The sequence below is a fragment of the Cebus imitator genome, unplaced genomic scaffold (genome assembly GCF_001604975.1).
Source record: "Cebus imitator isolate Cc_AM_T3 unplaced genomic scaffold, Cebus_imitator-1.0 Scaffold467, whole genome shotgun sequence".
NCBI classification, from domain to species: domain Eukaryota; kingdom Metazoa; phylum Chordata; class Mammalia; order Primates; family Cebidae; genus Cebus; species Cebus imitator.
The window spans coordinates 119,567-242,474 of record NW_016107782.1 but is presented as its reverse complement, the minus strand read 5'-3'; the positions used below and the strand labels follow the sequence as shown (position 1 = coordinate 242,474).

The 122,908-nt window shown below is 39.6% G+C and overlaps 3 protein-coding genes across 16 annotated transcripts in view; all 3 read right to left on the bottom strand.

Annotated features, from left to right (window-relative positions):
* The window catches only part of IL26 (interleukin 26), a 23,643-nt gene extending 18,571 nt beyond the window's left edge, over nt 1-5,072 (bottom strand). For both annotated transcript variants that reach the window (XM_037732712.1, XM_017512268.2), the window contains exons 1-3: nt 4,902-5,072; nt 4,760-4,816; nt 4,463-4,597 (exon numbers count right to left, since the gene is read on the bottom strand). In XM_037732712.1, the coding sequence (XP_037588640.1) occupies nt 4,463-4,597; nt 4,760-4,816; nt 4,902-5,072 (363 nt within the window). The remainder of the gene's footprint in view (nt 1-4,462; nt 4,598-4,759; nt 4,817-4,901) is intronic.
* A 23,275-nt stretch (nt 5,073-28,347) lies between these two features.
* IL22 (interleukin 22) lies at nt 28,348-32,872 on the bottom strand. The gene is made up of 6 exons (XM_037732713.1): nt 32,856-32,872; nt 32,537-32,768; nt 32,041-32,106; nt 31,771-31,914; nt 30,772-30,837; nt 28,348-28,978 (listed from the first exon to the last, which is right to left on the bottom strand). Exons 2-6 carry the CDS (start codon nt 32,720-32,722, stop codon nt 28,901-28,903), a joined length of 540 nt encoding a protein of 179 aa, XP_037588641.1. The 5' UTR covers nt 32,723-32,768; nt 32,856-32,872; the 3' UTR covers nt 28,348-28,900.
* Nucleotides 32,873-70,632: 37,760 nt separating this feature from the next.
* Nucleotides 70,633-114,743, bottom strand: MDM1 (Mdm1 nuclear protein). Of its 13 annotated transcripts, none has more exons than XM_037732714.1 (16): nt 111,017-114,743; nt 107,848-109,012; nt 106,503-106,617; nt 102,075-102,442; nt 100,864-100,998; nt 98,188-98,355; nt 96,650-96,768; nt 96,473-96,572; nt 91,748-91,777; nt 91,239-91,414; nt 90,089-90,415; nt 89,083-89,195; nt 88,879-88,988; nt 77,911-78,163; nt 72,710-72,769; nt 70,633-71,441 (listed from the first exon to the last, which is right to left on the bottom strand). In XM_037732714.1, exons 2-16 carry the CDS (start codon nt 107,851-107,853, stop codon nt 71,329-71,331), a joined length of 2,193 nt encoding a protein of 730 aa, XP_037588642.1. In that variant the 5' UTR covers nt 107,854-109,012; nt 111,017-114,743; the 3' UTR covers nt 70,633-71,328. The 13 variants fall into 13 exon arrangements, 12 of the variants coding, with proteins under 12 accessions (XP_037588642.1, XP_037588645.1, XP_037588647.1 ...); XM_037732717.1 differs by lacking the exons at nt 107,848-109,012; nt 111,017-114,743 and adding exons at nt 100,600-100,675; nt 107,611-107,765 and having other exon boundaries at nt 96,650-96,753; XM_037732719.1 differs by lacking the exon at nt 100,864-100,998 and having other exon boundaries at nt 96,650-96,753; nt 108,893-109,012; nt 111,017-114,735.
* Between the last annotated feature and the right edge of the window lie 8,165 nt (nt 114,744-122,908).

Below are 122,908 nucleotides of genomic sequence, written 5' to 3'. Positions count from 1 at the left end.
TTTTGAGACAGAGTCTCGCTCTGTCACCCAGGTTGGAGTGCAGTGGCACAATCTTGACTGACTGCAACCTCTGCCTCCTGGGTTCAAGAGGTTTTCCTGCCTCAGCCTACCAAGTAGCTGGGACTACAGGCATGCGCCACCACGCCCGGCTAATTTTTGTATTTTTTTGTTGAGATGGTTTTTCACCTTGTTGGTCAGGCTGGTCTCAAACTCCTGACCTCAGATGATCCACCTCTCTCGGCCTTCCAAAGTGCTGGGGTTACAGGTGTGAGCCACCGCACATGGCCAAATTCTTATATATTCTCCCCCGCATACAAATATGTTAATGTTAAATGTAGTCATAAGAATTCTGTATGTTCAAAAACACTCTGACCTTATGATTTTTATATCCTCAGGTCTCCCCTCTCTCTGCTACTCACTTTATTTATTTTCAGAAGTAGGAATTAGGAACAGAGACAAACACAACAGTCCTCAACACGAAAGCTTCTTTCTTATGAAGACAAAACAAAGCTAGTCAACTAAAACTAAATAAATAAAAGAAAAAAATAATCCAACAACTTGGTTATTGACAAATTCATCATTTGGCAATTGTTCTGGAGCAGGCACATGGACTGTTTTTTAAGTATATTAAAGGAAAGGAGGATGGGGGTGGGAGGAAAAAGAAAGGAATAAAGAAAGGAAACCACGTGGTCTCAGCCATTTAATAAATACCCATCAAGTGCAAATCCATGCCCTCAAAATGTGGTAATTACTTATTCCATTGCCTTTATCAAATTACTTATTCCATTGCCTTTACCATATCAAATGGTATGGTAATTACTTATTCCATTGCCTTTATCAAATAGTAATGAGTGACACAATGTTGCCTATAAACAGGAATAAAAAAGAATAAATGGAAGAGAGGTGTATAGGACTGTTACTCACCATGGGCATTTTACTTTTACATCTGAATTTTGAACTATCTAAAACCTAAAAATGTTCAATAGTGGGCTGATGATATGAACGTCAAAAGAGTAATATTATCTGTAGCCAGAAATCATAAAGCTCCATGTAAGGCAACTGCAAGTGAAATAGCTGGCAACATGTAATCCAGTATCTAATTCTGGGTTATACTAGAATTCATCTTTAAGTTTTTCTTTCTGGTGATACAAAACAACACCCACCAAAGATAACTCAGATATAATCCAGGTTATATTCCAAGGTAATGAGATTTGGTAATATACTACATAAGTATTTCATCATTGGAATTGCAATATTTCCCCAACCCAAATGTTCCTATTAAACCCACCAGGGAAGGCTACTGTAAATTTTAAAGGAAGAATTGAGTACTTTTCTATTGGTATGTGAAAATTTTCACCTAATTCAGCACATAATCAACAAATCCAACCAGAGTCACAACCTATTTGGTAAAATATCACTATCTGAAAAAAAAGTTACCATCACAAATTAAAATGTCTTTGCAACTTTAGCAGAGTAAGCATCTTTTAACAACTCTGGTATCCATTAAATTGTCAACAGAAATAAAACATGTACACAGATAGGAGCACTTAAAAATCCCATTCACAAACTAACAATTTATAAAGAGCTGTAGTAATCCTTACTATTACCTTTAATGTATTAAGATACAAAATAAATAATTACTGGATTCTTCAAATGATTTAATGCAATCAATATCATATGTTTTGCTTTTTTAAAATTATTTCCAAGTTTTGGGGGGAAATTTCAGAAGAACACACACCAATGTTTTATTGTTGGCATAATTTCAAATATTAAGTGCACACATTAAGCAAGTAGGCTGTGTGCCAAAATTCTGTGTGTAAATCAGCTGTTCAGAACACAGACAGCATTAACTCCGGAGCAGCACTACCAATGCAGCAATCATTGTTCAATCAACCCCTCAAAATCCTACTTGGCATATAGCATCATACAACCTAAGCATTATCCCAGAGTACCACCTCCTGGAAACAGAGAGTGGGCTATTTCCTCCTGTCTCGGGATTGTGGAAGCAGCCTTGGACCAGTTTTGAAATATTGTCAAGGTTCTGCAGAAAACTTGCTAACGCTTGGAGCCTGCACAACTGAAGGCCCCCTCTCACAGTCCCTCTTTTCAAGAAGGGACTTGACCACTCCTGCTCTGAATCCCCAGAGCTTTGTTTTACTTATTTTTCCCACAACAACCTTAGTAGTATGGACAGCACGGGAAATATATCAAATATAATTAGTTTCTATAGGTTGGCCATTTATACATTAATTACATTTAGTGTCCATTTTTAATTTAAAATATATATATAAATTAATGTTTACTTCATGTTTTATAACTTTTGTCTGCTAAACCCTCTCCCAACCACTAATTCAGAACTTTATATAGTAGATGCTCAGTTAATTTGTATTAAACAGATAGATACCAGCTTCTGTTGCTAGAAATATATAATTATGTTTGGCTGACAGATTAGACACCAGGCCAGTTACCTTTTCCCCTAAACCAATGTCTGCAGAGTCTTTCTAACGCTCGGGCCAATCCCGTTGCTTTATATTTTACAGGGGAGCTTGCTTTACCCCAGGGCATAAACTTCACAGCTCGTGAAATAAATGAACTTATGCTGACACTGATAGGCTGGCGGTGGGAGGAGGGAAGAAGGAAAGCGTGCAGTTCTGGGTTGCACGAGGAGATTAATCAGATGATGTGTTTGTATTGGGCCACAGGAGGGAGCCAGACACTTTGGTAAGCAGCAGCAACCAACCGGAGCAGCACCACACTGTCCCACCCACTTTGGGGGCCCTTTAGGAAAAAGCTTCCCCAGAAACAAACCACGAAAAACCAGAGTTCCTAGACATATCTAGGTTTCCTAAGCTTTTCATCTAGACTATTGCCCGTTTTAGGTTATAACTGTTGCTATGTGTTCTCTAGCTATTTGGGCTAACAAAACCAAATTAGTGGTAAAAACCTGACATGGATTTGGGGGTTCTGGGTAACCAGACACGCTGTACTGTATCAGGCAAGGATTTAACAATGCAACTTATATTTATGAGACTATTTATAGCTGCATATGTACTGTCTTCATAAGGTAATCTTATAAGTTAAGTATAGAACAAAATTTCAGGCAAGGGAACTGGCCCAGAGAATTCTCCCTGTGTTTTGAAAAGAGGTATCAGTTTGTAATTTTTTATCATTGTTGTGAATTTAATAAAATATGAGAGTTTATGAAAAACCATGCAATCCAAACCTAAATAAGTATATGACAAACACAAGCTAACCAAAGAAATACAGAACTTAAATTTGTTGGCTTTGGTTTTTTGTTTGTTTATTTGTTTTGCTTTGCTTTGCTTTGCCTTTAACCTAACTGATCAGCTGACACTCATAAAATTCCTCAGGTACCCTGGGGCTGAATTTTGGGTTACTGAGTACTTTAGTTGACCATAAGAAAAAACACATCCTAACTCTTAAAAACTAAACATCTGTCTCTAATGGCCCAGTGTTTAAGTCTCAGTGACCATGATGCCCAGGACAGAGAGCTCCTTTCCAACTGGCTTCGCAAGGATTGCAATAAGGCTCCCCACCCCACCTTTATACCACCTGCAAGCTACAACTGCAGGAGGCTAGAGAAAGCACACTTGGACCCCAACCAAGTGCACAGAAAAGCTTCAACACTCCCTATAGAGGCAACTCAACATTGCACAGATTCCTGCTCGGTGTTTTTTGTTTTGTTTTGTTTGTTTTCTGCATTGGTCATTAATACTGTGAAAGTTTTCATAGAAATGTGATCACCTTTACCTTCTTAATTAATTCTCCATTGTTTGCTATGACAGTGACCATACTGGGGCATCAAATAATTCAGGTACCAAAGAAGGCATATCTATCCCTTTTTAAGTGTTAACTGAGATTATGCCTTTAAAAGGGCACAACTGTTTTTTTAAAGGTAAGTAAATAAGAAAAAGGACATCAGAAAGTTCTCATTATTATGGAACAAAAGGAAAGAGAGAGAAAGAAAGAAAAAGAAAGAAAGGAAAAGAAAAGAGGAAGGAGGGAGAGAGAGATGGGGGGAGAGAGGAAGGAAGGAAGGAAAGGAGGAAGGAAAGAAGGAAGGAAAGGAGAGAAAGATACTAGAATAGTGTTCCGCACAAAGTTGGCACTCAGGAAATATTAAATGGATGAATGAATTACTCGAGAATCACATAATGAGAGAATGATTTTAAAGTACTTATTTGAAAACCATTTCATGTTACTTTAGCTCTCTTCAGTGTGCTTTATGAGCCATTCTTTAAGAAATAATAAATAACAGCATTCTGAGTGATGCACAGTTATTTGATGCTATTTCCCTGGCGATGACCTCTCCATTTGAACTACAAGCCAACAGTTGCAAAGCTCCTTTTACTCACCCTTTGGTGTGTAGATAGCTTCTTACATGCTGACTTCTAAATAGGTTTCTAGGATCAAATGAACGCTATTTCTTGTGTATACTTACACAATGGCTCAATTTCTGCCTAAGGCTATGAAAGTCTTCCACAAAGTGTATTTTCTTGCAATCTTGCAACTGGAGTTGACCAAAAACATCTTCCATGAAGAAGGACAGAAGCTGTTCTTGAAATTGGCAGTTTTTCTACAAATAAGATACAAGAAATTGCATATGGTAAATTATGAATCTTTTTTTAATGTCCCCCTGATCATTACTTAGTTACTCTCTGAAAAAAGCTAAAATGCAGCGGGAAATAAACATCAAATAAGTGGAAATGTTAAAAAAGAAAAAGACTTTCTGGCTTACCATAAATTGCTTTTTTGTGTTCTTTTTTAATAATCGTATATTTTTAATGCGGTCTTCCTACAATAAAACAAAAAGAAATAAGTTGTATCCAAGACTGTAAATGTCCTTGAGGTCATCATTTTAAGTAGAGCCTAATACTTACTGGAATCGTTGCTTTGAGCCATGCTGCTTTGATATAGAGAGCGTCAACAGCTTGGGACAGTGTCCCCCTTGGGTAACAACTTTTGCTGAAGGAAGATTGCCTGTGCTTGGCAATGGCAAGAGACAGAGTGACTAACAGCAGCCCACACCTCAAAATGCAATTCACCAGCATTTCCCTTCACTCCACTAAGCGTGTGTCACTCACAGCAGCCCAAGCGATACTAGTGCTGGTTAGATGAGAGGATAACCTACTTAACATAGCCCTCAAAGCCACCAGTCCAATGAGGTGCTGTGAAAGATAATTTACAGTTTGTATAGAGGAAGATCACTTTGGTTGTTCTATTTTTTTTTATTATTCTTTAGAGCTTGCTTCATAATCAAAAAACGCTGATCATACCAACAACTGACATGATTTAAAAGCTCAGGCTTACTGGTAAGACTGGGTTCTCATTTCCAAAAAAAATCAGAACTTCAGTTGCCTGTCACAGCGGCTTGCATTATTTTAAAAGCCACGTCAAGCCAATAAAACAGTATAATTTCCAGGGGGCTGTGTCATAATTTTTTAACCCCATGTGAAAAATCTCCTTTTCTAACCAGAATCCCAGAAAAATTTAACAAGGAGGTGGAAATGGGCAGCCCCAGGAACCCTGCTCATGACTCAGATGGGTTTTGTGTTTATCCCTTGCCGCACCCTTCACCCAGCCCGTCCTCTTCCATTATTCCACGGCTAGGAGCGAGAACGTTTCCAGTGCAGAAACAGTAACCCCTCTTAATATACTCCAGATTTGTTTGGAACTGGGCCTAGGACTAAGGTTCACAATGTCGTGAGTTATCTGTCTTTTCTGTCCAAATTTACCACTCAGACTTTCCTTGTAACCTTCAAATGCCAGAAGAGTGCAAATTTCTTGAAGAAAGAGACCAAATATTTTTACCTTTGAATCCAGCATCTACCACGACACCTCATCTAAAGAAGAAGTGCATCCATTATTAATTGAGTAAATACTTTTGTCACATTGTGAGATGCTACCATAACTGCTTTGTTTTTAAAATTTCTTCCATTCACATACTTTTATTAAAGACCTGCCTATACAAAAACCAGTGCTGGGTATGGGGGAGCCACCACGGTGGATTCTCCACGGACTCCCGTCTTCAGTTCTGTCCCAGTTCTTCCTAGGCAGTAAGTATGGCTCATTTTGGGCAGCAGCCCCAACATAAGGGGAGGGCAGCCCAGAGTCATATTCCAAGAAGCAGAGGTAGGTCATCAAAGCCTAGAATGAATAGAGTTAATGTGGTACCAGAGATAAGTCAACGCTAGAAATCCAGTTTTGAGTTAAGAGAGTCTTCGAAACTAGTTAGTCAATAGCAAGTATCAGAACCCAAGACTAGATTCCAAATCAAAGCAAGCAGGGCTTTCAAAAAAAGGAAGAAGAAAATGGGGAAATAAGAAAAATGCTTGGACTGTTTTCTGCTGTTTCAAAAACTGAATGGATCTCTTGGAAGAACCCAAGCCCCATTTCCCCAAGAGCAAGATTGCCGGTAGAGACACGCCCTGTCAATTGAGAGGAGAACTATTCACAAAAAAACTGTAACCGAAGTCAGCTGATTGGGAGTGCCAAGTGAAGTTCACCGGAATTTTATGAAATTCAGGAAAAGAAAGAAGCAGTTTCAGTTGGGAGTGGCTGAAAGGGTGTTTGAACAAGGACATGAAATACACAAAGGGATTTTTTTTTTTTTTTAAGCAGAGGAATGCCTAGTATTCAGAGTTCCTTTGGAAAGAAACGGTGTGAACATGGAGGGATCAAAAGCTCAAATGCCCTTAGAGGGCACAGGATTAATACAAACACGCTGGGTGGATAAATACAGGACAATTGTGGCTAAATATGCGTATATTGTCACCAATCCTAAAATCTGCCTAATTACATAGCCTATTAACACACTCTGTGGGTGCAGTAAAAGGATGACACAAAATACTTCCCAGAGCCATATACTACCTTGAGCAGCCAATTTGAGATCCCTGGTGTGTACCAACAAAACCTGTGGCTAATATTGATAACTCGAGTGGCTAATATTGATAAATTAAGTTGATATGGGTTCTGGCTGACTTTTAACTTCTAGTAGTTGCATTTCCATAAGTATCTTATATCCTTCAAATCATCATTACAAAAGGAAAATCCACATATATTCCTAGAATCCCTCTGCTTTGGTTTACAGCCAACTCAAGGAAACTGTGGCCATTTCTTTATGAATGATCGTATCACCCATTGGATCATAGTCCTCCTCCATTTTAGTCAGCAAACCTGCCTCATTAGGGTCCTTGGATAAGCAGGAAAATCTGACCTCAAAGGATAGACAGTGCCTACTAAAAAGGATGTTCAAAACATGGGTCCTGAAGAGAGTTCCAAAGAGGAGTCCCTAAAGTGTCCTAAATAACAGAAGAGCCATTAGAATAAATGCATAATATTCTAAAAGCCCCAATTTAAAAGATAGTTTCTGCTTCACTGAATATATATTTATCACTTTCATGAATATCTTATACAGAAGGTATAAAACTTGCTATTAATTACAAAGAGGTTGGGTTTTGAAATTGATTCACTGTGATTCTGTATGGCCTTGAAAAAGTTATTAGTCCTCTCTAAGCTTCCATTTTTGTCTTCATTAAAATGGAGCAGTTACAATACTTCAGAGGGTTGTCATGAGCAATAGAGTATATTACAATACAGTAATATAAATAGAATGTCTAGCACAATGACAGTCGTAGAGGCACTCTGGAAGTGGTGGCTACTGATTTATTATTTATGGAATAATAAATAATAAATGCATGTGTAATACTCTGAATAATGTCAAAGTTCATCATGAACCTTCAGGAGCTTTCAGAAATGGTTGAAGAAAGTGAGAAAAGTGAAGGAAATGCAACGATCTGACAATAGGTCCAAAAAATACACAGGCACGAGAAATTTAATTAATCCCACACATCCAGAGGGTGAACTTGGACCATTAAGTGGATATTTTAGGGAGGCCATTCTTATGTGATGTACAGGAGAACATTCAAACAACTGATCTGCCCCAAAACATAATTGACTGCCCCGATTTCCAAATGCCAGCATGGTGGTCATTTTCCTTAAAATTTAAGCCTTCTCCCACCCAAAAGAATGAATGCCAGCTGCTCTCTCTGATGGCCCAGCATAGCACCTGAACAAAATCAGCTCACCAACTCCTGTGAAGAATCACAGCTCACTTCAAGTCTTCAGTGACACTGCTTTTTATCTGCTTTCCTTCTATGGGGAGAAAACAACTAATTGAATTCCTAAATTACTAACTTACTTAATTGACACTGAAACACATTTTTTTTTTACATTTTAATGTCTCTTAAATGACAGTGTGCATTTTAATCCACAGTCATCCCCGCCTGTGCAGTCTGAACTTGATCACGACCACTAATGATGACATCACTTCACTTGAACTATGTGCCTGGTTGTTACAACAGGTGTTTAATTGCTACTTAAAATATCTTCAGAAAGATTATGATTCTGAATTAAAACAAATGTTAATATGTTCATAGAAAGACACAGAATAGCAGTGGGGCACAAATTTGATATTAGAAAAGTAAATATTTGTTTTTGGAGAAATGACCAAAATTACATATTTACTTGAAAAGCGAATATCAAGTGTTAAATCTTAAGAAAGAATTGCATTGTAGTTTAATCAGTAGCACTTTTTCCTTTATAGTGGTAAACAAAGTAGTGGTGCAATTTCCAATGTACAACATCTTACATTGGTTGAAATACGTTATTTAATGATCTTGGTGATTGGCATAATTTCTTAGGATCCTAAATTCTAAAATCAATGCAGCTGTGCATAAGAAGTACATGGATCTCTTTTTCTATAATCATACTTCAAAAACTGAAATTAAATATATTCTTTCCAGAACAGAGCCAGAGGATAGATAAGAAACAGTTATAGATAGAGAGATAAATATGTTTGATGTAATGATACTGTGCTTTTGTCTCTCCAGAAAAGATAGGCCCCACTACATTGGACAATGGTAAACCTGGTAATCAACAGGACGATAAACCTGTTTACCATTGTGATGAGAAGAGGTTAGAGAAGGAATGCGGAGTGTTGTAAATGGACTGGAGAGGAAGGAAAGGAGACATGGAAGCTGGATTAGTGGAGGAGTATGAAGGGGAGAAGCACATGAACATTTCCTGAGAGCCTTGGTCTGTGTGGCCCTCGGCTAGGTGACTTGTACTCCGCAGGTTTGCACCTGTCATCAACACAACCATTCATCAAATACGTATTGAGTATTCATTACCTTCCAGGCTGTACTAGGGCCAAGGATGCATTAATAAACAAAACACACAAAATTCTTAATTTCATAAAACATTCTAGTGGAGGTAGGGGGAGGAAGAGGCAGACAATAAATAAACATAATATATGTACGTTATATGCCTTACAAGTACATTATGGACAGTCGGAAAATAATAGATGTTTTGAAAAAAATAGAGTAGAGTAAGGGCGGTGGAGGTGCTGAGATAGGAGACGATTGTAAGCAGGATGCTCATACAAGGCCTCAATGCAAAGGGAACATTCAAGCAACATCACAAATGGAGTAAGGGAGTGAGCAATGGAGTTACCTGTTTCAGCCAAAAGCAACTGTCACTGCAATAGGCTTAGGGAAACAGCATGCCCAGCAGGTTTGCTGTAGTTAGAAAGATTGTGTGGGCATTCTAGAGGATGGCGGGGGATGGGAGGATGTCAGGTCAGGGGAGAAATGGATGGAGATCATGCAGAGGCTTTTAGGCTATTGGTAGGACTTCAGCTTCTACTCTGTGTTATATGGAAATTTTGAGTAGAGGAGTTCTATCATTTGACTTACATTCTTTAAGAAGAAAATAGTACTCAAACATCTGTTAATGAATGGATGAATAAACCAGTTGTGGTATATATATATACAATGGAAGATTATTCAACTATTTTTTTAATGAAGTACTGAGACAGGCTACAACCTGGATAAATCTTGAACAGCATGCTAAGTGAAGAACACTAGCTTCAACGGGTCACACATTGTGTGATTCCACTTATATGAAATATCCAGAGTAACTGAGTACACAGAGACAGAAAACAGAAAGATGGTTGTCCATGTGGGAGGAGTGCAGAATGGAGAGTAACTGCTTAATGGGTATGGGGTTTTCTTTGAGGGCAATGAACATATTTCAAAACTAGATAGAGATGATGGCTGCACAACATTATGAACATACTAAATACCAATGAATTGCTCACCTTTAAATGGTTAATTTTATGTTATGTGAATTTCACCTCAACTGTTAAAAAAGGAGGAGGAGAGGAGGAAGGGAGGAAGGGAAGGAGGAAGGGGGGAAAGAAGGAAGGAAAGAGCAGGAAAGCAAGCAAGGAAAAAAGGAAAGAAAGAAAGAGAGAGAGAGAGAGAAAGAAAAAAAAAGAAAAAGAAAGAAAGAAAGAAAGAAAGAAAGAGAGAGAGAGAGAGAGGGAGGGAGGGAGGGAGGGAGGGAGGGAGGACGAAAGAAAGAAAGAGAGAGGGAGAGAGAGAGAGAGAGAAAGAAGGAAAGAGAGAGAGAGGAACCCCACCACAGATGCAGCAGTAGAGAAAGAAGCCACACCTGAGTCATATCTGTACCAAGTCTTCCCTGGCACTTCCCTTCTTCTATAATTCAGAATATTTTTTCAACTATGTTGTAAACATAAGCTTTTTAGCAGCTCTAGAAAAACATGCTTAAGATGCAGAGACTCATACTCCATCCAGCTTTTAAAACGTATTTAGATCCATTTAAATGCTGTTTTAAGAAGTGAAATCATGACCTAGTCACTTTTTTGTTGAACTGGAAATTAGTGGAATTAAGAGACACCTTGAATGTCATGAGTGACAACTTAATATTCCACAGGCAGTTGGGGGTGGTGATTTTTATTTCCTAAAATACAGGCATAACCAAAGATTTCCTGCTACATTTGAGAATGTTGTTAATTCTTAAAGCAACTGGCATTTCTTCATTTCAGAGGAAGAATCTAAGCTGCAGGGAGGTCTCATCACATGCCCAGTGGCACACAGCTCAAAAGTGGCAGAGGATTCCAATCCATGTTCGTGGAACTCCAAAGCCCACATGTTTCCCACTGTCTGTGCACCCTCCCACCACACTAGAGCTGTTCCCAAGGAATATCTGAGGCTGTGGTATACACTACAGAAAATAAGAGATGGGACAGTAACCTAAGAAAAAAGGAAGAATGGAAATAGGAAATACCTAATGAATAGTAAAACTTAAATATTTATGGTATTTTAAAGCTCTTGTGTAGAACAGAAAATCAAACACCGCATGTTCTCACTCATAGGGCGTTGTTGAACAATGAGAACACATGGACACAGGGAGGGGAGCACTACACACTAGGGTCTGTTGGGGGGAAATGGGGGAGGGACGGGGGTGGGGAGGTGGGGAGAGATAGCATGGGGAGAAATGCCAGATAATAGGTGATGGGGAGGAAGACAGCAAATCACACTGCCATGTGTGTACCTACGCAACAATCTTGCATGTTCTTCACATGTACTCCAAAACCTAAAATGCAATAAAAATAAAAAAATTTAAAAATTTTTTTAAAAAGCTCTTGTGTATATATTACAACAATATCTAATTTTATGTAGTACTTCCCAAAGCCACCTCTTTACTTGGTCTTCCCAATGCTGCCGTTAGAAGTAGAGGGGGTCTTGTTTTCTCCAGTTTACAAGTGGGAAAGCTAATACTGATGGAGGTTATGTGACCTGCCTGAAGGCACAAAGCCAGGAAGTAGAAAATCTGGGCTTTGACCTGTCTTTGAACAACAAACCCAGGGGCATTCCCATAGCACCATCTTGCCTATGGATTAAAAAAGAAACATTATGTATGCACCATTCCAAAATATTCTTATGGGCAGTGTGAGAATAAACCTACCTTTGAGGAACATTTTGTATGCTCCAATAACTGTTATACAATGTCAATATTCTTCATAGCTTTCTTGGTTTGGGGTTATTTTAGCATTTTCAGATTTGACAAACTGGCATTATACATATTGGCCACTCATTCTCTGGCAATAAAAAGTACATCATCTACGTAATCTGCAAAGAATATGGTACCCTAACTATATTTCAAAAATAAGTCAGAAGCAGGCTGCCCATCATCGCCCCCACCAAAGAAAATAGATTATCTGCTGTTCTCATCTTCACTCTTAGCCTAGCAAAAGAAAAAGGAGGAAAGAACGCACAGTGCACAAACTCTCTCAAGTTTTATCAAAGCACGTCAAAATAACCTTTCCCTCTCATTTTCTAAGTACGTCAACAAGAAGGTGCACAGTAATGACATCAAGAACTAAGGCAATGTTTAGAAGCCACAATTGTGAGAGCTCTAGAAATAGATGTATCTTTTCTGTCAAAACATATTAATTGTTGCTTCAGCTCATCGACCTGTGTCCCTGAGGCAGTGAACATGAGCATGTGATAGACTCTGCTCAGGCTGAGCAAAGAACTTGAGACTGAACTTGCAGGGCACTGGCAATGCGATTCCTCCCTTAAGGATCCCTCCAAGGCAGAGTAAAAGTCAATGTCCTTTCTGCGACCTAAGGACCTATACTATCTTGCCTATGCTTCTTACGCCCTCCCACCCCCACCCCCCAAACTCTGGTCCTACTCCTCCCCCTGGCTCACCTACTCCAGCAAAACACGCTCCTCACTGCTTCTCAAACCTATGGGGCAGGCCTGTGTTTCAGAGCCTTTGCACTTGGTGGCTCCCTCTGTCTAAAATGCTTTTCTGTATAGATAACTAGCTCTTTCGCCTCTTTCAAGTCCTTGCTGAAATATCCCCTTCCCAGCAAGGTTTTTCCCAGATGCCTGTTATAGGCCAAAGTAGGCATGGAGAGGGCATGTGTTATCCTCCATGCCCTCAAACTCATATGTCGCAGTTCTAACCCTAGGCATCTCAGAATGTGACTGTGACTAGATTTGAAGATAGGATCTTTAAAAAAGTGATAACGTTAAAAATGAGGTCACTAGGGTGTGCCCTAATGCAATATGATGGGAGTCCTTATAAGAAGAGGAGATGAGGGCACAGGTAGAGAGGGAAGACCAACTGAAGACACAAGGAGGGGCCATCTACGAGCCAAGGAGAGAGGGCTCAGAAGGACCCAACCCTGCCGGCACTGAGATATCTGACTTCTAGCCTCCAGAACCGTGAGAGGATAGGTTTCTATTGTTGAAGCCACCCAGTCTGTGGGACTTTGTGGTGACCGCCCTAGCAAATGAATACACTGCTCTAATGAGAATGCACCCCGCTCCCACTCCTTCTACCTCTTTTTTCCGTTTTGTTTTTTCCAAAGCCCCTATCACTAACATGATATATTTCACTTGTGCATTTTGTTTACTGTTTATCTCCCTTTGCTAAAATCTAAGCTCTATCAGAGCAATGATTTTTTTCTACTTGTTCATTGCTGTTACCTTAGTTCTAAGCAGCGACTGGTTCATGGTATGTGCCCAGTAAATACCATTGGGTTACTGGAAACACCTCCCGACCATCACCACAGAATGCCCTGTGGGACTAAACAGGCTGCTGGAGCTATGAGGAAGAGGAGGAGGAGGAAGAAGAAGAAATGTGGGGACATTTGGCGTGAAAATGATAAGTTCTGCTTTGGGAGAGTTTCTCTCGGCTTCTTCTCGATCCACTTCTGAGATTGGGCAGCCACAAGCAGCTCTTTATCTTCTAATTTTGCTTTAAACATCTACAGAGCCCACAATGGGCATCCCCTCCCCCGCCTTCATCATTGCTTCCTGTCTCTCCTCTGCATTTCAAACCAAAGCGGAGGGTAGGAGGGCAGATGAGCTGAGCATCTGGGTTGGATGGGAGCCTCTTGCACAGCCCTGCGTTGGCTGATGCCGATGACTTTTTTTTCTCGTTTTTTTCCTTTTTTTCTTTTTGCTCTGTATCTTTTCTCTCATAACTTCTACACACCATCTGTTCTCTTTACTGCAGTTAAATATGTCTGTGTTTCTTTGTATTGCCGGCCTACATGCTCTCTGAAGGTGGCAATCCACTAATAAGATTTTCAATTCTAGCAAATTATCAGTGCTCATGTCTTCCATGGGTTCTGCCCTGAATTTACTCTTTCAAAATGCAATATAAAAATTATGTGTTGGATCGCTACTACGTACCAGGAGATATGCTAAACAGTGAGGAAAACAGATAAAATTCTTACCATCATGGAGCTTAAATTCATAGAGGAAACTGGCTCAGCCCAGGTTCCCCAGAAAACAGCCTGAGGGTAAGTTTGTGTGCTGAAGCTCTATTAGGGAACAGTAAGAGTGACGGAAAAGAGACATGAGGTCAACCAGGATCGGGAGCAAGTTCAGGGCAATGAATGAGTGATCTAGCCAGTGTTTTATGAAAACAGACAGCCTCTTGGCCATGTAGGATATCACAAAGGCTAGAAACATGCCTTAGGTCAGACCAAGGGAAGGAGAGAGGGGAATGAAATTTAGATGCCAGGTTCCTCCCCTGCTCCAGGAGGAGTTAACTTCTCCAACCTCTGGATGGTACCGGTCTCTTTAACAGCCAAGGGGAAGGTACATTCCACAACCTGCTCCATGGCACTTTATCTGAGTCCAGAGTGGAAGAAAGAGCCAGAGATGATTACTGCAGTGGCAACAGTGGAGCCGGAGAGACCAAGAGAATCTGAGATGGTCTCCATGATGATACAGAGATTTACCATCTATTGTAATAAAAAAAAAAAAACTTATTGTTATCAAAAATGGCTAACAGCAATGTAGGTTCATCAATATAACAAACATATCACTCTGGTGGGAGATGTTGATCATGGGGGAGTACATGCATCCATGGGGCAGAGGGTATATATGGGAAATCTCTGTACCTTCTGTTCAGTTTTGTTGTGAACATAACACTGCTCTATTTTTAAAATGGCTAACAGATAAAATGCTATGATAGCCACGGTTTTATTTTGTTGTTCTACAATAACAACCGTGGTAGATAGGGAAATTTAATGCAATTTTTGTTAACTCTGGGTCACACCCAATGCTAAATACATCTGCCACTCATAACAGAGCTTATTATTTGCCCACAACACCAATGTCTTTTACTGTTTGGGTTTGAATGTGTCTAGTGCCAGAAGATGAACTGTGGATGAGCTAAGCCAGAAGTCAGCAAATGATGACCCCAAATCTGTCCTGAAGCTGGTTTTGTAAGGCTCACGAGCTAAGAAGAGTTTTCACACTTTTTAAGGGTTGAGAAGAAAGAGAAGGAGGAAGGAAGATAAGGCAGGAGGAGAAGGAGACGGAGGAGAAGGGGTAGGGGAAAAGAAGAGGAGGAGGAGGAGAAGGAGGAAGAAGAAGAAATATACAACAGAGACCACATATGTGGCCCATAAAGCCCAAAATATTTACTATTTTTCCCTTTACAAAAAAAAATTTGTCCATTCCTAATCTAAGTCAATGATTGTCATGAACACATGAGCCATATCTGACCAAGAAAAATATGAGGGGACTTCTGCCTAGGGCAAGTGATTTTGGAGGGAGGGCATATCGCATCTCTCTTGGCTCCCCACTTGGGGAGAGGGAGAGGAGCTTAGGGGCGGTGCACCTTGTTTTTCATTTCTGAACATCATTAAAATTCAATTTAAACAATTATTCTTCCAGCCAAGATGGAAGTGATTTAATTTCTTCATGAAGATAGGTGTTCTTCTTTTTATTTTAAGGACAAGGAATTTTACATTCAAAGGTTCTGGGGCAGTGAAGAGCAGATCACCTGCACTCTATACACAAGCCCCATTGGAACAAGCATGTGAAGATGAAAGCCTGGGGAGTTTGGCAAAACCATGGGAAGAAAACTCAAGATGATTCTACCATGACTTTAAATCACAGAGCTCCTAGCAGCCTTCACATGTCAGCAATTATCAACAAAAGCAATCCAGGTAGGCTGTGGTTGGGTCTCCTATGGTTTGAATGTTCCCTTTGAGGGAACACCTCTTGTCTGTGTGTCAGAAACAATTTAATTGCTGCATATTTAGTTTTTTGAATTGATTTTACTCGATACCATCAATGACACCAGCTTTCCCATCATTCTTGTGAGCACCTGGTGGTGGGAAGTGTTAGTATCAGCTGCCTGAACTCACCAAACAGAAAGTGAAAGCACAAAGCGTGGATGCTATTATCTTACCAGCCTGTACCAGGTTAGGGGCTGAGGCCCAGTAGGAGCCCAAATCCTGTTAGTCCACCAAGCTCCCTTTGCATAAGTCTCATCAAGAACTGAGTTTCCAGGGACCAGAAATAAAAAACTGTAGAGAATTAATGTTACCCAGCTGCTGGCTATTTCCCACTGCATTGCCCACACAAGCTGTGCTCCAGCCGCATGGACCCGCGGCCCTCGCCTGAGCACTCTGTACATTTTCATATCTCCAATTCTTGGCTCATCTGGGTCCTTGGGTCCAGAAATCCATTCAGCCCTTTGTGCATCCATCACAAGCATTTAAGGGCACCTCTAAAGCGTCAGGCATTTTCAGGCTGTGGGGGCATAAACGTAGGCAACAGTTTCTGTCATGAAAAACTGTCAAGATAGATAGACACATGACAAGGGATTAAACCACAGTGTGATAAATGCTAAGAGAGATGTAAATTATGCCTTGAGAGCCCTGAAGATGGAGCAATTAACTATGGCTAGATTGCAAGGGGAAGAAAAAAAGGGAAATTTTACAGAGTTGTCATTTGAACCCATTTAAATCCTTCTTGTCCTCCAAAAGATCAGCTCAAATGCAACCTTCAGTGCTTTCCCCAGTGATGATCGTCATTTCGTTGGTGCCTCACCAGCAGCACGCCAGGCCACTTGTGCCCTAGGCTGTTCCATGCTTATCTTCCTGTAGGCTCCTTAAGGGCAGCATCCAAATAAAATCTGACCTTGTGTTTTCAAAGCCCATCCCGTAGGATCTTGTATACCCTATGATCTAAGAAATCATTTAGGAACTAAATTGTATTGAAATTTCTAAGGATTTCATTGAGACAAGCAGCAATGTAAGAGTCCTAAAATTCCTGGGCAGTTACAGTGCTTAAAAATAGCATCTGCAGCAACAGCAAGCTGAAAATGTCACAGATGAAACAACAGCCCACAAAAGCACCTCACAGCTTGTGAATTTCAAAAAGAAACAGTGCCTACTGGCAAGGACACAGCTCGTCAATTTCTAGGTGCTATAGAGGTTAAGCTGCACACACATGGCTACCATAAGATACAAGATGCAGAGAATGAACCCAGATGGTTAAGTCCCACAGAAGCAATGAAGGGACTGTGACTAATAGAGGCATGTAGGGTCACCCTGACTATTTTTAGCAGCTGTAACAAAGAAAGAGGAGGAAGATGGGCCACACACAAGAGAATCAGCCAAAAGGCAAGGTTAAGAGGAGTCAGAATTATTCCAGTGAGAAAATCTGTCATCCCGTAGCTTGCATAGTAGCCCAAATTAAACAAAGATTCCTGTGAATGCCCCTGGATGCTGCAGAGAGGGAAGAGTGGCACAGAGAGGAGCAAGGGCACTCCTGGGACTGAGGAAGAGAAGGGAATTCTAGGTTCCTGTAGGTGATAGTGCACATTGGCCTCAGCACGTCTACTTCTTTGTGGAGAAAACTGTTGGAGAAACAGGAAAACAAAATATTAGAGTATTTAAATGTTAGACCATCAAAATGCTATTGTTTCTAAGTTTATTTTGTTACAGGGTCAAAAATTTACACACAGCTCAGACATACCCAAAATTGGTTTTATTTATTGTCCATAAATGATTTCACCTAAAATCCCAGACTCCGTCCTGCTGCTGGAGGGGTGGGGGTTGGGGGAAATGGAAAGGGGAAGAAGACTAAACAGATCAGAGTACCAGTAGAAAATGTATGCTACATTCAAACCGGGAAATGGATAAGAGTTTAATAACAGACTGACTTTTTTTTTTTTTTTTGAGACAGACTCTCCTTCTATCACCAGACTGGAGTGCAGTGGTCTGATCCCGGCTCACTGCAACTTCTGTTTTCCAGTTTCAAGCAATTCTCCTGCCTCAGCTCCTGAGTAGCTGGGACTACAGGCACGCACCACCATGCCCAGGTGATGTTTTGTATTTTTAGTAGAGACGGGGTTTCACCATGTTGGTCAGGATGGCCTCTATCTTTTGACCTCATGATCTGCCCACCTCGGCCTCCCAAAGTGCTGGGATTACAGGCGTGAGCCACTGCACCTGGCCCAGATTGATTTTTTTAAGGCATTGTGTTCTTGTGTTTGTGCTGCTATAACAAAATACCATGGATGAGGTAATTTATAAAGAACAAACATATATTTCTCACAGTTCTGGAGGCTGGGAAGTCCAAGATCAGGGTGCCAGCAGGTTTGGTGTCTGGTGAAGTCTGGCTCTCTCTGCTTCCAAGATGGCGCCTTGTTGTTCATTCTCCAGTGGAGACAAATGCTGTGTCCTCACAGGGTGGAGGATGGAATGGGAAAAAGAGTTCCTAAGCCTGTGTGGAGCTTCTTTTAAAAAGGCCTGAATCTCATGCATAAGGCAGGACCCCTCAGTCACCTCCTAAAGGCCCCACATCTTAATACTATTGCATTGAAGATAAAGTTTCAACATGATTCTTAGAGGGAACACAAACATTCAAACCACAACAGGTGCAGAAAGAGCTCAAGGAAACCAACAAGAAATAGTGCAATTCCCTGAGACTAACAATAGCTAGCTGGCTGTTGAGGCCAGGATTGAGAGCAGTTTTCAGAACTAAGAAAGATACCTATATGGAGAAGGGCTGTTTGCAAGAGCGGTGGCTTTTGGTAGAAGTACATAGCCAACCAGCATGGCAGCCTGGTGGGAGATCTCCAGGATTCTGACCTTATTCCCCTCCCACCCTTCAATCTCCTGCTAACTTCTCCCATTAGCCAAATGCAGTCAAAAGCCAGAAAGCATACGTGTATATGAAGCAATCCATATATGTCACCTCTTTGGGCACCAAGTAGAGTGGAAAAGTACAGAATAAGGATCTGGAGGGCCAGATGGATACCTTCCATCCCTTGTGTCTTCAGCATCCACTCTTGTTTTTATCCAGGTAAAAAATGTGTATTGGCGGCATAGAAAACACATAGAATCTCATCAGCTACCATATGTCATTGTGGTCATGTTCTCACCTGAAAAAAAATATTAACCACCACATGTACTCTTCAAATAAAAGGGAGAAGAGGAGAGGAGAAGACAAACAATGAACAGAAATCCTATCTGCTACACTTCCTGCTTTTATAGCAATTCACAAGACCCAAGTTAATAATTGTGGCTTCTTTTCTCCACCACCATTTTTCTTTTCCCTTACCTTCGGTGTGTACCCCAGTTGAATGGAGTCCTTTGCCTGGTAAAGTGACTTAAACTCTCATCCCCATAAAAACGGAATGCTTAATGATTCTGTCCCTTCTGAGTTGATACAATTTTCCATTGAAAACACTACTGAACAAGGGGCTATTACAAGAAAATCCAGTGAATTCCCTTGGTCCAGGTGGAAGATAAATTCACTGTGGCTGTGTTTGCCTCTGAGACAAGAGGACTTCAGTCTTCAACCCTTGGTGTTACTTCATTCTCCTCATCTAAGTGTCTTCACTCAAATCTTAAAAACTTCCTTACAAAATCACCTGTCTTTACTTCAACTCCTACATGGAGCACTTTCTGCTAGTGAATAATATAGTATAAATGAAGAACTAGAAGAAACGCTAAAGAATTACTTTCCCTGTTAGTGAATATGGTCCATACATAACTCCCATTTCCAGGCAACCCACGCTGAGTGTCACAGTTAAGAGTCACATGCCAGATTTCTCTGGCTCTGCTCCCTGCACTCCAATGCAATCATTGCGTCTTTTCTAGACTCTCATCCTGCCCTTGCTTCTATCCTTATCACTCCTAGATTTCCTCTGCATCATCAGCCAGAGTGATCTTTACAAAATGTGAGTCATACCAAGCCGTCCTCACACTTGAAACCCTCTGGTGGCTTCTCCTCAACCTTAGAACAAAATCCAAAGTCCTGCTCTAGCTTGCAAAGGCCCACATACCTGGTCCCAGTCAAATCTGGGGCTCATCTTCATCTTCGCCCTTCACCCAGGCTACTCCAGTCCCATTCTTCTTGCTACTTCTTGGACACCCCAAACTTGCCTCATCTCCAGGTGGTATCCCCAGATATTCACATGGCCCATGCCCTCACCTCATTCAGATATCTGCCCTCCAAGAGGCCTTCCCCTATCTCCTTAACTAAATTAACCTCCATTAAGTTCTGCCCACACGCTCTACTTTGCTTTGCTTCACAGCAGATATTCATGCTTGTTATTAAACTATATGTCCTCTGTTATATTTATATTAGAATGCAAGTTCCATGAGGACAAGGGCTCTGTATGTGTGATGTTTACCACCACATCCCATGGCATCAAGTTAACACCCAATAAGTCCCTACTGAAAATTAAATCAATGGCCAAAATAAATAAATAACTAATTTCATGTGTGCTTCAAAGAAAAATGAAGTGGGGCAATAGGAGGCTAGGGGAGAGTGTGGAGGGCAGTGAAGAGGTTGTGTTTGATAGGGTGGCCAGTGCAGAGCTTTCTGAAGCAGTAACATTTGAGCAGGACCTGAATGAAGGGAGAGAATGATCATGAAATGTTAGTGGGAAGATTGTTCTGGACTTAGGAAAACAGCCAGTGCAAAGGCTCCTAGGCAGGAGCCAGACTGGTGCATGTGAGGACCAGCCAGTAGGTTTTGTGACTGCAGCAGAGAGCTCAAGGGAAGGGGTGGTAGCAGATGAGATTGCAGACGTGGGGTGGTGATAAGAACTTTGGGTTTCATTCTCACTGTGAAGGGAAGCCCTTAGGGGAAGCCAGGATGTGCTAAATCTACTGTTTTTAATTTATATAAGTTTACTTTGGCTCGTGAGTTAAAAACAGACAGTAGGAGGAACTTTAAAAACTGCAATACTATTGCAATTCAGAGGAGGGATGATAATGGCTTCCGTGGGCTTTAGCCAGAATGAGAAATGAGCAGATTAAGCCATTGTTTTGGAATTAGAGCAAACAGGACTTCTGACACATTCAATGTGCAGGGTTAGGGAAGGAAAAACCAAGGTTGACTCTAGCTGCTTCTAAAATATATCTGAATATAAAGTCTCTTAGTTTTTTACCTTTCCATTTTAGGGGTAAATGTTCTTCCACTTATGGCTCAATTTCCAGAAGACTGGCCAAAAACAAGTGTGATATCAACTTTTGCTCTAGTCATTACACAGAGACTCATTTGGAAGAGGAAAGACTCCTTAACCTCAGCTAATCACGGAAAAAAAAAATTATAATTCTATCATTCCTGAAAGGCAACATTGGTGCGTCTCGGCATTGGGAACCTGCCACAGGTGAGCAACGACTATCTGAGGCCCGTGCTGCAGGTGGTAAAAGAACTTACCAAGACAGTAAAGAAAGGCGGATTATTAGAGAAACTATGAAAATACATTGCAAGAGTACAGTGGGCAAGTTAGTAAAAGAGGGGCTAACTGCCAGGAAACCAAGACTTGCTGGGGATTTTACAGAATGGAACGTGGGCTGAAGAGGGCTGCATCCAGAGCTGATAACGCCAAGGTTGCAGGGAATTAACTTGCGGGTGTCTGGTGATAAGTAGGGCATAAAAGGGCTGTATGTCCTGGACCATAAAGAAAAGCAGCCTTCTAGCTTATCTACTTTCTCTTTTTGCTTTCCCTCAGTCCCACCAGCCTAACTCCTTTTCCCTAATTAGGACTCCACATTTCCCCCCTAACAGAACAAGAATGTGTGATGTTTACCACCACATCCCATGGCATCAAGTTAACACCCAATAAGTGCATACTGAAAACTAAATCAATGGCCAAAGTAAATAAATAACTAATTTTATGTGTGCTAAGTACAACAAAGAAAAATGAAGTAGGGTGATGGGAGGGTAGGGGAGGGTGTGGAGGGTGGTGAAGAGGCTGTGATAGCATGGCACGTGCGTGAAGGTCTCATCTTCCAACTGCTTCCTGCTGACTGGAAGTGTCAACTTGGCCAGAGCCCTACCTAGGATGATTGGTCAATTAGGAGGTTCCATGGGTCTAAATCCCTGAGTTGGCACTTAAATTGGGCAGAGCTTCTGTGAGACTATGTGGGAACAGCATTTGCGGCCTAAAATTTTATTCTGCTGCATCCAAAGGGGAGACATGGACTTCTTTCACCAAATGATATCCCTCACTGCAGTAACATTTTGGTTTGAAATTGTTGTATTCTAGAAGACACAAAATAAGACATTGCATTAAAAATACATGGTGCAAATAAACAAACTAATATGAACATTATTATAGGTGGGAGAAGTTGGGCAACCCATGGCCAAACCCAGCTGGAGAAGTTTTGAAATAGTTATACCAAAAAAAAAAAAAAATCTTGAGAAACTCTTTTTTGAAGGCCCTCTGATATTTTGATATTCTTTTTTATCTTTTTCAAACTTTCTTCTACTTGACCTGAAGCATTGATGTAAAAGCAACAGGTTACATTTAACAGTGCACAAGTACCTCCTGCCTTGGTGGTAAGCATAGCTAAAGCATGTTGATTCTGCAGAACAACCCCGGGCAATGAAATTAAGGCCAGTTGCTGGGCCTGGATGGCTGTGACTTTAGGTTTCCAAGATTGCTGGACTAAGATGGTGAGTGTATTGGTCCATTTTCCTGCTTCTGATAAAGACATACCTGAGACTGGGTAATTTACAAAAGAAAGAGGTTTATTGGACTCACAGTTCCATGTGGCTGGGGAGGCCTCACAATCGTGGCAGAAGGTGAAAGACACACCTCACATGGCAGCACACAAGAGAAGAGAGCTTGTGCAGGGAAATTCCCCATTTTAAAACCATCAGATCTCATGAGACTTATTCTACTATCATGGGAACAGCCCCCATGATTCAATTACCTCTCTCCAGGTCCCTCCCACAACACATGGGAATTCAAGATGAGATTTGGGTGGGGACACAGCCAAACCATATCCGTGAGATTACAAATGCTGTGCTCAAGCATGGGTTTACCTGCAAACCAAGAGTCTACTGGCTATAGAATATTCTAGACCATTACTCTCCATGATGGTATTATCAGTGGTAAGGATGCCAAATGGTGGGTGGTTAAATTCCACTTTCGTTTTCTTTCTTCTGATGACCTTTAGAGGGATTCACTTAGGAAGAACACCAAATTTGGAACTCTGTCAGAGGTTGTGAAGTTCAAGGAGTTACATATATGCACTCCAGATAGTGCAGGTGCCCTTTCACTTAATAGGTAAGGCTAGAAACATGTTGGATACATATAAAAAGAGGAACCCAATTCCTTTTAATGAAACTCCCAAGGAGGGACTTTGTAACCAGGCATAGGTGTGATTAGTTTGGATTCCAGTATAATTTGCATAAATAGGGAGACTTTATGGTCCCCAGGGATTAAATGTGAATGGTAAGTGACTGAAAAAGTAGTTTTCCACACATAAGGGAGTAAAAGTTTGACTTGTTGTGTTCTGTAACTATGGGGCCTGACATAAGATTTCTAAACATTAATTGGTTAAGGGAAAAACGAGAAGACATATGAGTAGTGAGGTTAAGAAGTGGTCCAGTTGCAACCCCTATTCTTATATATTCCATCCCAGTTGCTAAACTATTTATAGGCATAAAGGAATCGTTATAACTTTTGCTGACATTAACTTTGTTGGTTTCCACCAGAGGCAAAACCTGTGGAGGTCCACAGTGAACTCGTCAGTCGTCATATGGCTCCCATTCCTGGTGTGTCACATTATAACTGAGGGTGTAATTACAATGGGCTTGTGTTAAAGCCCCTAGGAAAAAGCCAGGCCCTTCCAAGTCTCTGATGCAAAGGCTCACTTTACAGGCCTTTTCTGGTGCCTTCCCTGTTCACTTGGTTACAGTGGATGACTGCCATGAGAGACTGATTGGCCTAGGTCTCCCTCCTAAACCTGTGTTTTTGGTGTGCGTGTACATGGTGTAGTCAAATCCAGAGTATAGAGTATTGGGCTTGTGTGTTCGTCGTTTCTTTCTATAGGTAGAGGGACCGCTAGGGCTGTAATGTTATTCTCAGTGCCGCCTGTGTGGGCATATCCACCAGTTAGTGCAGTGTGTTATGTTAGCAACCTGAGATATTACTGGTTAGAGCAGGTGCCTGGTTGCAGCCATTGAGGAAATAGCCATGAGAGACACAATTAAAACAGAGCCATATTTAAGGAAATGACAATATATGGTAAACTTAGAAAAGAAGAAGGGCTGCAAAGAGTATGAGAAAAACAGTTAAACAAATACCTAGTATCTTAGCACATCAGTGTTGTGGCATAGGGGTAAATAACATTACTAGGACAAGTATAAAGAAATTTCAGTTCCGACGCCTGTAATCCCAGCACTTTTGAAAGCTGAGGTCGGCCAACACTTGAGGTCAGGAGTTCGAGACCAGCCTGGCCAACATGGTGAAACCCTATTTCTATTAAAAATACAAAAATTAGTGGGGCATGGTAGCGGGTGCCTGTAATCCCAGCTGCTCAGGAGGTGGGAGAATCACTTGAACCCGGGAGGTGGAGGTTGCAGTAAGCCCAGATTATACCACTGTACTCCGGGATGGGCAACAGAGCAAGACTTCATCTGAACGAATGAACGAAGGAAAGAGGAAAGGAGGAAAGGAGGGAAGGAAGGGAAGGGAAGGAAGGGAAGGGAAGGGAAGGGAGGGAGGGAGGGAGGGAGGGAGGGAGGGAGGGTGGAAGGAAGGAAGGAAGGAAGGAAAAAGAAAACAGCAATTTTGTACTATTTCCCTTATAAAAGCATTAATATTAAGAGCATGAAGCTGCTCAAGGGAGGCAGATGGATAATTACTGAGAGCTCACAGTAAAACTGAATAAAAAGAGCCGCTTTAAGAGTAACGTTTAAAAGAGGTGTTGGATTTATTTTCATTAGCTTTTAGGGAGGTTAAAATTCTAAGTTGCTTGGTTTAAGAAACCCTCTTTTACCTTTTTTTCTTTAAATGAATTTTCAATGTTTATATTCTACTTAGACCATACATAATGAGTCTTATCTCAGCACCAGCAGCTTAGAGACACAGACTTAAAGCAGGCAGAAAAAGGGGAAGACAGAGAGCTTTAGAAGACTCTACTTAACTCTACAGTACAGTTTGACCATTTGAGCTCTGAAGTTTTCTTGTAATTTGCCCATCAGTTTAAAATGTGCACAGAAACAGGCTATACTATGTAACCAGCTGGAGTTTTAAAGAGAATGATAAAATCAGGGGTAAGGACGTTAGAAACTGTCTTTCTCTTTTTTTTTTTCTTGAATTTTTTTTTATTGCATTTTAGGTTTTGGGGTACATGTGAAGAACATGCAAGATTGTTGCATAGGTACACACGTGGCAGTGTGATTTGCTGCCTTCCTCCCCATCACCTGTATCTGGCATTTCTCCCCATGCTATCTCTCCCCATCTCCCCATCCCCCACTGACCCTCCCCTATTTCCCCCCAACAGACCCCAGTGTGTAGTGCTTCCCTCCCTGTGTCCATGTGTTCTCATTGTTCAACACGCGCCTATGAGTGAGAACATGAGGTGTTTGATTTTCTGCTCTTGTGTCAGTTTGCTGAGAATGATGGTTTCCAGGTTCATCCATGTCCCTACGAGGCTGGACCCCTGGATTGAACAGAAAAAGAGAAAAAGAAAAGCAAAAAATGGAGGGGAAAAAGGTTGAGTTTTGCAGGAGGGCTTTGAGCCATCCAGCCACCGCACAGCCTAAGGCGCAGGCTGGCACCTCTGCCACTTTCATTTCTCTCCCATCAAGGAAAGTCGTAGCACCCCAGACCTACGTGGTGTGAGATGAGTTTCTCCCACCTCCACCAGTCACCAGTTAAGGTGACCTGTTTCCAGCCAGAGCAGAGAGCCCCTTCAGCTTAAGGCCATTAGGAGTTGGGATTTTGTTCCATGGGCTTTTCAGCTTTCAGGGCAACCCCGTTTCCAATGGCCGAGCTTGTAACAGAGGGGACAAGCCGTGTAGGGCTTTTTTCCATTTATTTCATTGCGGCAGTTTGCCTTTCAGTGGCCTGCTGTTCTGCCCCAGTGGTGGTTAGAGGAGAGTGCTTGGGGCAACTTGGAGGGGGCTGGGAGCTTATGAAGCAGCCAACAGTTAAGCCCGCCTCTTGTCTCTGTCTTTTTCTTTCTCCTTAGCTTTGTTTTCCTTATTCTGCTTTTGGTTATAAAGACTAAGGAGGCTAATTTGAGGATTTCCTGCATAAGAGACATGCTGTATTACACAAGAAAATTAGACACTTCTTTTTGAGAGTCTGAGGGTTAAATTTCTTCCAATGATTTAGAATGCAGCCTACAGGTGAGTCTGAAAGGATAGATGGGGTTGTCCCATGGTGGGACTGGAAAACACATCGCTCAGGGCCTCATGAACTATGTTTTTAGAGTCCGGAGCGCTCACCACCACACCACAGAACCTCACACTGCATTGTCTCTTGGGGCATCCAACCAAGATTAAAAGGGGTCCTCTTGCATCCACCAAGGGACTTGGGTGCACTTTCTAAAGGAGCATCCCCCCATTAGTAAAGACCTCTCAGCCACTCAGTGGGGCGGGCTTACGCTGGATGATTAGTCCCAGTACTCACTAACACTGGATGATCAGCAGATCAGCCTAGAAAACAGGTAAAGGAAGAACTCCACCTGGCGCCAGCCCAGGGGAGGGACAGGAAAAGGAAGACTCACCCTTCTGAGGCTGTCTGAGTTCACCTGATCCAGCAACATTGGAACAGAATGGCTGGCTGACTGCAAGGGGTAATTCAGAATGAGAAAGAGAGGGTCTGAGTCACCCAAAACGTGTGTAAATTCGCTCTGAATGAGCCTCTGCTATCAGTCATGTCACATTTAGGGATTAGGGACCTCTGACCAGGAAAGAGAGGAAAGCGCTGTCCTCCCTAATGGGAGAGGCAGCTAACCCTGTTCACCCTCCGACATTTAGGCAACACCAGAGAGCAGCCCTGGACAGTTACCATCAATTGCCAGAGAGATACTAGAAGCTGGCTGCTGAAAGACTAAAAGAGAAAATAAACTTAGGTGCCTCCCCTGAGCAGGCATAGCAGTCAGACGCTTCCACGGGGACACCTTTCGGCCCACCAGAGTGTAGCTCTGGCCAGAGACCTACAATTGTCTCCATGCTTAGATGCTATCCACTAAGGGTTCCAAGTTGGGAAAGAGAGAGAGGTGAGAGGACTCCCCATAAGGAGAGAGCTCCCCATATGGGCCACCAAAATGTCGTGGGTGAGTGACAAGCTTCTAAGGCTGGTGGCACAGGTGGTAAAAGAATTTACAAAGACAGCTGTAGGTAAAGAAAAGCAGATTTACTAGAGAAAGTATGAAAATATGTTGCAAGAGTGCAACGGCCAAGTTAGCAAAAGAGGGGCTGACTGCCAGGAAAAGACAAAGGCTTGCTGGGAATTTGTTCTATGTGCTCCCCTCTCATCACCAGGCTGGACCTAGTCATGCAGGAACTAGGCCAACAACTGGTAAGTGACCTGAAGAGTTGGTTCCTGATTGCTTGGAGAAGAAAATACCTTAGCAGCTGACGACTGATGTCTTCCAATCATTGACTTTGACCTTGTATGAAAAGACCTATACTATCTTGCAAAGCCCATCCCCCAGAACAGCTCTTCAATGCTGACATCCTTTGCCCATTCTTCTTGGTAGAACAAATCCAACCTTTATCTCTACCTCTTCTCTTTCTTCTCTGTAGCATTGTACGAATTTTGAAGATGAACAGCTTTCCCTCCTATGTGTGTTTCATAATACCTTGCCCATCTTCCACCTATGAGACTCCCCTATCAGTGATAAATTTACTAGTAGGAAAGACTCCCCAAACCATAGTTTTCCTATTCCTTTAGTGTCTTACTTTCAGGGAGACTGGAGAACGCACCTTTCAGTAGGCTTAAACTAGAACTAAAACAGTTCATCTATAGCAATAGAGGCTACGTGTATTTCTCCCCAGCAACATCACTCCTTTCTTTTATCTGTAAATGACTAATGATAAGTTCTTTTCAATTTCTTACCTTTTTTCCTTTCAGAGGTACATGCTGAGTTAACATAATAAATCAGTATAGGCACTATAGCAGAGAGCCGTGAAATCAGATAGACCTGGCTCAATAAGGGTCAACTACTTAGAGTTATAAAATGTTTCTTAACATGTCTCTAATGTAGCTTTCTCATCTGTAAAACTGGGATAATACTAATAGCTACCTCATTTGCTTAGAGTCAAGGATAAAGTTATGGAAATGATAACATGACGATGATGATGATGATGATCATGATCGCGATCATGATATTAAAGGAGAAACATCACAAAGCCACAAGACTTAGGATATCCAAGTGTTTATTGAGGTCAAATAAACATGTTATAGCTCTATAATTATTATCATAAATATCAATATTATCCTTAAACTCAAGTGACAATATCAAATAATGTTTCTATAGATAAATCCATATTAATAAAATGTATAAATAAAATGCATTCTTATAATAATAATAAATACATTTATAAATATAAAGTACTGATTATGATAACATTAAGTTATTTAGGAATTTTTTCCCCTAAGGGAATGGGAGTTAATCTTTTTTATGGAAAAAGACAATTGTTTAAAAAATAAATTATTTTCTGTGTATAGAACACCAGTTACAATAAAACGTTACCAATAAATATCTATGCTTAGAAAGTCTACCTTCTGATCTTATAAACAAAAGTGGCATTGGTTTCCTTTGTAAGTAAAGCAGGGGTTCATTTGGAATCCACCCATCATGATGAAGTTTGGCTTCCCATCTTCTTTTTGGTAAAAAAAGAAAAAATCACTTTGGGGGATCTAATTGTTATTTCTAGCAGGAAAGGGGGTTATTCATTTTTCAGCTTTGCTGTGGTCAAACGCAGGCGTTTCTCAGAGACATAAACAGCAAATCCAGTTCTCCAATTGCTTTGATCTCTCCACTCTCTCCAAGCTGTGAAAATAAGAATGCAAAAGTATTTGCACATTTATGCCATGCTTTCTAAAGTGAACAAATTAGAAATTGCATGATTAGGTTGCTGGAGACAGAAACCAAGTTTTAAGCACTTGTAAAAGAGTCACCGTTGACCTCTATAGAGTACATTTTTCTTCTTTCTCTTCCCTTTCACCTTTCCACATTTCTTTTGACATGAAGCCAAAAAGATATCCTTTTCTATCTCAACGACTCCAAGACTATAAAGAGTTTTAAAGTTATCTTGCCCTGCTGTCTGTCATGCATTTTATTACCAGCCTGCTCTCTGCTTTTACCCACAGTGAGAGGGCATTACTACTTCCCAAGACCGCCGTATTTCAGACAGTTCTGGCAGTTTCTCCTGTTGATCTTTCCCTGAACAACGTTCCTCTCCTGCCTGTGCTTTCTGAAGCTACCAGCAAAAAAGCATAATCACTCTTCCATGTGGCAACCCATTGCAAACATGAAATTGATTCTCTCAAAACGGATTAAAGGCCTTGAAATTCACACAGATCACCATGAGATTTTGCTCTCTCACGCTTCACAATTCTAAAGACAACAAAGCAAGCTGAAATCAGGAATTTTTAAAACAAGAAGTGCAAAGCATGTCTTATCTGTGACACACTAGCATTCAGCCCTCCACGTCTAGATAATAGTTCTATAACAAGAGAAATGAGCTTCACGATTTAAAACTACAAAGCTTTCAATTACCAAAGGAAGAAACAATCGTACTCATTAAATGAAGCTCAGGAAGACTTGCTTTTTTAAAAAAATCAAGATGGAAAAAGGGGGAATTAAGGTTAAGCTTGTTACTGAAAATTCCACCAACTGGAGCCTTCATGTTTCTGAGTATTTAGTTGTACCTGCAAAAGCATCACTTTCACTGCTCCTAATCGTCCCTCTGGTTTTGGGGTGAGTCACTGTTGTTAGTCTAAGCCTTCCATTGTTGTCCTTTTCTCCAAATAGGCCACATGATGGTATCATTCACTATAGAAATGTACACTTGCCTACAGTGGATAAATGCTCACTAGGGATTTGTTGAGGGAGTGAAGGAAGAAACTAGAGGAAGGTCTTGAAGGGAGAGAGGAAGAAAACAAGGCTTACCAGACTTCTGTTTAACTATAATAAATGTCTTACTAATATTTTCTCTCTATTTTAACATGTGTAAAATAGATCAGGGGTTGTCTGCTCTTGCTTTTAAACTAAAATCAATAGCTGTTGGATATTATAACAATTAAAAATAAGTATCAGTTACTCCAGAAATTCACCCTATATGCAAGTCCAGCTCTTGTTCTATGTTTATTCCTCCAAGTTTCAAAGCAACACATTAATGCCTTCAAATAAATTTACCCTTAGGCATTTTTCTCTTTTTAAACGAGTGCTTCTTCGGATTACATGAGTCAATAGGAATCTGAAATTTCCCTAAGAATTAATGATACTAAAACTAATCTGTATTGCTGCTGGGAAAGTGCCAGCTTGGGATTCAGGAGACCTGCATTCTAGCCCTGTCTCTGCCACCAGCCATCCCCAGAATGTGAGGTAATGTGACTGGATGATCTAAGATCCCAGCCAGTTCTAGAATTCTGCAATTTGCAAAATTTGGAAACTGACTTCTAGATATATAAACATATCTACATACACAGACACCAAAGCAATCACCTGGTGGTAGGAGAATCAAGTGAAAAGTCACAAAGTGAAGGGAAGAAAGAAAGGAAAGCAAAACAGCATTTGTCTCTTCTATTGCACGACTTAGCACTGACAGTTATCAGTCCTACCTTTTTCACTGTGTCCTTCAGATTTTGCACATTCCTCTGGATATGCAGGTCATCACCTTCAATATGCTGTAAAACAAAAAACAAGAATAACTCTCTTAATTGTGTTGTGCTGAAGCTTTATGAACATCAACACCCATGGAGGTATGTTACAATTCACCTGGAATTACAGCTCTTAGTAATTTTGCCCACAATGACCTAGATTTCACCAGTGACCTAGATTTCCCGAGCTCTTGAATTCCCTTGGACACAAGAATCCAGTCACTTCCCTTATAAGAGACCTCTCTTCACCTTTGGGAAATCCTACTGAGGTTTGCGTTTGTGAAAAGAGCGGGGTGGTTTATGCAAATTCTGTAAGGAATAAAACCTCAATCGTACCTCCACAAAATTGCATGCTCAGAACAAGAAATGTGCATAAAACATCTCATGTGAAAATTAAGCCCTCTTCAGTAAGTCCTAGGTCCTTTTACTGGGCCCACGCCACTCACACTTTTTTTCATAATTTCAAATGTTCAGAGGCATCAAGTTCACACGCCTCCAATTTTGTCACTTCCCATGACATAAGCAGGGCAACAGTCTGGAGACCCACCACCGACATTAAGACTTCCTATTTCCTACTTTCGCTTCTACTTCTCTCCATGCCATCCCCTCCCCTCAACAACTTGGACTCAATAGATCTATTTCCACATCTAAACGGTGTTTTTCCCAACCCTGCTCTCATCTTACACAACCTGAGTTGCCTTTTTTCTAGAGACAAACCAATGAGTCTTCTATACACTTAAGTTCCAGACCCCATTCACCACTATATACTCCATATGTGCCTCAATCAAAGCAAAAACAAACACTCTGTGATCCCAAATGACTCCTGATAATACTGCTGCCAAGGCACTTCTTCCTGCTAGCTTAGGGGTGGGGGAAGGAGAGAGAGTTGGGTTAAGGGGGTCTCCGTGGAAGAAGGTGGGAAGGAGGGGTAGGTGGACATAGGCTGACAGCTGAACTTACACATGTGCTTAGCCTGTTGCTGAGCCTGGCCAGGAAGGACACCACCTCCTGCATATAAGGCTGGAACCTATCAGACTGAGGGAGCAGCACTTCTTCAAGGGTAAAGTTCAGCACCTGCTTCATCAGATAGCAGCGCTCACTCATCTGCAGGTGGAAGGGAAACAACAGGGGTGATATTAGGGGATATCCAGGAAGACCTAAACCATCATCACCACCACTCCAAGTACCCATGGATGGCACACGGCCCTGTTCATCACAACTGTAACTTACACTGACTCCGCGGAACAGTTTCTCCCCAATGAGACGAACATCTGTGTTGTTATCAGCCAAGCTAGCCTGGAAGAGAAAAAAAGACTAAGTGCCCGGACACTGAGCAGATAGAAGAAAACTCTGTATGTAGACATGTGCCCCATCGCCTCTCCCCAGAGCAACCCCATAAAGACTAAAGACAGAATTCAGATGTGTGCACGAGTTTAGAACAATGCACAGAGGCATAAAGGAAAAAACTTAATCATCAGATGAGTTACTGAATGGCTGCTGTTTGGGAAGAATACATCATAAGTATCATAGAGGCCAAAAAGGAAGGAGTTTAGGTTAAAAAGTCAGATTCCCAAAGAGTCTCTGAAAAAGAAAAACAGAAAATTTTTCTACCTGCAGGGATAAGCAATGGGTTCCTAAAGCTCTTACAGGTGCTCTGAAGAAAAGCTTAAGAACTATCTGGGTTCCAAGTAGATAGAATGAGAAAGAGTGAGATTGAGATATGTACCTCCTTAGCCAGCATGAAGGTGCGGTTGGTGATATAGGGCTGCTGGAAGTTGGACTTGTCAAGCCTGCAGTGGGAGCTGATGGGTGCAGCTGTCCCTCCCTGCACCGAGAGGGCCAAGAGAAGGAGGTAGCTGGTGGCCAGAGACCCCATAAGGAAAGAGCTCACGGATTTCTGCAGGGCGGCCATTGCAGAAAACTCTAACTCGAGCAATTGGTGACTGGGGAAGGAGAACCTGGTAGAAGACAACGTGAAGGAACAAAATTAGTCAAAAGTGTCTCATCAAACTAACTAATTATACCAAGTTTGCTGAAACGCTTACCTGTTCTGAAGATTCTGCTTGTGATAGGGAAGGTAGAAGTTGCTGCTTTTATAGCCCCCAGGATACCTACATTTTTTTTTTATTTGAAAAATATGACATCAGCAATTATCTAATTTCCAGTACTGTCTTCTGAGAACAACCTAACCACCACAGGAGCCCACAAAACACCACCTCGTATCCTTCCCACCTTGAGATGCAAGTGTTTCCCTAAAACGTCACTATTAGAGCCCAGAGGGTATTTTACAGACCAATCCCAGAAATTTTCTAAAGCCTACATATTTTTCAAAGAAAACAATTGCTTTGTCTTAGTAGAGTTCAGATTTCATATAAATTTTTTTGATCTCCTATAGTTACTGAGTAAGCATTTTGGTCACGGACTCATTTTCCTACCAGCTTTATAGATTCTTATCTCATTGGAGGTGATCAGAACAAAGGGACCCATGTCCTATATCCTCTGCTTTAAAGTAAATGGTAATGACAGCTTACTGATCATTCCATTATTAAAATAATTTTATCTCATTTTTAAACATGCTGAATTCTAAACTAGACTTATGTTGCAAAAATAACAGTCTTGGCTAATATAATTATTGTTTTCTGCCCTTTCTGGGACTATTTTTAAGTGAGCATAACAATTAAGGTAGAAGTACATATATCTTTAAATTGTATTCATTGAATTATAATCAATTTGTTTGTAAATACTAATGCTGAACAATTTGATCACCATTTTTCTTAACATGTAAACTTTTTTAAAAATAAAAGAATACCATGGATATAGTAATTCATCTTAAAATTTTACCTAATTTTAAACTGCACACAAGTCTCAACATAATATTTCTAAATAATCTTATAACAATTATCAACACACATATGTGCATGGATGTCTGAAGAAGGGAATACAGGAATATAGAGGTTCCACATTACCTTTAAATTATTTAAAAATACACCTAAAACTAGATTGGAAAGCCTCCTGCAGAGCAAGAGAAGGAAGCAAATGCAGCTATCAAAAATCAAATAGCAAATACCTATTGCTGAGAGAAGGCATGTGAATTAGTGCAAATTCGTATGATCAGAATTTTCTCCTCACAGGTAGTTTAGATCAGGAATGTTGAGGAACTGCGAGAAGGGAGGTAAATAATTGTAATCTAGACCACTCTTTGAGGTGGAACAGACCTAAGCAAGGTGCCACAGTGAAGGGTCAGAACCACACGAGAACACTGAGCATTTGTGAAGGTGGCCAGAGGAGAAAGAAGCAAAGAGGAAGATTAGTGAGAGTCAATAACACCACATGATCACACCTGCATGTGGAATCTAAAACACCTGAACTCATAGAAACAACCAGTAGAATGGTGGTTGCCAGAGGCTGGGCAAGCAAGGGGCAGTAAGTTGGGGAGATGTTAGCCAAAGGGTACGACATTTCAGTTAAAGGAGAGGGGTATGTTGAAGAGCTCTGTTGTCCATCATGGTGACAATAGTTAAGAACAATATAGCGTATGCTTAAAAATCACCAAGAACATAGGTCGTAAATGTTCTCATTACAAAAAGAATTTCCAAGTATGTGAGATAATGCATATATGTTAATTTGCTCAATTTAGCCATTCCACAATGTATGCATATTTCAAAACATCTGTGAAGTCAACCTAAGTATCCACAAATGGGTGAATGGATAAAGAAAATGTGGTATATACACACAGTGGACTACTCTTCAGCCATAAAAAGAATGAAATCCTGTCATTAGCAATAACATGGATGAACCTGAAGGGTGTGTTAAGTGAAATAAATCAGATGCAGAAAAACAAATACTGCATGATCTCACTCGTGTGGAATCTAAAAAAACCAACAAAAAAGTTGAAAAGTTGATATAGAAGCAGAGAATATAACAGTGATTCCCAGGGATGGGGAGGTAAGTGGGGAAAGGAGGATGGGGAGAGGTTGGTCCACGAGTACAAAGATACAATTAGACAGGAGGAATAATTTCGGTGTTCTATTACACAGTAGAATGACTATGCTTAACAGGAAAATATTGTATTTTGCAAAATAGCTAGAAGAGGGGCTTTTGAAGATTGTCACCACAAAGTAATGATAAATGCATGAGGTGATGGATAGACTAACCACCCTGATTATATCATTATACAGCATACACATATATCGAAACATCAAATTATACTCCATAAATATGTACAATTACAATGTGTCAATTTAAACAATAAGTAATTTTTAAAACATCATACGTGTAACATAAATACTGCATATGCAATTTTTATTTGTCAAATAAAAATAAAATAAAATAATTTTTTTCTAAATTAAAAAAAAAAAACTAGGTGTGTTCCAAATGAGCCCAAGAAGAAATGATGAAACTCTTCCTTATTCAATTTCCTATTATATATGGCCATTTTTGCCCAGAGCTTTGTATAATTTTATTAGCACTAGATTTAAGCTATTCTATGGATTAAATAGGCTTTTGCTGGTTTGCCTGGGAGACTGACCAGCTTACATAATTTTGTTTCCATGAGAAAATAAGTTTTGACATGGTTAAATTACATGCTTTCAAGGGAAGAGTCTCTGTCTCTTTCAGCTTTGCAACTCCAACACTTAGAACAGTGCTACACACGTAGGAAGGACTCAATAAAAGCATATTCACTGCCTTTACAGTATTTCTAAAGTTGAGTTTTGACCCAGTCCTGCTCACCAGCTTATTGTTCCTGAATAGTAAATAAATCACTGTGAAACAGAAAGAGAATGCCAGAAAATAGCAAAGCCATCTTTAATAGCAGCAGTGTGTCTCTTATTCATTGTATGGCCCTAATGGGCCAAGCGTCAATAAGATAGTGTTACTGGAGCCTAGCTCTTAAGTTTCAGTGAGTTTAACAAAAACTCACTAAAGGGAAAATCTGCTCTAGTGTTGTATGTGGGTTTCTGAACAGTCATACTAGGAGAGTCTCAGAAATATTTGCTATTAGAAGAGATTGTGAGGCTGGGCACAGTGGCTCACGCCTGTAATCCCAGCACTTTGAGAGGCCAAGGCAGGCGGATCACCTGAGGTCAGGGGTTCAAGGCCAGTCTGGCCAACATGGTGAAACCCCGTCTCTCCTAAAAATACAAAAATTAGCCAGGCATGGTGGCACATACCTGTATTCCCAGCTACTTGGGAGGCTGAGGCAGAAGAATCGCTTGAACCCTAGAGGCAGAGGTTGCAGTGAGCTGAGATTGTGCCATTGCCTTTAGCCTAGGTAACAAGAGTGAAACTCGGTCTCAAAAAAAGAAAAAAAAAGGAAACATCAGAGACATATGTATGCTAAGTATTTTTTCAGATTATAATGGGGCTTTTCTGCAGCTGTTTCCTTGTGAATTTTCAACTCTCTCCCAAAGCCACGGCAGATGAAGAGCAACCCCAGTGCCCAATTTCCAGGTCCCAGACAGACCACACCCATGGTTGATTTGGGTTATGTAAAAATTTACCTGATCTAATGCCACGAGGGACTAAGCAGAATCCTCAGCCAGAAGTAGGCTTTGGCTGTCTCATTCACTGTACTGTGCCTAGCACCTAGAACAGTGCCTGGAATATAGCAGCAAAATGAATATTCATTGATCGCATATATAAATTATTTCCCAACTCATTGGCTGATGCTTGAAAATCCATGACTGAAAATGCATTCTTTAAGACACAAATCTCCCTAGAAGAAAGAAGACACAAGTAAAAAGCTTTGTACCCATCATGGTCTGCGGTCCAATGCACATGATCATTGTTCCATACAAGTTCGTGTGTGTGTGTGTGTGTGTGTGTGTGTGTGTGTGTGATCCTACCCTCATCATTCTCCTTCCCTCCCCTCTAAATGCCTACTGCCATCTCTACCCCTGCCATAGGTCATGGCTCTAATATTTCATGTATATTTCTGAATATGCATCCCTGTGCAACAAAAAGTGTTGTTTAGTGTGTGTAGGTATTTTTATTTTACAGAAATGGCTCTCTTTCTTACCTTTTTACTGAACATGGTGGTCTTACCATCTGTCCATGTTGCTATTTGTAGCCTCTGCTTGTAATGTGACATTCCAGAGTGTGTACCTACCGCATTTCACTTATTGATTATCCAATGGTGAACACCTGAACTACCTCCAATTGCCCATACCACAGACATTGCAGTTCTAAACACCCTCATCCACCCTCGTTTTTATGGTATCTTTTGAGGATATTTTAGAAATAACTTTTGAAGAAATAAATTTTGAAGAAATATGTCCACTAGGTCATAAGGATAAGTTTATTAGCATTTACTGAGTATTGCCATGTTGCTCTCCAGAAAGACAGTGTTAATCTACTCTCACATCAGCAAATAAAGCTTTCTCTGTTTCCTTAAATCCCCCTCCACACTTGGTGTTATCTAACTTTATTAACTTTAACTTGGCCAGGATTTGGAGGTTTGAAATGATATCTATCTCGTTACTGTTTTAACTTGTATTTTTCTTTATACACTTGTAGCCACTCGGTTTCCACGTTTTATACGTTGGTTACTTACATGAGTCGTTCATTTTTCTAGCAGGCTTTGCTCTTTATCTGTTGTTGATTTCTAAGAGTTCCCTGTATATTTTAAGCATTACTCCTTTTTTGATTGTAGCCATAACAAACTCTCCTCCCCATTATTATTATTATTATTATTGAGACAGAGTCTCACTGCTCTGAAACCCAGGCTGCAGCATAGTGGTGCAATCTTGGTTCACTATAACCTCCAACTCCTGGGTTCAAGCGACTCTCTGGCCTCAGCCTACCAAGTAGCTGGGATTATAGGCACTCACCACCATGCCCAGCTAATTTTTAGTAGAGACAGTGTTTTATCATATTGGCCAGGCTGGTCTCGAACTTCTGACATCAACTGATCCACCCACCTCGGCCTCCCAAAGTGCTGGATTACAGGCATGACCCACCATACCCGACCTCTTCCCAGTTTTTTATTTGTCTATTAACTTTGCTTATTTGGCCTTCGTTGAACAGCAAAACTTAATTTGGATGTTATCTAAGACATTATTTTTAATTATATGATTTGTACTTTTCAAGCTTGTTTGAAAAGCCTCTCTCCATCCTAAGGTCACAAAGACATTCTTATCTCGTATTCTGTTTATTCTATGGTTTAACCTTTCACAATCAGGGTCTTTAATGCATTTTTGTATGTAATGAAACGTAAGAAATCCAGTTCTATTCTTATCCAACATAGTGAGCCAGTTTTCCCAAAACAGTCCACTAAACAATGAGTCTTTTATCATATGTGAATTTCCCATATGTAGAGAGAGCACATAGTGGCAGGCGCCTGTAGTCCGGGCTACTCAGGAGGCTGAGGCAGGAGAATTGCTTGAGCCCAAGAAGTGGAGGTTGCAGTGAGCCAAGATGGCACCATTGCACTTCAGCCTGGGTGACAGAGAGTGAGACTCCATCTCTAAACAAACAAACAAACAAACAAAAAATAGCTATATCTGAGTCCTCTTTTTTGTTCCATTGGTTAATTTATTTTTCTCTTTTTGTTCTTAAGCCAGTTTCATATTATAATATTACCGAGGAGTGTCTTTATAACTGAACAGGAAATTTTACCCTCTTTGCTCTACTTTTTCAGGGCTGACTTAGCTATTCATGGACTTTTTATATATAAAGCTTATAATAAATTTTCCAAGTTCCTGAAAAGCTATAGCAGAAATTTTTACTAGGCTTTTATTTAATGTAAAGACCAGTTTAAGGAGAATTAACATTTTTATAATGTGAACCCATTATATCCAAGAGCAACAACCATGTCTCTACCAAAGACCTCCTTTATGCCCTTCTGATCGTCTTTCAAGGTTTTTCTCACTGAGTCTTGTGTGTGAGTTTTAATTCCTAGTTACTTTATGGGAGAAGTAAGATGTGAAGCTGTTATTAGTCACATTTACCTTGGTGTGAGTAAGTACCAAGTTGGCTTGGAGAAAGGGACTATTCAATTACTCATCTCCTGAGAACACGAAGAGCAAGTGATTCACAGCCAGCGAGGAGAAGAGGATAGAGGTACAGCAAAGAACAAAAGCTAACACTGGGGTTTTCAAACATAAGCTTCATTTACTTCTCACTTCTGCTCTAAGGTAACCCTGGTGGTACCCAGAATAACTTCCTACCAGGCCCACCCCCACCTGCCGCAACCTGCCCACAAAGACACTTGTGAACCATAGCCACCTTTCCCTTTTTCCTGGGGACGGAGTCTTCTCAGTCAGTATTGTATCTCACCTTAAAGAGAAGACTACTCGCAGGAATGTGTCTTAATGTAAATGAGCATGTTTTTCTCCCTACCAATGCTAAGTACTGAAATCAACTTAAAAGATAGAGGAAAGCAATGTTTATGCAAATTCCTCGCTACTCTAGTGCAAGCAGATTTGATACTGGCTTCCTAACACCTGCCCTCTACTGTCATAGATGTTTTGAAAGCCATAGGTACATCCCAGTCTCTCTTTTCATTTATTGTTTTGACAAGTAAATAGGAGAAAAGAGTCATAACCCACACTTGCTTCTTCCACCAGAGATTCAAAATACAATTAATTAACTAATATCAGTGAATATTTTTCCCAGTTCTTTAGTTTTAGAGTTATTAGCATTTTTCACAATCATTTTGCAGAGGTTGTATATTATTTTAAAACATAACTTTTGAAAATTCGTATTCAAAACTCTGTGCATCTTGGTGTTGTCTCACCAGATTCTCTCAGTCTTTCATGGGAACATTGTGAGTAAACTAAACATTTCCTACATCCTCACCACCCTGTGAAACTTTTAAAAATATTAATAATAAAACACAGTTCCGAAGCTTAGGTGATTTGGCTCTAAAATATCACAATATCAATACTGAGAAATGCCCCCTTTTTCTTTTCTTTGTCACTGTTCTAATTCAGTGACTGCATGTGTACTATAAATAGGGTAAATCGTCACAAATTTGGGTTAGTTGGACAAGATGTCCCTCTGAATTAGGGCAGATCTGAAATGTTGCCTGTTTCAAAAGAGGTGCAATTATGTTAATGCTTCCAAATTCTTACAACCAAATAAATGAAGATACTTTATCCTGTTTAACAAATATCTGTGTTGTAGTGTTGGACTATTTTACCAAATATGGATTCTTGGCTCCACATATCTTACTTAAAAAAAAATACAAAAATAATCAGCATTAATTATGTTGTAGTAACCTTAGGATTAATCTGAAATGGAGTTGGTTTTGAAAGAAAAGATTAAATGTATATAAATACTGATTAGAGAATTAGAATTTAAACTGTATCCATATTAGTTAATTAACATGCCTTTAGAGAAAGTAAAGTACTTAAATGAGTTGGCAGGGGCAAGAAATTAAATAGAAGAACCAAATGGAATATTTGACAGGCTGGGAAAGGAAAAAGTTACAACAAATAATATAGTCACAGCCAAGGGGAACCAGCTATTAAAAGGCACAGTCTGTGAATGCATGAGTATAAGAGGAAATATCTGAGCGAGACCTGCCTAGGAAATGGAGCAAAGACAAAACACTACATATAAGATGCGTAGCTTTGTGTTTTATTATTCATATTTTTAAAAGAATGAATCTGCTTTATTCATTCATTTTCTCATTCATTCATTCACTGTAACATCAACTCCATGAAAACAAAGACTTTGTATACCTGGAACAGTCCTTGGGACATCATAGACCTTTAGTAAGTTCCAGTTGGATGACTGAATGAATTATAAGCACAGATGACCAAATGATTGTTACAGTAACTATCTTTGACTATTCCATTGACTGCGCTCCTAACATTCCGTAGGTATGGAATATAGTAAATGTTCAGAAAACACCAGCTATTAACCACAAGGTGCTTCTCCATGGACAACATATGTAGCAACCCAGAGAAAGACATGGAAATAGTAATGAATGAACCACAAGTCAGGAAATAGAGATTCTGCAGCTTAACTAGATGTTTTACTTTGCGAGGGTCAAATCTGTTGAATGAATTAACGAGTCTTGTTCTTGACTTAAAATTTTAGCATGAGTCTCCCTTCTCCTTCATCCTGTATGGTCACACTGTCCTAAATCCTCTTGCTTCTTCCTTTGAAATAACTCTTTATTTAGGATCTTTTCCTCTTTCAATCAATAAATATCTACCAACACTTTCTGTTTCGGGAACAACTCACTACGAGTGAGTTATTGTCAAAAATAATCCCAGAAAGATATGTGTAATACATCTAATAAAGAACTCAAATCCAGAATTTATGAAGCTTTCTTGCAAATCAATAAGAAAAAGACAACTGAGGAGTAAAAAAAATGGACAAAAGATTGAACAGGCACTTTACAAAAGAGATTTAATAAACCCATGAAAGGAGTTTGACTTTATTAGGCATAGGGAAATGCAAAAGTAAAACCACACACCCACCAGAATGACTACAATGAAAAAGACAGACAATACCAATTGTAGGCAACCATTTAGTGCAAATAAATCTCTCATATGCTACTCTAAAGAGTATAAGTTGGAAAAACCATTTTAGAAAACTGTTCTGTATTATCTACTAACACTGAACAAATACATACCCTGTGATTCAACTACTCAGTTTCTAGCCACATACCCAACAGAAATGAGCTTGTTTGCCATGAGACATGTCTGAATATATGCACAACAGCATTCTTCATAACTGCTCACACTGAAGACTTTGGAATGGATGAAGTGCAATATAGTTACATATTGGAATACTATACAGCAATAGCAATACACATTATATTGCTACATGTAACTACAAAGGAAAAAACAAATGGAGTAAGAACTGTCTGCTGTGAGGGAAATTTAAGCCATATTCGAAGACCTCAGGCAGAATCACCAAACTGCTGTTGCCACTCACTGATCATATCTGCAGCTGCCCAAATGCTTCTCAATGACTTTCTCCTCTTCATTGATTCATGGGCCCAAGAGAAATAAAGCAGTGGCCCAAAGGCCCCATCCTGTTCCCAGGTGTGACTGCCCTTGTCCTACTCTGGTTGAAATAATAGGCAGGGGAACCCACTGAAGCAGAGGTCAAATACTCCTTCCCCTGTGGAAAGGGGTGGAGTGGAGATGAGAATGGGAGTGTGGAGTAGGTATAAGTGTGGGGCAGAGTGTAAGGTGTCTGTGGAGAGAGACAAAGAGAGTTGGTGGCTCGTAGATCTTTGCCGTCATAGAGATAGTGGAGGCACCTAATCCAGAGAACTGACAGTGAAAATAAAACACTAAGTGGGTTGGCCAAGATTTTTTGCTTTCAGCTAGTTATTTTGAAGACTTCTCGACATGGCCTGAGCAAAATCATGAATTGAGTAAGACCAAAAATGTTCTATTCCTCATCAGAAACTCAGACAACAAGGGAGGCCAGTAAGTAATGAGAACTGATTTCTTCGGCTTCAGTGCCTGCTCCTCCCACCTCCACACACGGCCAACAGAGAGGAACATGGAAAGGGGATTTGTGATCAATTTTACAAGGTAAGACTTTATCCAAAAAGGTCAAGGAAATGACCAGACCAGAGATGTTCTCACTTGGAGATTTTTGGCATGACCTCTTTCTCTCTCTCTCTCTCTCTCTCTCTCTCTCTCTCTCTCTCATAGCCCACCATTGGTCTCTTCTCCCAACTCCCAATCCTCCAGCTGCACTAGAATGTCTCTTTTCAGGTTTTCTGAGTTGACTAAAAATTATTCGTGCTGGCATCATCTTGGTCTCTGAATCTAGTTTGTTCTTATCACCACTTAAAAATTTTCAGGCTGTTCTCAGCCTCAGCCACTTATGAAAACATGCTACTGTTGAGCTTTCTGGAACTTCATCAGTTTTTCAGGACTGAGAAAAAAGAAGGAAGTTAGATGATGTCAGTATAGTTTCTGTTGGAAGAAAATAAGATGGCTTACTTATGGGCACAGCTATGACAGGCTTCATCACACTTACTAGACACTTTCTAGTCTTTCCTGCCCTTTCTCCACTAACACCAAGGTCGATTATCTGCATTTCTAAATAACTCTTACCTGCCATTAGGACTGCCTTGAAGCCAGGCACTATGGCTCACGTTTGGAATCCCAGCAATTTGGGAGGCCAAGGCAGGTGAATTGCTTGAGCTCAGGAAATCAAGGCCAGCCTGGGCAACATGGTGGGACCCCGTCTCTACAGAAAATGCAAAAATATTTACTGGGCATGATGGCTCACTCCTGTAGTCCCAGCTACTCGGGAGGCTGGAGTGGGAGAATCGCTTGAGCCCAGGAGACAAAGGTTGCAGTGAACTAAGATCGCACCACTGCACTCCAGCCTGGGTGACAGAGCGAGACCCTGTCTCAAAAAGAAAAAAAAGTCACAACAACAACAAAACCACCTTGGAGCAAAACTGTGGAATAAAGCAAGCATGACTTGGGAACCTTCATCTCTTCCTTCTGACCTCCTTTCACTCACCCTTGTCTCTCTCCTTCTTCTCTCAGCACCTTCTACCCTAGTCTGTTTTATATTCACACTGTCATAAACCATAAAACTAATACATCATAATTTTCAAGCTGCTCCCCTAGATTTTATCTTATTTCAGCTCCATAATAACCCATCAAATTCTGTTATTCCAATTCTACACATAATATAAAACTCAGAAAGGAGAAATAAATTTCCCCAAGTCACACGGTAATAAAATGACAAATCCAGGACTAATACAGGGATTTTTCCATTCATCATGCTATCTCAGAGTGAAGTGTCAAGCTAAATTCATCTCTGTTTGCTGGATTTTGGCTATTAGGGATGCAGGCAAGCAATATACGAGGTCATTAAAGGAGAATTTTCTGGACCAGGCATGATGGCTCACATCTGTAATTTCAGCACTTTGGGAGGCTGAGGTGGGCAGATCACTTGAGGTCAGGAGTTTGAGACCAGCCTGGGCAACATGGTAAAACTCTGTCTCTACTAAAAATATAAAAATTAGCTGGGCATGGTAGCAGGTGCCTGTAACCCCAGCTACTTGGGGAGCTGAGGCAGGAGAATCACTTGAATCTGGAAGATGGAGGTTGCAGTGAGCCAAGATCATGCTACTGCACTCCAGCCTGGGCAACAAAGCAAGATTCCATCTCAAAAAAAAAAAAAAAAAAGAGAGAGAGAGAGAGAGAGAGAGACTTTTCTGGAATCCGTAAGACTATACCACTTTCTAACTAAAGCACATAGGACCTTGTGTTTGCTCCCATATGGCCATGTAAATCTGAATTAAAGTGTGCAAGTTACTTTTCTATCTCCCTGACTAGATGGCCAGTTCCATTAGGGCAAGCAACCTGAACAGGTCAGATTTTCCTGGCTTCTTTCTGTAATTCCACTAAATACCACTGTTTCTCTCTCTCTCTCTCTCTCTCTCTCTCTCTCTCTCACACACACACACACACACACACACACACACACACACACACACTACACCATTTTATATTTGATATTGGGATGGCCTGGGGTAAAATAAAAAGAATAGGAAGTAAGAATAGGGCTACCCTACAAAACTTCCCATAAATTGCATGATTATTCAACCTGAATGTGGGGAGGAGGCATATAGAAAATTTCCCCCTCCCTTTAGAAATCAAGGTTGCAAGAATTATTGAAAGCGTGACAAGAAAGAAGAGCGAGAGTACATATGGGACCACGGGAAAAGGAGGGGCAAACTGCCGCCTCCTCATCTTGTGAAGGATGAAGCCTGCCCTCATGATCTTGGCAGCCGCTTTGTGCCTTGTCCTTTAGGCTAAAGTTGGGCCTGGGAGACCCATCAAGGAAGGCTGGATCATGAAGGTCGATGCCTCTGTGTCTCAGAGAGTTGTCCAGTTCTTCCTACCACAGACAGCATGGATGCCACAGGGTGACCCAATGACAATGATTACCCAATTTCCCCAGCCCCATCCACAACAGTTGCAGGTCCCTCTTGAGGGCACTCTAGATGCAAAACCACAGTGACAGCCACGCGCATCTTCGTTATTAGACCTGTTATCCTCTTGTTGTTTCACCAGCCCTGGTTGCCCTTATTTGACCCCTGGCTATTCAGGATCTCCAATGTTTCTCCCATGGAGGCACAACCTCCACAGAAGCCCCCCATGCTCTGAATCCTACATCCTGCACAACCTTATGAAAAAATTCACCTGGCCTGTGTTGCCACTACCCAAGGTGGCACCAGATCGCTGGGACTGTAGTGGCCAACTAATGCATACCTAGACATTAATCGCTAGAAAAGTTTAAATGCAGATAGGTATTTCCGCAAGATCCTTTAACATCTTAGCCAAAAAAAAAAAAAAATTAATGATGTAGAAAAAAATGGCTGTAAAGATTTTGGATAACTGTCTCTTAGCAATTTCCTGTGCGTTAGGCTCAACCCTACCCCGACCCTCTGACTTTCTCATAACATTAAAATTTCTGTAACCTCTTTGGAAATATTTGTGGTTAATTGCATTCACTGCTATTTAGAAAGAGCAGAAAGTACTTTCGATATTTTTGTGTATGATCCAAGAACAGAAAATTGCGGTATTTGACATCAGTTTAATTTCTGGGACATTACTGCATACTTACTGCCAGGTATCCATGAGCTCCCCCAGGATGTCCAGAAAACCTCTTTCAGAGACCCTCTTCCAAAGCATGTTCTAATGTCATTTTCGCCTATGGGATTCCCCTGTATCGCCCTGGTGGTTTAGTATTCTCGACAATGACTTATAAACGGAGGAGGATTGGGGGAAAGAAGTGGACACTAGCATCACTTTACCTCAAGAGCCACAAATGCTTCCTTCTTTCATTTCTTTGTACCCACAGACAGAACCTAAACTTTACTTTGATCTTTTCAAATAATCCACCTTCCTAGATGTCTACATTTCTTACACCGTATTGCTAAGCAACTTATTTCATAATTTATTAGTGAAACCACAGTTAATCTGGCAAAACCTTTATTCATCGTAATAAATTAAAAGATCTGGCTTTCTAAACGGAAGTTCTGTTCAGAAATCCTGATCTATCTGCAAAGAACCTTCCCATGAATTTACCAAAAGCCACCTCTCCCTACAAGTCGGTCTCTCAAAAGAACATTTATTGGATTTTAACTGTGTACCCAGTCCTGTTCTCGTCCTTGTTATGTAGGAGGAAAGAAACACAGGGAAAATTCCTCATCTTGTAATCAAATTAGTGGCGGCAAACACAAAGGAGCAGCAATTAGGGAGCTTTAAAGTGACAAACAGTGTTGACATCAAGAATAATAGAGATTCAGAGCAGGGAGAAACACGCAAGTGTATGAATTTCTTGTTAGAAACACCTCTGTGTTTCAAAATCTTTATTTTTCTATTAGAGAAGAGAAAGAATTTTGCTCTTCAGGGTCCCAGATGAAGCTAAAGAGCTATCATTGCCCAATCACAATTTCTGCTCCAAGAGATGGTGATAAAAGGAATCAGAATCAATGTAATGATATTTTGGCTGGTTATGCATTGGAATAACAACCCTTCTGGCTGGCAGAGATTCAGCCAAAAACATAGGCATCCCCGGATGTCCAGGCACCAAACACTGAGCGAACAAGCCAAGATCATTTAAAATTAGAGAATTCATTTTGGCAGAGAGTGGAAGTTGTAAGCAGTACTAAGTAGGAACTGTACACTGCTTTGAGCTGTCAACAGAGAATTAATAAAAAGTGAAAACCTGTTGACTGGTGACAGTAGCAAAGCTGCATGCATTTGCCAAAACTCATAGAACTGCACTCCTAAAAAGGGTAAATTCTACTATAGTAAATTATACCTCAATAAACCTGATGAACAGAAGGAAAGAAAGATTTGACTAGAATTGTTCTCTTGTGTCCTAAAATATCCATCTAATTGTAAATGAAAAATCAAAATGGGCCTTACTCAGAGAATGTATTTATCCTCAATATTTCCAGTTTCAAGACAACTGTTTTCTCCTAATGAGAACTTCTCAACAACAGAATGGAAGGGACTGTCTAGACTCCCTGCACTAGAATTTGACTATTGCTTCTATAGAGCTTACTCTGCTAGGTGACTTACATAGTGCATTTATGATCCTCACCATAATCCTGCAAGGGAGGTATTTCAGAGATGAGGAAACTGAGACTGTGAGGGTGTGTGTGACTGCCATTAGGTGGTGGAGCTGTGTTCAAGTTGAAGAAGAATATCTTCATGCACTTAGGAGCTATTTACTGAGTTCCTACCGAGTGTCACTCTGCTGGCTATGGCAGTGACAACTGCAAAAGATATGGCCCTGTCCTCACAGAGAATATAATCCACCTAATGACCAAAAAAAAAGCCCATTATCCTACAGTGTCAAGTGCTATGACTGGGAACCACAAAGAACCACGTAGAAGGGGTACTTATCCAAGGCTAGGCAGATACGAATGGCTTTCTGGAAGAAGTGGCATCTAAGCCAAGACCTGATGGATAAGTGAGGAGTGAATGAGGTGGCCAGCATTGGAAGTGAGGTGGGGTGGCAGGGAAGGGTGAGGAGGTTTGAGTTGTGAGTAGAGGAAGCTAACATGTGGGAAGTCTTGGAGTTAAGAAGGAAAATGGTGTGTTCCAACAAATGAGGCAAGTTCTGTATGACCACACAGCACAATAGCAAGAGTGGCAAGAAATCCAGACATACTCATGGCTCACTCCCTCACCCCCTCCAAGAGTGAGCTGTAAGGCTCCTTCTCACGAGGCCTCCTCTAATTACCCTGGCAATAGCCAGCACCACCCAACGTACACCTGCCCTATTTTCTTTTCGTATTAGTTAACCTAACACTGTGTAACAAAGTGCAGATTAAAACAACAAACATTTGTCATCTCATATCATTTCTAAGGGTTCTGGCTCAGGGTCACCCATGACGTTGTAGTCAAGAGTTGGCCAAGGATGCAGTCATCTGCAGGCTTGACAGGGTCTGGAGAATCCACTTCCAAGAAGTTTCACTCAGACGACTGCTGTCTGTGGCCTCAATTTCTCACCACACAGGGCTGTTTCTCTAGGGCTGCTTACAACGTAACAGCTAACATCTCCCAGAGAGTGTGATCTACGGGAGAGAAGAAAAGACATAGTGCCTTCTATGGCCCAGGCTCCAGGGTCACACATCATTGCTTCTGATGTATTTCATTCATTTGAAGTGAGCCACTAAATCCAGCCCAAACCAGAGGGAAAAGGAATTAGGCTCAACCTCTTGGAGGGAGAAGTATCAAAGAATGTGTGGATATATTTAAAATCACTACATTTTCCATGCTTTATTTTTCCCCATGCCGTTCATTACTACCTGACACAACATGTTTTATTTATTATTTTACTATGTTTCTGAGACCACTGGAACGTGAGCTCCAAGAGGGTTTTATCTGTTTTATTTATTGTCGTGTATTTTCAATTCCTAAAATAGTGCCCGGTACACTGTAAGCACTCAGTAAATATTTGATGCAGGGGTTGATAAAGGAATTAGTAAGCAAATTGATGAATACTTGAAACAAAATTGGAGATGTAACTAGAAGCCAGACTGTTCAAGGCCTCCTGAACCACATCAAGGTGTCTGAGCTTTGCCCTGTGAACAAGGGAAGCTGTCAAAAAGTTTTAAACAGGAGTCTGGCATCGTGGGTGTTGCAGAGGGATTCTTGCATCAGTTGGGCATTTAAACTCCTTTCTTCTGAGGTCCTTTCTGACCCACAGTGTGGCCCCTATGGCAGTGCTGGAGGCATTCTCCATGGCAACCCGCAGAGTCTCACCTAATGACCACATAGCCTCACAACCTGGAAATTACTAGCTGTAAGTAACTGACAAATTTTAGCTTTTTGGGAAATCATTACTCACTGAATTATAAAGGTCTAAGATTTTACAATGTAATCATATTATTATAGAATAACTTATCCCCACACGTTTAAACAAAAGATACATGCTAGACTTGGCTATTTCTGAAGATGGTGCACAGTCTCTTTTTAAAAAATTGGTTATGTTTGCATGGACAAGGGACCAAGCTAGAAAACATTCTTCCAGTGTCACAGCAAAGCAAAATAATGGCAGTAACAATATTTAACCAAACTAGTAACTGATTGGTTTAGACAGCATTTCCACTTTTAAGATGTAGAAAAGTAAAACAGCCCCCAGGATAAAGCTATAAATAAAATTTTTCCTGGAGTTTTCTGCACTTTTTTTGCATAGCAAAACTAGAAATAAGTAATGTTAAAAGTGAAAGTCCACTGTAATCATGACCTCCAGAAAAAAAAAAAAAAAAAAAAAAAAAAAAAAAAAAAAAAAAAAAAAAAAAAAAAAAAAAAAAAAAAAAAAAAAAAAAAAAAAAAAAAACACTTTTAAGAACCAAGTGTATATTCTTTCATTTTTCTAAGCTATGCTAACTGGATTCTTCTTATTTTACAAAAATGGGATCGTGCTATGCATATTATTTTGTAGCTGTCTTTTTGTGTTTTGTTTTTCAAATTTCTGCTAAAATCTACATGTGCTTAAAAAATTCTAGTTAAACCTGCTTACAACCATGTTTTAAACAATTGTGCCACAAAAAAGAAATATTTTCTTTTCTTGGTGGCTTCAGATTATCACCAAATGTCACTGGGCATTCAAGTCTCTGACCTTATGGTTAGCTTTGCCAGGAGGAAAGAAGAATACATAGAAATTAAAACATAAATTAAAAAGATATAGCACACCATTTTTTCCATGAAAAAAATTAGTGACATAGGAACATTTTGCATCAAGTATTATGCAAACATTATGCAAAAGGTAATTTGTTGCCTAACTTAAAGCTATTTGAAATTGTCTTCACTGCTATGGGTGGTTGTTGCTGAAACTCAGAGGATGAGAGAAAGTATGGCTAAATTTAGACATGTCTCTGAAGGCATAGGAAAGGGAGCTCATCTCTACAATCCCAGTAATTTCTTTTTTCCTGGGAATGCAGCCCTTGATGGCATCAGAAGATGCCATGACTTGTGATCCTGTCCATTGGTCAATAACATGACTTGTGATCCTGTCTATTGGTCAATCAAATATATATCAGGTCAATAATGCCTATGGTCAGCACCATCAAAATTGTCAGTTCATACAGTCATTCAACAAACATCTGTACCTTACCTCCTCCATGCCGGCCCCTAGGCCATGCTTTGAGTATTACACAGTTCCTGCCTTTAAGGTGTTTAAAGTGCACAGTGTGCAAAGTTAGAGGCAGAGTTCTCTGAACGTAAAGGAAACAATCCAAGCTAGAGATTCTCTGAGCCAAGTCATAAAGAAAATATACAATTCAGCCAGGTGCAGTGGCTCATATCTGTAATCCCAGCACTTTGGGAGGCCGAAGCGGGCTGATCACCTGAGGTCAGGAGTTCAAGACCAGCCTTGTCAACATGGTGAAACCCCATCTCTACTAAAAATACGAAAAATTAGCCAGGCGTCGTGGCTCACGCCTGTAGTCCCACCTACTTGGGAGGCTGAGACACGAGAATCACTTGAACTAGGGAGGGAGAGGTTGCAGTGAGCCGACATCGTGCCACTGCACTCCAGCCTGGGTGACAGAGTGGGACTCCATCTCAAAAAAAGAAAAGAAAATATGCAATTCACCCAGTCCAAAAAGAAAGAGCATGCACAAATCCACCTTTGAAGAACCGTGAGTAGTTAGATCGGGCTGAAAGACTTACAGGAAAGGGAGAAGTAGAGAGAGAGAAAGCTGGAGAGAAAAGCCTGAAGGGTTCCGCAATGCTTGTGAGCTTACATGTCATCCTACTGGCCATGGCAGGACACTGAAGGATTATCATGGAATGAACCGGAGAGATCCCATTGTTCCTGATAAGCAGCATTCTGGTGAGAATAAGGAGAATCATTTTAGCAAGATTTGAGGTAGAGAAACAAGTTAGGAGCATGGTGCCTTGATGGGAAGATAGTGGTCTGATATGGCCAACTGGGGCGGAAAGAAGGAGATGGGTACAAGATGTATTAATAGGATAGTCCTAGGATGAATAGAATTTGAGATAGACACTATGTGAGGACAGAAGTCGGGAGGGGGGCGGATTGACAATTCCAAATTTTTCTGCTTGAACAGCAGACAGATGGAGTTTCATTCACAGAGCAGCATCCAGAAGTAGTGCAAATTAGAGAAAAAAATAATTAATTTGGCTTGGACCATTCTGGTACAAAGGTCCAGTAAGCAGATATTAGGATAGGCAGCTGAGTAGAGGCAACTGAGCCACAATATTGATTAGAAACTCATGATCTTATTGACCATCAGACAAGTAATAAGCAAAGATGAGTTGGCCCAGAGCAAAGGTGTCATGTGTAAAGAGGAGACTACGTAGAGAAAGACTTTTAAGCAGTAAATGTGGTAAGGTGACACTGCAGTAGAAGTTTCCACAGAGTATAACGGGAACAGAAAAGACTGTGTGGCCTGCTCTACTTGGAAAGCTCTAGAAGTTTTATTAAAGGCAGTTTTATTAAGCTGAGTGTAGTAAGTTGAGTAGGCTCTCATAGACAAGGAAAGAACGATCATGACAAGCAGAGGGCATAGCTAAAGAATGGCAGGAAATGTGAAGCTGCACAAAATGTTTGGGAAAACCACATGTGGTTTGAAACTGCTAGAGGTTAGGATACATTAAGAGGTAAGAAAAAAATTTGTCAACATGTGAAATTAATGAGTGGCCAGAGACTAAATCATAAAGGCTCTTGTGTTCTAGTGCTTAGGAGTCAGGGTTTTATCACCTGTGAATCTCAGTTCCTTTGATGGAAAATGAATATAACTGTATATACCTGCAGCCTGAGGGTTATAGATAACATGTGTCAAATCTCTAGCATGATGCCTGGGAAACAAACAGACCGATGAAGTCAATGTCAGCTATTACATTGCTATTAAATAGAACTCTCATTTGGGCCCAAATGTGGAAGATGGGTTGAAGGTGTAGCGATGGGCGTACAATACTGACTGTAGGCAGCGGACTTGAGAAACCCGAAACCAGAAACTCTAGGCAACAGCCTTGGTGCCAGATCTAAGGAGTAACCATGGGAGCCGAAAGAAGGAGAGCAAGCTGAGAGACATGAAGGAGCTCGTGTCAACACCAGGGAGCTGGAGGGAGTGGGGAAGAAATCAGAGAAGTCAAGAAGGATTCTCCATTACCTGGCTTACCTATTTGGGTGGTATCATTTATTAAACTGGGACGATTCAAAGAAGAACACGTTTGTAAGGTAGTAAGTGTAGTTTGGGATTTTTAGCTGGGGCCAGGAATATGGACTTTATACATATACAGCAGTTGGATATACATGTCTGGAGTCCTTTCTAGGAGAGAAGGGGTACTCTTGGAGAACTCATAGGATAAAAAGAGCAATGGGACCGAGAGAGTTCCAAGGAATGCCAACATTTAAGGAATGGTAGGAAAGAGAAGTTGGATTTAAAAATACATTGATTTTTATTATTCATGGCAGTTATGTTCTCTAAAGCCACTGTGAACCCTGAATTAGAAAATGTTGAAACACTTCTTTTAGGGGAAATACAGGGTTAGGTTCCTGCAAGCCTCTGGTCACATTTTCACCAACTTATAAATGGGAACCTTGTTTTATGTGTGTTTCTGTTTAAAAACAACTTATTTAATTTACATTGTCAATTTATTAACGTTGAACTCAGAGCCAACAGCGCTGTAACTCATGCCGGAATAAAGTTTATCTCACACTTATTTTCTTCATAAAGCATAGTACAGCTTTCTTGTGCTTAGAAACACTAAACAGCACTTTAGCACTAGGCCTGGAGCTAGTTTAAACAGTGAAGTCATCAACAAAAAGCACAGAAATGTGAAAACTGTGCACTAAATAGGCCATGATAAGGAAACTCCTTAATGGTATGGGAACTGAAACAAGAAAGCAAAGCATCACCTTGGTCAGCCTTAGCTGAGGCCATGCCCATTGGGAGCTCAAATGTTGTGCTCCTCTGCACATATTTATGAGTGACCTCAAAAACCCAGTCACTGTCACTTTTGGAGTTACAAGTAAATTCTAGCATAGGCAAATCTGCAAAAACAGACTCCATAAATACTAAATGTTGACTACATGTAGGGTCAGGGAAAGGAATGGTCATTCTTGAGAGAAATCAGTGATGAAAGAGACGATTAGTAAAAGAAGAAAACAATAGTGTGGTATTCCACCTAGAGCTTAAGCAAAATGCAAACTAGAAGAATCCATTGGATGTTGTGAGTAGAACTGCTGGCATTTGTTAGAGGACTTTCGTGGGAGGGTTTGAAGCTGGTTGGAGAGTAATTAGGAGGTGAGGAAATGGAGGGAGGAGAGGCACTTGTTTTCAGATGCTTTGTTGGGCTATTCCCAGGGGAATACATTCACCATTGAAATGAAAGCTCTGTGAGGATAGGGATTTTCTTCTACATTCATTGCTGCTTTCTTAGTACCTAGAAGAGTGCCTGGAACAAAGTGGTCCTCAACACATACTGTTACCAATGTATCTGGTCTGACAGAGCAAGGAAGGGCTTTTAAAATCATGTTCCCAACACTTTACAAAGAAAATTGAAACCAATGAGGTTGACAAATTTGTCTACAACCACACAGCTAGCTAGTGGTAAAACTATGCTAGAAACCCAAGGCTCCTTGCTTTTACTTCAGTGTACTTTTTTCTTTACAATTGGACCAAAGATGAGATAAATGGAAATGGAGCAAAAATATTTTGCCTCACCATTACAACAGCTATCTCCACATATGGACAGGCTGGATAGGATTCTGAAGTGAAGAAAGCGAAATGAGAAGCTGTATGTATGCTGTGACCCCATTTTTGTAAAATAAGAATAATCTGACCTGGTGCTATGGCTCATGCCTATAATCCCAGCACTCTAGGAGGCTGAGGCAGGTAGATCACCTGAGGTCAGGAGTCGGAGACCAGCCTGGCCAATATAGTAAAAACCCATCACTACTAAAAATACAAAAATTAGCCAGGCATGGTGGCAGGCACCCTAATCCCAGCTACTCAGGAGGCTGAGGCAGGAGAATCACTTGAACCCAGGAGGTGAAGGCTATAGTGAGCCAAGATCATACCACTGCACTCCAGCCTGGGTAACAGAGACAGACTGTCTCAAAAAAAAAAAAAAAAAAGAAGAAGAAGAATCTAGCTGGCTTACCTATTGATAAAAAGTGAGGATCATTGGCCAGGCGTGGTGGCTTACGCCTGTAATCCCAGCATTTTGGGAGGCCGAGGTGGGTGGATCGCTTGAGGTCAGGAGTTCGAAACCAGCCTGTCCAACATGGTGAAACCCCGTCTCCACTAAAAATACAAAATTAGCCGTGCATGGTGGTGCATGCCTGTTATCCCAGCTACTCGGGAGGCTGAGGCAGGAGAATCACTTGAACCTGGGAGGCGGAGGTTGTAGTGAGCCAAGATCATGCCACTGCACTCCAGCCTGGGCCACAAGAGCAAAACTCCATCTCAAAAAAAAAAAAAAAAAAAATCGAGGATCACTAGACTAAAAGTATTTTTCTCTGCAGGTAGAATTACAAGGCACCTTCACTTTTAAGACTACATATTTCTTCAGTGTTTAAATTTTTTTAATGTATATATTACTTCTGTTGAGAAAAATAAATTTTAAAAACAACTGAAGTGTTTATAGAAAAAATTCCATTACTGTTAGAACTGGATGATACAGTGTTGTCTAAGCAGGAAATTAGCGGATCTTTAGTCAACATGTAGAACAAGTTTTGTGAAGTCGCCTGCCACACCCCGGAACAGCCATTGAAACTTCCTTTAAACATCAGAGCAATCTAGAAGGATAATAGAAGAAGATACAATTGCTACTGTAAAGTAGGAGAAAGAGAAGGTGATGGGAAGAAAGAGAGAGACATTCCCACTGTGAGAGGCTGAGGTGTGCTAAAAACAAACCACAGAGAAGTGAGGGATTAATAACAAAGGCTCCTGCTGAGAAAGAAAATGACTCAGAGATTTGTAGTATCAAGAATAGAGGGTTTCCTGCCCACTCCTACTCCCCACTCCTTGCCCAGCTCACAGTCACCCAAGCACGCACACACAGCTCTGCCCAGCTCTGCCACGCTCCTGTGTGCAGTTTGCAAGGTATTAAACTGTCAGAGCCAACTCCATCAGGGCTGCTTGAGAATTTATGGAAGTGGTTAAGCCAGCAGCAGGCTCATAATAAGTTATTATCACAGGAGTTGAATGAAAACGCAACCTCAATTTGCATACACCTTGGGGAAAGTCACACATTTCTTTTATGCTTCGTACACATTCTTCTCTTAATTAAACATTGTTCTATAGCACTGTTTGAAGTGCAAATCATTAAGTGTACATATGTCCTGCTTGAAGACAATCCAGAGAGCTTCCCACAGAGTGGTTATGTTTTTGGGGAACATAGTTTAGGGGGATAAAAGATGCTTTAGGGGCTTAGTTAGCCAAGTTCAGAGCTCTAAATTCATAGTATCTTTTTTAAAGTCAGTGAGCAAAAAGTTTAGAACTCCAAGCCAGGCATTGAGCATAACGCTTTCAACTTAGATGCCATTTGGTAGCAATTAGATATTCCCAGTGTTGGTCTCTCAGTGCTCCTCCAATGAGGTTCCTTCCCTGAAATCATTTCAAGCTTCCATGTAAAACAGGAGGTCTCCGCCCCTCTCATCCCCAAACTCACACACTCCTCATGCCTCCTGGCAAATTAGGAGGCCAAAAGGAGCATCCTGTATCATCCAGCACCAAGCATATAAGGATACCCAGTCCTACGATGTATTGATGTGTAAAAATGTGAAACTTTTGTACTCAAAATAATAGACAGGGGCTACTCTCTTTCTCATCAAAAGCACTAAAGGATTTTTCTCTCCTCCCTAAAAGAAATACCACAAGGCTGGAAATATTATCGAGGCTATAAAGCCTTAATAATTAAAGCAGAGTGGTACTGCTAAATGGATTCACAAATAGACCAGTGAAAAAGATGCAAAGTCAGATATATAAGCACGTGCTTCTGGGGATTTGGTATGTCATAAAGGGAGCATCTCAAATCAGTCAAGATTATTTTTAAATAAAACAGTGATGGAGTGATTGGGTAGTCAGGTGCAAAAGGACAAAGCTGGATCCATATCTAACATAATACTCATCAGAATAAACTCCAGATAACTCAAAGATTTAAACATGAGGGAAAAGAAACTGTCAAAATATGATAAAACACAGGCAAATCCCTTTGCAACATCAGCGTAGGGAAGGCTTTTCTAACTATTGCTGAAAATCCAGAGATCATGAGAGAGTAATGACGCTCAATTGCATAAACAAACAAAAGCCCTCTGAAGGCAGTAAGAGTAGTAATAACAGTAACACACCAAGGCAAAGTCAAAAGAAAAGTGGCAAGCCTGCAAAAATATTTGTAACTCATCTCAGGCAACACAGACTCCTCTGCACATATTTTTCACAGAAAGGAACTATACCCTTACATATTTGAAAATATTCTCAACCTCAGTCATTTAAAAAAATTATTAAGTCAGAACTGCACTAGGAAACTATATCTTGCCTCTCAGATTGGCAAAAATCCAGCATGACAACATACTCTATTGACAGGGCAGTGGAGGAGACTCCCTTATCTAATGCTAGTAGGAGAGTCCTGTGAAGGACAATTTGGCAATAACTATCCAAAGTGTCTTTACTCCAACCTAGCAATCTCAATTCTGGGATTTTATCCTACAGATACCACGGCATAAGCAAATTCATTGCAATGTTGCTTGTAATTACAAGACTGCAAACTACCTAAATGCTCATTCATGGAGGCTGGTTAGATACGCCGTGGGACAGGCACACAAGGAATACTATGCAGATGTCAAGAGTGAAAACTGAATGCTCTCTATGTATTGCTAAAATACTTAGAGTAAAAAAGGTGAGGGCAGAGTACAGATTTTGTGTAAAAAAGGAGAATAAAAATGTATTTATATTTGCATTTTAAAAGCATGAGATGAATAACTAAGAAAAATGCTTATTAATTTAGAGAAAGAATCAGGGTAAATGAGGATGGGATAGAAATAAAATACGTTTTTATATATAATTGCTTTATATTGATTTGAGTTTGAACTGTATATGTATATATTATTTATTGAATGAATGAAGTAAAATATTAAGGAACTATAATGTTGGCATAGAATAAGATATAAAAACTGAAAAACACCCCATGCTTTTGCCTCCTCTTTTTGTTGTAACATGTCAATCACATCCTCTGGTAAAAATGTGCCTAAGCCTTGCAGAACTATGCTTTCCCAGGGATATTTACTGAGTTACTCTTTTTCCCACCGAAAGAAGGTTTATTACATGACAGGTGGACAGGAGCCTCTACTTGCAGAATAGCAGAGGAATGGGAGTTCTACCTGCTTAGACACAGGAATGGGATCACAGGCAGACTTCATATTTGAAGGGAAGGCAGGACATGAGAGCATTGCGTGTGGTTGGAGATAAACAGCCGTTGTAATCCCTCACCCAAGACAGGGAATCTGGAATGTACTGTGCAAGAGTGCTGAACAAAGCAGGACTCTACAGTCAAGGGACTGCAGCTTGCAGATTCAGTCTGGCTGCGTATGAGCTGTATTTTCTATGAGAAGCAATATACCGTGGTGCTCAAGACCGAGGTCTCCAAGGTCAGTTAGGCATAGCTTCCAGCACCAAGTATATCATTTATGAAGGATGTGAACTTGGTGAAGTTACTCAGCTTCTGTAAACCTCAGTTTCCTCATCTGTAAAATACAGGCAATAATAGGCAAAATTACATAAGATTATCGACATTCAGTCATTTAGTACAATGTCTGACATATAGTAAGTGCTTAGTAAATAGAAGCCATTAATGTGATTTGGCCTGCACTAAAGGGGGCCTATTTCGTGCCTCATCAAGGCTGGACACCATTGTAAGGTTTTGTTATTGTTTGTTGTTGGAGATGGGGCCTCATCACGTTGCCCAGGCTGGTCTCAAACTCCTGGGCTCAAGCAATCTTTTTGCCTTGGCATCCTGTTGCATGTTGAAGGAGGAATATCAGATACTTGCACTACTATCCCCCTCATTTTATTTTTTATTTCAACTTATATTTTAAGTTAAAGAGTAATGCCCCATTTTCACAGCTCCTGTTGGAGCCATGTGAGTGAAGGGGTGCATGTGAGTGAGGCTAGTCTCCCAAGAGAACCTACTCTTCATATACAAACCTGGAGGGAGACCCCGCACAGCAGGAAACAGGCCACTCACAGAAATTTAATGATGTGTGAAGGAAAATCTAAACTAAGGTTGGACATCTTTGATTTAACTCAGCACATCCTTTACAACCAGTTAAATCATTCAGAAAATCTTTTCCATGTAGGTGCCAGATAGCCAGTTTGGCTTTAGCTGTTTTGTAATCACCTTGGTTCCTCAATTTTCTCATCTCATTGTTCGTGATAATAGTAATATCTGTACCTGAGGGAAGATTCCGTAAATACTTTACTTGGTGACTAAGAAATGAGCCACTACCAGAGAAATCATTTCACTGCCACATCATTGCAGGGGTGTTTATCTGTTATTTTCTCAGCCATCATAAGCTCTAAGAGGCTAATGCTTATCTGAGAATTCAATTTAGGGAAATTGAGCATACTTAACTCTAGTGGTGTTTCTATTGCCACTTCACAATTTTACAAGGAGAAATCAAATTTAGTAACACCTGTATTGGAATCAATACATTTGATTGGCCTAGTCTCACAAGCACTTTGGTAATGTTACATTCTCAAAAATCAGCCCATATGAAATCAGTGTGCCTGTAAGGATATTTATCAAGTACTTATTGAAACTCGATAAATTATCAAAGAAGATAGGGGAGGCTGCTATGACTTGGAAAAGTCAGATGGAAAAAGCATAGACTGAAATAGAGTCGCTTCATAGTTACACAATGAGGCCCAGAAGTAGACCAATCTCTTTTTAAATTTCTCCTCTGCCCCCTACCAGTTTTGTGAACCTCAGAGAATTTCTGAACCCCTCACCCCAGGATCCAACTCTGAAGAATAAGGAAAATATTAGTAATGAGAGGTAATGAGGTCACTTGTGCATCTCAGAGGTAAAGAGATCATTTGTGAAGGGCATTTAGTACAACACTCAATACATTGCCAGCACCCAAAACTATAGGTATTATTTAATAAAGCTGCCACATGTAACCTGATAAATCTGTCAAGTAGAAATAATGATTGTTTTTACTTCCTGTGATTATTGTGGGACTGAGTTAATGTATATAAACAGACTAGAAGTGAGATCTTCATAAGAGCTCAGAGAGTATAAGACCTCCGATAACAAAGACTCCGCCTCCTATTACTACAATTATTACCCAGCCCTTCTTTAGGGATGAAGACAAATTAACCTGGAATTGAAGTTTTAATTTATTCAATAGCTTGAGCCACCTCAATTGCTGATATTTTACCACTTTTTACCTGTAAAAAACTAGCAATTTCTTTCTTTTTTTTGAGACAGAGTCTCACTCTGTCATCCAGGCTGGAGTACAGTGGCTTGATCTGGGCTCACTGCAATCTCCACCTCCCGGTTTCAAATGATTCTTGTGCCTCAGCCTCCTGAGTAGCTGGGATTACAAGCGTGCACCATCATGTCAGCTAATTTTTTATTTTTAGTAGAAACGGGTTTTCATCATGTTGGCCAGGCTGGTCTCAAACTCCTGGCCTCAAGTGATCCACCCACCTTGGCCTCCCAAAGTGCTGAGATTACAGGCATGAGCCACCAGACCCGGCCAAAAATAGCAATTTCTTATGGCTCAATCTAATAATTGAACTTAATCTTCATTTAATTTAAACCTGCTGTCTCAAAGAAGCAAATGCAACTTTTCTTAGTACAATCTAATTACATATGTGATGTCATAAGGTTGTACTTTTAAGGACCAGCCCCTTGGACTGGTATTTTCATCTAGATCACCACTTTTTTTCCTTTTTTTTTTTTTGAGTCTGGATCTCACTGTGTTGCCCAGGCTAGAGTGCAGTGGTGCACCATCACAGCTCACTGTAGCTTTGACCTCCTGGGCTCAGGTGATCCTCCCACCTCAGCCTCCCTAGTACAGTAGTTGGAACTACAAGTATATGCCACCATACACAGGTAATTTTTTCTTTATTTGTAGAGATGAGGTCTCCCACTGTTGCCCAGGCTGATCTTGAACTCCTGGGCTCAAGCAATCCTTCCACCTTGGTCTCCCAAAGTGCTGGAATTACAGGCGTGAGCCACTGCACCCAGCCTTAGGTCATCACTTTTGACATTTACATAGTTGCCACCAGGTACATGGTGGTGCCCCAACCTCAGGCTCCGTAGAACAGCCAGCTGAGCTCTCCCAGGCATGCCCAAAATACAGCTTCATTAACTATCTAGTGCAATTATTTTTACCAAGATCTAATTGCTTAGTAAAAACAAAATAATATGCAATTTAGACTAAGGTACTTCTTATTATAAATAAAAATAAGTACGTAGGTCCACTGTGACACCATTCTTATACTGACATAGTTGAACAGCTGTCTTTGCCTATTTAGAATAAACTTGGTATTCTTTATTCTTCTCTAATGAAAACCTTTTCATGTTTCACTTATACCTCATATGTCAAAAAAAATGGTATGAGCTTCTTCATAGATCTAGAGTCAGAATCTCTTGCTGTCAGTTGAACTTTGGCATCTAACTATCAGCTGGCTACTGATCTGAGAGGAAGCCGGAGGTCCCCTCATCCACCTCTCCACAGCAGTAGAGACCAACGTAACGTGGCTTTGAAGGCAAAAGACCTGAGTCTGGATTTCAACTTAGCCTCAATTTTCTTATTGGCAGAAGAAAGATGGTATTCTCAAGATCATTCAGAAAACTGAATTAAATAAGGTAGACTCCTCATGCATCTGGAGTCAGAATCTTGTTTTCAGTTGAAATTTGGCATCTAGCTCTCAGTTGGTCACTGATTTGAGAGGAAGCTGGAGGTGTTCCTCATCTGCCTATTACTGATTTCTGTTACTTCCCTTCTGGTAATAGCTAATGTGTAGTGAGTGTTTGCTGTTTACAGGTGGCTATGTCAGAATCCTGTGTGGACCTGCTTGTTTAATTCTCATGTGAGAAACTCAACACAGGCTTGGAAAAGCCCAGTAGCTTTCCTAAGATGACATAGTACCTGTCAAAGCAGAGATCTGAACCCGGTCAAAGCGCACAGCCTGTGTGTTTAACCACTGCACCTCCCATAGAGATGCTTTCCTGAAAAGAAATCACACGCTGATGAACACTTTGTTGCTTTCACTTATCAAATGTTTAGAACTTGTGCAATTAGGGGCTTTTAGAAGTGGTTCTCAACTGGTTCTTGCAGAGACACCTCAGATGGTATTACAACTTTCTGAAGCGCTAAAGTGGTGCCTACAAAATGCAGGCTACAAGCTCAGGTGTACCAGAAACACAATTTTATTTATTTTTCACTGTAATAATACCTAACTTCTCTTCAAAGTCCCATTCAGGTGGGTGGTAGAATGGGGCCAACTTCAGGCACTTGTAATTAAGAATCATTCTGACTTCTCTACTAATCCTGTGTCATCACCTGTCCACTCTTTCTTTCTTTTCTTTTTTTTTTTTTTTTCCTTTTTTTTTTTAAGACAGGGTCTCACTGTGTCACCCAAGCTGAAGAGCAATGGCACAATTTCGGCTCACTGCGGCCTCTGCCTCTGGGCTCAAGCAAGCCTTTCACCTCAACCTCCTGAGTAGCTGGGACTACAGGCGTGTGCTACCATGCACAGCTAATTTTTTTATTTTTTGTAAAGACAGGGTTTCACCACGTTGCCCCAGCTGGTTGCAAACTCCTAGGCTCAAGCGATCCACCCACACTGACCTCTCAAAGTGCTGGAATTACAGGCTTGAGCTACAGCGCCGAGCCCCACCTGTTCACTCTCTTATCCACTGAGATGTGCGTCTTCCTGAATGATCTTTGACTGTCCATGCCCGCAGGCATGGCTCCATTTCAGTCACTTTTGAGCCTCTCTCAAAAGTACAGAACAAATTGGAGTGGTATCCCATAACCCTCTGTGACCGTGGGAAATTCTGGATGCTGTCGTACAACCTTTCTGCCAAGATAGGTCACAGGCCGCACAGCCATTTCTACTTTTTGCCAGATATAGGGCAAGGAGGAGGCAGATTTCCAAAAGTTTGCCATCTTTCTGGACTGCACTAGGGAAGTAAGACAGAGATCCCAAACCAGTGGTGTGAGGGGGCAAATGCTTAACAATCAGCTCTCCAAAGAGAAAACTTTTGATTCGTAGCGGTTGCCAATTTCTACAGTGTAAATATTCCCACCATGGCCAAGTAAGCAACATGAAAGCACCAAATGCAGAGTTGGGAAGAAATGCCTCAGTGACTCCTGAGGGTGAGGCTGTCCCCAGCACACCGTTGTCCCAAACTAACCAAAATGTCTACAGTCCTCACTCAGTCAACTCTGGGCTCCATTTAGGAGAGTCTATGGGAACAGCTCCTCCTTAGGAACGCGCCAGCATTTACCCCTTCTCTTTCCTATTTTCATTCCCAGTCTAGCTGGGGGCTAGAAACATTGGCTTTACCTGCCCACATTGTCATCCAATTTTTATCTTTCAAAAACAAAAGCCAGGCTCTACTTCTCTAGTCATGCAGTGACAACCCTCTGGTTGTACTGGCTTATGTAATAAGCCATTAGACAATCATGGCTTCTTGACTAATGCTGAACTGAAAGATAAAAATACTTTAATGGAGCTGAGAGTGGTGGCTCACACCTATAATCCCAGTACTTTGGAAGGCTAAGGTGAGTGGATCACTTGAGGTCAGGACTTCAAGACCAGCCTTGCCAACATGGTGAAACCCTGTCTCTACTAAAAATACAAAAGATTAGTTGGGTGTGGTGGCAGGCACCTGTAATCCCAACTACTCGGGAGGCTGAGGCCAGAGAATCGCTTGAACCCAGGAGGCGGAAGTTGCAGTGAGCCAAGATCGAGCCATTGCACTCTAGCCTGGGCAAACCAAAGCAAAATTCCATCTCAAAAAAAAAAAAGAGTTTAATTTAAAATATCAGATTTGGGAGAAAGAGGTGAGAAGAATCTATATTCACTATATCAAAACAATACCTGACTATATTACTGACAATCCACTCACTCTCCAATCTCCCAAAGCCCCTGCCAGCACTGTCTGCCAAGGATTAGACCACTTCTTGCCAGCCCTTGCCCATTCCTCAGGAGGTGAAGACCCAGTGTGTGCTTCAGTGAATGCCTCAAGAGCGGGCGCAGGGCTCAGACCAAAAGATGCAAATGTGCCGTAGTGCCTGTTGACCCTCCTAGCCCTTAGGCCACTGCTCTAACTACTCATGTTTCACTTGCTAGTTACATTTTTTTTAAATACCAAGTTAAAATAATTTTTATCCCTTCCGAATCTCTCACCACCCATAAAGTAGAGCTATGTGTAGGAAATAAGAGAAAATAGCAATAATAGTTAGCAATTATTGAGCGCTAACTACATGCCAGTGTTATGTACTTCAATGCATGAGATGATTTATTCTCACAACAACCATTTCAGAAAACATATAATTATTATTCCTATTTACTCAGCAATTAGAGCTCTGACTTTAGTAACTTGCCCAGCATCACAGGGCTAACAAGTTGCAGAACATGCTGTTGTCTGACCCAAGAGTATAAGCCTCATTTAAAATTAACATTTGTGGGCCAGGTATGATGGCTCACACACCTGTAATCCCATCACTTTGGGAGGCTGAAATGGGTAGATTACCTGAGGTCAAGGGTTAGAGACCAGTCTGGCCAACACGATGAAATCCTGTCTCTTCTGAAAAAAAAAAAAAAAAAAAAAAAATTAGCCAGGAGTGGTGGCACACATCTGTAATCTCAGCTACTCAGGAGGCTGTGAGGCAGGAGAATCACTTGAACTAGGGAGGCAGAGGTTGCAGTGAGCTGAGATAGCACCACTGCACTCTAGCCTGTGATAGAGTGAGACACTGTCAAAAAAAAAAAAAAAATTAACATTTGTGGCTGATTCTCTTTTCCAGCTCCTTGGTGGTCTTGTTAAGTTTATTAAAGAAAATCTATTGTAAGGAGGCTGGTGGAGACTGAATCATTCACTCAGAAAAATAAGGTCAGTGAATGTATTCTAAACACACCTGAGTTGGTGTCATTGCCATGTCTAGATTCAAGATGACCTGAAAAAGCCAAGGAAAAGGTGAATTCTGAAGTCCTGCGGTAACCGGTGCCTTAGACACAAAAGGGAATGTGCTCCATGCTTCTCATGGAAAACCAGAAGGGCAAAGACAAAGCAAATATTCTTTAAAGCAGATTGGTTTGGCAGAAGGAAAAATGTACAGGATTTGTAATGTCTTTATCTTTCAGTGCACAAAAAGGAACATGGGTAAATGACACAATGGGAGTGAGTTGGTATTGTCATTAACACATGCGAACATATACTCGTGCACACACACAAGCCACGTAACTCATATATTTTCATCTAGCTTAGATAGACTTTTTTTTTAAATAGCAACTAGGAAATAGAGTTTACTGAAAGGAACCTGGCATGAGAAAAAGTAAGACTCGCTGGCTATGCTGTCATTCAGAGAGAAGAGGAAATGGAAATTACTTGTCATAGAAAATCTAAAATTCCCTGAAGTATCAATGGAAACTCATCCTTCGCCTTATATGAAATTAACAAATAAAAAAAAAGCTAGCTATCGAGTAAATTATTTTGTAATTTGTGACTGTGACTTTTTAAGATTAAACAGATTTCTGCTTAGAAACCAAGATTAATGTGTTGTACATAGCAGAAAATATCTGGAATTTTTGCAGGCAGTTTTAATTAGAGAATGAAAATAATCACTAAATCTGCATAATAAGGAGGGTCATCATTTTTCGAGAAGCTTCTCTAATAAAAAATACTGTTTCTGAGTTTTATTTTTATTATTAAGTAGTGACTGAAGAACTGTACACGTTGATATATGTCTCCATTATTCTGTATTTTTATATTTCTTCGAATTATTAAAATAAATCTGAATAACATTTTTTTTGGTTCTGACATTTTGATTCTGATTGTTAAAAGCAACTGACATGTTCTTAGTGTATTGATCCATAGTTTTTAAAGTCTTGGCAGCAATGATTCATGGAAATTGATTTGGTTTTTGTTTTGTTTTGTTTTTGAGACGGAGTCTAGCCCAGGCTGGAGTACAATGACTCGATCTTGGCTCACTGCAACCTTGGCCTCCAGGGTTCAAACAATTGTCCTGCGTCAGCCTCCCGAGCTGGAATTACAGGTGCCCGCCACCACACCCAGCTAATTTTTATATTTTTAGTAAGGACGGGGGTTTCACCACATTGGCCAGGCCGATCTCGAACTTCTGACCTCATGATCTGCCTGTCTCAGCCTCCCAAAGGGCTGGGATTACAAGCATGAGCCACCAGGCCCAGCCAGTAATTGATTTAAATGATCATGCTAAGGTATTTGTTAGTGCCAGGTATATGTTTCCAAATTAATAAAGCACTTCAGGTGTTTCATCTTTGCAAAATTGCAAGTTAAACTTTATAATATTACTTGTTCCTTATGGAATCAAAATTTAGTGTTGTCATGCAACCTATTTTTAATTTTCTTTTGTTTTCCCCAGAACCTTAACTGTTTTGACATGAATAATCTTTTGACAGGAACACTGAATACTAAGGTACTCACTGTAGGCAAAATTTTTCTGTGATGCCCTAACTCTGACTATAATTGAAGTTATGAGTGTAAAGCACCTACATCTTTTCATAATGTGTGGCATTTAAGTTAGTTTATATTTTCTTCTTACAATTACAAAACCGAGTTTTATTTATCTTATTAAAACAAAAACTTGCAGCAAACATAGGAAATCTTTGATATTGGGCACACATTCATTCAGGGACCAACCTTGACTATCTTTCCTTTCATCAGTAATTATCGTGGGTACTTTATCGCTGCATTTCCTGACTCAAACCTGATAACATCTCCAATTCATGGTTACGCTAATATAGTTTGCATATATCAGGTAATTAGTTCCACCTTCTAGAGTCGCTGAGTCACAACACTGTAGTCAGTCTGTTTCGCTTTACCACATAACGGAAATAGACAAATCATTTCAGCACTCCTACGTGAAACTGCCTCTGGGTAAGCTGAATGTAGGTCACAACTGATAGGTCTGTGATGAGAAGCCACGATTTCAGGGTACCCTGTCACCTGCTTGTTGGATTTAACCTTAGCCTCTCTAAAACAAGGCTTTCTTGTTCCAGTGAAAATTTGCCAACATAATAAAACTAAACATTTTGAAGTGAATAACATTTAAAAAGTATATACAAAAACTTTACAGACCTTATGCCATTTAATCTTAAAACAAATTGGTGAGTTATCTTCATCTGCAAGATGAGGAATACAAGCTCAAAGAAGTTCAATTGGCTTGCTCAAGGTGGAGTTAGGATTAGAACACAGGCTACCATAACCCCAAAGCCAGTTGTTCCCAAATTACTTGAGTATCAGAATCATCTGAAAAATTATATATATAGATTTCTAGGCCATCTCTGCATAGTCTCCCTCTGTAAGTCTATTCATATTTGTGGTTTGTTTTTATTTTCTAGGTGGACTTCAGCCAAGAAAAGAAACTAAACCAAACCATTTTTATAAGCCAAGGAATGCGTTAAGTGGTATAATAAATATTATAGCAGCTTATCTTGAGCTGGCTTTCTGAAGTAATTATTTTCTCTGTCAGGCAAATAATATGGAAAGAATAAGAGAGACTGAGGTAGTGTAGCTACAGTGATGGGCTTATAAACCGCCTCCCAGTAAATGGGAGAAGACCTGATTTATGGCATCTGCTGATTTCGGTGGTGTAAATACTCCTACTATGGCCAATTTCAAACTACTGGTAACTTTAACAACTTGCTAACAACATTCTTGAATATCTAATGATTGGCCCATGAGTCAGCTCCAACATATTACTGGCATGTAGACTGAATAGGGGAGAAACTGAACAATTTCCCAGCATTATCTGAATTGTCCATTATGTGGTTTGAATTGGTGTAAATTCCCCAAACGTTACCCTACCTGTTGGTCTCGTGCTGATTTTCAAAGGTGGCTCAGTGTCCCCCAAGTCCTCATTTCTCAATTTCCACATACGCTTTATATGGATCTAGGGCAGAATGAAACCACGGATGGAGACTACTGGGTAGAGCACTTCCTAGAAGAGAAATAGATGCCATCTTTAAGATGACTGCTCCTTTGCTCTTACCTGCCACATGGCAGGGGTAGCAGCATGGGGGGCTGCCTCCTGTGTGAGAGCATCAGGGTGGGAATGAAACATGACACAGGATTTAAAGAAGCTTGGCTCGGATGTGAGGGCGATCTGGCTGTGACATCTGTCACCCCATTGATCGCCAGGGTTGATTCGGCTGATCTGGCCGGCTAGGCGGGTGTCCCCTTCCTCCCTCACCGCTCCATGTGCGTCCCTCCCAAAGCTGCACGCTCGGTCGAAGAGGACGACCATCCCCGATAGAGGAGGACCGGTCTTCGGTCAAGGGTATACGAGTAGCTGTGCTCCCCTGCTAGAACCTCCAAACAAGCTCTCAAAAAGCTTGGCTCTAAGCCTGAGAGCAAAGGGCTGGGTCTTTCTGTGCCTCCACTTGCCATGGGAGAAAGACATGTATGGTTAGATTGCGGGGTCAACATTAGCAAGAAAGTGCATCAGCATGGAGCTGAAGAGACCAGCAGTCTTTTAGTCCATGAGTTAAGCTCATGGGGCAAGTTGGCTTCTCAGAGACCCCATGTGGCCAGACCCATTGGTGCACAACTCGAGCTAGTCCAATGACACAGACTGTTGTTTGGCCTGGAGTAGTCTGTCGGCAGAATCCCACCTTGGGAAACTGAGTGATGGTGGTTTGACAGATTGGGCTCTGAGCACAATAACATGACTACCACCATCAGATATAAAAGTACCAAAAACATATTCCAAAACCAAATAGAAATAATTCTAGGATCATCTACCATTTTATATTATTTGTTCCTTTGGTAAACTTCTAGAAGTCAGGATATTTTGTGGATGTCTGATATGTGCACGCACAATTATAACAAAAATATATAATCCATCCTTGAGCTCCCTAAGTAGCCAATCAACACTGTTCTGCATAAGGACAAGCTCGTTTTGAATATTAATTTGCTTTCATTCTGGTGGAATCCATTTGTACAATAATTCAATGCTCACATACTCTTTTTCCCGACTAGAAAAGGTAGACATTTATCTTCCAAGAAGGCAAAGTGGAAAATTAACTCCCAAATGAATCAACGAGAGAGAGAATTGAATAACAGTGGGACTTGCAATTTTAGCATACACACTTCAAAGGAGTTAACGTGGGTGGATTTCGAGTAAGGAGACCTAGATTTAATTCACCAGCTTTGAGATCTTGGGCCAGTTATTTTATCTGCCTTCCCATCTGTAAAATGAGGATATTTATGCTTAAATCTCATGGTAACATTTCCTCCTACGTACCAAGCATATTTATCATGTTATTTATCCTTAATCCTCAAAACCATCTTTCAAGGGTTAACCTGGGAGTTCAGAATTCCATGGGGATTAGACCAGAAATTAATATGCAAAACCTCCCATGTATGTGTTTTGGTGTATTTTTTTAAGGGCTATCAAAAACAGATACACTGAGAATCTCAATAGCTGGGGTGAAGATGGGGAAGGGGGCAGGGGTAAGAGCAGGTAGGTGTATGCATTTTAGAAAAACCTCTCCTTGCAATTCTGCAGTTGGCTTCCCGTGTGGCTTGTGAGATTTAATTTAGACAAAAAGACCAAGCCACCAGTTTATAAGATTTATTTGGGTATATACTGAATATTCAAAGCAGAAGTTATATTCAAGGTGAATAAAAATGGAATTACCAGGATATTCTGCAGAGAAATGAAAGCGTATATCTATACAAAGACTTGCACACAAATACTGATAGTAGTTTTTTTCATAATAAACCCAAACTGAAAACAATGCCAAAGTCCACCAGCAAGTGAATAAATTAAAAGGGAACATGTGCACCAAAACATGGATGACTCCTAAAAGTATTATGCTGAGTAAAAGCAGGCATAAAGGATGGCTCCATTTATATAAAATTCCTGTAAACTAATTTATACCGACAGAAAGCAGATTACTGGTTGCCTTGGGGACCGGGGTGGAAGGACAGACTAACTGCGAAAGAACATGAAGAAACTTTTAGGGTGATGGAACATAATGTATCATGATTGTGGTGTTAGTTTCACAGATATGTACATCTGTTCAAATTCATTGAGCAGTAATTTTTTTAACAATTGCAGTTTATTGTACAGAGAAGTATGTTTTAATAAAATAAATAAATAATTGAATTTGCAACCCCAGCTCCTGAATACTAGCAAATCTCAAGGAGCAGTTATCATGTAACTAAGACTACTTACTCACCAACTCAAATGCATGTCATCTGAGTTGCCCTTAGTATGAGCGATAAAACAGTATGGGACCCTCAACACTATTCTCTCCCCCAGGCCACTGAATAAAGTTTTTTTTTTTTTTTTTTTGAGACAGAGTTTCGCTCTTGTTACCCAGGCTGAAGTGCAATGGCGCGATCTCGGCTCACTGCAACCTCCACCTCCTGGGTTCAGGCAATTCTCCTGCCTCAGCCTCCTGAGTAGCTCGGATTACAGGCACACGCCACCATGCCCAGCTGAATTTTTGTATTTTTAGTAGAGACGGGGTTTCACCATGTTGAACAGGATGGTCTTGATCTCTTGACCTCGTGATCCACCCGCCTCGGCCTCCCAAAGTGCTGGGATTACAGGCGTGAGCCACCGCGCCCGGCCTGAATAAAGTTTTTAAGAGAAGCGGTCAATAATAAATGCAGAGCTAAATTGTTGCATAGAGACTGGGGTCATGACCTTGTCCCCATAAGAACCATATCCTAATCCATGTAATACCTGATAGATCAAGTTATGTGGTGTGATTCACTCCAATGGGTGTACCTAGATTTTACATCTATAGCTTAGATAAAATAGACTGTGAGTTATGCAAAATTCCCTGCAAGCTAGCTATAATTCCTTTCTTTACCATACATCAGCGGTCAACCCATTGAAAACTCTGTCCTAACCAACCTTTGAGGAAGAGAATAATGATATATCTATATGTCTAGAGAGAAAAGTTCAAACCTATTTTGCAATTAATATGCCTCAGTGCAGGTATGTATAGAAGCCAATTTGTGTTCTAAAGTCCAGTTATACTCCAATTTCAAACTTTTACTTTCATATTTAATGCTGTAGCAACTTTTAATGAACAAACCAGTTTAATAAAGGTCAGTGGAATTTAGGCAAGTATTTGTATGCCTACACTTCTTTACTACCTCATGATAATGTAAGATCTTTAACAAACTTACTGTGAACCAATGATTTGCAAATGTACTTTTGACCAAATTATCAGTTTAGAACAGATTGTTCACTTGTTTTCCAACCAACAAGCATGAATATTCTGTGTATTTTAGCTTTAGAACTTTCTATGTGTTACTGTAAAGATTTTATACAAAATAGTTGTAACATCCACATTTTTTAGAAACTTAAATTTATATGATTTGCATGATAAGCAGTAAGACAACAGAACATGTCCTGTGAGTGAAGAAATACGGTTAAAAAAAAGTTTTAAATTTTTGTAAATGAGTCTGCCTTGGAAATTATCTGTCCTACATTTGTGCAAAAGTGTCACAGACTTGGCTCCATTTCATTCTGATAGCTGCAAAACAAGTATAACTTTTCATTAACCTGTTACGAGTAAAATTCTTCTAAAAGAATTATTTGTTCCATGTAATAACTTTCTGGAGAAGCCAAACACACTTGATCAATTTTTATTTCAAAATGTCTACAAAATTTTAATTCTCTATTATACAAGTAATTTTTCAAAATCTAGACATTATTCGAATGTAAGCCAAAGTCCTTATACAAATAGAATACACTCAAAGGTCAAAAATATACACATCTTTCAGCAAACTTTGTTACATAAATAAGAAAAATATACACAGTTGGTATTTTCAAAGTACCATTAACACTGCAAACACATATAGAAGGAACTAAAATAAAAAGAAACACTACAGCAAAGGTTAAAGAAACAACAAATTCATTTTATGACATCATCAATTATAAAGATACATATATAAATATATATCCAACCATAGGTGAAAATATACTTCACACTGGGATCTTAACTTCTACTTCACTGTGTTTATCTTTTTAGAAATATTCTCTGGATAGGTGAAATTCTATCCATGACACCTATTATAAAAGTTACAACATGCGAAAAACTCAATAATCTGGTTTGTACTCTGGGACAGATAGATGTAAAAGGAATTCTTTAAAAATTAAATTTTTATAAGCCTATGTTAAAAATCTCCAAGTAAACTGTTCTATTGGAAAGTAAATATTTCAAAGTAGGAAATGTTAAGAAAAGATTCAAACACTCAAAAAGTTTTAACACAATAAGCAATAAAGAAAAATTATGCCAGTGGTTCCTTAAAGGCAACTCAACTAGGTTTATGTTTTACCCCAGAAATTCTCCTTCCGTTTCTTAGCTCGAGCCAGAGTTTGCAACGCCCGGAGACTAGAAGCTGCAGAGCGAGCAGAAATCTCAGACAATCTGTCCTCATCTGCAATGAAAGGATCCCGAGATTATATTCAGAGCAAAAAATATATACTAAATATTATGTTTTATATAACATAAAATTAAAAGTATCAAACTGTGTATCAATGTCAAGTCATCAAGAAAAATGTAACCTATTGAAATGTAAGATACTAACATTCTCATGATAGCTCACAGTAGTCTTCCAGGTTTATTACACATAGAAATCAAACCTTTTAATGTTAAAAATTTAACATTAAATTTTTTTCCTTCCTGAAATCCCCTAATGTCATTAACTGAGCACATGGCCTATGATTTCAGTATTAGTTGAAAATAATTCATCATAATACTGTCTTATCCTACTTTAAAAAGCACAGCTATTCTGAGCAAAAAGGTTTTCTAAATTTTTTCAAAACAAAATGCTATACCATAACATGCTATTTACATTACATTTCTAATCTCACTAAATGTAGAAATAATGTTTGACTTTAACATGCTAACTTTCACTAGTACTGAAATTTCTCATTCTGGGTAAGCTAGTCTATTATAAGGTTATTTATAGAACCTATTATTCCTCCATTAGAAAGAAAACAGGACTGGATTCAAAGTTGCCAGACATTTGCATTTCAAAACATACGACCTGATTTCTAGCTCAATGAATTATAACAAAAAGTCCTAAACCTGCTAAAGGAGAGAAAGTCTTTAATGTATGATAGAGAGTATGAAATTTAAATTTACTTCCAATTCAAAATTTATAAATTCAGTAATTGTATACTTCTTAGGATGAATTAAAATAGTGATTCAATTATTCATATTGAATTCAAGTTCCTCCTGCCACTATTTATAAGCAAATAAATATCAGAATAAAAACTAAAAAAAAAAAAAAAGAAAAGAAAAATGTCAATTTTCTCTAATCATATATTTTTTTGAGCACTAAAAATTGACAAAAATATATAGGCATTTTTTAAAAGATGGATATAACGCTAGGTCAAATTCCTTAGCCCCCAGCTAGACAAGGTGGAAAAAGAGAATCAGCTGTGATGTAGGCACAATCTCTTATTACATGTTTGCCCTAGAAACAATTTTTTTTTTTAAACCACTTTACTCCCAGCTTATTCATTTGTAAATGGGAGTAATTTCACCTCCCTCACAGGGCTTCAAGGATCTAATGAAAAAACTGTGGAAGTACTTCATAAACTATATAATAAAGTGCTAATCAAATGTAAAGCCATTATACTATTATAAGCTATCACTGACTAGAACTCAAACTTTTATGTTATGTGAATACTGAAATACCTTCATCATTAAAGGCTTCATGCTGAGGTAACTGCAAATTGTTCATCCTTGCTTTTCCCACTTAAAAAAAAAAAAAGGTAGAAGAAATTATCCTTCAAATGCCACCAAACAGCTTGTCTCAATTATATACTAAATTGTTAGCAAAAGTAGACTGTCAGAAATTTTATTAATTATCAAACCTACATGTGAGTAAAGGTTTAAAAAATAAAAAAAATTATTAATTTTATATCTTAATAGAATACCGTAAAAGGGCCATTCGTAATTTATAATGCACTTAGCAAGTACGTAAACAAACTATGGATGCCCTAAAATTCCTTCCAATGATAATATTGATCTAACTTTAAAGAAATGTAGTAAGCTTCTGATTAGAGAAGATAAATATACACATTTACAAGAACAACAAACAGCGAACAAAAGGAATGGGAGCAAATAAGACGGCAAGAAACTTTTTGGAACATAGAAAGCAAATGTAAAGGCAGTGAGTGTATAATTATACCCAAGTAAGCTGACTTTTAAGCCAGCAGAAGACTGAAATCAAGAAACAACCAATTTGTTCCCCTCATGGCTGTGGGTTTGAGAGTACAGAATACCATTGAAAGTTGGAATGAGGGCAAGACTGAACTAGGAAGCTAGCTAAAAATCTTTTTACAAAAATAGTTAATATGCCAGATCCTTCTTTAAATTTGCACAGCTGGGCAATTCCCTCTTTCCCAAAAGAGGCATGCAAGTTTTGTCTCTAAAAGTTTACCAGAGCTACTGTGACTGAAGGATACCAGGTTCAACTGTGGGCAGGGGTACTATATTCAAAACAGAGGCATTATATATATCATTTACCTCTTCAAAGAGGTAAGACATACCATTCATGAAATAAGAATGGGATACTGTATAAAAGGAATATGCAATGTTTAAAACAGAAAGAGAAAAATCTTTTTAAAAAACTAACAGTATGTGGAAAGTCAAAAAGCAGACCCACCTGACCCAGCCCCCGCCTGGCTGTGCCCCTCCACCCACCCTGGTAGCTTAACACAAAGGACATAATTTTGGGGAGCTTTATAACCCTTCCCATGGTGTGAAAAGCCAGGGTATCTCCCCTGGTCAACACAGGGCAAGCTCAAATACCGCTGCTACTACTGCAGCTGGTACTCTTGCAAGCAGCACCTCCTGATTAGAGGCCAACTGACACAGTCCATTACACCATCTCTAGGTAGAATAATGCCGTGCCCAGAATAGAGAAAACCAGTGTGTGACCTCAGCTATCACCACTGCCTGCAAACAACCTAGCAAACCAGTGGTCCTGAATCTGTCTACGGGACAAGTTCATTACTATTACAACCAACATGCAAGAAAGCCAGCACTCTAACCTTATCTATAACCAAGGAATCTCAGGAGTCCCAGATCTTTCCACTGGTGGGAAATTTCTTTCAGCAGAGACACAATTGCAGTGCTAGGCTCAGCAGGGAGTCTACCCCATTACCCAATAGTCAGGCAGCCTTAGTGCTCATGAAGGGTCTTGGAGAAGGGGTCTTCTTTCCCCTCATTCACCACTGCAGACATAGCTGGGGCTTCTCCCACAGGACTCGGTATGGGTGTGCCTATAGACAACCTGTCTGGAACACCTCAGGGTGACTGCTTCCCCACAGGAGGAGCACTCCCCAGGTACAGGCTTGCATGAGAGGCATAGTCACAATTCCTATCTACTTGGAACATCAACATTCCTACAGACAAAAAGAGGTGCCTGTTTGATCTGAATAGCTGGGCCACTGAGACAGGAGTGAGGCTGGGAGGTGGATAGCTTTCCTGCTGGCTTGGCAGGGGAGGTGAGGTGGCTCCCACCCTTCACCCTGATGAGACCCCATTGCATCTAACTGAGAGCTCCTCCACCCACGTTCACCAAGGCTGTCACCTCTGCCCACCAGTGTGTATTGCATTCACCCACCTGCTTTTGTTTGCTACAGTAATTTCCTACCCAGGGATACCTCCCCTACTGGCCTGAAGCCTGAACTATCAACTCAGTAAACAAAATACTGGAAAAAAATTAGATAAATAAAAAAGTACACACCACAGGGGAATGAGATAAGCTTCAAGAGACCTCTGCCATTCCAACCCCACAGGAGACAGTGAACTTGCGCACACACTGAGTACCACAGCTACTACAACCAGCATCTGAGAAAGCCATCCTACAAAGTCTCTCTATAACCAAAGAACTTATAAAGACTCTTCACTCCTAAAAGCACCAAGAACCAAATTAAACTATAACAAATTATAATCACCAAAGTCAAATTCTTAAGAGGGGAAAAAATGAAAAAAAAAAAACAAAAACACAGTCAAATCAAAAATAAATTTGAAAACAATTAGAATAGTATACCCAAAAAAAGAAGGAACCAGAAAGTAATTTTGGCAATACGACAAAACACGGTTCTATAACATCTCCAAAAGATCACACTTGCTCCCCAGTAATGGATGCAAACCAAGATGAAATCTTTGAAATACCAGACAATGAATTCAGAAGGTTGATTATTAAGCTACTCAAGAAGCTACCAGAGAAAAGTAAAAACCAACATTAAAATTTTTTTTTTTAATTTCAGGATATAAATGAAATACTTTGCAGAGAGATAGATATCGTAATAAAAACCCAATCAGAACTTCTAGAAATAAAAAATAGAGAAATACAAAATGCAGTGCAAAGTTTCAAAAACAGGCTAGAATAAGTAGAAGATAGCTGGCATGCCAGGTACGAGGGGAAAATAAAGCAGAAAAAAGAATTTCAGAGCTCAGAGGCAAGGCTTTTGAATTAACCCAAACAAAAATAAAGAAAAAAAAATCAAAAGAAATGAACAAAGTCTCCAAGAAATATGAGATTATGTAAACAACCAAACCTAAAAATAAATGGTGACACTGAGGGAGAAGAAAAGGCTAAAAGTTTGGAAAACTTATTTGAGAAAATAATTGAGGAAAACTTCCCTGGCCTTGCCAGAGATTTAAATATTCAAATACAAGAAGCTCAATGAACTCTTAGGAACTTCATTGCAAAAAGATCATAGGCATATAGTCATCAGGTTATCTAAAGTCAATATGAAGGAAAGAATTCTGTCAGAAAAAAAAAAAAGCATCAGGTAACTTAAAAAAGCACCAGGTAACTTATAAAAGAAAAACTATCAGACTAACAACAGATATGTTTCTCAGCAGAAACCTTACAAGGCAGAAGGGATTGGGGTCCTATCTTTAGCTTCCTTAAACAGAATACCTGTCAGCAAGGAATTTTGTTAGTTTAGCAAAACTAAGTTTCTTAAATTAAGGACAAATAAAGTCTTTTTCAGAAAAACACATGCTGAGGGAATTTGTCACTACCAGACCAGCACTACAAGAAACGCTAAGGGTTCTAAATTTTGAAACAAAAGCTTGGTATGCAGCAAAACAGAACCTCCTAAAAGCTTAAAACTCACAGGGCCTATAAAACAATAACACAACAGAGAAAACAAAGTAAATAACAGCTAACATAATGAATAGAACAGTACCGTCACATCTCAATATTAACACTGAACGTAAATGGCCTAAATGCTCCATTTAAAAGACATGGAATGGCAGAATGGATTAAAAACCATAAACCAAATATCTAACACACAAAGATTCATATAAACTCATGGTAAACGGATAGGAAAAGATATCCATGCAAATGGAAACCAAAAGCAAGCTGGAGTCTTATATCAGGCAAAACAGACTTTAAAGTAACAACAATTTAAAAAAAGACAAATGTCATTATATAAAATAAAAAGCTCAATCCAACAAGAAGATACTACCGTCAGTCCTAAATTTATATGCACCTAACACTGGAGTTCCCAGATTCATAAAACACTTACTACTAGACCTAAGAAATGAGGTAGACAGCAAGATAATAATAGTAGGGGACTTCAATACACCACTGACAGCAACAGATAGATCATTGAGACAGAAAGCCAACAAAGAAACAATGGACTTAAACAGTACTCTAAAACAAATAGACTTAACAGATATTTACAAAACATTCTACCCAACAACTGCAGAATATACATTCTTCTCATCATTTCACATGGGAACATTTTCCAAAATAGACCACAGGTGCATTAAAATGCAGAATTCACCACTATAGAATATATCCATGTAACAAAAACCATCTGTACCCCAAAAGCTATTGAAATAAAAAATTTTAAAAACAGAAAAGACAGAAGATAAAATTAGTAACTTTTCAAATTAAAAGACAGAGATGAAAAATAGGAGAGGTAAGATAAAACATAAAATCATGTCCAACATCTGTATTAATAGGAGTCCTGGAAACAGGAAACAGAGAAAGGAGAAAATTTTTTATTTTTTTTTTGCCACCCAGGCTCAAGCAATTCTCATGCCTCAGCCTCCCAAGTAGCTGGAACTAAGGGCATGCGCCATCACACCAAGCTAATTTTTTTGTAGTAGAGACAGGGTTTCATCCTGTGGCCCAGGCTGGTCTCAAACTCCTGGCCTCAAGTATTCCACCTGCCTCAGCCTTCCATAGTGCTGGAATTACAGGCATGAACCACTGTGCCCGGCCAGGAGAGGGAATTTTTGACTGAATAATTCAAGAAAATGTTCCAGAAGTGAGAATTTTCCAGATTGAAAGGTCTATGGAGTACCAGCAAAATGAATAAAAAAATACCCACTCAGAGGCACATCATAAAATTTCAGAACATTAGATATGAGGAGAAGATCCTAAAAGCTGCCATAAAGAAAACACCACATATAAAAGATCCAGAATAAAAGTGGCATTCAACTTCTTAACATTAACAGTGGAAGCTAGAGGAGCTGAGCAATGCCTACTACAACTAAAGGAAAATCATGTCTGGCCGTGAATTCTACACTCAGGCAACATTTGGCAATGTGTCTGGAGACGTTTTTGGTTGCCACATACAGAGAAGGCATGCTACTGGCACCTATCTAATGGGTTCCCTCTATGTCTATAGATAAGAACTTGAGAGATATCTCACACATATATAACAGCAAAAAGCGAACTTAGGTGAAGCACAATTGGGTGTCCCAAAGAGGGATTTTTCCTATTTAAAGAAATCTCATTAATACATTAACCAAAAATAAGAAATAAGTGATTTATTAATATAAAGTGCATTCTTGGCCTTTGTACCTATCAGTATAACACTGTATTTTAAAAGACAAAAAATTAAAACGAAAATAATTACCATTGTGCTGAAACTCTGGGTCTCTAAGAGAGCCCTGAATTCGACGAGAGGGATGCCAGTAGGATGGAACATGCAGTGGAGAAGGCGACTGTCCAGGGGTATTTGTTGGGTGTTCTGGAATTTTTGAAGCTGGAACAGTTGCCTCAGTAAATTTGGGGATACTGTCTTCAGAATCTTCCCGCAAAGGCAGAGGATCAACTGTTTTTATACCAGCAGCTGGAGAAGTCAATAGGGATATTGCACGATTTTCTTTCTAAATGACAAAAAAAAAAAAGAGAGATACCTACGTGTAGATATATAAATAAATAGGCCAAACATTTAAATGCAAAAAAACAGGAGAAAATGTGAGAGAATTTATGCAACCTCAGTGTGGGAAAGATATGATACAGACAGACTTGGCTGTATAAACAAAATACGTAGACATTTTAAAAATTAAGAGAAAAATGCAGAATTTGGAAAAATATACAACCTTTATGATTGATAATGAATTATCATTGCTACATAAATGTTTCTTTAAAAGCAATAAGAAAAAATATAAATCTAATTAAAAAGTAGAAAAAGTATGAATGAGCAATTCATATACTGTACACACAAATCATAAACAGTAAACATATTCTACCTTACTAATGATCAAATAATTATAAAAAATGAAAGCAGTGAGATACTAATTTTTCACTTACCAAATTTCAAAGATTAATTTTTTAAAAAACAGTGACACCTGAGCTGGCAAGGATGTGGAAAAATTGGGAATCTCATAGAATGCTATTGGGAGTACAATCTTTCTGTGGGGCTGGCACAACATAGCAGAAGCCTTAAAATTTTGTGTTCTTTGACTTCTTTGACTATACAGTAATACTTGGGGAGTAGTTACATATACAAAATAATATAAACAAAAATGTAGCTAAAGGATGGATTTCTTTACAGTAGTTCTTCAAAACAGATTAAGAAATAACAGGAATCTAAATAACAATTAGATTTCAACAATAAGCATCTGGTTTTTAAAAACTTTGGTATAACTATAGACTGCATGTTTCCATAAAAATAAGATTATAAATATTTCATGATATGAAAATATGTTCACAAAACAGTGCTAAAAAATAATTAAACCTTTCTAGAGTATAATAAATAACCAAATATACTAACACATATATATACCTAAATACCTCAAAAATGTAACAGCAGATGTCCCTAAACAGTATATATATATGTGAGATATTTATCTTCTTTTATAGTTTGGTCAGCATTTGCTGTTTTCTACAATGCCTAAGTATCACTATCCTAAAAGTCATTAACAATTTTACTTTTTAAAAGAAGGCAGCTGGGCACGGTGGCTCACACCTGTAATCTTAACAATTTGGGAGGTCAAGGCAGGATGATCATTTCAGGCCAAGAGTTTAAGATCAGCCTGGCCAAAATGGTGAAACCGATCTCTACTAAAAATACAAAAATTAGTCGGGTGTGGTGGCACACACCTGTAATCCAGATGCTTGGGTGGCTGAGGCACAAGAATTGCTTGAGCCGAGAGACAGAGATTGCCAGAGATGGCAGTGGGTCATAATTGCATCACTGCACTCCAGCCAGGAAACAGAGACAGACTGTCTAAAAAAATACAATAAAAATAGTTCAGATGCAGTGGCTCATGCCTGTAATCCTAGCACCATGGGATGCCGAGAAGGGAGGATCACTTGAGGCCAGAAGTTGAAGACTAGCCTGGACAACGATATATCAAGACCCATCTCTATTTATATATTTAAAAAAATTAAATTAAAAGAAGGCAAGTCAGTAAAATCAAATACAGTTCCACACTTTCCTGATTATTTCTTGTAGTTGTTGCCTTCACTTATTATCTTTGATTCTATCAATGTAACATTCAAAACATTACTTTCTGAACTTAAATATCATTTTCTGTGATTGTAGAGCTTATTGCTTCAAAGGGGCGTAGGGCTGCTGTTGGTCTCAACCAATAAACATATTTCAAATTAATATCTAGGATAAAACCACAAACCTTCTACTTGCTTTCCTTTTTAAACGAGTATCACAGTACAATACAAATAATTCCAAAGAGATATTGCTTTTTTTCATTCCTTTTTCTACACATATGAACAAAATTTGTGATCTCTGTCAAATTGGTTTTACAATTGCTGAAAATACCTGAAAGAAACCTGTAAAATAAAACACACGGGGTTCCCAGGTTTAACATAACTGATTCTGTGATCTGTTTTGGGGCCTAAAACCTCAAAAGGCCAAGAGGCCTCACCGCTCTACTTAGCCCTGTGTACAGCAGTTCTCCAATGAGAAGACACAGTGATTTGATTTACCCTGTGAATCATATCATATTTGCTTTGTTGCTTCACATATTCCAGAGGTGTCCCAGCGCCATTAGAATAATATCCAAGAGAATAAGCTCCACTTCATTGTGATGAATTATCTATCTTTTTGATGTGCTGCCGGATTCAGTTTGATAATATTTTGTTGAGGATTTTTGAGTCTATGTTCATCAGGAATGTTGGCCTACAGTTTTCTTTTTTGTTGTGTCCTTGCCAGATTTTGGTATCAGAATGATACTAGTTTCATAGACTGTGTTAGGGATAAATCCCTTCTGCTCAATTTTTGGGAATAGTATTAGCACATAAACAGAATTAAAAATTGATCATCTCAGCAGATACAAAAAAAGCATTTGATAAAGTCTGATATCCCTTCATGATAAAAATCCTCAGCAAACTAGACAATGAAGGAACATTACCTCTCAAAATAGTAAGAGCCATCTATGACAAACCCACAGCCAGTATCATACTGAATGGGCGAAAGCTCGAAACATTCCCCCCTGAGAACAAGACAAGGATGCCCACTCTCACCACCTCTATCCAACATAGTACTGGAAGTCCTACCCAGAGCAATCAGGCAAGAAAAAAAACAAAAGGCATCTAAATAGAAAAAGAGGAAGTCAAATTATCTCTGTTCACTCATGATATGATTCTAAACCTAGAAAACCCTAACAATCCCTCCAAAAGAACTGCTAAATGACTTCAGTGAAGTTTCAGGATCCAAAAATCAGTGTTCAAAAATCAGTAGCATTTCTACACACCAATAATTCAGGGCAAGAACCAAATCAAGGATACAGTCCCATTACAATAGCTCCCCCAAAAATAAAGTACCTAGGAACACAGCTAACCAAGGAGATGAAAGGCCTCCACATGAACTACAAAATACTGCTGAAATAAATTATAGACGACATAAACAAATGAAAAAGCATTCCACGCTCATGGATTAGAAGAATCAATATTGTTAAAATTGCCATACTGTCCAAAGTAACTTACAGATTCGATGCAATTCCTATCAAACTACCAATGTCATTTTTTACAGAATTAGAAAAAAGTTCTAAAATTCATATGGAAGGGGAAAAAAGGGCCCAAAGCAATCCTAAGCGAAAAAAAAGAACAAAGCTGGAGGCATCACATTTCTTGACTTCAAACTCTACTATAAGGTTACAGAAACCAAAACATCATGGTACTGGCAAACAAACATATACACAGACCAATGGAACAGAAAAGAGGAACCAGAAATAAAGGCATACACCTACAGCTATCTGATCTTTAAGAAAGATGGCAAAAAATGAACAATGGAAAAAGGACACCCTATTCAATAAACAGTGTTGGGAAAACTGGCTAGCCATATGTAGAAGAATGAAATTAGACCCCTACCTCTCACCATATACAAAAATTAACTCAAGATGGATTAAAGACTTAAATGTAAGACCTCAAAGTATAAAAATCCTAGAAGAAAACCTAGAAAAAACTCTTCTGGACATTGGCCGAGGCAAGGAATTTATGGCTAAGTACTGAAAAACAAATGTAACAAAAACAAATTGACAACTGGGACTTAATTAAACTACATAGCATTTGCACAGCGAAAGAAACAATTAACAGAGTAAACAGACATCTTACAGAATGGGAGAAAATATGTGCAAATGACATATCTGACAAAGGACTAATATCCACAATCTATAAGGAACTTAACAAGAAAAAAAACAACTACCTTAAAAATTGGGCAAAGGACATGAACAGACACTTCTTAAAAGACAAAGAAGCCAACAAACATGAAAAAATGTTCAACATTGCTAATCACCAGAGATGCAAATCAAAACCATAATGAGATATCATCTCACACCAGTCAGAATGGCTACGATAAAAAAGTCAAAAAAATAACAGGTGTTGGTGTTGGCAAGGATGCAGAGAAAAGGAAATGCAACCCCTGTGGAAAACAGTATGGAAATTTCTCAAACAACTAAAATTAGAGCTACCATTCAACCCAGCAATCTCACTACTGGGTATCTACCCAAAAGAAATCATTCTATGAAAAAAGATCTTCACTTATAGGTTTAATCCAGCACTATTCACATTAGCAAACTCATGGTATCAGCATAGGTGTCCATTAACAGTGGACTGGATAAAGAAAATGTGGTACATATACACACCATAGAATACTGTGCAGCCATAAAAAAGAAAGAAATTATGTCCACTGCAACAACATGGATGCAGCTGAAGGCCATTATCCCTAAGTGAATTAACACAGAAACATTAAATCAAATACTGCATATTCTCATTTATAAGTGGGAGCTAAACAATAGGTACACACAACATAAAGATGGAAACAGACACCAGGAACTACAAAAGGGGGAAGAGAAGGAGGGGTGCAAGGGTTGAAAAACTACCTATTGAGTACAATGTTCACTATTTGGGTGATGGGTTCAATAGTAGCCCAAACCCCAGCATTACATAATATATCAATGTAACTGCATATGTATCCTCTGAATCTAAAATAAAATTCAGGCTGGCACACTGGCTCAAGCCTGTGAGCCTACCACTTTGGGAGGCCAAGAAAGGAGAACTGCTTGAGCCCAGGAGTTTCAGAACAGCATGGACAACACAGTGAGACCCCATCTCTACAAAAAAATTTCTTTTTTAATTAGCTAGGCATGGTGGCACACATCTGTGGTCCCAGCTAGTCAGATGCTAAAGTGCAAGAATTGCCTAAGCCCAGGAGGCTACAATGAGCCATGATCTCACCACTGCATTCCAGCCTGGGCAATCGAGCAAAACCTTGTCTCGAAAAGCAAAATAAATGGGCCAGAAGTGGTGGCTGTAACCTGAATTTGCAGCACTTTGGGAGGCTGAGGCAGGTGCAAAACTTGAGGTCAGGAGTTCAACACCGCCTGGCCAACACGAGGAAACCACATCTCTACTAAAAATACAAAAAATTAGCCAGGTGTGGCAGCAGGCACCTGTAGTCCCAGCTATTTGGGAGGCTGAGGCATGAGAACCGTTTGAGCCTAGAAGGCAACGGTTGCAGTGAGCCAAGATCATACCACTACACTCCAGCCTGAGCAATAGAGCGAGACCCTGTCCTCCCCTCCCCACCCAAAAAAGTGAATATAAAATTAAATTAAATTTAAAAATAAATAAATAACAACCAAGATCCTTACTCAGCCTCCCTTTCCAATCTCACTTCCTGCCCTCTCCTCTTTCCTCTCCAGGCTCCAGCCACACTAGCCTTTTCACTCTCTTAATTATCTCTGGGTTCCTGCCCTAGGCAAGAACACTTGCATTTGCTTGCTGGATTTTTTTTTAGATGAAGTCTCACTCTGCCACCCAGGCTGGAGTGCAGTGGCACAATCTGGGCTCACTACACCCTCCGCTTCCCAGGTTCAAGCAATTCTTGTGTCTCAGCCTCCCAAGTAGCTGGGACTACAGGCATGTGCCACCACATTCAGCAAATTTTTGTAATTTTGTAGATGTAGGGTTTCACTGTGTTGGCCAGACTGGTGTCAAATTCCCGACCTCAAGTGATCCACCTGCCCTGGCCTCCCAAAGTGTTAAGATTACAGGCGTGAGCCACTGAGCCCAGCCCCTGTTCTTTCTAACTGGAAAACAATCTGCCCCAGATCTCTGCACGGGCACCTTCCTCATCAGTCAGGTCTCAGCTAAAATGTCATCTCCTTAGAGATGCCTGTCCTGAACAGCCCAAACTAAAGCTGCCTTACCCATCCCTTAGAGGTCATCTGTAGTTTTATTTCATTAACAGTACTTACTACTATGTGAAATTATTTTCTTAAAAAATGATTTGTCCATTCCTCCCAATGAAAATATAAGCCTCATGAAGGCAGGGATATTGTCTTGATTACCAATGAATCTCCAGAACCCAGAACAGTGCCTGGCACATAGTAAGAGCCTATTAAATATCAAATTGAATGAATGAAAATACAACTCCCCTCCAAAGAGGCTCCTTGTCCAGAGTTCTCTTGCTCAGTGCATGGTACCTCCATCAATCTTGATGGGCAAGCCAGAAACTAAGCAGGCATCCCTGTCTCTTATCCCCCATTACCCAACCCAGCATCAAGCCTTATCATTCTTCTCCTTACACAACTGTGCAGTTTCATCCACTTCTATCTATTCCCACCCTCCTTCATCCAAGCTACCAACACCTCCTACGTGGACTACTGCAATGGCTTTTTAAGGGCATTCACAATCTACTGTTGCCTCCTATGGCAGCCAAACAGATCTTGCAAAACATATATCCACCACAATTCCCATACTTAAAATATTTCAATGGCTTCCCACTGCTCTGGAGATAATGACAGAAATCCCAATGTTGCTGTTTTCCAGCCTCATGTTGCACCATGCTCCCTGCCACACACTGTATTGATCTTTGTTTCCTCAAACTCTACATTCTTTCTCTCCACAAGATCTTGGAATAGCCTATGCTCCTTCTCCCATCCTTTTTTCCTAGTTAATGCTTCCTCTTCTTCATCTTAGCTCAATTATGAGTTTTTCAAAGAAGCATCACTGGCTTCCAAAAAGGTTCCTGATCTCCATGACTAGGCCAATTCCTTCCAGAATAGCACTAAGTAGTTTGATATTGAAACTCCTTGTTAGTTTTAATTTCTTTTTTTTTTTTTTTTTTTTGGTGTAGTTAACATGTATCTCCCTGATCAGACTGCTGCAGGCTTCATAAGCTCATGTACCATGTCTGTTTCTATTCATTATCATTGCCATAGCATGTGGGTAAATCTGCTGATGAATGAAGTGAGCTAATGCACACTTGGGTTTTTAATATAATTTTAAGATTTGAAAATGCTTCTTGATAATCAAATCAATATGAGAATTCTACCCTAAAGTTTTGGGACATACTGATAATTTATTGGAAATTGAATGACCTACAAGTTTAATTTTATACATTACAATAATATAATTTCTTATAAATGCTTTAGTAAGAGAATATAAGGGGAAAAACTGATGGTATATATCAAAGTTTAGCAACTCCTCTGCCTACCAGTAACCAAAGCGTAGACACTGGGAAATAACAAAATCTAGCTAGCTCCTGGTATAGTCCCTGGTAGTGCTGGTGGCAGAAAATTCACATGGAAGGATATCCAATCAAGTTGTCAATAATAAACTTGCATACATATATACATATGTATGTATGTATTTGTTTGTTTGGAGACAGTCTCGCTCTTGTCTCCCAGGCTGAAGTGCAGTGGAGTGATTTCTGCTCACTCCAACCTCCGCCTCTCGGGTTAAAGCGATTCTTGTGCCTCAGCCTCCCGAGTGGCTGGGATTACAGGCAACTGCCATCATGCCCAGCTAATTTTTATAATTTTGGTAGGGACAAGGTTTCCCTATGTAGGCCAGGCTGGTCTTGAACTCCTGGCTTTACGTGATCCGCCCACCTCAGCTTCCCAAAGTACTGGGATTACAAGTGTGAGCCAGAAGCTTGCTTATTTTAGAGAAGTTGGTAATTAAAATGTTACAAGTACATAGCACGCACAGTGAGACAGAGATTGGCATTAAAATTCTGAGGGACGATATTACTCTATTTATTCAATAAATTAATTCAAGAGTAAGTGAAAATAATACATATAAATCTAGCTGCAAATATGGATTAGTCACTTGTTTTGGCTGAATCAGCTGTGTGTATATAGCTGCCTAAACGCTCACACCTTCCAGGTGGCGGCCTGGATATTTCTCAGGAGGAGCAGAACAGTTCACTAAGATTTGATTCTCATGAGTCTTCTGACTGTATTCCTAATGTCACATTTCCTTTAATAAACCAACATATACATAAGCAACAGGAAATAGTTTGGATATTCTGTCACTTCAATAACATTCATTCAGCCTGTTACCTGCTATGAGCTGGGCTCTGTTCTAAGCACTGGGGATTAAGAGGTAGAAGGTGCTCTGATCCCATCTCCCACCTGTTCCCAATCCCTGAAAACTACTACTTTGTATTCAAATTCACAAACAGTCATCAGCAAAATTCCCTATAGATTTTCAACCTCTTCTCTGAATGTTCTCTATTCTACTCCAACCACTTACACTCATGATTATATGTTAAGCCTTGTCATTACTAGTAACTACAACCTCTCCATAATCTCAATTTCTGACCACCATCTCCTAACTTTGAAACTATTCCCCACGGATGCCCCAATTCCAACAAGTCTTTTATTTTACCAAGACCATCCATCCACTGATCCTATCACCTCTGTACTGTTTTCAAGTCCCAGTGTCCTTCCTTAACCAACTCAACTTCAACAGCCAATCATTATAATCCCTTCTTCATATATACCTTAACTCCATTACCCTTTTTCTCACTTTGTCTTACTCTCATGACAAGTTCAAAATCCTAGGTAAATCCAACTCTCTATCTATCCTGCACCTCTGCAGCCAAACATTCCTGGAGAAAGCACACAATCCTTCCTGACTGGTCTTCCACCACCTTTGTGACCACCAACTTAAAATGGCCCCTTAACATTGGCCTAAAATATTACACATTCCCCTGGCCCACTCACTCTCCCACTCTCTGAGATGACTACTCTATGCTTTCACTTTCCTCGAATCTCCAACATCTTCTCCGGCCTTAGTCTCAGCAAGGATCTTTCTTCACATGTCACAAAGGAGCAATCAGAAGAGGCTTTCCAAAAGCTGCCATCACATCTTCCTAAATTCACCAGCAGTGCTCATGAATTATACCTTCCCTCTTGTAACAATGAAGAAACAATCGATGTCAAAAGCCAGCCCCTCCACATCTCCACCAAATCCTAAGCCCTTTCTCCTACTCAAAGGCATCTTTCCAACAACTTTCCCCACTCCTGCACCATCAACTTTTCTCTCTCCAAAATTATTTTTGTCAACATACAAATGTGCTGTTATGTCTTCCATCTTGATCTCACCTCTCTCAACTACCCCTGCGTTACTCTGCTTCCCTTCTTGGAAAAGAAACACTTCAAAGAATTTTCTGTGGCAGCTGTATCCAATTCTTCTGTTCTTTTTTCTATTGAACTCACTCGCACTTAGGCTTTTTTCCCTCCCTTCCACCAAAACTGCCCTTTATCAAGGTCACCAATGACCTCTGTGTTGCTAAATCCAGTAAGCAATTGTCCTGTCTTACTGACCTATCTCTTCTTGACACCTCCCTTCTTGACTCTCCCTTTCTGACACCTCCAGGATACCAGTCTCCTGTTTGTAACCACTTCACTGGCTGCTCTTCTTCAATCTCTTTGCTTACTAGTCTTCAACTTCCCAATATCAAAAAACTGGGGCTCAGATCTGTCTGCAACTATTCTTCTCTGTCTATACCCACTCCCTTGATTTCCTCTAGTCTCAATACTTTAAATACCTGACCCACTTAAGTTATAAAAAACCTCAAATCTGTAGCTATAGCCCAACTTCTCCTCTACACTCCAAACCTATATAGTCAATTCCCTATTCAACATGTCTACTTGTATGTCTAATAAGCTTCTCAAATTTAGTGTGTCCAGAACAGAATTACTGATCTTCCCCAACAAATATTTTCCTCACACTGCCTTCCCCAGCTCAGTTAAATGGTGACTCCAACCTTATTGCTAAGGCCAAAACTCGAGTCATTCTTGATTTTTCTCTTTCTCCCACCCCAGATCTTATCCATCAGCAAATCTTGTTGGCTGTATCCATGTGTACCCAAAATTGAACTTTATCATATGACCTTCACTGCCACCACCAAGGTCCAAACAACCATCACCTCTTACCTGGACAGCGTAAGTGACTCCCAAGTGTTTTTATGCCGCAGCTCTTGCTCTGCTACTATCTATTCTCAACACAGCAGCCAGAAAGACCTCAGAAAAAACTAAGTAAAATCATGTCACTCCTGTACCTTTCCAATAGCTTCCCACTTCATACAGAGAAAAAAATTTTTAATCTTTGCTATGATTTACAAAGCCCTACACAATTTAGCACTCCATTATGTCTCTGAACTCTATCCACACTACTCTCCTTCTCATTCTCTCTCTTCTCCAGCTATACTGACCTCCTAGCTGTTCCTCAAGGAAGCAGGTACCTTCTCACCTGAGGGACTGCACTTGCTGTTCTCATCACCTAGACCTTCCCAGATCCGCATACAGGTCAATCCCTTATGTTTTTCAGATCCTGCTTAAATGCCACTCTCGCACTGAGGATTTTCCTAGCCACTTCCTGTTCACTTCAGCAGCTTTATTTTTCTCCTTAATACTAATCAATATCTAAAATACTACATATTTTATCTGGTTATATTGTTTATTGTCTCTCTCCACCACTAGAATGTAAGTTCAATGACGGCCATGATCTTTGCCTGTTTGTTCTCTGCTATATCCCCAACACTAAAACAATGCCTGGAACATAGCAGGAATACCACTGTCACACAGTAGATGCTCAATAAAAGTATGCTTTCTTCCTCTTCCTATTGAGTCACTACTGACAAAGTTGAAAGTGTATTAACAAAAATGCAATGCTTCTACCAGAAAAAAAGTCAAGCCTTTTGCCTTATTAAAAGCATGTTAATAGTATCATCTCCTCATATCATAGCCACAATTCTCTAAAATCTTAACCTATCATTTATTTTTTACATGTGTCTATGATGATTAGTCCCAGATGAGATGCTTTCTTCCCAAAATATATTTACCTTAGTAAATTCATTCTCTGAAGTTTCTAAACAATCCTGAGAGGTCATTCTTTTCCTCTGCTCTGTGGCTGGAGGCTTCATCTTAGATGGAGACACTAAAACAGCACCACCTGGAAAAATAAAGAAGATGACAGTTTCAATTACATTAAATTATCATGTAGAAAAAGCAGGTTAAATAAGAACTGCATGATGTTTGCCAATTACCAACAGCTGGAGTAGTGAGATCATGATGAGTCCTCTGGATTCCACCAAGTTCTCTCAGCTTGGGAGTAGGAAGCCGGCCTCCTTTTTCTGAGGATACAGAAGAAGAATCTGACCTATAAATTGAAACAATCTATGAATCTATACAGCATTTCCTCTAGAACATATGATAAAAAAATACTTTGCCATCACTTAAAGTATAAAACTTGTAAGAGGAGGCCATTTTGTTTCTGAAAAAATAACCACCAAATCCACAGGCAGTTAAAAGTGACTGAAATTTTCAATAATGAATAGAACAACTAAGCACAAGATCAAAAATAAAATTTGAACACTGAAAAAATACTATAAGCTATATCAATAGATAAAAACAACCCACAAAGAAAAAAGTGACTGAATACTGGATGGAGGAAAATCACTGCAAGTCAGAACCAATACAGCAGAGAATCCTTCCTTATATCAAGGCTCAAGTTCCATATTATTAGTTGTAACATCCATGAATAAATAAGTGATTTGGATTATAGACAAAAGGCACTATTATCAATGATGGAGAAGAGCCACTCCCCAAAGCAATTTACACACAAAACAATAGGAATTAGCTATTTTCAGAAATCACCTTTTTCAAGATGTTACAAAACATTTTCTTTTTTGGTAGAATCATCTGATATTAAAGAACACCAGTTTATTTCTTTAAACATAGTCATTCTTCCACACACATTTGCAAATATGGCACACCATAAATTACAGGACATAAATGAAAATAAACCTAACTATTTCCTCCCAAAGTACCCCAGAATTCAAGTATTCAATTACCAATCAGTGGTGACTTAAATACCTGAGTGAATCAGATTATTAACCATACAGCAATGCCTACTTTGTGACACTGAAATAAAATCTGCACTTTATTAGTGATAAAATCAAAAGTGCAAACCACTATACTTAGTGACAAAACAAAATACATATCAACTATGTAAATAACGCTTCTCTATACTGAGTAATTTAAAACTCTCACCCTTTTTTCATCTTGTCTGCCTTAGATTTCTCATGTACATCCAACTGCTCTTGCTCTCCTATATAAGCCTGCTTGCCCATTTTCCTGTCCTCTTCCTCCTCCTCCTCCTCCTCCTCCTTCTCCTCCTCTTTCTCCTTGGGCTGTTTCTGTCCGTCTTCAGTGGTGTTCTCTGCATCCCATGCCAGCCGCCTCCTAACAGGTACGGTGGGAGCTGACACGCCCAATTTCTCCATGGTATTTTTCTGGGGCTGTTCTTCCATGATATCTCTTTTTTCTTCTGGTTCTGTAGAAGGACATTTCTGCAAAGTCTTATGGCTTCTAGGGTCTCTGCATAACAAAGTAAGTTTTATTTTAAATGTAAATAGTTTGCACTTTTCTAGTCTACATCAATTTTACTGAGTCTATCGTTTCCTTCTACTGTTCACAATATATGTATTCCCTAGATACTGCCTTGTTCAGGTATTGAAGAAGGAAATATAATTCATCTTATAGTAAAATAAATAAAAGTTACAATCTGGAGTTTCCATTAAAATATTCCAAAATATGTTTATCTTCTTTTACTCCTACCTTCACATATATGTTTGTGTACATCTGCTGACACAAGTCATACCTAGCCCCTAAACTGGCATTTACACACATAAACTAGGACCCCCACGGTCTAAGTTCTTCAATTACTTTCTCTTACAAATAGTTAAATCATGTTCACTTTAAACCCAAAACAGCAGAGAGCTCTCCCATTAAATCAGGAGCGAAGTTCTGAATTAGCCACAAAATCCATTAATGAATGATAATGGATATGTATTAATAGCTTATAGTCTCTAAGTTTTTATTGTTGTTGTTGACTTTCTTTTTACCTTCTAAAGGTCTTTTTACATCTACCATATAGTCATCCCTTCTCTGCTATTAATTGTCAACAAAGAATATTATAAAACTCCAGCCTTCCAGATTTACATTATGTATTATTTATACACAAATAAAGCAAGTCTACATTGCTTTATTTTTTACAGCAAATAAAAATGAAATAAATGGCTGCCACATTTCCATTTGACTAGGAGACAAATTTTGAGTAGTCAGGTCATTTTTCCTATGTCATTCTATGATCTACATAAGCTTCAACAAACTTTTTCACCATCCACAAAGAATATCTCACCCAGCAAGATCTAATGCTCTGATGTTGCTACTAACAGTTCCTTCTGAGCTTGTGGTTGAGGAGACATCCCAACAGCAGTTGCTATCAGACAGAATCTGATTCAGATGGTCCCGAGAAAAATGTGTCCCCTGAACTCGCTTCCTATAAAACTCAGCCTTTTCTCGGAGTTCTTTAACCTATGCAGGAGAGTTCAGACATCACATAGTATTGTAAATGCTTGTTTACAAATAGCACCAAGTAGCATATCAAAGACATTGTACAAATATAGCCAGGGACCAAGGACAAAGGCAAGCAAAATTAGCCACATACAGTCATCAGACTTTGTGCATTTAAGCAAAAACTAAAACAATCAAGCTAAAGCATGATGCAGTTATTTTATTTCAGACCAGCAGGCAGGGAGAAATTCATAGCAGCTAAGAAAAATACTGACACCTACTTTTTATTCCAACTGAAATTACACAAGTAATATATGCATTATTATAGTTTTTAAAAACTCAAAAGCAACCAACCTCGGCATACCACATGGCATTTACAGAACCCTAGAGAAGGAATACAGAAACACACTTAATGATAGGTTAATGCCATAACTAAGTATTAATGGAAACCAATGAAACATATTATTCTCCTTTCTAAGTATCTACCAAACTTGTCAATCAATATTTCTTAGTATTTTTAGCAATTAGTTCAGTAACCAAGATACCTTATTATTATCTTGAAAATCAGCCACATTCTTGCATGGCTGGGATGCTGCTGATGACAGGTAAATTAGGCAATCTAATTATTATTACTATTTCCCCACCTCTGGAAGATACATGCCAGAAATCCCTAACTTAGCTTTATTTCACGGTTTTATATACAGCTGCTACTGCTACAGAAGCCCCCACTGAGATAGTTATGAGGCTTCCCTCTCCAAATTCCTCAATATTCCCCTGGAATCAGCAAAACCTCAACTTAAAAAAAAAAAAAAAAGCACTAAATATATAATTAAAAATAATAGCCCATAAGATCATAATTGCAATATGTTCAACAAAATGACAGGATAAAAAAAGCTCTGATGATTTACAAAGTAACATGAATTCTTTAATATGCAAGTATTATTTTCTTATGAAAAGGAGCTGTACCAATGTCTTTCACTTTATACATCATACTGCCACCTGCTGGCTTATCCAAGTACAATTCCACAAGGTAAAAAACAATGAAGTTTTACTCTTAAAATTCTGTTTAATATCTTTATTCTCAAAAAACACTAATTCTTCATCAAGATAGAAAATTTTTATTCTAGAATTGCTTCTCTTTCAGGGCAAAAAATAAAAAGCAAATAATGAAAGGCAATGCAAAAGTAATTGTAGAAACATATTCTCGGCTCCTTAACAAGATACAATTGTGAGTGCAGAGAGATGAAAGTGTTACATCTCTAGGAAATTGGACAAAGCAAAATACAGCACCTGTATTGCATAAGAAACCATATAATCCCAACAGAGTCCTACTCTAATGAACCATACCTGAAAAGATAATTTGAAATATTTTCTTCATTGCCAAAAAAAATAATAAAAATAAGCTATGTTCATTTATCATTTCTGTCAACTCCTAAAACTTTAAAGAAAATTTCTCACAGTGCTTTTGCATTTAACAGGTAGAAGTGCGGTACACGAATTAACTCTACTGAACTTCTAACCAGGGTATTCTGAATGTACAGGAACCTTGTTATAAAGTGCCTCGATATACTCTAGATGTTAATGCTAATAAGTGCCCGCAGATTTCAAAAGTTTCATGGCCATTCCATCTCCTATATGCCTTAGTATCACTTCCTCCTCTATGTTCTCAAAGTTCTTTGTGCATATCTCCATTAATACATATTCAATTTTACTGGAATTAATTGCACATGTCCTCCTCCTCCAACAACCTAAGAACCCCTTGAGGCGAGGGAAAAATGTAGCATTTAAACACTGAGTCCACACCTGCCCTGAGTGTGGACTAAGTGGTATGACTGAGCTAGACATGGCAGCCGAAGATAAGCAAGAAACTCCCTGCACTCAATGAGCTCACAGTCTGAGACAGGAGGCCAACCTGTACATAAATTATCATAATATTGGTGGGGCTCTATGCCATAATAAACAAATGAAATGTAAATTGAAGAAGTGGTTCAAAAGGGGGACCAATCAGTCCTGCACTGTGTTGGGTAGAGTTGTGGGACAGTGGAGATGAAGGAGGCGGCAGAGGCAGCTGCATCTATCCGTGCTTGATGAATGAAAGAATGGATGAATACCCTCCATGTACACAGCCATCCAGTTTTACGTGACATCAACTTCATTTACACAGGAGGGAAAAAAGATAATCTATAAAAATTTTGTAGAACTTTGACTTATTCAGTTCTATTTGTTACTGACATTTAAAACTATGTGCTTTAAATTTACTATATCAAAAATCTTTATTAGTAATCTTAGTGCCAATACTATATTTTACAAATATGTGATTTTCAATATCTATAACCCTAAACTAAGATGAAAAATTAGAAGGCTGACATTTCCTAAAATAATATGTTCTACTAAAAAGAGGGGGGAAAATAATCAATGGCATGAACTCAATGTTAAATAGAACGACCTGTACAGCGAATAACCAGAGCCACTAAAAAGGATAGAAAGAAAACCATTCCCAACTCAAAACAACATACACACACCTTTCTGGGTCAAGTAATGTCATCATATTGTATTATATAATTGTAAGTAGAATGTCTCCTTTTCTTAATTTCTTTGTCCAAATTAAGACTTCAACTAAATTATTTAAAATATATGCAGAAAATTCAAACTCAAGAAACTAGGGATAAAAACTCTTTTTACCCAAAAATCATCCTCCAAAAATGAGGGATCACTTTATACCTAGTCTTTACAATGTCTGTCAAGTTACAGGACATCTCTCAAATGCAGGACTTTATCTTGAAACACAGTCCTATTTGTAGAAGGCACGTTAGAATGAAATCACCTCAACCAATGGATGATGAAAAGATTACTTGACAATTAAGAAAAAAAGGTTAACATAGATTAAGTAGTTATTCTTAGGATAGAACCTAAAAAATTGTAATTGCTGACTATTATTAAGAAACAATCCCTTAAGTGAGTACTTTAAAAAGCAATGGTCACATGGTTATTATAATAAAGAAGACAAATGAACAACCACTGGGCAAATAAAACCAACCACCCTAATGCTATATGAGAGGTACTTGGGACTTAGCATAAAATTTCCAGTGACTAGACTCTAAACAGATTCAAAAAATACATCTCAAACATAGAAAGAAATGAAGATGACATATGGACTCAAAAACTAATGTGACTCAAAAATGAGTTATTATTCCAACAACCAAGTCACTTACGTCTGAGTGCATTTGAAAAGTGTGAATACGCTCCTTCCTGAAATGTCAGGAGTGGGAAAATGAAGTAGTACTGTACCTTATATTTAGGAACCTCATAATCCGCTGCCTATAGTAAATGACTTCCAAGAGACAAAAGTAAAACATGGCCCATATTAAATGTCTATAAGCTGGTCAACTAAAACTGTTATTATCATCCATGATCATTGACGTCTTAGCTAAAAATTCTTACTCTTTTCCAACTTTAATTTACTTTTTGAATTATTTTTCCCAAAGAAATTAAGGCAAACTATACCACTAATTTAAATATTTAAAACCACCAATATAGTCTTTAATTTAACATTACTAAGATATCCTAATAGGAAACCTTGAAAAGTCTATCTTAAATTGACAACAATGTTCTCTTCCATCAAGGCAGGATAAGAAATCTCATCTTACTATGACTTCAGTTTTAACAATCTTCTCAGTCCATTTGATATTTACGTCTGAGGCCTAAACTCATCTTAGCTTAAAGAAATCTCAGAAAAAACAGTCTTCCAAAACAAGGAGTTTCGCATAACCTCAACATAGTGTCATGCCTAAACACAACAGGCAGCGGCTGACACCAATTTGCCAGCCACACATTGTTCTGCCTCTTTCCTGCTTTTCCTCACTCCCACTATTAGACTCCTTAGTCAGGAGATCTTTGCCAAGATGTGGGATGGTCATCAACTGCTCAAGAATTTAGCTGACTCACTGCCTTTCTCCAATCATGGCTGCTTTCAATGCTCATAGTGTTAACTTGATTTCACTAAGGTGAATATATGAACATTGCCCCAGATAATATCTGGGACAGCTTTGAACGTTGTCTTTTACTTTGCCTGTGCTGTCTTTGAGCCATGCTCAAATAGAGAAGTAAAAAGCAAAGGAGTGGCAAAAGTGGGAGGAATTAAGTGACCTCCTGAAACAATATGCAGAGCATGGCAGTTGCCAGGACATATGTCTGGGTGCTGCAGCTCAAAGAACCAGCAGCTCAGAGCACTAGCCCCTTCCCCCAGAGGTTGATTACCTATAATTGTGGGCCATGGTTTTAAGTACTGAGCTAAATAAAAGACTCATTCCCCATCCAAATTATCCTTCTGTTTACAATGAGAGGGGGAAGTGGGATGTTTACTAATGCCTAATCTAAACAGAAACATTTTCGTTTAGCCTGTTCTCACAGAACTGTCAAGATATGATTTAAAAGATGCTAATTACACAATAACAAAAATGTTCCATTGTCTATCCTTTGAGTATAAGAAGCTAGTACTAAAGTAGCACTTACCAACTCTAGAATTACCCTTCCCCTCAAACCTACCTTCAGATCCCCAGAGTTTCTTCCATATGTTAGAGTACCCCAACACTGTAGCTCAAGCCTCTAACAGCACAGGCTGCACCTTTCTTTTGCCTACAAACTGTAACAGTACACACTGACAATGGTCATCCCTATCAGACAAATTATTTAATCTTGAAAATTAATTTTCAGTTGATAGAGTGGAGGTCTGGAGATTATGAAATAATCAAATCTATAATGATACAATTCCACAAATTGAGTCTATTAGCACAATCAAATGTTTGACAGTAAAAAGCACTAACTTAAAAGACTTCAATACATACTAATTTCTGAAGAGCCAGTGCCATTAAAAAAAACACACACTGATAATTTACATCCTAATACATAAGTTCCTGATACTTTTAATGCTATTACTGAATCATACTTCTTTAAATTGTGGTCTCTGTTACCAAATGGAACTCATTGTGAAATTAAAGTGTTAATAGAACTCATTGTGAAATTAAAGTGTTAATAGAGGCTGGAAGAACATGAGGGCTTATTGAGCTCATGTACACTCACCTGATTTGGCATGCTTCCCTTCACACGTGTCCAAGCCCCAGCTTTATATAAATACTGAGCTGGGCTGAGAAATTTTGCTCTATATTCAGAATTCACCTTCCTAATAGAAATGAAATGAAAGTAAATATTTCACCATTTGATCACTGAAATACCGTATTTTCCTATTAAAATACATACCCGAGCCTTTGATGTTTCCAAGGAGTAAGCTTCTTTTTAGGCTGGTGTAAGGCTTTCAATTCCATCTCTGCTTCCAATTTTAAAGGATCGTCTATTTTATTACACTGAAATGGAAATAACTTAAGCTTTTTATGCTTAAAATGTTACACATTAAAGTGAAAACATGGATGTTATAAAGTTAGATTTGAATATTTAATTACATTTCCATTTTTAGAAGCTTTAAATACTAAAGAAAACAAAAATCATAAGAAATCAACAAACAAATTTTGAAATTTTTAGTATATTTGGTTATTTTGGAAGTTTCGCTCAGGATATAGTTTCATTTTCTAACAATGAAGATTTCAGATCTTTGGCTAAGGAAGAAAACTTTTAAGTTAACAAATACGTATCTAAATAATGTTAGCACATACTGAACTTGATATTCTAAATTTATAATTGTGTTACAGTAATTAAACATAGGATCCTGATGAATTAGTTACCAGGTTACCTTACTGAATGACAATCTTTTTTTCCACAATAATATCATAGGCCCAATGTGTGTGTGTGTGTGTGTGTATAAATCATTTTACTTTCAGTCATATTTACCTGTAATTAGACACTTTCTATTTTTAGGACCTATAACACATCAGGTATCAACATTCCAGGAGATTCAAAAATAGTATTTATACCCCATTTACCTGTAATTTATAATCATTTTAGCCTGATTCTGCAACTTAAGAGGCTATAATTTCGCACAAAAGCAGTTGTTTCTATATTCTGAGGTAAATCATGTGAATTACACTGGCTATAATTTGGCATGCTAAAGCTTTGGTTTAAAATACACATGATGCCTGGGCATGAAGGCTCATGCCTATAATCCCAGCACTTTGGAAGGCCAAGGTGGGCGGATCACCTGAGGCTAAGATTTCAAGATCAGCCTGGCCAACATAGTGAAATCCCATCTCTACTAAAAATTTAAAAATTAGTCGGACATGGTGGCATGCACCTGCAGTCTCAGCTACTCAGTAGGCTGATGCAGAAGAATTGCCTGAACCCGGAAGGCAGATGTTGTAGTGAGCCGAGATTGCACCACTGCACTCCAACCTGGGTGACAGAGTAAGACTCTGTCTTGAAAAAAATAAAAAAATAAAAAATAAAATAAAATATATGTGAGTATATATGTGTTTAATTTCCATAACCTAAAATAAGTATTTCTATCACTACTGTTACCCCTAGAGATTACTGTAAATACAGTCATTTGATATTAAACATAGTAGACTTACCTGCTGTATTGTTAAGTACTCATCATGCTGTATCATTTTTATTTATGCCTGTCTCTCCACTAGCCAAGAGCTGCTTGGGGCTGTGTTTGCCAGCCTTATATTCTCAGTACCAACCCATGTCTGCTCCTAGTAGCTGGTTCAATGAACATTTGATGAACAAATGAATTAATGAACTAGTGAAAACCAAAAACTTCCAGGTGGTAGTAAGTAAAAGAAAATGTGGAGAATCTAAAATAATGGGGATTTTGTATGGTAAGATTAAAAGTTGATGAATACCTTCTTTTCAGGAGATACTGTTTCAAGATTTCTGTTTTCACTCAAATCACTTCTTAATTTTGGTTCTTTCACTGGAGATAAACCCTTGAAATTTCTTTTGTATTCAGTTTCAAGGACGATTGAGTTACTTTTGAATGGCTGAACAAACTGGCTTTTATTGTGGAAAACCTTAAAACAAAAATTAGTTTAGTTTAGTTTTGTTCATTAAATACAAAGAACTTTGGTCTTCAATTACATAATGAAACATACATAAAGTTGAATTACAGGACAAAAAAATAGAAAAATCATAAATGACTGTAATTTCATTTCACATATATTATTAACATCCAGAGGTCAACTTTATATACTCATTACTATGTTCTGAATAATAGTTTTATAATCAAAATATAGCTTATAACCAAAATAAATATTGGCATATTTTAATGTGCCATAGACATTAGCTTTAAGGCAACTCTGTTGTCAGTTCTACAGGTTATTCTCTTTCTCCCTGACACGATTATTTTTCTTCCTGCTTTAATAGAAAATTCTTGACATTTTTGAGTACTCAATATGTTCAATATTTAACTTTTCTTCCCTTGGCTTATTTTCAGTGTATTTTATTAAGGCAAAAAAAATGTCCTGAGCAAATGCTACATTTCTATTGTTAAATGTTTCCTTTTACCCCTACTATTTCACAATATGGTTTCTATTTCATGGCATGCTACCACTGATTACAAGGAAAGCAAATGGAAAAGATAAGGAACTCAAACCAGTTATATTACTGCTTTGTAATGCTGAACAGTACAATCTTCATACAGATCAGATCTAAACAGTATATCTTTTTTTAGTACAGTATAACCTCAAGGACTTTCCTGTCAAAAACTGTTCTGGCTCCTTTGCATATTAAGACATCCTTTCAGAAAGCAGGTGTCTAATAGAAATGAACAACCTTTTTAGAGGTTTTCTATTAACGAGCATTGAAAGCTGTCTCAAAGCTCTTCAATCCATAGACACTGAAATCGATATGCTTTGAACAATGAGCATTTGCTTCTTTAAAAATTATGTGAAACACTTATTAAAGAAGGCAGTAAAACTGCCAGTGAATATACTGAAAGAGATTTCTCTTATAAAAGTAACACTTCTACACAACACTTTCGCTGACATTAAAAGTCCTATTTGTTGATGATAGGGCTTTGAGTTGAATCAGCTCTAGCTTAAAGGTCAAATACTCTATAAAAAACTGAATAATTACAAGTTTCAGGTTGTAAGTAATGTTTTAGGTACACTTAATCTTCAAGAAAACCTGTAGCAAGCAAAAGAGGTACCGATCCTATATACCATGTTAATAAAGGGTACTTACCACTTTGTTACTTCGTAGGATTTTAAAATGTTATATAAATTTCAAAGGTATTTTAAAAATTGAACAATGGCCGGGCATGGTGGCTCACACCTGGGAGCCCAGCACTTTGGGGGACCGAGGTAGGCAGATCACGAGGTCAGGAGTTTGAGACCAGCCTAGCCAATGTGGTGAAACCCCATCTCTACTAAAAATACAAAAATTAGCAGGGTCTGGTGGCACGCACCTGTAGTCCCAGCTACTGGGAGGCTGAGGCAGAAGAATCGCTTGAACCCAGGAGGCAAAATTTGCAGGGAGCCAAGATCACGCCACTGCACTCCAGCCTGGGTAACAGGATAAGACTCTGTCTCAAAACAAAAAAACAAAAAAAACAAACAAAAACAAAAACTGAATGATAATTAAGCCCAAAGCTGCCACAATTTTTAGGTTTTTTTTATCTTAATGTAAGATGACTAGATGTTATTGTCTTGCTGAATCTAATTATCCCATCAGTCCTTAGGGGCGTACATAATATACAAGTGAATGTTGACATACAGAAGAAAATGAATATGAGGGTGTGTGAAAGTGTGTGTATTTATAAAGAAAATCACAAAGACCAGATGAAAAAAAAGACTAAGCCATTATAGGTCTCTGGGGATATTCTGAGTGGAGGTATTTCCTGTCTATGCCTAGAAGTACTATGAAGAACATAAATGAGAGTTAAAAGCCTAAGAACTGCCTAAAGGATGAAGGTAGTAAAACAACAGACTATTTATTAGTAGTGGTATCTCAATACTAAAATAGTGCAAAAGTATAATGAAATCTAATATCATATTGTTACAGCTTTTGAATTTTACAAATATAGTTATACTGACAATGCCTATTACTATTCATCTGATATAAGGACAAAATTACATATCTTGTGTTACTGTCAACGTACTTTATATTTATTAAAATAATTATTCAAAGCAGTTATGCCTTTCTTGGAATACAGGAAACATGCAATATTTTAGTCAACAACACACAACATTTTAGAATAAAATCAATTTAATGATTTTTTAATAAGTAAAAAAATCTTATAGCATGCAAAAACTTACCAGTTCCCCAAGTTTTCATTACCCTGTCTCATATTTAGTATATGTGATGCATCTGGCAACAATGATCATCAGTAGCCTAGGACAGTATAATATTACTACTATAAATCATAAGTAACAGATGATTTTAGTAAAACTCTCATTTTTGGCTTTCTAGAACCTACCTCCAGGCTACTTAAGTACCCAATTTCTTTCAACTCCTAATTCTAAGTAAATCTACATTACTAGATAATGGTACTCAGAAATGTATTACATCCATTAAACTACCTGATTGGCTGCAAAAGCTGGAGCAGTTTCTTTAGAAGTCTTCCAAACAAATTGCCTTTGATATTCAGAATTTCTCAAGGCATTATTAGAAGGAACAACAGTCAATCCAGCTTTCTTACGTAGAAGTCTATCCAACTGTTCAAAAAAAGAATCCACTCAAAGACATTAAAAATTTCTATTCAAACTTTTTAAAAATTGTAGTAAAAAATGCAAAACATGAAATCTACCCTCTTAACAAAATTTTAGGTCTACAGTACAAAATTGTTAACTACATGTGCATTATGGTACAGCAAATTTTTTTCAACTTATAAATAGTATCTTTTTTCAAGCGTCAAACCATTTAAAATTCCTTTCTATCAAAGAACTATTATGCATCCTAAGAAAAATATAATACCTCTCAGTCCTTTCCTACTAATCATTCATCATTAAATCTATTACCAAAAAGTCCCAGCATCTTGCCTCATCTGCACACTGCTTCTGTGAACTCCGTTTTTTGTCCACCAGACTCACACATCACCTTCCTTATTCCCTTTCACCCCCACCTTTTTCAACAAGCTAGAGATTCTTCTCCAACAGTCTGAAATGCCTCTTCAGGGTCCCAGTCAGTGGTGGACATGAACCAGAGAAGAAGCAGTGGAACAGAAACGAGAAAGAAATGTGGAAGGCAGTGAGATCCCCATGTAAGTTCCTGCAGCCTCTGCTTATGTGCTCACAGGGACGTGCTGCAGGCCAGCTGTGACACAAGAGAATAGAAATGCAAGATCTTTGAGAGATAGCCAGAGCTCTCCTTCCTTTTGCATTTCATCAATTGAGTTTCTGTTTGTCTTCTGGTACATGATAAGAAACTGAAAAGGGACTAGGTAGAAGTCAGATGAGCACCTTGCCAGAAGTAAGGGCCTACTCCCCTTCTCTGTCTCAATTTGATCTCTCCCTTAGGACTCAGGTGAAAATATAGGATGAATAAAATCCAGAGGCAGGAAGGCTATCCAATGAAGGGATGTCATAGTATAACTAGTACGAAATAGCAAGTAGTAATAATAGAACTAATTCACAGTAACTAAAGTCAACAGCCTCTTATCAACTATTCTTATAGACATTAGACAAGAAAACAATGGAAAATTCTGAAACACAAAATGTAATATTACTGAAATGGGGATGACACCAACAAAGAATTCTATGCTTTTCAAAAGAAATACAGTGAATATGCCTACCCCATTATCTACATTTTCCGAAAGAACCTTGATAGACTGTTCCAGTTCCACATTTTCACTAACTGGTTTATGATTTGCTACACCCTCATTATTTTCCACAACATCAGAAGCGCCTTCAGCTCTGGAGTCTGCAGAGTGAGATCTGGTTCTTTTGGGAACCCTGGAAGCTTCTAGTGAGTGAACTCTGTCTTGAGTAACATCCTTTTGTTCTGCTTCTTGTGATTTTGGTGTTTCCGGGGCTTCTGGTTCTGGTGATACAACCACATTGCTCTCTGAGTTAGCTCCATTCCACTCAAGAGATTTTGATATCTGTGGGTCATGGTAAGGGACTCTTCTTTTTGAAATAAAACTTGGCTCTTTCACGATCCCTACAAAACACGGTATACAAAAATAGCAGTTACCAAAGCAAAAAGTTACAAAGATAACTTTTAGGAACACTTACGAAGGAGAAATGAAATTTAAAATTTAGTTCAGATATATTTATTTATATATCCACAAAATATCCTTCAGATTATATGATTTTAAAAGTTCAGTTTTCCAACATAAAATATTTAATTTTGCTTTTAAAAGTATTAAAAATCTAACCATAACAAAAATTAAAAATCAGGGGGTCACAATGTTCCAGTTATCCTAACAAAAGTCACTAGAATTGCCACATGATAGACCTGGCAAGCCAGGCAGTACATGTTGCCTCCGTTTCTAATTACTTTCCTGTGCTACTTAACGGAACAATGGGCCCTGGTACTGTCAAAATTTGGAACTTTTCACAAAGCTGCTCTTATGTGGAGCAGACCAAGATGAGAAGGGATGAGATGTCATTATGCTGGATCTTAGTTCTACATCTGCCTTGATTTCCTGAGAATTAAAAAAGAATAAGCCCTTTTAACAAGAGCTAAGATACAATTTCTCTATATTTCTGTCTGAAAAGGAAATGTTCAAAAACTTAACTTTCTATGGAGGTAAGAGGAGCTTTGCAGAATGACAGCCACTGAGAGACTGCCCTAGTTTAGGGCCATTCTTTAAGTATGTTGCAGGGGGGAGAAGAAAGATTAAGACCAGAACGGAAAGAAAGGGAAGGTGGAAAGAAAATTGGGCACAAAGTAAAACCCAGGGTTCCTTAGCCTCTGTTGTAGGTGTGTTGGCCATGGCACCCAGGGTCCTTACCCTTTTAAAAGGCTTCCCTAGACCAGAGGCCTTCATGCTGAGTGGATATCTGTTTGGAGTCACACAAAGATGTTTCAGGGAGGGTAAACAGAAGTGGGCAGCATAAGGGAATCATTTTCCAGATCCTTAACTCCATATGTGCTCTCTCGCCTGATGCTGATCTATCTGCCTGAGAGCTGCATCTGCCATCTGCAGTTCCATCTCCCACAGCCCCTTTCATAATCTCCCTTTTCCCACTTTACAAAAGAAAGACACACCTCTTAACCAGCTGGAAACTTACTCCAGTGCACCCCCCAGGGTAGAACAAGATCTCAGGGTTAGGGAGCCAAACAAAGGGACAATTTAAGCTTATCACCGAGGGAGACTATTTGACAGCAAAGCAAAGCAGGTAGATATTAGAAATAACAAAGGAATAGCACCTTATTTCATATAGCTCCAAGAATTTTCCATCTACTTTCTTAGTATTAAAATTCAGGTATGAGAGGGATGTCATGTGAAATGTACATAATGCATATTAACACATACCTTAATTAAAGATAAACAGACTTTTTTCCTCACAGAAAATAATTCCAATTTGGCCAGTTACTTTCCCAATGGATACTGACTTTGCCAACTGTATGATACATATTTTCCATAAATGGAATGGGCTGAATTGGCAGTTCCAAAGTTTTTGCAAAATATATGTAAAACATATGAGCACTATGAAGATACCAGAAATTATATCATTCAAAACTATTCATAAAAATTTATTATAAAAAATATCAATTTAGAAATGTGTGATGGGGGCACAATGTTCTTCGAAATTTTTCTAGGAAGTATAAAAGCAAAAAAGCTTGAAGACCACCAATTAGACTTCTCTCTGCTTTAACACAGAGGCAGGTTTTTGGTAGAAGAGCAAAATGAAAGAAGATGCTTAAGTTGGTCTGATGTCATCTCTCAGCACCAGCAAATCCCCAGGGTAAAAATATACTACTCTAAAAGAAGGTACTGCCAGTCCTGGGTAATACCGCTATTTTTTTTTTTGCTAACCTCCCACCTCCCATTCTGAGCAATATGGAGGTCTTGCTCGGTCCCTCCTCCTGACCTAAAATTCCCCACTAACGTTCCTCTTCTAGTTCATTCCTTCCTTCATTACATACCATACTCTAAAGTGGCTTTGCTCCTATGGTCTCATTTCATCACCTTCCCCTCAAATGCAGCTCATCTAAACTGAAATGTTACTGGACAACTATGCAGTTTAACGAATTTTCCAGTGTCATAATTGCCCTGCAGGCTCTCAGCAGGGTGGGATATCTATGCTTAAACAGAGATTTATTTGGATTCTTAATCTAATGGAGGCTCAACTATGTGGCATTTCTGGTCATTTGTAAAAAGAGGATTATGAGTAGAGGGATTTTCCTAGCACCCTGCTGGAGAGGCAGGGATACCCAGTCTCTGAAGTTTGGCTCTGGGTCAGATCATGATGCTTCGGAGAAGCCCTAAAAGAGACACCCACTCTTGCCCACTTTTCCCTTTATTCTCCAGACCTAATCCTGAAAATACCTCTGCATCTTCCTAACTTCTCAGGCTTGGTACACTACCCATAAGTCTTTTCCTGGCTTCAAATATCTAACATTTATGTGACTTACCTGCCCGCTTGCACATAACACATGTAGGACACTAAGCACTGATCCATGTACATGAAGCAGGCCCTTAATATGCAACATTTCATTTAACCCTCCTAGCAATCCTATGCAACAGGATTGCTTCCTAAAATCTCACTTGGTGAAATCAGCTCAATTAGGCCCACATCACACAGCTATCGTGGATTCAAATTTAGGCTTATTCATTCATTCAAAAATTAGTATCAAGAAGCAATAGATTGTTCGAAGCCTTATGTTAGGTACTGGGTGGGAACAAGGTGGTGAATAAGCTCTAATATGCTAGTAAGGAGGAATTAAACAAGCAGGTACAATGAAATCAGTCTGTCACCTTTCTCTTCTATAGGCCTCTAGGAAACCCTGGCCCAGGACTCTGACTTCTCTGGGATACAGGGAGGAAGCATATGTGGTAACAAGAATATGACCTCTGAAATAATTTGTTTTGCACAAAACAGACTTGATTTCAAATCACTGTTCTGCCACTTACTAGCTGAAAAGCTGGGGAAAGCAATGTAATCTTCCTAAGCTTTTATTCCTCAAGACCTTGGGAGTACTCTTCCCCAGCCTTGTCCTTTCAACTTTCAGGTCACAGCTCAAATATATCACTTCCTCAAAAAGAGCCTTTCCAAGCCATCTAATGTAAAGCGTTTTCCCTCCAATCCACCCCTCCCCCATGTTACCTATCACACTTCCCTACAATTTTATATAAAACCCTGAAATTCCCTTATTTATTGGGTGACTTGCTGTTTCTCTCCACAGTTAAGGGATTTTGTTTCAGGGCTATATTCCTAGTGTTCCCAGACCAAACTGAGGTTCAGGCTGCTGTTTCTCGTGGCCAATAACAAGATGCACAGGAACTAGGGAGAAAAAGAGTTTTTATTTCAATAACGGGTTACAGTGAGAAGGCCTGGAAATTATTGCCATACAAACACAAAATTACAAAGTTTGTCAGAGCTTATATACCATTAAGTGTTCATCTAAGGACATAAGTGATTATCTTCTTTTAATCTATAACTAAAGTCTGAGTCCTGAAGACCTTTTTCTGCAGCCTCAGTAAATTTACTTAATCTAAGTGGATCTAGGTGCTGGGGTGATTACCCTTATCTTGTCTCCTGCTAAATTACAGAGGTTTGGGGAGTTCTTTCAGGTCTCCAATAAACTTGTTTGTGGAGGCCTCGGGAGTTTCTTCAGACCCCCAGTAAAATTTGTTTAATCCTAAAAGAGTCCTGTTAAGAATTCCTTATTTTGTCATGCATTACAGCCCAGGAAAGGCGTAGGCAAAACTCTTGATGGACTTTTGTTACATCCCAGCCTTTGTGTAAGGGCACTGGCTTTTCTTAGCTTTTAATATTTAACTTAACCACTCAGTCAGTACTGAAAGTTATGATGGAGGCCTGCATTAATGAAACCTGGCCTGCCCCACTAGGAGCTGGGAACAGTCCTAGCTCATAGTAAACCTTCAATAAATATTTGATTAAGAAATGAATAAATCAATCAGGAACTGAACTTTTAATAAATCATTTGGTAAACTTAGCCCAAGGTTCAATTAACCCAAGTTATAACGGCTTAGCCCAAGTTATAAACTTAGCCCAAGTCGGAAGGGGTATTAGCTTGCTCAACTTACCTAATTGATCCGATCTAAGTCCAGCCCACGGGTACTTTCGCCCCACAGAGGAATTACAAGATTCTGACAAATAAGACTTTTTCCACAGGAAATTCCTCTGGTATTCACTCAGCCCCTGTAATGCAAAGTACACTTTAAATATAGTGCAATTAAGGAATGATGTTTTAAAGCAGACATTATTAAAAAAATAATAATAATTTCTGAACCTCCCAAGAGAGACTTCAGACTGAAAATTAAACACAGACGAGCTCCTTAATAAGAGTTAATTTTACCCAGCCCTATGCTAAGCAGTTCACACGTGTTATATCCTTTAATCCTCAACACCACTTGAGGCAGATGCTAACAGGAATCCCAGGCTCAGAGGTTACCCTTTCACTTGTTATGATTCCAAAGCATGAGTTCTTGTCGGATAACTAGTGACAATCTAAATTCTCATCATTCTAGATTTATCGCAAGTGTTCACCGAATACACAATATTATGCATTATGCCTAGGACCTTTTGCTATTTGATAAATCAACAAAAGACAAACTTCCCTTCCATTCTGATATACAAGCCTTTAAGATAAATGAAGAGTCAGGAGTTGTGGGACGCTGTGGCCACCTGTCAAGTTGCAGGATGCTAGTCCCTGACAGCTACCAGCTACCTGGAACTTTTAACATACGCTAGGACAAAATGTACGATGAAAAATGTGTATTTCTTTATACCCCGTCTTTACTAAGAACCCATTTCTCAAGCCTTTAAAAGCCACATACACTAAAGTTTTAAAAGTAATGGGGGTTAAATGCTAAACCGAATCTGAAGTAGCCTTTGGTGCTCTCTGCAAAGTGACCTCCTCCCATCTCCACTCCTCTCGAGTCCCCCTAAGTAAATCTATCTCGCACCAGCTGACTCTTCCGCATACAGCAACTTGGAAATGTGAGTGAGCGGAGAGGGAGCTAGGTAAGACGCGAGGGAGCAATTCCGGGGCCCCGCAGGCAGGCCCCGGGGCTGGCAGCGTCAGCCGGGCCGAGGACTGAGGCGCAGAAGAGCAACGTGACCTCGACGCTCCGCACCAGCCCCGCCGAGGCTCCTCTCAGCCACATTCCGGCCCGGGAACCCCAGCCTCACCTTGAAGCGCACCGGCATGTCGTCCGGCGCCGGAGCCCCAGCCACTCGGACAGTTAACGGGACAAAAAGCTCCGAGGGGGCGGGGCGATAACAGTCGGTTCCCTAGCAAAGCCACGGTCCGGCGTCCCCGACTACGCGCCGGCGCACTCCGTGCTTCCCGCCTAGAGCCCCGTCGCTCTGTTTTCCCCCGCCCATCTTGGAGCCTAAGGGCCAATAGAGACTCGCAGAGTGCCTTACCGCCATTAGGATTTGACCAATGAGTGCTCGAAAGGGAGCCGCCCACCACCCGTGCCAAATCCTGGGGGCTGATAGAGATGGCGGGCGGAAGGACTCCCAATAAGGCTCCCGGAACCGGGCTGGGCGGGACCCCAGTAGTGCCGCCCTGGGTTGGGTGGACTGGCGCCTGGTTCGCGGGCTCCCGCGCAGCAATGCGTCTGCCTGCTGGTGGAATTCGCCAGCCGCCAGCCTCGCCGGCCCAGGTACTTGACAGCATCAAACGTGAAAGAGTGTTCTTAATTCTAAAATCTGTGACAGAACCGAACGCTTGTTTTTCTGACAGGAAAGTGCTCAGATGTATTCTGCTGAATATCGGTTCATACAGCCGACAGCCGCATTACAGTTTATTGTCACATCAAAAGGGAAAGGCCAAAAATAAATATAGCTTAGGCAGGATTTTTGAAACTTTATTGAAACGCGAAAGACAAAGTGCTGTCTCTTCCTCCAGTGATGTTCTTCCTCCCTCAATCTCTACCCTCCCCAAAATGTTACACATACAGCGCTTAGATGAGGAAACGTTTATTAAAGATGCTTGTGAGACTCAATTTCAACCCTTTAGCCTTGTCTCTCCTCTCACCCTTTTTTTAAAAACAAAACTTCGTCTGATTTTAATAGACTGTTGCCATCATCATCGATAAATATTTCTTGACAGAACACTGCTGATTCTGAGAATTGGGAAAGAAATAAACTGTCCAGATAGCTCTCTAATATACTTGGGAAGGAAGTACATATATTTATTCAATAATGGTGTAATGAAAGGTGTCAATGATAAGGGCTGCAGGAACTGGGATCAGGGAGTCATTTCTGAGGGCAGAAAATGCCTCAGGAGGAAATATTCAGACTGAAAGGACTGCAATAAATAAAAAGTGGGATGATGAAAGGGCAGATGTCTGAATGGAATGCTGCCAGTCTTCTCCCAGGAACAACAAATGACTGCCTTTACATTTGTCATGTGTTGACTGAATAAAAGTATACCTCTCTTAAACTTTCAAATATCAACACCAACCCTTGCTGCTTCCCGGTAAGCATTTTCCGCAAAAGCTGTCTTCCTGAATCCTGATTGATGTCTCTGTTCTTCATCATCACTGAGATACTTAAAAATTCATTTGAAGAAGCCACCTGATATCTGGAACAAAGAGCATATTAAATTAGTCCCGATGCAGCCATGTATCCAGGGGGCCCTTGATTAATGTTAATTGGTGATGACAGCATCTCTGTCGTGTAAATTAAGAATGGCACAAACAAGACACAGTGGAACATAAAAGTCATCTGCAGGAAGGCAGCCCATCTTATAGGGTAAGAAAAGCACAACCCTGGTTGTACACACTGCTTTGTTACCACAAAATGCTAAGGTGAAATTCGCAAAAGCAAATGTGTAAAATGTAGCCTGTCTGCTAAACAAGGGCAAAGATCACTGCAGAAGAGCTCTGCTGAGCAGGGAGTAAATGACAGGAAAACCAAACAGCAGATGGTAGAAACAACTTAGTCACATCCCAGGCTTCCTAGAGATGTATCATAAAGACTTAAGGAAGAAGATTTTACTTTGCTATTGTTAAACAAAAGCCTACCCCGTTTAAGAGGCAAAGATATAGAAATGAAAAAAAAAAGTGACAACCTTAGTAAATGAGTTTTGTAGCCTGTGTTTTACCAGCTCTTATCTTCTCTGCTACTGCAGGAAACAGTACCCAGTACCCTACAAAGTTCCACCCATGTTTTGGGGAGTCCCTAGGAGGTATTTCCCGTGTGCTCACAGCAACCACAGAGTATGTGCCCAGTGGCACTGCCGCTTGTCCCAATAGCCATACATCTGTAGGTGTCACTCTTGCTACTGGCTATCACAGCCACTTTAGATTGATACTGAGTCTCCACTGGGCATAGCAACTGGGCACAGCCACTCCTCAAACTGCCTGGCATTGGTGGTAATCTACGGCAAAGCCCCTCTCCTTTTTGCGTTACCCTCTTTGAAGTGAGTAACACTGTATCTTAGAGAGCCTTCTTTTCATTTGTATTTTAGCCTTTCTCAACTCCAAAGGGCTTAAAATGAAGTCCTTGGAGTCTAGGCCAAAAAGCAACTCCTCAAGTGACAGATCTCATGCTGTGCTTCTCTCTCCCACTAGCTAAGCCCTCTTACTGGGACAATGGTATCACACCTGGCTCACTCTTCCCTTCATTGATTTCTCTGTTTCTCATACAAAGATTTCTGTCTATCACTTTTGAGAGACTGAATGCACAACCTCTATGAAAGGCATTTTGGCAGTTTGATCCAGGAGTTCCTCTTCTATTAATTTGTCTTACAGATAGACTCACACATATGTGAAAAAAATATTAATTTAAGGTTGTTTAATGTACTATTTCTAGTTACAAAAGGTTGAAAAAAACCTAAATGTCCATTTAGAGAGAACTAGTCAAATATATTACGGTTCATCCAAATCCAAAGAGTAGTGCAAGCTGTTCTCCTTTAGGCCTTCTGATCCTGCACAGATACGTTAGGTCCAATCAGGAAAACAGACCCTACGCTAGGCATTTCAACAAAGAGAACTTAATATAAGCTATTGGTTCATTAGTTACTGGAGAACTTAAAGCCAAAAGGAGAAATAGAGAAGAGGACGTCCAGAAAGCAGCTCACACTCTAAGCCTGAGAGAACAAAAAGAAAATGTTGAGGTTACTAAAATGTGGAGGTTTGTAGGAGAGGCCTCCTGGAGTTGGTCAGACCTCTGAGAAAGGGTCACTACCCCACTGGTGGGGTGCCTCTGAGGAGACAAAATGAGACTGCCTCTGGGAACATCTGGAAAAGAGAAAAGCTGGAGACTGCAACCCACTGCCACTGTGGAGTAGAAGATCACTGTTCAGGTGCTGCGGGGAGGAACAGCAAGCAAAAGAGCATCCCAGTCTTTCCCTAGCATCCTTTCTTGGCAAACATAACAGGGAGCTGGTCATGTGGTTTGTAGAGTTTGAAGGGTAAGACTGGAACTGACATGCAACTGCTTATTAAATTGGATATTTCCATATAACCCCTAACAAGAAAGAGGCACCTCTTTATGAGCTAACATAGAAAACTCTCAAAGAAAAAAAGCAAGGCTTAGAAGACTCTGTATGGTATACCATAAGTTGAGATAAAAGAAAGAAAACCTGTTGTATGATGTTGTATACTGATGTCATTCACAGGCACTTCCTCACTCATGAGTCCAGCTCCATTAGCGGCAGCTATAAAGAAAAGAGCATTTTATTCAGTTTACTGAGAAGATAAGGAAACGTTAAGGTATGGATAGTTACCATTGGGGCTATTCTCCTTAAATAAAATAACTCCATTGGCCGTTTCTAGATTTATCTTGACATAGTTATCACAATAAGGCTGTTGCTCCTTTTAGAGACAAAAACATATCAAAATCCTTTGAAACAAATTTTGTTTGCACTTGAAATGTAGATATCCTCATCTACTACTCATTCTATTAAAAAAAGGAAGTCAACCACTTCACAAATTAATAATCTATCATTTTCTCAGTAGCAGTTGAAACATTGAAGAATTTGTATTTACCTCTAGCTATATTTATTTTTATTTAACAAAAGAAAAGTGTATATGAGCAAACACATCAGACGAAGGTTGAAGAAGGGAGGTACAAAGATGAATAAGACATAGCCCCTGCCTTCGAATATGATTATAATCTTCTAATAGGGGACCTATACGTACACAAAGAGCATAGGAAATAGAAAGGAGAAAGTGAGAAAGGGGCTAAGTGTGAGCACCTTGGTATTCTAAAGATATTGCTTTTAAATCTGGAGCCAGAAAGTTTGATCCATGATGGGCGATTAAAGAGCAGGCAGGATAAAGGAGCTGATTTTAAATTCCATCCTGGGAAACACCTGATCTAGAGGCCTTTTCCTTTTTTTGTTCTGCCCTGGGTAGCTGAATCCAAGCCAGACGTTCCTTAAGAAGATTCAACTCACATGTGCTCAAGATCAGTTCTCAGAAAGGTAAATTACTTGCTTTCTGTTGTCTTTTTTTTTTTTCCTTGTTGCTTCAGAAATCAGAGTAATGCTGTTTAGAAACTACTGTTTTATCAATATAGTGATACACAGCCTTGTATTTACATATATGTAATTTTCTCTGAAATACCTTACAAGGTAACTGAAATTCCAGTTTTGGGGCTTAGTAATGCTCTTTAGCTCTGTAGCATTCTCTCAGGTCACACTTAATTGGGCTTTCATTGGTAAATCTTGAGCTCAGCCTTTGCCAAAAAGCAATCAGTCTGACAACCGCTTTCTTTTGCATTTTTCCATAGGTATTAACTGATTTTTCCTCCTATGAATGAATTTCTGATTGCACAACTAAGAAAAATGACAAAATTAAATCCATGGTTTCTGTCTGAGAAGCAAAATTGCTGATACTTCACATTAATGTCAGTAAGAATCGAATAAATAGGGTCTATGATTAAGACTTACCAATGAGCCAAGTGCAATTTGCCCTGCAGACTTTAGCCGGGAGATGCCTTTGTTGACAAGGGAGTGTCTGGCTTTTCAATCAGTGGGGCACCTTTTGGAGGGACTCCAGGTTCTCTTGACAACAGGACTTTTTTTCTTTTTGGTGAGCCTAGAGGATTCCTCACCATACAAGGCCATGCTGAGTAAAGCAGTTCTCAGTAAGGCATAAACCACTGGCAAGTCTCACATATCGTAATAATGTTGTGCTGCAGCTGAACAAGGCCCAGGGAATAAACTTGGGGCACAAAATTTCTTTCATTTTAATACCTTCACTGTATGATTCTGTTTTCTAACAATTGCCTTTCCTTTTCTTCACTGATTATTTATTGTCCTAACTCACCATCTCTTTGGAAAGACCTCACAGGGACCCAGATAATTTCTAGAATTGCTAACTGCTGATTTGAAAGCATTAATTCGCTCATCTCATAAAATCAGATTCTGTGTCTTGAGGTCAGATCAGCCTTTCAAAGAATCTTGTAAATCCCTACCTTTATGCCAAAATAAATTTTTAAATATTTGTTTTATCACAGAATGCATGTATATGCACCTTAATAACTGCAGCTTAAGCCCAGATGGCTACCATTATTCTTTCTGAAATCGCCTATTTTTCTACTAATTATGGTATCTGAAGTATCAATAAGGAATCAAAAATTTTTCAGAATAGAAAGTCAGTTTCCTCTCCTTTGTGGCTTATAATTGTTGATTCCCTTAAAAGATTTTTACATGTATTTTGCTGGAGCAATTAGTTCATAAAATCTTAGTACCATGTTGTTCAGTTCATCCTTTAGCCTCTCAACTTCTGTTAATTGAATGAATGATGGTTGACAACGTAATGATATGCCCAAATGTAAAACACTGCATATATATCTATATATTGTTTTAGTATCATTGAGTACTATCTATGGAAGAAGTTTCAGGAATCATATATATTTTAGTTAACCATGCTGTGGTGATGCTGAGACTGACTCATTCCAAAATCATTCCAACCTCCTTCTCCTACTGCAGAAGCTAGAAAACTAAAAATCCCTTTGACCTTAGACTCCTTTGCAGCTGAAGTGCGGGTATAATTTACATTCTGCTGATCAGAAGCACTTGCATAAACTGAGTTAGATGGGAAAAAAGCAGAGCACAGGCATCTATTACAGTGGTGTAAATCATGACAGTTGCAGCAACAGCAGCATGGTTCTAAAGTTGGCAGCTCTATCAGCAGCTTCCTGATCATAGCAGAGGTGAAGTCAGAGCTTGTAGCAAAGGCTTCTCAACTTAGCAGGCAGCTTTTTGGTTCCCTGACTTCTGGACTGTAGGCTCCTTTAGTGAGTCTGTTCTGTGATGTGGCCCTGGAGTCTACTTCTTCAGCTCTCCTAATGATTCTTTAAGCCACTTGTATCAATTGTCTGTTGCCACAGTAATGCTGTATAACAAACACTCCCAAATGTGGCAGCTTAAAATAATAACCATTTGTTATTGCTTTTGAATGTCTGGGTCAGTTGACCAGTTCTGTTGATGTAGGTTGTGTTTGGCTAATCCGACTAAGCCTGCTCATGAATTTGTGGCCAGCTGATGGGTTAGCTAGAAGCTGGCTGATCTCAGATGCCTTCAGCTAGGACAACTCACCATCGTTCCATGTAGCCTCTCACCTTCTAGCAGGCTAGCCTGGATTGTTCTCATGGCAAAGGAAAGATTCCAAAAGGGATCCAAAGTACACAGGATTCCAAAGTATGTGAGGCCCCTTGAGAACTTGGCTTAGAAACAGCATACCATCACCTCTAGCACATTCTGTTAGCCAAAGCAAGTAAAAAGGCCAGCCCAGATTCAAGCTCTAGGGAAATAGACTCAACCCCTTCAGGGAAGGAGTGGCAGAGATACATTGTAAAGGAAGAATGAAGAATCCATAGACTAGTATTGCAATAGTCTTCCTCATTACTGAATACCCTGAAAATACCCTTTCTGTTTTGAATAGCTAGAATAAATTATATTATCTGCAATTTAACTGTGACCAATGCAATGCCAGTTCAGACACACGCATGCATCTTGATTCCCTCTTAAAACTCCATAAAATGACAGTAACTGAATGCCAGGGCAGACACATGCATTCATCTCAATTTCCTCTTAAAACTTCATGAAATGAGAGTAAATGAATAAAACAGATATAAAGCAGTGAGGTCAAAGAAAATGGCAGAGGAGATAACTGTAAAATAGAGATATTAACAAATATTGAAGTTATGAAGAACAGTCTGTTGCAGACTGGATTCTCTGGAAAGCAGACCCAGAGATGAAGTTTAACGTGCCGAATGTTTATTAGTGAGGGCCCCTGAGATCAACACCTATGGAGGGGAGGGCAAGGGGGCAGAACTGGGTAGAAGGAGACGTCAAGCTGCAAGGCAGGCCTGACAGCCTCAGCCAGCCCCACAAGGAGTCATGAACTAAAATGGTTTGTCAGAGGTGACCTGCCTTGGGCCAAAATGAGCCTCCTTAGGAAGGCTGTAACCTTGAAAAAGGTGAAGGTAACCTCTAAATGGGGCTGACAGCAGAGAGCACTCCCAGTAGCAGCTGCAACACATCCTCCCTTGAAATGAAATATGGACAGTGCATCGCCGAAAGCATGTTCCTGTTCAAGCAGTCAATATTCCTAACAAGCAGCACATACTTGAAGCCTTACACACACACACATACACACCCCTCTGGTCCTATTGGGAGCTAGTTTCAATGCAGCTGTTAGATGCTTAGTCTTCAAACCTTCAGAAGTGAAGGGGAGTACCTGTCAGCATGAGTTCCTTTTGCCACAGTGTAGAGTCCCAGATGGAACATTGACTCATCCTGTCCAGTTCCTGCCTTAGCAAAGAACTGGCTCCTTCTACTGCCAGGATCCTGAAAAGAATCCGTTATCTTTTTCATAAGCTTTCCAGTCTACTTCTGGTTCAAAACTCCCAGAGACAAAACACTGGATATGCATTTCCTCCTTCCCCTTCCCTAGGCTGGTCTCCCCTTCCTTGCTTTGTGTCAAAGTGGTTATGCTTTGCTCCTGGGGCGGATCGTCTACAGCCTTGTGCTTCCAGACATTCTGGTAGTGTTGGTGCCATTTAAACAATGAGGAAAGCCAGATTCAGAGGCCAACAGGACATTCTTCTTATGACGTCCATAGGCAAAGGAAGGATAGGAATTGAGTGTAGAGAGGAGAAGAGAAACCCCAGCCCTGGAAGAGAGCAGAAAAAAGGAATGGATCTGAGGAACAATGCAGACTTGTCTTTTTATCTATGAGACTATAAAACAAATATGAAGAAAAATTGTCCATATTTGTGAATCAAAAGAAAAAAATTTGGCTCCCTAAAATTAATTCCAATTGCAGTCATTTATAAACCAGCTACTACCACTTATGCCTAATTACCATGCAGCATTGTAACAACTGTACATGTAATAAAGCATGTGGTCAATTCATTGATTGGAAACCTAAACTCTGCAACTATAGAGACAGCTGATATGCAAACACTTTGTGAATTGATAAGTGTTACAGAAATGGGAGCAGTTCTTGTCATTAGGTTATGAAGATTGTCTCCTTTTGTATCCCTCCTCATCTTTGCTGTACCTAAACAATGGGACTCACATAGTTTAACTTCATTCATCTATTAGTCTCAAATTATTCTAAACAATGCCTTTTCTGATTATTATTATTATTATTGGCTATGATTGATTAAGTCCTTGCTACATGTCTTTAGATTGTGCATGCTGTACCATAATGGTTCAGTCAGGAAATCAGAGCCACTATAGGTTGTACAGGAATAAGAAGCTTCATATAGAAATGTAAGCTTGACCAGATGTGAGAGAGGGTAAAGGAGTGAAAGTCTAGATAGTGACAGCCCAAAGACTGGAAAAAAATGTTGCTAATGACTTCAGCCTAAAGCCTGTTATGGGTAGAAAGCTCATGGGTAAAGACTGAGAATCCTGCCATCACTACAGAGTGAGAGCTCATAGAAAGGGCTGTGGACTCCCACGTCTGGTGACCATGTCTGATAAGCCTCAGCAAGATTTACCCTGAGAACAATGGTCTCCCCTCACTTCTGCCTACCAAGTCTTGCACAGGTCACAAACTCAAAGTCTCATTCACTAACTCCAACCTGGAATTACATGAGAAAGGAGATTCTGGCCGGGCGCAGTGGCTCATGCCCGTAATCTCAGCATTTTGGGAGGCTGAGGCGGGTGGATTACCTGAGGTCGGGAGTTTGAGACCAGCCTGGCCAACATGGCAAAACCCCGTCTCTACTAAAGATACAAAAATTAGCCAGGAATGGTGGTGGGCTCTTGCAGTCCCAGCTACTCAGGAGGCTGAAGCAAAAGAATCACTTGAACCCCCGAGGTGGAGGTTACAGTGAGCCGAGATCATGCCTTTGTACTCCAGCCTGAGTGAGACTCCATCTAAAACAAAAAACAAAAAAAAAAAAAAAAAAAAAGGAGATTCTGGGAAAGGTAGTACCCAGCCTTAGACAGGCTTATGATGCTGATGGTATGGAGTGACAAATAGGCTGTCCAGCATACAGACAACTATCTAGGATATAGGAGTTACTGTTAATATTTTTTGGCAAATAGAATTCTAAGATGTTTAATAATTTGCCTGAGGTCACTTGCTAATCAGTGATAGGGCTAAAAGTCAAACCCAGGTCGATCTGATGCTCATGATCCTGCCCCAACAACTCCTCTCTAGCAGTCCTTCAAAATCTACATAAGTACTGTTAATTGTCAAAATATTTCTTCTGATATTATGTCCCTGTCTCTGTGACTACCAGTGGCATATATTTTGACTATTTTAGAACATTGTGGATAAGAGATATAGATCTTGGGACTAAAGCAATGTGTCAGGGATATATTCCTACTTTGGGGCCCAAGCTGGGACATTTCTGCTGCCCTCAGTAGCAGGTGAACTATTAGGCAGCTTATAGAGCTGCATTATTAGAAAGTTCTTTTTCCTCCTCTGGTTGGAGAAAAATTAGTATCTATAGTCCTCAATTCTCCAATCTCTTCCAAGTATGGTGCCCTATACAATGCTTCCTTGAATGTACTTTTGGAGAGAGGAAAAGGGTATGTGTTCTTTAACTTCAAATTGAATGTGAAGAACTTCAAGGGGACCATTTGGAGAATGTCCCATGTGCTCCCTAGACTCTGTGATATGGAGTGGCTACTATGTAATTAGGGGAAATGCAATGGGGAAAGTTTGCAGCTGGAGTTGCTGGTTTAACACAGAATGAAGAGAGGAGGGTGCATTAGGAACAATATATACAACAGGACAAGAATGTGTGAGTTCTCTCATGGGCCACGCTGGACAGATGGAAGGACCAACCTGGAGTCATGTTCAATCCTACCTAACAGTATTGCCTGGAGGGGAAATGTGACCCAACTGTGGATTGCCAGAGTCCAGGTGCTGAGGATGAGATCAGTGTGGTTCCTGAAGTGCAGCTCTGCCCACAAAAAGGGAGCTGAAGTCAGAGGTCCTCACTGGGTAGGCCTCTAGAAACATCCCTCAAGGGAAGAACCAGCAATTGTGCACCTGCCACCTCAGAGGAAATCATCAGATTACAAACTGCACAAGCCACAAAAGGACTTTTTTCATTAATCCTCTCTCCTTCTCTGAAAATGTCAGAAATAGCATCTAGAAAGCAGAGAGTAGTAGAAGGAGAAGCAGAGAAGTAGAAATGTCAGTTGTTCATCTCTACCAACACAGATATCTAAGCCCTAACCAGACACATGGTTGGAAAGGTAGGGAGACAGGAAGAAGGGAAAAGGGAGCCAGATCAGAGTTTTATACTGCATGTGAATTTTATAAATCATAAAAAGGATGCTCTTCTTATGACTAAAAGTAACCAAATGATTTTTTATTTCCTAACTAGGAGTAACTGAAGAAGTTTGGAACCTAAATGAGATTGCATCAAGGAATGGGATTTAGCAGGGAGAAATGGGAAAGAATAAAGTCTTTCCCCTATTCAGTCCATCTTGTAAATAAAATGATCATACCAATGTAATAGAAACAATGGGAGAACATAAGAGGACTCGTAGAAACTAAAAACATTATAGGAGAATTTTTAAATGTTGTATAAGAGAAAATAAAGCTGAGGAAACCTCTTGGAAATTAGAACAAAAAGAAAATCAATTAAAAGACAATAAAAGTCAGTAGTCATCAGTAATATACAGAATATGACATCATAATACCTCTGTTTGAAAAGAAAAAAAAAAAAAGAAAGAAAAAAAAATGTAGAGAAGGAAATTACCAAAGAAACAATGCAAGAAATCTTCCCATAATTGAAGACAAGAGTTTCCAAATTAAAAGTGCTCACCCTGCACATGCATTAATTCATTCTGTAAATATGTGATTGCACCTTTATGTGCTAGGTGCAGTTCTGGAAGTACAGCAGACACTAAAACAAGGGAAATCCCTGCTATGGAGCTTGCATTCTCCTGGAGGGAGAAAAGAAAAGAAGAGATGAGAGAAGAGAGGAGAGGGGAGGGGTGGGGAGGGGAGAGGAATGAATTATATCATGTGTCAGATGGTGATAGGAATTATTAAGTAAAATAAACCGGCATAAAGGAATATGTGATAAGGGGGTTGGGGGAGGGATCACTGTTTGAGAGCAAATGGTTAAAGGCCTCTCTAATATGTGATGTTTGAGCAGAGGGGGTGAGAGATGCAGATATGCTAGGAATGTAAGCATAGCAATGGCAAGGTTCTCTGTCTACCTTGTTTACTGATGTATCCCAACAACCTGTAACATTGTTGGTACTCAACAAACATTTATGGAGTAAATGAATTTGTTCCATATGCTGTTGAATCTGTTCCATATGGAAGAGCATATGCAAAACCCCTGAGACAAGAACAAGAATGCTAATGTGTCTGGAGCAGCGGAAGCTCTGGGGGTAATGGTAGGTAACGACCTTGGAGGCTGTGGCTAGAACTTTGGATTTTATTCTGAGACACGGAAATCCACTGCAGAGTCTTGAACATCATAATGTCACGATACAGTTTACATTGTTAAAAAACTTACCCTTGCATCTGTGAAGAAAATAAATGGCAGGAGGACAAGGATGGGAGCAGCAAGACTGCCACAGTTCAGGCAAATATTACCAGTGGCTATGAGAAAGGCAGTATCAGTGGAGAAGTGATCCTATTATTGATAGATAATATTAAGATCTATTATTGATAGATCTTAAAGCAGAGTAGGCAAGGCTTGCTGACAAGTGAAGATGCCACATGTATTTCTTTGCTAAATAAATAAATTGGGGGAGAAATTATATATTCAGGTTTACCCTCCTCAATACAGTGTACCTATCTCAAGGGCCAGATAAGTGACCTGATTTTAAGGCTCATTTCCAACCTTGACAGTGCAGTAGTCCTAGGCTCACAGCTAGAGTAAAAGCTGTTGATTCTCCCCTTTTACAGTGCCTACAGGATTTTTTCTTTCACATGTGCACCCTTCCTTTTCCACATTACATCCTTCTTCTTTCCTCTATATGCTTGAGGCACAGTTCTTTCTTATTTTGTGTGTGTTGCAGGGGAAGTAGGGGGAAGACAAGCAAACCTTTCATTTGGCCATTCTGTTCTTTCTACTTCATTTCCCTGACTAAACTTTGTCACTTCCCCTCCAATCATGAATGAAGCTTTCATTTTTTTTTTTTTTTTTTTTGAGATGGAGTCTTACTCTGTTGCCCAGGTTGGAGCGTAGTGGCACCATCTTGGCTAACTGCAACCTCCGCCTCCTAGGTTCAATCAATACTCCCACCTCAGCCTCCTGAGTAGCTGGGATAACAGGTGTGTGCCACCATGCCTGCTTAATTTTTTTTATTTTTAGTGGAGTCAGGGTTTCTCTATGTTGGCCAGGCTGGTCTTGAACTCCTGACCTCAAGTGATCTGCCCGCCTCAGCCTCCCAAAGTGCTGGGATCACAGGCATAAGCCACCACGCCCGGCCTCAGCTTTCACTTCTTAACCCTGACTTCCATCTGCAAACCCATCACCAAAACAGTCCCTTCAAGGCAAGCCTTTGGGCTGTGCTCCAGTCTCCTTCACCCTCGGTAGGGCTCTGCATCCTTCACTGTATTGACTTCTCATTATAGGTCTCCCCTGGTATTCATCCTTGGTCATCTGCTGTCCTATCTGCATGCATCCTCCCTCAGAAAGCGCCTCCATCCCCATAACTGCAGTGAACACCTCTGCACTGATGACTATCAACCATAATGTTCAGTCTTGGCTTCCCATCAGAGCTTGGACTTCCTGAGAGGCAGTTAAGCAAAGTAGTGGTCTAGAATAAGCACTTGGGTTTAAATCCCAATTTAACTGTATAAACTTGGGGTCATCTTTAACTTCTCATCCTTCATAAAATGGGCATAATAAAAGTGTCTGTCTCCAACAGTTTCCATGAGGATAAAATGAGTTTACATGTGTAAAACACCTAGTGCCTGGCACACCGTAAATAATAAAGATTAGTTATTATTGTTGGACATCACACTTTCACCACCAACTCAATTTATATAACACCACACTCCTCATTTGTTTCCCTCCTCCTTTAACCAATTGTCCTCCTGTTTGTCCATGGTGTCTCTATTTCTCAGACTCACATAATTAAACATTTGTAATAATCTCTGACTTGCCCTTTACTTCAATTTCTTTATTCAGTCGGTTAACAAACAGTTCTTGCTAATTTTCTTACTTATTTTTCCTTTGATGTGTCACTTAAATCTTTTGCTTTCCTCTTCTGCCCTCTGCTATGCCCCAGTCCAGTCCCAGCTCCTCACACCAAGGCAGCCAAGGCTACAGTCTCCATGGACTCAGCTCCCCAGCCCCAATAATGAAAATCTTCTTTAGATCCCAACTATTGTTCTTTTCTTCACCCAGAAACATTAGTGTTCCCTGTTTCCATTCCCATCAAGTGCAGAATCCTCCAGCAAGAGAGCACTTTCTAGAACTTCCACCATATGGCTCCACTCTATACAACCTTATATCCTTCCACTTTGCCTGCCCTGTCTCCCTACTGCACCAAGACCATATCACATTCTTTCTGGTCTCTGTTTCTTGCATGTTGTTCCCACCTAAATTTCCCTCCTCACTCTTCTCTACCAATCTCAATCTACCTGTTTGTTCTTCCACCCGGCTCAATCTCAGCTTCCTCCCTGAGATCCAAAAACCCACTTGACCTCATTCTTCCTAGTACTTCAGTACCTGAAACCAACATTTGACCCTGATGACATACTGTAGCATGTTATTCCATGTAGTTTCAAAATGTAAGCCATTTTTTGTGTGTTTTAGATTATAAAATCCGTTTTCTAAAGTTCAGTATCCCTGCCCCATCCTTCCCTACTCCACACCTGGGAAATACAGGAATACATAGAAAAGACTCATAAATTGGTAAAATATAAAATACTACTATATGCCAAGGAGCTGTACATACATTAATTTGTTTAATCCTTACAATAATTCTATGTTAGAAATAGTAGAAATATTATTATCCTCATTTTATAACTGAGAAAACTGAGACACAGAGAGGCTAAGTAACTTGCCCATGATTGAACACTGACTCAGAGTAATCTTCACATATAGAGATATGTGAAGGAATGCAAAAATACAATCTAAGAAGATTATACTGTAAAAAATACATTGAAGACCCAAGGAAGAGAAATCCAAAATCTTACCCTCCTTCAGTAATACAACATTGCTGCACTTCTGAGTTGTGAAGGGAAGGAATAAGTAGGAGTCACTTCTTCTTTTTGATAGTCACTTTTTTCTTTTTTCTTTTTTCCTTTTTCTTTAGATGGCCTCACTATATTGCCTAGGTTGAAGTGTGGTGGTGTGATCTCAGCTCACTGCAACCTCCACCTCCCAGGTCCATGATTCTCATGCCTCTGACACCCAAGTAACTGGGATTACAGGTTCCCACCACTGCTGCCAGCTAATTTTGTGTTTTTAGTCAAGATGGGGTTTTGCTATGTTGGCCGGGCTGGTCTTGAACTCCTGGCCTCAAGCCATTTGCCCACCTTAGCCTCCCAAAGTTCTGGGATTATGGGCATCAGCCACCATGCCCAGCCAGGAGTCACATTTTTTTAAGATGCAATTTGTCATTTTTTATTTTTCTGATTCTAAATGAATCACAGAAGAAATCTAAAAAAGAAACCAGTCCCCCGTCCCCTATTTTTAGGTGAGGTCAATAGGACTGCTTTGAGAGCTCACCGAAGCCCAACCATCAGTCCATTATGAAATGAGTATCCCTGTAAATTGGCAACTGCCCAACTGCCCTATCCCAACAGGGAATCAGTGCTATGTGGTGTGCTCTGAAAGCCGCACTTCTCTCCTTTGCCTTGTTACAAAGGAACAGTTCTGGCTGTACACAAATAATGTAGTGCTACATTAGCTTGAGTCTGTTTGAAGATCAGCGAAGTATCCCCCACAAATGGCAGCTAGTCTTCATCTACCTGAGCTCCAGGTCCTGTCCCTCCTCAGAAGGAAGTGCAAAGGGGCTGGGTGATCCAGGTCCTGTCCCTCCTCAGAAGGAAGTGCGAAGGGGCTGGGTGAT

Coding starts and splice junctions, on each gene's coding strand:
- MDM1 (XM_017512260.2), bottom strand. Junction 91,415..91,747: donor ATGCCATGTGGTATGCCGAG/GTTGGTTGCTTT, acceptor TCTCCTGCATAG/GTTAAAGAACTCCGAGAAAA. Junction 72,770..77,910: donor CCCAGAGTTTCAGCACAATG/GTAATTATTTTC, acceptor TTTTTTTTTAAG/TGGGAAAAGCAAGGATGAAC.
- IL22 (XM_037732713.1), bottom strand. CDS start 32,722: ATGGCCGCCCTGCAGAAATCCGTGAGCTCTTTCCTTATGGGGTCTCTG. Junction 32,107..32,536: donor CCTTCATGCTGGCTAAGGAG/GTACATATCTCA, acceptor TTTCTCTTCCAG/GCTAGCTTGGCTGATAACAA. Junction 30,838..31,770: donor GCAACAGGCTAAGCACATGT/GTAAGTTCAGCT, acceptor TTTGTTTTACAG/CATATTGAAGGTGATGACCT.